Here is a 144,179-nt window from a genome sequence, read left to right as displayed (position 1 = left end):
TTCTGGGGAGTGGCACTGGTCACCAAATTCCCCAAAGGGTCATGGACCAGGGCCTGGTTTATCAAGCTGTGTCACTAAGTGTAGGGATGGAAGTTCACAGGTGTTGATACCAGCTTTCAAATCCTGCAGTGTTTCCATTTGTTGCTGCCCTCGAAGTTACCCTATTCAGCATTTCGGATGGCTGCTTATCTAAGGATATGTAATGTCTCACAAGTAGGATCAGACTCTGCAAGGCCTCTTAATAAATTATTTATTCCGCTTTGCAGCATATACAGATCGCTGCTGCTTGTCTTATCGCATAACCACCAGCAACTGTCAACTGTACATTCTAACCCCACATTCTATCCCATACTAGAATGATATTACATCAGAGAATGACATTACGTCATTGCAAAAATGTCTTCCCACTTCTTTTTATTTTTAAAGAGAAAGAAGGACGAAATAATAAAAAAGGAGGGAGAAATGTAATGCAATGATGTAATGTCATTCTCTTATGTGATCTAATTCTACTATTGAATCATATATGGAATAGAATGTACAGATGACAGTCGCTGGTGGTTATGCGATGAGACCAGCAGCATCGATCTGTATTTGCTGAAGTTGATGAGATTACCTTGGCAAATGGACATCGAGAATATTAATCAATTATTACCAGTAAATAATGTCCAGAATCCAACGGCCCATACATTTTGTCACATTAGACCATACCGCATCTGGTAGTTTGTACATGTGCAATTCTTCCACAATACTTTCTTTGGCAGTGCATTGACTCAAATAACATATTCAAATAATTTCTTCTACTTGACTAGCTAATCTGGGAACCCACTTATTTCTAATAATTTCTTCCTGAACTCCACAGAGTTACATCCTTGCATAATCCTTAATCCTATTACTTCGTCATTGTTAAACTTTTCAAATTCACAAAAAGTCACAGTTTCCTTAGTCTTGTTACATATTCATCAATTAATTAATCTTTTTCTTGGTAAACCATATTAAATGTTATCTTTCAAAATACAGATTTCTTTGTGGATCATATCTGTCATTGAAACATTCCATGAGTCCTTTATACTTGTTTATTTCTTGTTCTAGAACGGTTACTATTAAATCTTCCACATCATCACCCACTAAATTAAGCAATGGGCCGTTGGATTCTGGTTATTATTTTCTGGTAATAATTGATGAACATTCTTGTTTTTCAATTGCTAAAATAATCTCAACAACTTCAGCATATACAGATCGCTGCTGTGCTTGTCTCATCGCATAACCACCAGCAACTGTAAACTGTACATTCTAACCCCACATTCTATCCTATCCTTGTCGCCAATCTGTAACGTCTTGCAAGTAGGATCAGACTCGACAAGCCCTCTTAATAAATTATGTATTCAGCGTTCCAGCATATGTAGATCACTGCTGCTTGTATCATCACACAACCCCCAACAACTGTAAACTGTAAATTCTATCCCCACATTCTATTCCATGCTAAAATGATATTACATCATCATATTACAGAATTTAACTGGACAGTGATTTCAGTGCTCCCTGGTAGCTCTTGTAGGTGGCTGCTGGTAGAAGAGGGACATCAAAAATGTTCCACAGAGATTGTACTCAATACGTAGCCCCCATGAGCCGCTTACAACGTGCTTATGAGGAGAGTGCTGGTTGGTGCTTGTGTATTAGAGGGCTAAACTTCCATCTCAGTCCAAATATCTTATAATTTGGACAGTAGGATACAGATGCCATTTCACCTTTGGTAATTCTATGTGGTCCAATTATAATCTGGGCAGTAGGATACAGATGCCATTTCACCTTTGGTAATTCTACGTGGTCCTTCCAAGTTCAAGATCTGGGAAAAGCCCAAATATCGCCTCTGAGAAGGAAAGTTTTTATTGTTTGCTGGGTCATCACCTTAAGGACTCACCTGCAAGTTTCTGCTCCTGTGCCCAGCTGGCCAGTATCTGTTGCCCATTCATCAGCGTTGTTCCGTGGATTTTGGGAGGCTGGTCATGCTCGTCCTGGGATGGCCGGGTTCTTCCATGGATCTTGGGAGGCTGGTCATGCTCGTCCTGGGATAGCCGGGTTCTTCCATGGATCTTGGGAGGATGGTCATGCTTGCCCTGGGATGGCAGGGGTTTTTCCTTCTGCTTAGTTACTTACAGATCGAAGAAGCAGTCCTGGGTCCATGGCTAAAAGGGATAGTTTGTACCCTACTGGGAAAATGTGATAACTACAATGGGACCACACTCGTCGCCCTTGTTATAAGTTAGTTCCTATCCCTGTGCAAAGAAGAATTTACACGATGATCGGAATTACCAGTTTTTGATAGCAACCACAACCTCTCAAATATTTCCTTGATAGATTTTTGCAGGTCATACCTGTCGAAAAGGCCCATAAATAAAGCAAAACATTACGTGTGGTAAGTCTGCATGTGAATCCCCTGTTAAAACACGGAGTCAGTCCAACATGTAATGAGCGCTTTAGGGTCCTATTGTAATCCAGATTTGGGTTCAAACTGGAGCTTGCAGAGACATCTGGATTACAAGTTGGGTTAAAAAAACAAACACCCGGTAATTTTCCCCATTCACATTTTATCTGTGAAAAACTGGTAAAACATGAACAGAGAAAATCTTTGTGCAAAACTCTGGTGCCACAGCTTTTGCCTCATTCATTGTCTAAACTGGGGTGGCATGGTGAGCAAAAGAATGATGGATTTATCCCAGATCTCTTGACTGGGGGTGAATGTTTTGATTTGTTCTGCATTCCGTCCATCAATTGTGTGTCTTTTGCTTTGCCTCATTCATGGCAGAAAAATATGGAATAGGCAGGTTATCTAACACATGGTAAATACTGCACCCAGCTTTAGTGGGACTTACCTCACAAAAAGGTGCCCGCTGATAAGGAGGCCCTTAATGTTTTATGATGTCCTCTCGGGTCCTCAAAAGAACTTGAGATGCTGGGTTCAAGGGCCTGTGCTTATCCAGGTTTAAGATTAAGATTAGACATGGGACACTTCTAGACACATTGGGAGCTGTAGGCCTAACTCAACTTGTACAGACACCCACTCATGAGGCGGAGAACACGCTTGACGGTATCTTTACCTCTGCCCATGGTTTAACACTAAAAGAAACCCTTGCTTTGACATGGTCAGACCATTCATTAATTAAGTTCAATCTTCCAGTCACTACCGTCGGGCTTGGAGGTACCTCCAAGCCCAGTGCCTCCACCCATATAGAGTGGAGTAAAATGGATAGAACGATCCTCCGTACACATTTGGAGAGCTCAGGACCAGGGCCGGACTGGGAAGCGAAACCGGCCCTGGCAAACTGCTCAGCCGGCCCCCAGGAGGGGGTTAGGGAGGTGCGGCCGAGCTGTTAGTTAGTGCCGGTTTCGGCTGATTTTGTTACAGGGGCCGATATTGCCGGCCACCGGTAACAAAAATGGCCCCCAGGGTCCCAAAACCGCCCCACACCCTGGCAGCCCACCGGGGAAACGCCTGGTGCCCGCTGTGGCCAGTCCGGCCCTGCTCACGACCACAATTAAATGGTCATTCAGAATTAGCTGCCACCAAATACACTGAATGGCTTAATGAAGCAGTTAAGCCTCAGTACCCACAAAGAAATCTTCAGGGAACAGGAGCACCCCCTCTGCCCCCTGGTTTTCTGACGCACTACAGAAAGAAAAGCAAAAATGTCGTTGACTAGAAAGGTGTTGGCGAGCAAATTATCACTCACCTGAGAGAAGAGTACAGAACTGCCCTAACACAATATAAAAATTCACGGATATCAGGAAAGAGGGATTATTTCACCAGACAGATTGAGAATGCAGAAAATTCCTCTAAAGCACTATTTGCAGTAGTAAATACACTTACCATACCCAAAAATACAGGGATCAAGGGCAATCAAACGTTCTGTGACGACATCGCAGCTGCTTTTTAAAACCAAAGTCCTGGGCATTTTTAAGATCTTTGAGGACACATCAGTTCACCCCCCCACCACTCTACCGACAAATCCTGAAAATAATACCCACTCAGCTTCTCCCCCACTTCACCTGAAGCAGTGGAGAAACATGTAAAAGAAGCAAAGTTGGGATCTCCCTCTGACCCATGCCCGCCGGCATTTCTGATAGAAATAGCGGATCTGGTGAGTCCAGGGCTCACAGAAATGTTTAATTCTATGTTTGACTCTGGCAATTTTCCCTCCAGGTGGAATGATACCTCCATCCTTCCGCTGCTAAAAAAACCCAACCTGGATGCGGCTAACCCGAACAACTATCGACCAATAGCCCGGTTGCCGCTGCCAACCAAAATAATTGACAAAATTATGAATATTCAATTAACCCAATTTATTCGTGAAAATGACTTGCTTGATCACTCCCAGTTTGATCTCCGCCAAGAACACAGCACGTAAACGGCACTAATTAAAGCTACCGAGGAAATCAGAGCGGTAATGGATGGAGGAGGCACAGCCGCCTTTGATACTGTTGACCACTCTCTCTTGGAGCAGCGGCTGGAGTCTCTGGGGGTTAGGGGTACGGCATTAGCCCTACTGTCCTCCTTTCTTAAGGACAGGAGATTAACAGTTTCGGTTGATGGGTATCATTCAGAGCCTTATAACCTCCTGTGTGGAGTACCACAGGGCTCCTGCTTGAGCCCTTCGCTTTTTAATGTCTACATCTCCGAACTGGCTTCTCTGATTCGGGACTTTGGGTTTAGTCTGACGTCTTATGCCGACAACACCCAGATAGTGGTGGCTGCATATAAAAATCAGGTTCCTCCTACTCAACAATTTCAGAACTGTATGTGTACCATAAACAGATGGATGAGTACACATTGTCTCAAACTTAACTCTGAAAAAGAGAGGTCCTGATTTTTGGTAATATGCAGCCAAACTGGGGCAATCTGTGGTAGCCGGCAGAGATGGGAGAATCACCAAAACCAGCGGTCAAGGCGAAGAACCTTGGAGTATGGTTTGACGACAAACTATCGCTTTCTCAGCAGACTAATGCAACTGTTTCCGCTTCCCACTTTCTTATCAAGAAAATAAGGAAGATCTTTCCCTATATACCCGCAAACACTAGAAAAACTGTGGTAACATCGCTAATCCAGTCTAAACTGGATTACTGTAACGGGCTTTACTTGAACATACAGAAACAGTGTTTAAAAAAGCTTCAGATGGTTCAAAATTCAGCAGCACGATTACTGGTCAACATCCCTAGGTGCAAATCTGTATCTTAAGAGATTTGCAACCTGCACTGGCTTCCTGTGTCACAACGCATTAAATTCAAGGCTCTGTGTCTGGCTTATAAAGCACTGAACCACACAGGTCCTTCCTTTCTGCAAAATCTTTTTCTCTGGTATGAACCAAACAGACATCTCAATTCTACAGGGGCCAGACTCTTGGCAGTGCCCAGAATTTCGAACATGGCACTGGGATGGCTGTAGCTTTCACTATGGCACCTCTAAACTCTGGAACACTCTTCCGAGTGAGCTCAGAAGTGCGAGCTCCCTCTCCACCTTCAGGAAAGGACTAAAAACCTGGCAGTTCCAGAATTTAATTCTAGAGTGGGCTTAGTGTGTTCTCAGCACCAAGACATCCCTGGGTATTCGTGCGCTTTATAAATACCGTTAACATCAACATTAACATTAGTAATGAAATCACAGCTCCCAACCAGGAAGAAGCATTTTGAAATGTATACGCCTCTGGCTATTCAGGGTGGAGTTTTGCCGGATTTGTCTCAGGCAAGCAGCAGACAGCCGGCCTTGTTGGATTGAATGTATTCCAGGCAGCTCCAAAAAGAGGAAATTGCTCCTGTTTCGACAGTGTTAATCCAGCTGTGACTCACCAGAGATGACTGTGTGAGTAAGAAGAGCTCAGCTGTGGGTCTCAATAAGTGAGGTACGGAACTACAGACACAAAGTCCTATGTAAGGTAGTCCAGTCTATAACATGGGCCCAACACACTGATGGCGACGGAGAAGGTTTCATTTGTAGGGGACTGCGTGGATTTACTTCAGTGGGCATCACTCTGGGGCAGATGCAGCGGGCTGTACCTCAGCAGTCATAGCCTGCATCCATTCTCCTCTCCATATCTTCTATCCCTACTTCAGTTCTTTAACTGATCCACGGATAACATTACTCACTATACAAACAATCAAGGTACAAGACAGAAAGGTAGGGAAACATAAAAGGTAGGAGGCTTTGACTTTCCGTACCCCTCCAGTCTCAAACATCCTAGGCGGCGATGAACAAGGTCAGAGGAATCACTGGGGGAGATTGTTAATGATCTGAGGCAGATTGAATGGGTCGCTGTTTATTCCTCACTTTCAAACAAGCCGATGCCCAATCCCACCCAAGCTGTTTGCTGGCCCTTCCTTACTCCCAAGGCCATTTCGACTCTTCTTCTGCCTCATTTTACTTATTCCAGTGGCCCCTGTGCAGTCACATTCACTTCATGGACCAGCAGTGACGTGGGCCAAGTATCTGGGGCTGGGTATGAACTCTGCTGCCACATCCTATAACCACTTACATAAAACAACAGGGATATCACGAGACCCCCAAGTACAACAAAACACAGAATGCAAGCACCTGTCACAGTGTTATGAAGAGACACAGTGCTATGACAGCAACAATCTGCTAACAATTTTGCCTAGCTGTGTAAAAGTAAACAAAACATGTACAAAATAAATGTTTAACTCTTATTTGTGGTTTATCTTCTTAATGTTTTCAGACCTGACAACCTGCACGTATTTAAATGTAAACAGAACAAAAGAAATGTTAGACATGGCATCGGGTTAAGTAAATGTTTCTCACAATTTAGTTGCTTCTTTACACAACTCTGCCATTTCTAAGTGCTGTAAATAACAGGTGTTGACGATTACTAAAATTTATGATACTCCCAAAATAATGTAAAACTGAAACTGAAACTTGTGAGCTGGAGATACCAGAATGTGTCTGCAATGAGCATTCGACACAGTGCTCTAGCAATTATTATATCTACTGCATGTGTACAGATGTGGGTATAAATGTCCCAGTGTTGGACCTACTGTATGAAATCTGCATGGCATGGACTGAAATCCTGCAGGGGTGTCTCAGCCTTTCATCTCTGCAAGATTGGGAAAATGGCTTTGACTGAGTTGTCTACAACACACTTGTTAATTACTGTGTTAGAAAATGTACAGCAACAAGATGAACATAAAAAGCAACACATTCTATAGATATGTTAAAGGAAAAAAGGCAGCCTGAGTGAAGTATAAGGCTGCAAGGGATGCGTATTACACCTGAACGTATTATTCTTACCTCCCCAATCAAAATCTCTCCTGACCTATTTAGAAGTTGTCAACTACTCATAAATTGTCTCTGGAACTACACAGACCGCGGGCAATGCCTTAAAGGCAGTCTCTCTAAGACAGGGATTCTCTCTAGTATCTGGAGTGACCACCATGTACCATATCTGTTGTCAAACTATCACTTGAGAACATCTATTACAACAACAGTGACCAACAAGGGCATCTACAGGCAATGGAACAACTTCAACCTCTCGGCACCGAATCAAATATGTTTTAATCTCAATACAGTACTAGAAGTGGAACAGTCCCACAACCTGCTTTCCAAAGGCTTTGGCAGACTTTGGGCCAATCTATATGTTGGAGGAAAGGGTACTCTGGCGCAATGGCGACAGAGTACCCTGTAGGCCAACATAATGGTCCTCCCGTCCGATTTAAATGCTGGTGGACCTTAAGTGTAACGACGGTGGGGACTATGCCATCTCTGCCGTTGTTACACCCCTCCGGTGACCTGACAGAGAAAAGGCCGTCAGAGGATGACGTGTGTCCACCCACCTAATTTAGATGGGCGGACACATAGGTCACTTTTCACTGCCCATCTCCACCAGGAAAACCCTGGCAGTAATGGGCAGCGAAAACCGCACCTGCCCAAGTCCTTCTAGAGAATCATCTAGATGGAAGCAATGCCCTGCTCCAAGGTCTCGCTGACACGACCCTGGCTGCTGGAAAGGCATCCCACGGGCTGCATTATCGAAGACCTGAAGAAAACCATCCTCATCACCCCAACACTGATGGGAATTCATCGGCTCCACTTACAAGCCCACATCATCTTCAAGCCCAGCCGCATGGATCAGAAGGCCACCAGAACTGAGACCCACAGTTCTGACATAGCGGACCACCACCTCTGTTGGGCTGTGCTTTATCCGAAGGTAGAAATTCACCAGACTGGAAAAGAACTGCAAGAAATAAAAAAAACGGAAAATACGAATTCTGTGGCTACACTCACAGGATCTGGAACAACATCCCCATCATGAATGATCAGACCCGCCTGAGACTCCCCCACTTCAGTTACACGTCGACGGTTCACCGCATCCAAGAATACTACATCTTGACACATTGAGCACCCCCACCACCTGTTTACAGGAACCAAAGGTACTTCTCTCTGTCCATGGATGTGCTGCGAGTCCTCGGGTTTGTACTCCATAAAACACACATAGAAACCTGTGGGATCAGCAATGCCTGAGGGGGGCAGGCATTCTTTACAGACAGTGAGCCACAGTAGCACAAGCTTCGCCACCAACAGCAGCTGCAGCCCCAGGGATACATACCACCATGCAGACAAAACAGGAACTATACAGGGTACAGCCACAGAAATAAAACAAACCAAAAATACGTACTTGGGCCCTATTAGAAAGCTTGGTGAGTGACCTGTGAACCTATCACGTCAAAGTGTGTAAAAGCTTGGTGAGGGACCAGTGAACCTATCACATTAAAGTGTGTAAAAGCTTGGTGAGGGACCTGTGAACCCATCACATTAAAGTGTGTACCACTGACCACTTTAAATTCATACTAATTTACCTACATTGGAACCGCATAGAAGTGTGAGGCTCACTGGGAGATATCTAGGCTCCCGAGCCCCCTTCCAGTCAGAGAGCCATGCCTGTCTACACAACTGCTGCTATGGCAGCCATCTGGCAGCCCGCATCCCCTCCAGTGAGGCTGGCCGACTGCTTGAGTTTGTGGACCATCACCTCATCTAGAATGGCACACTGCTCAGGGCTGCAGGGACCTTTTGTCCTGGGGCTCTGGAGGAGGAATGAAAGCTTGCAGGGCTGTGGTTTTAGGGGCCAGGGGAGGCACTGAGGCGCCGAGTGAAGGAGGAGAGGATAGACTTACCAGAGAAGGACAATGATAATTAAAGAGCTAGTGGATGATGAACAGGCAGCAAAGATTGAGGGCAAAAATGGGTGAAAGGACTGTGGTGGAGGATGGCGGAAATACTGAAGGAGGAATAGTGAGGGTGAATTGATGAGAAGTGATGAGGGACTGTGGAGGAAGGGATGAGGGGAGAGAAGGTCTGGGTGTTGGAGTGTACCCAACATGCAACTTACTCTGACTCCGCCTTCCTGCCTTCCAGAGCATTCACCTGTCGAGGTTTCTATGACAAGCCAGTCCACTTCTGCTGCAGAAGGCGGGATTTGCTCACTGTATTAGTTTGTTGCAACATGAGTCTGACACTACAACATCTTCCGTAGCTATTTTTGAATTACAAACATGTCCTGCAACTGGCTCATGGCTTAGGTCTGCATGAAACTCAGACACAGTACATCACGCAAAAGTGTCTACCCACCCTGACCCGTTTTAGTTCTTAGAGAAAATAAAGATATTCCTCAAAACAGAGAATCTTCTCTTCAGTTGACTGTGCTCGAGCTCTATCTCCGAAGGGTTGCGCCCTCTTAGAGAGAGCCCCCATTATCTGTGACATGTCAAGTACTAATGAACATGTGGTGTTTCTGCCATGCGTCGTTATTCACTTCTCAGTGATGGGGAGTCCAATGTGGACAGTTGGGTGTGAGCGGTTGGAGCACTCTTGGTAGACGAGGTAACATTAAAGCTCTGCTCCATCACACATATGGGTTAGAGATTTCAAGAGATAATGTCACATTTATTTAGTGCGGTGGTCATGTGTGCAAGAGATTTCTATAATGCACAAGTGTCATTGGTCGATTTGAAACACTGTTCAAACTGTGTGTTTCAATGATAAAAGACAACAAGCATTTGCAATGCAATAGGTCTCGCATTTTTTAGAATTAGAGCTATTGCGTTGTAAATGTCTATCTCCTTTACCTATGTGTTTTGGTTTGCAGTGTAGTTGATGTATGAACAGAGACGTAGATGCAGCACTGTCTAGAGGAGTAGGAATGGAGGAGTTACCAACGCAACCAGAGAATCAGCTGCAGCACTGCCTAGAGAACTTAGAATGGAGGAGTTACCAACGGGACCAGAGAAGCAGCTGCAACACTGTCTAGGAGACTAAGAATGAAGAATTACCACTGAGAACAGAGACACAGCTGCAGCTCTGCCTAGAGGACTTTGAATGGGGGAGTTACCAATGAGACCAGAGAAGCAGCTGCAGCACTGTCCAGAAGACTTAGAATGAGGAAGTGCAGATGACACCACAGTAGCAGCTAGCAGCACTGTCTAGAGGACATAGAATGATGAATTACAGATGGGACCAGAGTAGCAGCTAAGAGCACTGTCTAGAAGACTTAGAATGAGGAATAACAGACAGGACCAGAGTAGCAGCTAGCAGCACTTTTCAGAGGACTCAGAATGAGGAATTACCACTGGGACAAGAGAATCAGCTAGCAACACTGCCTAGAGCACTTAGAATGGACGAGTTACCAACTGGGCCAGAGAAGCACCTGCAGCACTGTCTAGGAGACTAAGAATGAGGATTTACCACTGAGAACAGAGACACAGCTGCAGCTCTGCCTAGAGGACTTTGAATGGGGGAGTTACCAATGGGACCAGAGAAGCAGCTGCAGCACTGTCCAGAGGACTTAGAATGAGGAATTACAGATGAGACCACAGTAGCAGCTAGCAGCACTGTCTAGAGGACATAGAATGATGAATTACAGATGGGACGAAAGTGGGAGCTAGCAGCACTGTCTAGAAGACTTAGAATGAGGAATTACAGATGAGACCACAGTAGCAGCTAGCAGTCCTGTCTAGAGGACTCAGAAGGAGGAATTAAAGATGGGACGAAAGTGGGAGCTAGCAGCACTGTCTAGAGGACTTGGAATGAGGAATTGCAGATGAGACCATAGTGGCAGCTAGCAGCACTGTCTAGAAGACTTAGAATGAGGAACTACAGATGGGACCAGAGTAGCAGCTAGCAGCACTTTCAGAGGACTCAGAATGAGGAATTACCACTGGGACCAGAGAAGCAGCTAGCAACACGACCTAGAGCACTTAGAATAGAGGAGTTACCAACTGGCCCAGAGAAGCAACTGCAGCACTGTCTAGGAGACTAAGAATGAGGAATTACCACTGAGAACAGAGGCACAGCTGCAGCTCTGCCTAGAGGACTTTGAATGCGGGCGTTACCAATGGGACCAGAGAAGCAGCTGCAGCACTGTCCAGAGGACTTTGAATGAGGAATTACAGATGAGACCAGAGTAGCAGCTAGCAGCACTGTCTAGAGTACTTAGAACGAGGAATTACCACTTGGACCAGAGCCACAGCTAGCAGCACTGCCTAGAGCACTTAGAATGAGATATTACCAACCGGGCCAGAGATGCAGCCAGCAGCACTGCCTAGAGGATTTAGAATAAGGAATTACCACGGGAACCAGAGAAGCAGCTAGCAACACTGCCTAGAGCACTTAGAATGAAAAATTACCAACGGGACCAGAGAAGCAGCTAGCAGCACTGCCTAGAGGACTTAGAATGAGGAATTACTGACGGACCAGAGTAGCAGCTAGCTGCCCTGTCTAGAGGACTCAGAATGGGTAATTACCATTGGGACCAGAGAAGTAGCTGGCAGCACTGTCTAGAGGACTTAGAATGAGGAATTAACGGCAGGACCAGAGAAGCAGCTAGTAGCACTGTGTAGGATTTAGAATGAAAAATTACAGACGAGACCAGAGAAGCAGCTAGCAGCACTGCCTAGACTGAGAATGAGGATTTACCACAGAGACCAGAGCCACAGCTGCAGTACTGTTTAGAGGACTTAGAATGAGGAGTTACCACTGGGAGCAGAGAAGCAGCTAGTAGCATTGTCTAGAAGACTAAGAATGAGGAATTACCGCGGGGACCAGAGAAGCAGCTAGCAGCACTGTTCAAAGGACTAAGAATGAGGAATTACCACTGGGAACAGAGACGCAGCCGCAGCACTGCCTAGAGGACTAGGAACAGGGAAATACCACTACGAACAGAGATACACTGCCAGGAGGACTTAGAATGAGGAATTACCGCCGGGACCAGAGAAGCAACTAGCAGCACTGTCTAAAGGACTAAGAATGAGGAATTACCACTGGGAACAGAGATACAATTTCAGCACTGCCTAGAGGACTTAGAATAGAGGAGTTACTGACGGGACCGGAGAGGCTACTAGCAGCACTGTCAAGAGGACTTAGAATGATGAATTACCAAAGGGACCAGAGAAGCAGCTAGCAACACTGTCCAGAGGACTTAGAATGAGGACTTACCAACGGGACCAGAGAAGCAGCTAGCAACACTTTCTATAGGACGTAGTATGAGGAATTACCGAAGGAATCAGAGAAGCAGCTAGCAGCACTGCCTAGAGGACTTAGAATGAGGAATTACCACTGGACCCAGAGAAGCAGCTGCAGCACTGTCCAGGGGACTTAGAATGAGGGATTACAGATGAGACCAGAGTAGCAGCTAGCAGCACTGCCTAGAGGACTTAGAATGAGGAATTACCACTTGGGACAGAGCAGCAGCTAGCAGCACTGCCTAGAGCACTTAGAATGAAAGATTACCAACGGGACCATAGAAGCAGCTAGCAGCACTGCCTAGAGGACTTAGAATGAGGAATTGCCAACGGGACCAGAGATGCAGCCAGCAGCACTGCTGAGAGGACTTAGAATGAGGAATTACTGACAGACCAGAGTAGCAGCTAGCGGCCCTGTCTAGAGGATTCAGAATGGGTAATTACCATTGGGACCAGAGAAGTAGCTAGCAGCACTGTCTAGAGGACTTAGAATGAGGAATTACCGACAGGACCAGAGAAGCAGCTAGTAGCACTGTGTAGGATTTAGAATGAAAAATTACAGACAAGACCAGAGAAGCAGCTAGCAGCACTGCCTAGAGGAGTGAGAATGAGGATTTACCACAGAGACCAGAGCCACAGCTGCAGTACTGTTAAGAGGACTTAGAATGAGGAGTTGCCACTGGGAGCAGAGAAGCAGCTAGTAGCATTGTCTAGAAGACTAAAAATGAGGAATTACCGCTGGGACCAGAGAAGCAGCTAGCAGTACTGTTCAGAGGACTAAGAATGAGTAATTACCACTGGGAACAGAGACGCAGCTGCAGCACTGCCTAGAGGACTAAGAACAGGGAAATACCACTACGAACAGAGATACACTGTCAGGAGGACTTAGAATGAGGAATTACCGACGGGACCGGAGAAGCAACTAGCAGCACTGTCTAAAGGACTAAGAATGAGGAATTACCACTGGGAACAGAGATATAATTTCAGCACTGCCTAGAGGGCTTAGAATGGAGGAGTTACTGACGGGACCGGAGAAGCTACTAGCAGCACTGTCCAGAGGACTTAGAATGAGGAATTACCAAAGGGACCAGAGAAGCAGCTAGCAACACTGTCCAGAGGACTTAGAATGAGGAATTACCAACGGGACCAGAGAAGCAGCTAGCAACACTGTTTATAGGACGTAGTATGAGGAATTACCGAAGGAATCAGAGAAGCAGCTAGCAGCACTGCCTAGAGGACTTAGAATGAGGAATTACCACTGGGACCAGAGAAGCAGCTGCAGCACTGTCCGGAGGACTTAGAATGAGGAATTACAGATGAGACCAGAGTAGCAGCTAGCAGCACTGCCTAGAGGACTTAGAATGAGGAATTACCAACGGGACCAGAAACGCAGCTAGCAACACTGTTTATAGGACGTAGTATGAGGAATTACCGAAGGAATCAGAGAAGCAGCTAGCAGCACTGCCTAGAGGACTTAGAATGAGGAATTACCACTGGGACCAGAGAAGCAGCTAGCAGCACTGCCTAGAGGACTTAGAATGAGGAATTACCACTTGGGACAGAGCAGCAGCTAGCAGCACTGCCTAGAGCACTTAGAATGAAAAATTACCGACGGGACCATAGAAGCAGCCAGCAGCACTGCCTAGAGGACTTAGAATGAGGAATTGCCAACGGGACCAGAGATGCAGTCAGCAGCACTGCTTAGAGGACTTAGAATAAGGAATTACCACAGGGACCAGAGAAGCAGCTAGTAACACTGCCTAGAGCACTTAGAATGAAAAGTTACCGACGGGACCATAGAAGCAGCTAGCAGCACTGCCTAGAGGACTTAGAATGAGGAATTACTGACGGACCAGAGTAGCAGCTAGCGGCCCTGTCTAGAGAACTCAGAATGGGTAATTACCATTGGGACCAGAGAAGTAGCTAGCAGCACTGTCTAGAGGACTTAGAATGAGGAATTACCGACAGGACCAGAGAAGCAGCTAGTAGCACTGTGTAGGATTTAGAATGAAAAAATTACAGACGAGACCAGAGAAGCAGCTAGCAGCACTGCCCAGAGGAGTGAGAATGAGGATTTACCACAGAGACCAGAGCCACAGCTGCAGTACTGTTTAAAGGACTTAGAATGAGGAGTTACCACTGGGAGCAGAGAAGCAGCTAGTAGCATTGTCTAGAGGACTAAGAATGAGGAATTACCGAAGGAATCAGAGAAGCAGCTAGCAGCACTGCCTAGAGGACTTAGAATGAGGAATTACCACTGGGACCAGAGAAGCAGCTAGTAGCACTGTGTAGGATTTAGAACGAAAAAATTACAGACGAGACCAGAGAAGCAGCTAGCAGCACTGCCCAGAGGAGTGAGAATGAGGATTTACCACAGAGACCAGAGCCACAGCTGCAGTACTGTTTAGAGGACTTAGAATGAGGAGTTACCACTGGGACCAGAGAAGCAGCTAGTAGCATTGTCTAGAGGACTAAGAATGAGGAATTACCGAAGGAATCAGAGAAGCAGCTAGCAGCACTGCCTATAGGACTTAGAATGAGGAATTACCACTGGGACCAGAGAAGTAGCTGCAGCACTGTCTAGAGGACTCAGAATCAGAAATTACCACTAAGACCAGAGAAGCAGTTATCAGCATTGTCTAGAGGACTAAGAATGAGAGATTACCACTGGGTAGTCACGTACATGAAGGAATTGACTTCTCCATACACTTGAGTCAATATGCTTATGAACACCGTATCGGGGACAACAAAGAAGAGTGCTTCACCAGGCCCTTCATGCCCCTAACGGTCTTCACTGTGCCCTGAATCAATCAGGTATAATACTTTACAAAGTTTTTAGCCCAAAGTTTAATGAACTACCTTAGATCCTAATGTAACCTAAACAATCACCTCAGTACAAAATTCAGTAATGCTAAAACTGATTAGAAAAAATTATTGAAAGAATAAAGATCCCCACACAAACTCTTCCAGCCATATGTAAATACTAAAAATATAAGTAAACATAGTCACTTATTTTCACATATTTCCCACAAGCAGTGCACTTAGTTCAAACAACAAATTAAGCAAACTATTTGACAATTGTATGTACTCATTTTGTGAGTCGCTGGAACAAAAGAGGGATGAGAGCTGCATGTTCTTGAGCTTTATTTTTCATCAGAATGTTTAAAAGTTCTAAATTATTTCTCTTGCTGCTGCTGTGATGGGGCAATAAAGGGATATTGCATTGCATGCTTGGCATAGCCTAATAAGGAGACAAGCTGGCTCCTTGTACTTCCCGCAGGTGCGGTTAGAATGGTGCTTTTGGTTTCCGGTGGGCATGGAGATGGGCGCAGTACGCGCCCTTCGCGCTCCAAGAATAACCAGGGTGGGGGATTTTTTTCTGTTACGGAGTTATGACGAGTTGGGAATCAATCACTGATGATCCTCGGTCCCTCTCACCCTTTACCCAGTTTCATTATTATAAAGCCCGCCATGCTTTAAGGGACCTGCTGGGTGATGATCCGCTGAAACCTCCTTGTGTGCCACTTATGAGCACTTTCTTTTCCAGTACAGACATTACCCCTGTGGAACTGGTGTCCAGACTTTATGCTTACGCTCAGGATGCCAGGAGACCTGCTATGACAAAGGCACGCCTGGCGTGGCAGACAGAGCTTGGCAGGGCTTTAGATGATAAATGCTGGCAATATTGTTGTGCTATGATTAGGGGGGTCTCTTTAAATGGGAGACACCGCCTTATACACTCTAAATACATCAATCATGTGTATTACACTCCAGAAAGATTGTATAGATATCGGGTGCGTGACTGTGGAATGCCGGTGTCATGTACAAGATGCCAGATTTATGCACACAAAACAAAAAGAGATGCCAGTGCTGCCCATTTTTTAGCACCAATTTACATTCCAAATGTGGTCAATGAAACACCACACTAATGACTTCGGCAGCCTGTGACTTACAATATATAGGGTCATTGAGTAAATGAGGTTTTTTTGTTTCTTTTGTGTTTCAGTTACGCATAGGTCCTGATGAGGATCTCCACATGAAAGGGGATCTGAAACGCGTCGACCTGTAGTTTAAGGCCAATCTTCTAGTTTAATTCAAATAGAGTGTACTGAGTTCTATTGCACTGATGGCCTTTTTCAATGTTTGTGGTATATTGTAATTTGTACATGATATGAGTGGTATGAATGGGTATGACTGATGTATTTAATGTTTTTTTGTACAAATATGTTTGTTGCGTCTTCTTTCTCAAAACAAAAAATGAATTTTGTATATATCAATTAATGTTTATCACTGTAAATTTAGCTTTTTAGTTTGGGGCACAATATATGGTTATGTGTTGTTTTTTATAAATCTAAATGCTTGTGGATTAAATCCGACAGAAAAAGAAGTCATTAGTGTGGTGTTTCATTGACCACATTTGGAATGTAAATTGGTGCTAAAAAATGGGCAGCACTGGCATCTCTTTTTGTTTTGTTTATTAGGCTAAGCCTTGCTGCTAATTAGCCAAGACCCTGATAGTTTTTTAGATTTATGCACACAGCATGGCCTTACCCAGTTATTTTAGAGTTCTGGAAAACCATCTTCCATGCTCTGAGCACCATAGCAGGCCGCTCCTTGGCTCCAGACCCTTTGCTCGCCTAATGGGCTTTGATAAGACGGTGAGTAGGAGCGTCAGGAGTTTGGTCGCTATGGGATTGCTTCTGGCTAAATGCCGGATTGCGGTGCACTGGGTTCGCGGTCCTGCCTCGACCCTGAAAAAATGGCATGCAGACATGGTCTATTGTAACACACAATCCGATACCTATTGCAACCTGCTTCCTCCTCAGAGTCGCCCTAAAGCATTCTGGAGCCCATATCAAATGTATTTGGTGGGCAAAGAGACTGGCAAAATGGAAGGCGAGGATGATAACACAGTGTGAGCTGACTGTTTTATAAGTATTCCTGGCGGCAGGCCGTACGGGATACTAATGTGGTAGATAACTGTATACGTTCTGCCATTTTTCCAGGATTGCTTATATATAAATTATCACTCTCGCACGGTTTCTTTGTTTTGTCCAAAATACTCCTTATGAGACTGAGGAGAAACTCTTCTGTAGGATCGAATTCCCATTGGCACCCTTTGCTCTGGGATGGAGGTGTACCACACACCCCGCTGAACACATCACTCACCTGTACGATGGTGGAATAGCTCCGCCTGATAATTTGCAGTACAATTGGTTCTCTCATTTGATAATTATACATAAATCACTAAATACCCTTTTGAAGAAACCCTCTTTGAATATAGACAAACATTACATGGGCATTTTTCTGTGGGCACAGTATAGAAAAATATATTTAGGAGCACTGCCATCGGAGTCAGAGGTGGTAATTCAGCTCTGGCAACAAACATTCAAGTATACTAAATGGGAAGGAGTGCCTATGAAAGCAATGCTGTTATTGTGAAGCATTGAAGTGACCGCAATGCGACAAATTTAGATCCCGGCCCCGGTTGACGTATGATGACCCTCAAGTGTACTGACTTTTGAATCGGTGCAATCAGAGTAAAATGGCAGCTCACAAGAACTAGCGATAGCGCCAGATTTTGCGTGCCCACAGGAAATATGTGCTTTTTTACATCTGATAGACCGGATTCCACTCCCGTAAAATATAAATTGTTAGATGATCTGAGGAGATGGCAAACTATCTCCCTGACACATAGAATCCTTAATCAACAACACTGCACTCACCTTGAAAAAAATTAAAACTAGGTGGGAGTCGGAGTTTGGTGCTTTGGACAACCGAGTGGGAAGACACCCCGGGCGCCCTAGTGAGGTGGCCATCAAATGCGGGTTTAGACTGATACATCTTACAATTCTGCATCAAGTGTACAGCGCTTGCACCCACCTGCAGTGTGTGTGCGGAGAGGCTCCCCTACTTAGGTGTACAAGGGTTCTGTCTGATATGGGCCTGATGGTAGTCCACAGTGATATTGTATGGGACTAGGGTAATGGGGAGCATGTACCAGGATATTGTGGATTGAATATTGTTTGACAAAAATGTGTCCTAAATATTGTTTACAAAAAACATCTCCCTACTGATGTTATCAATAGAAAATTTACATTTTTGTAAACATGTTTATGTCAGACAATATTTTTGTCATTGCTATTCTGGCACAGAACCAGTGACCAACATTAGCATCATGGTGCTGTGGCGTGGATCGGTGTTCAATGTCAGTACAAACTCTATATAAGAGGTTGTCCAGGCAAATGTACCAAAAGCTCGTGGAAATGGATGACCCATTTTGGGATGACAACATGAGTATTTTGGGGAGGGAATGGTGGTGTTTTTTTCTGATTGGAACTGAGGCTGGGGGATGAAAAGAGCGACAATCTTTCGGTTGCAAAAATCGGCAAGACTGTGCCCCATATATTGTCGGCTAGTGATATATATATCCTGTTTGTTGAAGTGATGGATGGCCAAAGCTTGTGTTGAAATGTTACTTTTTTCTCTTTTTTCTTTTGATATGCAAAAGAATATAAGGAAAAAATACTTTAAAAAATAGTGTTACAAAAAGCCTACATTATGAAGAATTTGACATGTAATAGGACTAATGAAGAGCCTGCGACTCAGGTCCCACTTACCAGAGAAGCATCCTTTTAAGCCACCCTTCACCCCTTCTACATGAAGGTACTCAGCTTCATTAATTGTGTTACAAGTATATGTTATACTAAACCTCTGCTGGGTAAAGTACACCTTCCACAGGTAAGAGGCGCGCAGGCTGCGCCGCCGCAATGTAAGTGGAACCGGCGCGAGGTAGAGATAACCCAGCCATGAAAAAATCATTGGAACCCAATCTTGAGGGCCAGTTTTCAGGAACAAAGAGCACCTCCAGGCAGCCATGAAATGCAGCCGACGCTTTTACGGAATGTGGGTCAGTAATGGGCAGTCCAAGCCGGCAGTGCCATCCTCATCCGAGGAATGCGGCAGAGATGCGTCCTCCCGGGGGCCGCTGTAGGAACCTCCCCAGCAGAAGTCAATATTCGGTTGAATACTTAATAGCATCGCTTAGCACTTGCTCAATAGTGTGCGGTATAATATCCCATGGCATGCAAAACGCGGCCATTGTACAAGAGCTTATTTAAGCCCTCGGCTGAACACTGAACAACGCACATCAAATAGAAGATTTCGGACTTTTAAGATAGCCAAACGCATATTTGATATTATGTTAAATAGAGAGCAACATAGACTTTACATTATTAAAACGATTAAGCAATAAAATAATGAAAGATCACATTTGTATAATAATATATGAATGTGCAATTTTGAACGAAAGGGGTCAGATCGGGCGGAGGGCTTGTTTAAATAACCGGCCCTCTATCATATTAATATAATAGTGTTCCATTAAGCGGAGTAGCTGGACTTTGGCCGAGTTTAACTGAAACTTTCTCGAGGCCAAGCCCCACCATGAAGCTTAGCTGAGTATGTGTACAGCGCCTGTTAATGATGCTCAAAGGGCCCCTTTCCAATTGACTTCTATCTCCAAATTTCTATAAAAGTCCCCCATCGCAGCTAGCTTGAGGTCGCACTTTTAAACAAAAAACAAACACAAAAAAAGAATACAGGAATGAATCAGCTTGGAGTCCAGGAACTCGTCTCACCCGGAAAGGAAATTTGAGGGTCGGCGGCAATGACCTTGGAGGATGCGGTACAGAGGACGCGCTGGTACTAGAGGGCAGTGCCACCAACTCACACTGTTGGCAGCTTGAGAAGCTGGCACCAGTGGACAGTGTGAGAAGCTGGCACTGGTGAGTAGTGCTGGAAGATGGTACGAATAGAGAGCGCGAGGTGGGCAGTACTATAACAGACCAGTGGGGTTAGTCGGTGGCGTAAGGTAAAATTGTGGGGCCTCCCTGCAGATTGAGAACAGGGGCCCATGAGTCTCCCATATCTCACAGATATTCATTGGTCTTGCAACAGAATGGGGGCCCTCTGAATAACTGGCCCCTGAAAGATTGGGTGCCACCCTGCGCTGCTGGGCCTTCAGGAGCGTGCGCTGCGCCCCGGGGGGAAATGTAAGATGGTATCACTTATGAGTAGTGAGGGAAGCTGGCACTGGTGAATATTGTGAGAGGTTGATACTGGTGAGCAGTATAGGGCATTTGGGACGCTGTCGCTGGAGAGCAGTGCGAGCAGCTGGCATCAATGGGCAGTTTGAAGATCTGGCAAGGGCAAGACGTGAGCAACTCGGATACCTTGGATAAAACTACTGCTGGTGGGAAAGTTAGGAAGCTGGCAATATGGGCACAGTGAGAAGCGAGCACTGATGGTAGTGCCAGACGCTGGTACAAGCACGCAGTGGGAGGAAAAGACAGTGGAGGGAGAGTGGGAATCAGCACTGTCAGATGCTGGAAAATATGCCCATTGTGCCAAGATAAGGCCGGTGGGCAGTGTGAGCAGCTGGCTTGTATGGGCAGTGTAAGTATACAGCACAGCAGGTAAGAGCGAGAAGCAATCACTGTTCAACGGTGTGAGAAGCTGCCACTGGTGGGCCTTGTAAGGATCTGGTTATGGCGAGACATGTAAGCAGCTGGTGCGGCGTGGCAGCAGTTTCGTAGCCTGGCTGTGGAGGCAGTGAGACAGGCTGGCACATATGGGCAATGCAAGGACAGGGCACTGATAGCAAGTGTGAGTGGTGAACACTTGTGGACTCTGGGACTGGCAAGCGATGTGAGGGACAGATGCTAACAATAACAAACATGTTTTTTAGATCTGATAGCCTGCAATCTCAGAGCAGTCTGTTATGGGATGCAAGAGGGTCGGAAGGGACGTGGTGAAGTCCATGAGGGTGAAAAATATATCGTCAGCACATAATAGGATGCTTGAGGCACCTGCTATGGCGGGAATTCCTACGATCGGAGGATTTTGCTGAATGGCGGCACCTAAGGGCTCCAGAGCAAGCAGGAACAGGAGAGGGGAGAGAAGGTATTCTTGGCGAGTCCCCCTCTTAATCTCAAAGGAGTCCGAAAGGAATCATCCGCAGTTAACTTGCGCCGTGGGTGCCTTATATAGTTATTTGACCTTGGAGATAAAGTCATTCCAAAGTCCCAGCCTATGAAGTGTCTGGAAGATATAGGGCCTTGATCTCAGCATCCCGAGAGGGCAACTCTATTCCCTTTAGAATCCTTGGAGAACCATAAATGTAGGATAGGGTACAAGGAAGATTGTGGAAATTCATGTCAGGCACAAATCCCACCTGAGAACTGTGTATTAAGGTGGGAATCACCCATTTGAGGAGAGCAGCAATATCTTTGCCAGCAGTTTTACGTCAGTATTGAGTAGAGAAATGGGGCGGTAACTGTAGCATTGTAGTGGGTCTTTCCCAGATTTGGGGAGTACACTTGCTAGACTTCCTCATTCTCCATCTCCCCTGAAAGCATCATAAAGGGAATCTACCACATCCAGTTGCACCCCTCTGTAGAATTTCCCCGAAAATCCATCTTCCCCAAGGGCTTTATTATAAGGGAGGGTGGTAATGGCCTGTGCTATTTCCTTTTTTTTATTTCACCTGCTAAGAGGGCTCTGCTCCGGTCAACGAGTGGTGGGAGTTGGAGTCCTTCCAAGAAACAAACTTTCTTGAAGGTGCCGTCCCTGATCTATGACATCATGCACAGCTCAGTGTAGTAAGCCACAAAAGTAGCGGCTATCTCCTGCAGGTCGGTGAACAACATACCTCCATGCCCGCAAATGGCTAGGATGCCTGTCATGGCTCCTAGCTGTTGCAAATGGGCAGCTAGCAAGCGGCCCACCTTTTTCACCTGCTCATAATGTTGGGTTTGGAGGCAGCATAGCATGTATTCCACCCTGCCAGTGAATAGTTTAGATTCTCCAAGTTTGAATGATAAGAGAACCTGCTCTCCATACCATAATCCCTTCCTCAGAGCATCCGCCTTCAACCTCTGTAAACCTTTGTAATGAAGTGGTCCTTGAGAAACTGCTTGAATTGAAGAAGAAAACAAGCCTATTATCCTTGCCAAACTTCGCAAAGAAATAAACTTCCTCTTTAGTGTCTGTTTCACCTCTCTCTTTATTTTCACAACCTTCCTTTCTGGCAAACGCAAATCCGCTCTCAAAGTATTCACCTGGAACCCAAGAAATTCCAGATCCGGACATGGTTCTAGAATTGACTTCTCCAAATTTATTAAAAATCCCAGAGACTCCAGAAGCTGTTGAGCTAAAGACCGCTGACTCCATAAAACGTCCCGATCCTTAGACATCAACAAGAAATTGTCAGGATAATTTATCACAAGTACTCCTCTCTCCCTGAGATAAGAGGCCACTGGTCTTAACACCTTTGTAAAACACCATGGTGCCGACGCCAGGCCAAATGAGAGGCAAACAAACTGATAAAGCACTCCCATCCATCTGAATCATAGCTATCTACGACACTCCTCACCCACTGAATTGTAAAATATGCGTCTTTTAGATCCAACTTTACCATCCAGCCCTTTCTGTCCAAAATATCTCCAAAATATCTCTTAATAAATGGATACCCTCCATTTTGCAATGTCTGTAAACCAAGTACCAATTCAAACTACTAAAGTTCATTACAGGACGCCATCCATTGTCTTTTGTTCTTACTAAAAATAACGTGCTCACAAATCCCACACATTCAGATTTTACTTCCTCTATCACTCGTTTTCTCAACATAGCCTGCACTTCCATGCTCACTAGTGCCTGTTGCTCCTTCTGAAAAATTAACTCTTCTGGTTCCATCCCTTGAACCGGAATCTCCCTGAATTCTACCAAAAAACCTTGAACTGTCTGTAGAACCCATTGATCCCTTGGAAGATTCCTCCAATTTCCTAGGTAAAATCTCAATCTTCCCCCTACCTTTCCGTGGGAAAAAACAGAATTCATCCTCATACCTGTAAAGGTGCAGGTCCCGGGGACGCAGTTACTCAGGGGAGGAGTAAAGGACACCACACGTTCGTAGTTTACTGGGCTACACCAAGAGACCACGTGCGGCCTCGCCCACCTTTATTTATCCCCTCGGGGCGAGCCCGCCCCCAGGGGTGCGTGGATGCGTGAGCTAGCGCAACATTGTAGTGGAGAGCCCGAGTGGCTCTCTACATCCCTCCTTTGTTTTAGCAGTACAGCCCACGCACGATGCGCACTCAGAGCAAAGCCTATACATAGTCTCTCAGTCTCTGACTGGGTGCCGGGTTAGGGCGCAGCCCGTACCGTGGACACCTGGCATATGATTCACGTGCACAGTCCCGCACCAGTGTCCCAGAGCTATCTGCCCCACTCTCTTGACCCCCAGATCCCTGGCCGGCCTCCTCACCTGACGCCGACACTTGGCCACCGGCCACAGGGGAAGCCGTCCGGATGGGAGACGGTGGGGCCCCGGCCACGGCCCCGCTATGGGCCAGATCAGGATCTTCAGCTTCCGGGTCCGCTCCTGGCACCGCCTTGAAACTGGACACATTCCTCGTGATGACCTGCTGACCCCGGCGGGCCGTGACCATGGTCCCCTGCACCCCGGTCACTGTCCATCTCTCCGGTTCGTAGGGGGTCCTAAACTTCCAGCCGGGGTGTCGGTCTTTGACGACCACACTGTCTCCGACCTTGAGCTCAGAGTCCTGGGCACGGCGTGTTTCACTTGCCTTCCGGTTTGTCACCTCTCTCCTGGCCTGAATGGCTGCTCCATCTCGCTCCGCAGGGGTCCAAACAGGGTCTGTCGGGATACTATCCCTTGGTGCTCGTTTGAACATGAGGTGCGCGGGCGCGCATTTCGTGGTGCTGTGGGGGGTCTGGCGATCTACTCCCAAGAACTGACTTAGGGCTGCCTCTGGATCCTCCCCGGCCTCCACAGCGATCCGCAGAGCGCGGTTCAGTGTCCTCATCATCCGTTCCACCTCGCCATTTGCTTGCGGCCACAGAGGTGTGATTTTGCGGTGCCGGATGGCCTGACCCGTCAGGTATTCCTGGAATTCCCGCCCCTGGAACGGGGGCCCGTTGTCTGACTTAACCTCTTCGGGTAGTCCCATTGTTGCAAATACTCTATCCAGGGCCTTCTTGACGTGAGGGAAGGCGGTGGACGCAATGACTTCCACTATCGGGAACTTTGAAAAAGAGTCGATCAGGACCATCATTTGCCTTCCATCCGGAAAACGGCCAAAGTCTATGCTGAGATGTGTCCATGGCACCGTACTCGCTTCCTCGGTGATCACCCGGGCGGGTGCTGGATCTCCCCCGGTGATGGTACAGGCACGGCACAGCCTGACCAGCTCGTCGACCTTGATATCCATCGCGGGGAACCACACTTTGTCCCGGAGTCGTGCTTTGGTCTTGGCTGAACCCTGGTGACCTACGTGCGCAAGTGCCAGAACCTTTGGTTGGAGGCTCTCTGGGATCACGATCAGCCGTCCCCTCAGGATGACGTCGCTGTCGCCCACGCTGAGCTCGCTCCGGACATGCCACAGTTGCTGACGAGCATGACTGACCTCCGGCCGGAGGGCTCTCGCCCCACCCAGGAAGTGGGCCCATCCTTCGCGGTCCAGCGCCTTCCGGACTCGGGTAAGCGTGGGGTCTTCCCTGGTCGCTACGCCGATTTCCTCCAGAGTCATCGCTTTCGGACAAGCCCCTTGGGACACCATTCTCACAAACTCCTCTGTACTGCATGTGTCTTCCGGCACTTCTGCCTCGAGGGTGGGCGTCGGATGTCTGGATAGGTAGTCTGCCGGGTTGTGGGCTCCGGGCCGGTACACCACTTTGAACTGGTACCCTTGCAGTTGGATGGCCCACCGTTCAATTCTGGGCGGGGCGAGCCTTGCCGAACCCGCAAACAGGGAGAGTAGCGGTTTGTGGTCGGTGACCACGGTGAAGTCTTGTCCGCAGAGGTACAGATGGAAATGCTGGCACGCCCATCTGATCGCCAGCGCCTCCCTCTCGATTTGAGCGTACCTTGTTTCCGTGTCCGTTAGTGCCTTGCTGGCATATGCCACCGGTTTCAACACTTCGGAGCTGTGCTCTTGCAGGAGGACGGCCCCCAGGCCCACCGGGCTGGCGTCCACTACCAGCTCTGTCTTCCGTCGCGGGTGAAAGTAAGCCATGATGGTCTTATCGAGGAGCCCTTCCTTGATGTCCTGGAATGCTTTGTGAGCCTCCGGGGTCCATTCCCATGGGCGATCCTGGTGTGTGAGGGCGCGCAGTGGTTCCGACATCGCGGCCAGTCGTGGAATGAACCTCCCGCAGTATGTCGCCATTCCGAGGAAACTACGGACTTCCGTCTGGCTCCGTGGGATGGGTGCTGCTCTGATGGCTTCAGCTTTCTTTGGATCCACCAGCAGTCCGTCGCGTGTGAAGGTGTACCCGAAGAAGTCCACCCGGTCTTGGTAGAACGAACATTTTGCCTTGTGCAGGGTCAGTCCGCACTCCTCAAGACGGCGGAGCGTGGCCCTCAGGTGAGCATGGTGTTCCTCCAAGGTGGTGGAGTAGACGAGGATGTCATCACTGAGGTTGATCACCCCTTGCAGGCCCGACAGTGACTCTCGAATCGCGTTCTGGAAGACTTCCGCCGCGGAGGAGACACCAAAACTCAACCTCTTGTACCTGCGAAGACCAACGTGCGTTGAGAAGGTCGTTATGTAGCGGCTGCCGGGGTCGAGCTCTAGCTGGTGGTAGCCTGCATTAAGATCCAGCTTCGAGAACCACTTGGCTCCGTTGAGGTCGGCCACTATGTCGTCCATCGTGGGGGTGATGTGTCTTTCTCTCTTCACCGCGATGTTGGGCAACCGCATGTCGACGCACAGTCGAATGGCTCCGGGCTGCTTGGGTTTGGGCGCCACGACCAGCGGGGATACCCAGGGTGTGGGGCCGGACACCTTCTCGATCACGTCCAACTCCTCGAGTTTCCTCAGTTCAGCTTCCACCTGCGGGCGCAGGTTGAACGGCACCCTCCGGTGTCTCAATGCCACTGGTCTTACAGTGGGGTCGATATGCAGTTTGAACCGTTTGCCCTTCAGTTTGCCCAGGCCGGTGAAGAGGGCTGGGAACTCCTGCAGTATGTCCTCCGCGTGGGAGTCGTGAACTTGATTCGCAAAGAAGACCAGGCCCAGGTCCTCGGCGGTGTGGCAGCTGAGCAACGTTCCCTTCTTGCCCTCCGTGACATAAAACTGCGTCCGAGTGGAACATCCTCCGCTGGTGACGGTGGTGGTGATGACACCACGGAGTGGGAGAGGATCCGTCCCTCCATATGTGTAGATGCGCGCCGTTGACGACGCCAACGGGGGCTTCGGGGATAGGCGGTCATACTGGTCCGAGTCCATGACATTGACGGACGCCCCGGTGTCAATGAGGGCCTGGATCTCTGCACACCCCACAGAAACAGAGCACATGGGCGGCGTCCTCCGCCGGGAGCCGGTCCTGCTGACGAACGAAACTACGAAGACTTTGTCGTCTTCGTCCTCATACACCGGGCCAGGTGGCTGGTGGTGATGACTGTCACTCGGCTGAGGATCCTCATGGTCAATCAGACGCACCCGATGTTGTCCGAACTTCGACCTCGCGGGCGGTTGCCTGAAGCGTCCGCCGCGGCACACCTTGGCATAGTGGTTCATCCTCCCACACCGAGAGCATGTCTTGCCCTTTGCTCCGCAGACGGCCGTCACTGGGTGGTCCTCCCCACAGTAGCCACACGGGCCCGCCGTCGCGGGTTTGGGTGTCGCGCGAGGCGCGGGTGGCGCCTTTGTATGGCCTCGACCCTCTCCTCCTTGACGGTCACGCTCTTGGGCCCTGGTCCCGCCACAACTGGAGTGTGGAGGGCGGCTTCCATTTCTTCCGCCCGGACATCAGATAGTTCGTGAGAGCGCGCTAGGATGAGGATGTCGTCGAGCGCGATCCCTGGCTGTCGAAGGATCAGCTTCCGGAGGAGCTTGGAGCGACATCCCAGGTATCTCAGCCCTCTGGTCGGTGAACGGGCACGGGCTGGCCAGCCGGCGCAGCCGCGCGTAGAACATGTCCACAGATTCAGCGTCCATCTGACACGCCCTCCTGAACTTGAATTTTTCGAAGTCCGGGTTCAATTGGGGGTCGAAATGCTTGTTAAGCGCCGCAACCGCGGCGTCGTAGTCGTCCTCGTTCCCAGTGTTAGGGAGTGTTTCGAACAGGTCGTAGATTTCTGCCCCTCCATAGTAAATTAGCAGCGACCTCTTTACTGCCCCGTCCGTCTCTCGGGTCCCTCGGAAGTAGTGGTTCAGGCGACCCACCCACGCCTTCCAGCGCGGGGCCGCCGTGGCCGGGTCCGATGCTTCACTGAAGGGAGGTAGGGGCGCCACCGCAGTGTGAGAAACCACTGCAGGCTGCGGCGGAGCATTTCCAACGGCCGCGGCAGGGCCACCCCCTTGCGATGTGCTTGCGCCGGCAGCTGGCGGATTGGACATGCTGGGGCGTGGGGCAGTCTGTTGCGCACCCTAGGAGAAGTGTGTGTGGCCCCCTTCCGTCGTGACGTCACAGCCCTTGGGGCAGAGTGATGATAAGAGTCCCCCCTCTGCGTCTCAGACAGGAGCTAGTTCCAGGGGTCCCTGCAGCAAGCAATGGCAGTGAGGAAGGAGGCAGGCGCCTTGTCAAGGAGCTACAAGCTGTGCAGCGTGCCGTCTGGAGCTGCAGGTGCCACAGGTCGATGGGAGGCCAGATGGTTGGAGGAGCCAAGGCTTGTTAGCAAACCTCCTTGCTGATGAGCGCACAGGCTCGAGTGTTTCCTTCGTGTTTCGTTTTCTTTTTGTTTTTTTTCAGTGCTTTATTCAGGGAGGCTCAGCGTCGCAGACAGCTGCCTCCGGCAGCGCTCGCGGGCAAAATCCAGGCAGGCAGTACGCCGGGCAGCCGGCCAAGGACCCCTCGCCGGATCCGGGACCTGTTGAGCGCGTGAGGCGCGCGTCGTCCGCCACTCACCTGGCCAGCCACAGAAGGACACCAGCAGCACCGAGGAGCGCTCCAGCGCGCGGGTGGGCACCGCCGACAGCAGGCCGGAGAAGATGCCCACAACCCAGGCGTCGATCGGAGGCAGGCCGCCTCACGCACCACGCGGGTAAGCACCGCAGACGTAGGCTGAAGAGGCTGCGAAAGCGGAGAGCGCGATCAGCACAGGGGGGTGGCCCCGGCCCAGCAGCAGCGTCGCACACACGGGTACGATCGGCCTCGTCGCCAATGTAAAGGTGCAGGCCCCAGGGACGCAGTTACTCAGGGGAGGAGTAAAGGACACCACACGTTCGTAGTTTACTGGGCTACACCAAGAGACCACGTGCGGCCTCGCCCACCTTTATTTATCCCCTCGGGGCGAGCCCGCCCCCAGGGGTGCGTGGATGCGTGAGCTAGCGCAACATTGTAGTGGAGAGCCCGAGTGGCTCTCTACAATACCTACCTTGACTTCCTTGACCGAAAATGCCCTTCCTCTGTGCTGACGTCCTCTAATTCCTTTTCCTCTTTGAGGATAAAACCCAGTCGCTGACTGGAGTCACCTAAACAATTGTCTTCCAAATGACTGATATTGGGACCTTGTATTTAATCGGCTGGAGAAACATCCTCCTTGATCCAGCCCTGTCAAAAACACGCCCCCAAAAACTTGACTTAGGGAACTCTGAGCTTTGTCGAGGCTAGTAAAGGTTGACACATACTTTCCGACACCTTTCACTAGACCTTACCCAAACAAATATCCTTTCGGATCTTTACTAGGTCCCTTCTTTGCATAGTCCCCTAGCCTTGGGCTGATCCGCATGAGAACTGCCTTCCTTCTTTCTGTCATAAACGCTGCATTAGCATTCCCAAGGAAACACACTGCTCTTTGTGACCAGCCTCTTAGCACCTCTGTATCAACCGATACCGAATTAGTCTTGGCTTCCTCAGCCATGTCCTGTATTCTAGATAGTGGACCAATAACGTCCAATAAATGATCCTGGCACTGTTTAAGGGGCCCTCTCTAACCCTTTTCTTGGGTCACGGCCCATTTTGAATAAAAAGCTGATCAGATCCGGATCTAGATCTGAGGTTGTGCATGCTTTATTATCCAAAACTGGGCGTAAACAGCCCACATCACAGATCTAGCTTCCTTTTCTAATTGTTTCTTAATCCACATTCCTATAAACTCTGCCACATGAGCCAGCGGCCACCAGTCAGCACTTCTTGGGTGCCTAATTAGATATGGGCTGAACATATCAGCACCCTTAGGGACCTTCACCAAGCCATTCTCTATTCTTATTGTATCCTCTTTGTCATTATCCAAATCCCAAACCTCAGTATTCAAATTGTCAATCACAAACTCATCAAAATACTCTACATCACGTCCATAAGATTCATCATCATCAGGTCCATCCTGAATCTCTTGTGTGCCGCTGAGGACACCCTTCTTTGTGCTGCGTTGAGCACCTTCTCTTTGTGTGGTGGCAAGACCACTCTTCTTAAAACTATCTTCCTCTTTCTCTATATTCTTTCTCTGCATTTTCCTCTTTCCCAAAATGCTAGAAATATGATCAGTCTCCTCTTCTTCCAATGACCAAAATTCCTCATCAGATCTTTCTGTACTCTTCCTTTTCCATTTAAACACTGAACTCAAAATCTCCTTTAACTGAACTCTTTATCATTTTCTTAAACTGAATCATTTTTCGTTTCTATCTCCATAGGCATCCTAACTTCACTAATTTATTACTTTTCTATATTTAAATTCTACCTAATAAGTTTCTTCAACTACTCCTTTTCTTATTCCTAATCCTTTTATTTTTTATTTTTTACTGTCACTCAGCCTCGTAAAAAATACCTTTTTCCTAATTGCAGGAGCTAGAAATAAACGATTCTAACTGACAAAGTTGCCGAGATCACGCCTCTATGGCAACCTTGCACATAACACGTCGTTTTTAGGTCTCGCCTGACCCAGCACTTGCGCTGGTCTGGCGAGACTTTAAGTAAGGGCTTCAAAGAATGCTACCGCCGGCCACAGCTTGCAGTGCATGTGCGCGGGCGCGCGCTTGAGCAGAGGCGCCATATGGCGCGATTACTGCTGCGCGCGCACCACTCGTGCACATGCACTGCAAGCTGTGGCCGGCGGTAGCATTTTTCCCCCGCGATCACTTTCACTTTCCATACTCACTTTTGAGACGTATTCTGACTCCATGTTTTCGGTTGTCCCACTGGACATGCTGCCCCACGATTTGTGATGGGGGAGGGGTGCTAGTGGATCTCATTTGTATTGAGTGTCGTCCCTGAGAACAAGGCCCGCATTGTGCAGCAATTACTAGCCGTCACAGCCTAGGAGGCTTGCGGCGTCTGAATTGTAACTTTCTCCAAGTTTCCTGGCTGAAGACCGTTTTATGTTGCAGGGCATGTGTCTGTCTTTTTAGGGCTGAAGGTATTTTAATAAGCTCACAGTGTATCCCATTTGGTGTATTGTGCTTCGACAAGTTCAGCCTCGGCATACAACCAGCCCCACCCGATACCTCAACAATCCGCCCGGTTGGTTGGTAGACGCCTACCGGCACTGGAGGCGATTGTACTACAGTTGTGCTTGCCATAGATTACTCGAGTGGCATGGACTGCGAAGAGCAGCCATGAGCCTGGCTCATGCGTCCTCATCCCTTTGGGGCAGCGGTGCTCCCCGTGCGCTCCTTCACGGCTGTCAGGCGCAGCCCCCTTTCGTTTGTAGTCCTTTAATGACGACACTTCATGAAAGCTGTGCGGCCTCTTGCAGCCTCCCGAGGTGTTGTCACAGTTATCCTGTGTGTTTAGCAGTAAGACAGTGGTAGTTCGGCACTTGCAGAAACAATATGGTTTGCGCCATCTGTTGATATTTGCAAAAATATTACAGTCCTCGTTTTTGATTGGCGTCCGCGTTCATAGTGTGAAAAAGTGTTGCCCGGTAAATAAATAGTGTGGGCTGCACGCTGCTCTCTGTTTGAACTAACAGAACGCAGCACTCCCTGCATCCTAAATGCGGATTACCGAGGTCCTGAAAAAGAAACACTTCCAATCGTTCTCTCTTGGGCTCGTTACACCTCTTTCTCCAAATAAAGATTGCTTGCAGTTTATTTCTCATGTGACCTTTCCAAATAACTACACTCCTGCGGCCAGAGTAATGGCCGTAGTTAAGTTTAATTCAAGCATTTCTTTTTGTCATAGTTGTTTTTGTGGTTTTCTTAAGTTCAGCAGGAGGCCCTTCCTGTAAATTACTGGTTTGGACTGACTTTGAGATGTTCTTATTATGGAACTTAGGGGCATATTATCAAGACAGGCGATAAAATTATCGCCGCTTTAGCGGCAGCAAACTGCCGCTAAAACGGCGAAAATGGGCTTGATAATATGCTCTATGGAATTCCAATTGAAGCCATTGTTAAATGAGAAGGACGTCTAACATGGGCTTCAATTGGAATTCCATAGAGCATATTATCAAGCCCATTATCGCCGTTTTAGCTGCAGTTTTCTGCCGCCAAAGCGGCGATAATTTTATCGCCTGGCTTGATAATATTATCGCCTGGCTTGATAATATGCCCCTTAACTCTTCTGTAAAAAGGAGATTTAGCCTTTTAACACTGATTTTCCAGATCTAACTTTGGCTCTGGTTCTGTGTGACCCTGGGCATGACATGTATTTTCTTATAACATTTAGGCCTTTTTATTTGCTGAATGCCCTTGTATGATAACGTGAACTCTTCCCTCTCCCTCCTCATCCATAACTTTCTCTGCTCTGGTACACCCTCAATTGATAATCATGTATGTTTATATTTCTGTATTTGCATGCTTCCTGCACGGTTTACTCTATTACAGTGGGCTCTAGAACTCTGTGTTGCATTAAGTTAAGTAGCTCAATTGGTTTCCTGTGAGAAATGGGGTTTGAAAGTCTTTAAGATGGCCTGATGAGGAGAGATTATTGCAAAACAGCAGTACTTGGATCAGTGGAAAGGCGAGATTCTCTGGCTCCGTAGCAGTTTGCCGTCTGCCTTTTTATTTTAACATTTGATTTACTGAGGTTTTTTACCCTGCACAGCAGACTCATGTCCTGCCAGTTGCTCTAAATGTCTTACCAGTTGAGCACTAGACCAGGAAAACTCAGTTTACCATGTGTAACAAATATTTCCATGCCATGATACAACTAAAGGTTGGTGGCAGCTGATTGTTAGTTTTTACCTACACTCTAGCTTGTGAAGGCTGCCAAAGGATTCACACAGATGGTTAATCTGTGTAGTCTGTCATAATTGGCACCCACAAACTCCTTTATAGTGTTGGGGGCAAATGTGTGTCTGTAGATCTGGCGTCCCCTACGTTTATGCGAATCCCCCAAACAGGTAGGTTGCCATTATAGGCTTTCAGGTAGCTGTTTCCCACGCCCCCTTCAGCATACCTGTGCACTGCTAATTCTTATCTCCCCATGCTCCAGTGGACATCGTTATCCAGGTTTTTGTGTATCTGGCTTTGATCAACAACATCTTCATTTTAATAGACTCGTTGTACTCACCTCACTGGATCATACTAGTTTGCACAGGATAACCAGTGGTCTGCAAAGAAGCAGTGCCTTGACATATTCAGTGTCCAAGGATGTGGCCACTGCTATGAAAAGAAACAAGCATTGGCATAGCCAATAGGTCTCGCTTTTGGGACCTAATAAGTCTTTAGCCATGCAACAGTTGATGTTGTTGCACAAAGGATATTGTGCTGCATAACTAAATACATATAAGGTCCCAAAAGTGAGACCTATTGGCTATGCCAATGCTTGTTCTTTCTTTTTTTTTATTCTTACTGACTCGAATGCACAAACGCTATATTTTAATTCTGTAATGTCGGTGCGTACCCAACACGCCCACGTCACTGTACTACGGAGGGTACAAGGGCCTAGAAATGCTCCCGAGCCTGCAGCATGGTCACTGAGACTAACGCGTTAGCAACGTGCCACGTCACAGTGCTATGCTGCTAGAGCTCGGTCTGATCATGACGCGCCCTCGAGCCTCTCTGGAGAGGTCATCTCGCGCTGCAGCGTCTTTTAAAACATTTATGTATGACACAAAGGAAGGTAAATAAACTATTCTCTTGGCATTTCCTTCTTCTGGTTACGAACAAATACACTACTCATAACGTTATCTCTACATAAGAAAACAGCCTATAAAACCGTAAAACTATGATTTAATTTCCCCCATAAATTGGGAATAAATCGAAACTCACTCTCTATACAAAAAACAATCTATTGCTAAAATAAATAATCGAGCTTATTATATTACCTATATATAAGAAAAAACACGGAATATATAAGAATCAATTGAATATAATAATACTTTAAAAAAAAATAAGTGCTTGCAGATACTTAAATGACTGGAGCAGCAGATAAAAGAGGAAGATGGCTGCTGAGTTCTGGTTTATAGGGACTGCGGTGGTGTTCTAATTCTGGATTGTTCGGTGTGCTTTAGGAAATGCTTTAAAGTGCTGCAGTTTAGAGTGGCAATACAAGGTACGCATAATGTTAGCCTCCGGTCTTGACATGAAATTAGATCAATTCCATTTTTGACTAATCCAGACACCGTCTGGAGCTTGCCTTAAGGTGTGCATGGTGGGTTCTCATCAAAATGCCCCTCTCCAATGCCGCTTGATGCTCTAATCTGTTTTTTTTTACCATAGCAGAGTTCCTCATGATTTGGCTTCTGAAGGTTGCTTTTGTAGTGGCCCACAGTATTTGGAGGGAAGCGACGAGTTTTTATTTTCCATCAAGTAAGTCAATAAGTGCGATTTCAAATTTACCCGCGGAGACAGCATCTTGCCTCATGAAATGTGTTGTAACTTGCCCTTTAAGTTACAGTTCTGACTTAGAATGTGATGACATGCGTTGGGATTGTACAAGGGACTGAAGGGACAGTTGGAGCTGAAGTCTGCTGTCATCGCTTGTTATTTGGTGGGTGTTATGATTAAACACGTAAAAGAGACTACAGACTACGTGTGTTTCATCTTTATAATACTGGCGACGAGAGTGGGATGGATAGAGGGTGTGTTGTGAGAAATTGGAGACTCAATAGATATCAAGAGAATTACAAGCGTAGGTTTGATATGAGAAATGGGGTATGTCAACCTATTTGGAATTCTTTCAATGGTGGGTCTAAACCTCAGGCCTAAGACCAGGCACTTTGGGAGGGGGGAATGCCCTTAGGTAGTTGGCACTAAATACAGTATGTATGTGTAGAGGGGGGAGTGAAGAGTAGGAGGAAGAGGTAACCGCCACTGATCTACCAACCATTGTTATCCATTTTGTGGCAGTTTCCAGGAGTTCATATTTGATATCCCATTTATGAAGCCGTGGCCTGAGTTGTAAGAAGGCTTTCCATTTGGTATTGGATTCCAAGTAGAAATCTGCACCTATCTGCACTTTATGGCTGTCACCGTAATAGGGGCCATGGGCTCTGGTTTCTGACAGAATCTGGGGGACCTGCTCGTGGTGAAGGAGGCATGCGATAATTGGTCGGGCCTCATCAGGTTGTCCGAGGGTGGGGTATGGGAACGGATTCCGTAGGCCCTCTGTATTTCCAAAGGATGAGTGAAAGTCAGGCCAAGCAAATGATGTAACAGTTCCACCAGAAGAGCCTCGACATGATTTTTCATCTCCATCTTTTCAGGGAGGCCGTAGAATTGGACATTATTCTGCCGTGCCCTGTCCTTCAGATCAGTCACCATCTGTTTAAAGTGCCAGGCGTCGGGCCCAGGAGTCCCTGTTGTCTAGTCGCTCCTCGATGAGGGTCATCCGCTTATCCAGGTTGTCTACCTTAGATTGAAAAGAGCCCATGTCTGCCCATAGGCTCTTCATTTTGACAGTGAGATCTGAGATCTTTGCATCCATGTATCCCAACTGTGTACCAACCACCAATATTTCTGTCAGGATGAGTTCAATAGAGGCCACTGGGTGGTGGCGCTGCACGCCTCCCAAAGACTATTTTGAGCCCCAGCACCAACTCATTGATTAACAGTGGCCTTACAATTGGCTATGTTGTCCATTCAATTGTGCAAATGCACCATGGTTCCTGGCGATTTTTATATGGAGGAGCTAGTAGATGAGGTGAGCTGAAGTGCAGTCCGAGAGATGCAGGCCAAGTCAGAGAGGCAAGGGGCAAGGCGGGAGCATCAGGGTCCTGCAGGATGTCAATGAAAAAGGGGTCTCAGCCACAATGGACAAAGGTGTACTCTGGAGTATGATGAGGCAGTGGTATGCAGTGAGGAGCAGGGCACATTGTACTTCCCCAAGATCTGTGGATCCAGTATCAGGGCAGCACATGCCCCCGGGCCCCAGTCGTGATCTTCAGGCGCCCAGAAAAGAGGAAGGGGAGAGCAGTACAACGATCTCCCCCTGCAAGAGCAAGATGGTGATAAGCAAATGGTGGAAGTTGTGAGGGCCCTTTAGGCTGCCTGCACCCAACTCAGGCCCTGGGAGGTGGGGAGTAGTGTCTCAAGGGGGCCCCACTAGCAAGGGTGCAGCTCCAGCCCCAGCCCCAGCAGCTTTGAAGGATGCATCAACAGGGCGGGGTCCCTGGAAAGGGACGAGTCTAAGCAGGTATGGGCCTGTCAGCAGGGACGAGAGAGTCTGGCTGATGTGCCCCAGATTAGCCCCCCTTGCCATAAGTGGGGTTGTGCTACACAAAGACGGCTCCCAGGCGGGCTGCCTGGGAGCCACCAAGGCTCAGAAACAGGGTGAAAGATAGGCCGCATAACTCCCTGGGCACTGATGTGCACTGGAGCGGCCGATTGACAGGTCTCAGTGGAGTACAGTATGCATCTGACTCTCAGGGCCTCACTGCTCTGTGGCTGCATGTAGTGTCCTCACCTCTCCGCAGGCAACAGTCTTTGGTTGGGGCATCGTGGGAGACAGAAAAAGGTAGTTTGGTGGAAGAACTTCCTGTAGTCTAGAGGAGCTTTATGTTGAGGCGGTCATGTCAGTTGGTGGCCAGAATCCACCCCACCTACCTGATTCTCAACCCACTCAATCACAGAATTCCTGTTTTTGTCAAGAACAACAAACAAGAAACAGTACAAACCTGGCTTAGTGACCTGAAGCCTAATGGCTTCAAACCCTACGTTTCACTGAATGTCAAGTCACTTGGATTCATCCTGAATACTAACCTCACCCTGAAGGAACACAATGCCATAAAAATAATTACGGCCTGGTGCCAGGTCTCTCTTTAAAAGAGAGTCAAACCATTTCTCACAGAAAAACACTTCAGAACTGCTGTTCAAGCCCTCAAACGCTCCCATCTGTATGGTGACAGTGCCCTACTCCATGGCCTCCCAGACTCCACACTGGCACTATTTAGGGGCATCCTACACGGAGCGGCATGCCTCATCAAGGGTTCTGAATAAATATGATCAAATCACCACAACCTTATGGAACTCCATTAGCTCCCCATGTCGGCCTGCATCATCTTCAAAACCAGTTGCATCATCTACAAAGCCATCATGACCACCAACCCTGCTTAGCTTGCAGACATGCTCACCATCTCTGGTGGTTCATGGCACACTGGCAGCAGAGACACAATCAGAAACAGACAAAGAAGTGTAAAAAAAGATAAAACAAAGCAGGAGGTCGTTTTCATCTAAGAACCCAGGATATGGAACAACATCTCTGAATCGATGAGGACTGCCCATATCGAAGGAGATGCACCTCTTTAAAGAGCATTACATCGCCATGGATTGATATTCCGCAAACCAATGAGCTTTCTTTTCACTCGTTGACTTTATGCTTGTCTTTAACTGAGTACAGAGTTCTGTTGCATTTTGTCTATGTTCACACTATGGAAAGTACCACATGCACAATCACACACACATACATGCCCACACACCCACACACTATTTACAGCAACCGTATTATTATCATTATTATTACAATTATTGTAACTGATGCATTCTTTTTCTTTTTATTGTGGTATTATCCTTAGCAAGGTTTTGGTGGGTTTAATATCATAATAATAATAATAATGCAAATAATCTGTATTTAATATAATAATAATGCAAATAATCTGTATTATTATTAGTAGTAATATCAGTAGTAATAGTAGTACTTGCAAGCAGTAATAATATTGCAAAAATGCAGGAGTGAAAGTAACACATCGCTTTAAAAATAGAAATCTCAGTCCAAGGGCAAAAGACGCAAGGAAACTGTGGGGCCAGGAAGTGAGGTAGGGAAGGCAGAGTGAGATTTATAAAGAAGGCGAGCCACAGGAAAATAAACATAAGAGTGCCGCTGCCGCTGTGGTCGGGCTTGTTCTCGCTCCAACAAACAAAAGCATTTCAGTGACAGTGGCTCGGAAAGCCAGGGCAGTAGGGAATATAAAAGATGGCAACTCAAGCATGAGGACTAGACACCTCCCTCTCACCTCCACCCCATCCCCTGTAAAGACATCTTGATGCACAAGGGAGTGTCTCCATGCGTCTATATTATAGCAAAATTACAATAAGGTGATATGATGATAATTATGTGAATCTGGTGGATTCACATAATTTATGGAGTTTTGCATTATGCTTGTTAAAATTCCCAAAATTATGCAGTAGGCCACTTTGCGTAATCATGTGTCATTAGCACCCAGGAACAGCAGCAATCGAGTGGGTGTTGTAAGTGGTGCTTTTGTTTTGTTGATTTTTATAGCACAAAATGCGTTCTTGCGTCAAGAATTGACACAAGGACACATTTCATGCTAAAATATAGCACGAATTGACAGATTTGCATTCCATTTAATAACGCTTCATTTTTGCATACCTTTGCCAAACTTTACACAGAAGCCAACTACACAATTTTTGCGCACGCTTGATGTGAACAAGTAATAGATTGCACTGTACAAACATAGTAATTCTTTGCACTTGTGTATTATTAATCAAATCAGTGGTGCTCATTTTATTCACCAACTCTAAAGGATGAATGCCCACTCTCTTGAGGTCACAAAGTCACAACATAAGAACTAAAGACTGGCATTCTGGGTGGGATAGAGTCAGTCGCAGTGCTGCCCGGAAGCAGCAGTAGGGTGGGTGGCGGGAAATGGGCAGGGGATGTCACTATAAAAAATAAAATCACCTTATCTCCCGGGTAGCTGGCTGGCTGCCGCTACCTCTCCTGCTTCTTCTTCCCGGCTTCTTGTTAGAAATAGGAAGCACCAGGGCTCTCACGCTCCCCACAGCCAATCACAATGCTGCAATGCGATTGGTCTGAGCACCATGACACAGTAGGCTGTAGGGCTGGGCATGTTCTGCACGCAGGCTCTAATGCAGCCTGCATGGAGAAGGGGGAAAGTGCACATGACTGGTTTGGGCAGCCCGAAAGGGCCGACCAAACTGTCATTGTGCACTTAGGAGGGCTTTACCACTCCTCCCCTGCTCTACAGCCCCGCCCCCTCACACAAGCTGCCGCAGCAGGAAGACAAAATAATAATAACATTAGCTATTATCAGTTTATTTTTTCCTTTCGTTTGCTGCTCCAAGGTAGTGGGGCGATGCTCCTCCGCCTTAGTGGAGGAGCCGCCACTGGCTGGAGTGGGGCTAAACAAAATGTAGCCTATACTAAAAATCATTTTCTATGTCGAGAAGGTACTCTCTCTTGTCCTTAGCCCAGCTCAGATCTCTAAATAATTTCTTGCAATTTTGGAGCCTGACACCCTGTATATTCCCATATGAAGAACATGTTCCCAAAATGCTAAGCTAGTTGTGACAAATGTGGTACTTTGACTGTCTGAATCAATTCTTTTTGGGATCCTTGCACAATGTGCGGCACGGCCACCACAGAGGTGTGCCTTATGCAGAGTTCGAAGTGGGCGGGATTTGAGAAGCATGAAATGCACATACTTTTTAAACTTGACAAAAACAGTTTCCGTACTTTATGTTAAAAGGCAACCGTCCCAGACAGTTAATCCTATATTTGCGATGCCTCAGCTGAAGTGGAAGGGGAGAGAGTGTCTCCTGTGAAGTCGGGGGAGGAGCAGACAACTGAACAAGACACAACCTTCTCGCCAGGTTGTCTGCTGCCTGAAAGAACTGTAAGTATGCGCATTTGGTTAATCTGCAAATGTAAAGGCTGCTGTGACGCTGGTATTGGCTTTAATTGATGGAGTCAGTTGAAGAGCATTCTTTTTGAGAGGTATTGTAAGGTGACCTGAGAAGCTGTTGAGCGTGTGCTTTTAAGGGACAATAAGAAATATAGCAATGAGATGGGGGGCCCTACATCCCCGACGTCAGCGGAGTGGGAAGCTGATATGGCTTGTGCCAGAGGGTAGAGGAAGTGATCTATAAGGCTAGAGGGTGCCCCAAAAAATGGGAGAAAATACGGTCCCCATGGAGGAGTTACAGAGGAACAACATTGGGGTCATGAAGTACCCGGGGAAATCATACTAGACACTATACTAAAGCAGAAACACAAGGCTACTCCCAGCATGCACAACTTGGGGGGCTACGATGGAAGACTAAGACTCCCTTGCTGACCATGTAAGACCACTCCCAGGGGGAAAACAACGCATTGTAATGTGAGACGATGTTTGGACTAAACATTCAGCATGTATACTGCATGATGAGCATGTTTGATAAAAAGATGTTATAAAATAAAAATAAATAAAATAAAAAACTACATTTGCACTAGGTACAACCTGTATATTACTCAGATCTATTTTTGGGCACAATTTTTATAATCTGTGCAGCCTGCCTGTGTGCGATGCCAACATATTCACAGTGCTTTCTGTAACAAGGTTAGGACCTCGGAACACTAAAAGCTCAGCGGTCACTATTCCCCGCTGGACTCACCAGAATTCAGTTCTGTGGCTTTCTGGCTGCGCACGCAGATATCTGCAGTGATCACATTAACCAACAGGGGATTCACAACAAAAGTGCATCCCTCATTTATTTTTCATTTAATATGTATGTTATTTTATGTGTAGTTAGTTTAAGGTAAAAAACCAGCAAAATAGTTACAGAATATTTTGACCTTTTCAGCCAAGACTTTGATCTTGCCCCCACGCTCCTTAGCCCCGCTCCCACTGAACTCAGGATCAAATTGTGTGGGGCGCTGATGAATTATCACAGGAAACAGTGACATGAACATAATGCCCAGCATTTTAATATCCCGGCAGGAACAAATAGCAAAATCTCTAACAGCTGGCATTTTTCGCCTTGTCAGTACATAATTTAAACAGTAAATATACCAAGGAGCATTTTAAGATGTGTTCCAGAGCTCCCTTAATGAACACTGACTGATAATTAAGATATACATAGACAGAAACACCATGTTGAAAATGATTATAGGATATTTTACAGAAAGTTATATTTGATATAATGTCTGGGTCTTTGAAGTATCTCAAAATCTGAACGTATGGCTGGAAATTTCCCCTGGTTGCAGCCCTGCCTGAAATGCATGGAAATATTGAATGCTTGTTGAATGAATCGTGTTTGCCCATTTTGCAGGCTGTGGCAACAACAATAACTTTACATTGTTGAGTTAGGTGTCAGGTGTCAATCATCCATTTGATCCTAGCTTTGCATTCTTATAGTTTTGTTTTCCCCAACATAAATACAGGATTGAAAGTAACAGACAGAAATGGAAACCACGTGTAGATTTTCCAGAGGGCAAAGCATCCCAACACATGCAAGAATCCAGCCCTCGGCCTTACTTTTTTCGAATCAATTGTTTTGCACGTGACTGCAATTGAATTGTACCAGAGAGTTGCGTCATACAAAACGATTGCCCCTCCTCCATCTTACAGATATTCATTTGCCTCGAATTTAGTGGGGTCTCACTGAAGGGACTCCCGCAACACCCTCCCAAAGCGGCCCTGGGGTTACAGGCAAAGCCAGACTGGCCATGCAGGGAATTATGCATTTCCCAGGGAGGCTGGAAGGGCGAAGGACCGATTTTGTTACTGGGGGTCAGTTTTGCAGCAGTGCAGCAGTTTTAAAACAGGCATTGGAAAAGCCAATAGGTCTCGCCTACGCAGGGCCAGCTTTAGAGCTGGTGGCGCCCAGTGTGACAATGTTTGTTGGCGCCCCCCAAAGACCACCTCTGACACAGATTCTCTCACAAACACCCCTTAAAAGTGCCCCTCAGATCTCCATAACTGCTCTTTCTCTCAGATGCATTTAATTAGTTTTATAGTGCCACCACCACTTATACCAGTGTAGGGTGTCAGAGCACTTTACATCACACACACAACACAGAGACCATCAATCATAGGTGTGTATATCAGTGTATAGGACATTTTACATGAGACAGAGGACTACAAGGTGTAGGAACCACATGTTATGTATACTGGTAGGCTGGATAGTTTAAGACTGCTTGGTCTGGAGAAGCACAAACTAAGAATTTAAAATGTAACATCATGGTTTGGGGTTCTCTTTCATAATCAGAATTGATTTCTATTCAAATGAACCCTTTTCCCAACATTAGGATAACGAAAGACTGGGGGAAAATCATAACACTCTAATCTATACCTTGTTTGTTTGCATGCAGCTCTTTGATGACAGTTAATGGTTCACTGTTCTATGTTAGGATTATAACTTATAAACGGCAAGTAACAGAGGATCTTTCAGACAAAAGCAGTAAGCCGCTGACCTATTTACATATGGGCACTTTGTGATCTGCATTTTACACGTTCTTTGTGGCAGGCATATTAACCTTGTATGCTACCTTACCATGGGCTAAGGTCCACTAGACAAATCTCCTATCTCTATCTAAGTAGAAGATTAATCACTGGCATTGTTGTGACATTTTTACTGTTGCCTGAAGATTGCTGGAATCAAGGAATGCGGCAGCAGCTGCTTTTAAAACTATAATATATTTTGAACACGACGCCCCCACCTGAAGTCAGCACCCTGTGCGCTCTCACCGGTCGCACCGCCCTGGAGCCGGCGCGGCCCCTATGCAAGACTTATGGGCTTTGCAAGTATGTTTTAGCCATGTTATACACCAGTGTGGCTGCTATGCAGCATTGCTAAAATTTAGTGGGGTAAAGGAGAGTGGCATGCAGTGCAGTGCCATAAAGTGGCGTAGTTTGGAATGTTATGGAGTGGCATAGAGTGGTGAAGAGTATAGTTTAGTGGCATGGAGTTTCGTGGAGTTTCGTGGAGTTGTGTGGAGTGTTGTGGACTGTCGGAGAGTGGGAGGGCATAGAGTGAAATAGAGTTGAGTAGCACAGACTGGAGTAGAGTGTCATGGAGTGGCATAGAGTGTCATGGAGTGGTGTAGATTGGAGTGGCACAGTGGGTGTTGCAGAGAGTGGAGTAGAGTGTTGTAGAGTAGAAAGGAGTAGATTGTCGTAGAGTGGAGTGGCTTAGAGTGGAGTAGTGAAGGCGAGTGGAATGGCATGGAGTTGAGTGTTGTAGAGTTGAGTAGCATAGAGTAGAGTGGAGTGGCATAGATTGTCATACTTTGTAATGGCCTACAGCTAAGTAGAGTGGAGTGGAGTAGTGTGTCGTAGAATAGAGTGTAGGTGAGTGACATAGATTGGCATAAAGGGAGTTGCGTAGAGCATCGTAGAGCAGAGTAGTGTTGCAGAGTGGCATAGAGTGGATTAGAGTGTTGTAGAGTGGAGTGGCATAGAGTGTCAGAGAGTGGAGTGGGGTAGAGCTTCATATCGAAGAGTGTAGTGTTGTAAAGTGGAGTAGAGTGGCCTAGAGTGAAATGGCATAAGTACAGCGCTTCAGATTGGCATAGAGTGCATTTGTTTTGAGTAAAGGTATGTAGAGAGCTTTGGTATAAAGTGCAGTGACGTAGAATAGAGTAGAATGGCTTAGAGTAGAGTGCAGTGTTGTGGAAAAGATTGTTTCAGAGTACTGTGAAGTGGCGCAGAGTGGAGTTGTTCAGGATAGAGTATAATGGTACAGGGTAGAATGCAGAGGTGTAGGGTAGAGTGCAGTGACATAGAGTGCAGGTGCATGGAGTGCAGTGGTGTGTATAGATTAGAGTGCTGTGGAGGGATGCAGAGTGTAGCGGCAAAGAGTGCATTGGCATAGAGTGCTAGAGTGGCACTGAGTTGAGTGGGCAGTGGATTAAAGTGCAGTGGCATAGAGTAGAGTTGTGCAGAGTAGAGTGGTGCAGGGAGCAGTGGCAGAGTACAATGGAGTGGCGTAGAGTGGAGTGATGTCGAGCACAATGGTTTTGAGTGGCATAGAGTGCAGTGGTGCAGAGTAGACTGGCGTTGAGTTAAATGGCGGAGAGTGCATTCTTGCAGAGTTGAGTGACATAGGGGGCAGTGACGTAGAGTAGAGTTGCGCAGAGTAGAGTGGTGCAAAGTAGAGTGGTGCAGAGAGCAGTGGCATAGAGTACAGCGGTGCAGAGTAGAATAGAGTGGCATAAAGCGCAGGGACATAGAGCAGAATGGTGTAGAGTGGCGTAGCAGGCAATGGCCTAGCATGCAGTGGCTTAGAGTGCAGCGGTGCAGAGTAGAGTGGCATTTTGTTCAGTGGCAGAGAGTGCAGTTCTGCAGATTTGAGTGGTGCAAAGAGGAGTGGCACATAGTAGAGGGGAGCAGAGAGCAGAGGAGTAGAGTACAGAGGTGTTGAGCAGAATTGAGTGGCTTAGTGTGCAGTGGCACAGCATGCAGTGGCATAGAGTGCAGTGGCACAGAGTGTTGCAAAGTAGAGTATAGTGGCATAGAGTGCAGTGATGAAGAATAGCTGGCGTGGAGTGCAGTGGTGTAGAGTGCATTGGCTTTAAGTAAAGTGGTGTTCAGTGTATTGGCGTAGAGTACAGTGATTTAGAGTAGAGTAGAGTGGTGTAGAGAGAAGTGGCATAGAGTAGAGAGGTGCAGAGTAGAGTGGTGTAGAGTGACACAGCGTAGATTGCAGTAGTGTAGAGTTCAGTGACAGAGAGTACAGTATTGCAGAGTAGACTGTCAGAGTGCAGTGGCACAGATTGCATTGGTGTGGAGTGCATTGGCATAGAGTGGTGCAGAATAAAGTGGTGTAAAGATAAGTGGAGTAGAATGGAGTGGCAAAGTGTGCAGTGATATAGAGTACAACGGCATAGAGAGCAGTGGTGTAAATTGTTGCAGAGTCTAGTATAATGGTGTAGAGTAGAGTGGTGCAGAGTAGATTTACATGGAGTGCAATGGTGTAGTGTGCACTGATTTTGAGTAAAATGGTGTAGAGTGCAGTGGTGCAGAGTAGAGTGCAGTGGTGCAGAGGTAAGTGAAGTGGCAAAGAGCAGATTGGCACTGAGTGCAATGGTACCGAGTGCAATGGCTCTGAGTGCAGCAGTGTAGAGTAGATGGTTTCAGAGTAGAGTGGAGTGGTGCACAGCAGAGTACAGTGATGTAGAGTGAAGAGTAGATTAGAGTGGCATAGATTGGATTGGCATTGAGTGCACTGGCAGAGAGTTGAGTGGTACAGAGTAGAGTGCATTGGCGTAGAGTGCAGTGGCATCGAGTGCAGTGTTGCAAAGTGGAGTGGCATACAGTGGAGAGGCACAGAGGGGATTTGTAGAGTAGAGCGGTGTAGAGGAGAGGTGTAGAGTAAAGTGACGTAGAGTGGAGTGGTGCAGAGTAGAGTGCAGTGAAGCAGTATGGAGTGGCGTGGAGTTGAGTGGTGCAGAGTACAGTGGAGTGGTATAGAATAGCGCATGCATGATGTGGTAGCGCACTGCCATTACAGACAACACATCTTCAATTTAAATGACCATTACATTTGCGCAGACACACAGGCTTACCGCTAAAAGTATACAGCACACAAACAATAACATGTGGAAATGTCCATCACCTAGTGTATTGATTTGTTTTGATCGTATTAAAATATTTGTTTCCACCACACTTCAGAATTACCCAAAAATGTGCTTCTTTTGTGCTTTTCTAATTATGATATATCCTGAAATATCTGCATAGTTCATTTACAAACATTTAAATTTTGTTGTGTGCTTTAAAAAAAATACCATTGTACAACCTTCCTCAAGTACTCCCCCATGAGCCAGCATCATTGTCACATAAATTCTCTCACTTTGAAGTCAGAAAAAGAAAAGTAAACACCAAGCTTCCTGGAAGATAGAGCCTGACATTTGTCCTCTGTCTTTGAATGCACAGCAAATGTGACAAGATAAGAACAAGATTTGAAGGCCTTTTTACAGAAATCCAGTACTGATGAAGAGTACAGTAAATACGATTTGGGTAAGGGAAGGAACAAACTCAAGTTGGGCAGCCTAAAACAAATAACCGATGTAACTCTGGTTATTTGTTGTTCCTGCTGGAGAGAGATTGAGTGTTCTCTATTGGTAGTTTTGACTCATCTAAGATAGCGCAAAGCGTTAGTATGCTTACTTCAAATATGTGTATCACGCAGAACACAGAACAGTATTATGTGTGATTAGCTCTGTGGGTTACTGCTTTTGTCTCAGAGATCCTTTTATCACTGTGCAGTTCATAAGCTACGATTGTAAGATAACACAGTGTGCTATAACCTGCCATCAAAGAGCTGCATGCAAATTGCATGAAATGTATGTTTTACCAGTCCTTCATTATCCTAATGTTGCTAAAAAGAGTTTGTTTGGGTAGAAATAAATTATTATTGGTAAAGTCAATCCTAACCACTGTTTTAGGTTTTGAATCCTGAGTTTGTGCTTAGCCAGGCCAAGCACTCTTAAAAGTACCTACCAGTATGAATGACATGTGAATCCTACACCTTGTCTTATGCTACATTTCCTATTGACTTAATTACACAGTGTGATTCGTTGTATCTGTATGTGTGTGTGATGAAAAGTACTCCAACACCCTACACTGGAATGAAAGGTGCTATAAAACAAATAAAGTACATGTTAGAGAGGGGCTGTAGAAAGATGAGAGGCACTTTTGGAGGGTGATAGGGGATTTTTGAAGAGCTCCAACAAAGATTGCTGTATCCTGGTGCAGTGTAAGGTCATCATTTACCATGCTTTAAAAGCTAATACAATTGAATATATAATGAAAACGTTGTAGAATGTATACTTTTTGTCTTTTTTCCCAACTTTTCTTGGTGGGGCAACCCTCCCAAAGCCTCCTTGTAGTGATCAGCCTCACTTGTTGCACTCGCTCGCTTTGCACCATACTGGGGCTGATCTGAAGCATTTGCCTGGGCTGCTTTCGGTCCCCAGTCCGGCCCTGGTTCCAGGAGCCTGCATTATGGCCTTGGCACCAAAATGACTACCCTCACTGTTCATTTAGGTTAAGACCACTGCATCCTTGGTGAAATTAAGTCATTGAGTAGCCACCATCATAAATGGCCACGGCTAATGTGAGGCCTCTGTGGCAGAGAAGCGTCGCCACACTGGCATAATCAGCAGCTAAAAATAAAACTTTATTTGATTATCGTTTTATTTTAAATCAGCTGGCTCAGCCAGCGTGTGCAGGGAGGGTGGAGGCCGGGGGATGGGAGGGAGTAGGAGGAGTGCTATGTGTACTCTCTAAGTGTGCATATGGGTTTGGCCAGCCATCACAGGCCGCCCAAAAAACACATGCACACTTAGGTTTTTCCAGCAGCTGGGCTTGAGAAACCCCACAGACTCCCTGACTTGAGCAGAGCAACTTTTCAGCCCGCTAAGGCCAACCCCCACACTGCAGAGCAGCGCAGGGATTTGTCAGGGAGTCTGATGCAGCCCTAGTGCCTGCTGGGACACGGAAGAGGAAGCACCCTGCATGACGCGGGATGTTGCCATCAACATAAGGTACATTTTTTTGTTTTTTTTTATTCTCCCCCTCTCCTGCGAGCTCACTCTCCCCCACCTCACTATCTTTTGTGTGTTGCGGCCACCACTGGTAGCTGCTCTAGGCCCAAACCACACACCCAAGGTATGGTACAGAACTCCATGGAGTGGTCACGAGTGACCACTCCACCCATTATTTATTCCCTCAGGCCACACCCGGGCCGCTGGGTGTGGAAGCAATACAAAGTATTGTAGAGGCCAGGTGGCACGCTACATCTTTTCAACTTTTATTACAAATGAAAATTCAATTCCTTTTGCTTATTTGCAGACTGCATGCATAGTCTCTGGGTCTCTGACTTGGCACAGAATGGGGCTGAAGTCCGTACTTCTGTCTTCTGCCTCCAGCTCCTTCCTCCCCAGTCCTGGGGGTGGCCATCTTGGTTTCCCTGGCACAGGTGTCCATGCGTAGAGCCTTGCACTCTCGGGTCCCTCCAACCTGGCTCTATAATTCTCAGTGCACTGGGAGGCCATTACACCTAATGGACTTGGTGTTGCCATCTCTTCCTACAGCGTGTCGTCCAACCCCTCTGGGTTGTCACCTAGCTCCCCAGCTGGGGTAGTTGCTTACTTGAACCAAGAGATGTTCCTGGCTACCGCAAGGTGACCACCCTGGATGGTGATCATAGTTGCTTGAACGTTTACCGATTTTTACACCTCCTTTTTGAATAGATTGCGCTACTTCTATCCAGTATGTCAATCTCACATGATTACTTTAACTCCCACTGACAGATAACGGGTTACCAGTCTTTGGGCTTAGCTCTCCTGGTTGCTAGTATTCTTCCACTTTTGCTGTGCTGCTTGCGTGTCCAGGATAGAGGGCTCCCAATTTGGTCCCACCGGGAGAACCTCTTTTGTGGGCCTTCACAGCAGTAGATCCTTTGAGGCACAATTTGTGGCGCTATGCATCTTTTGTCTGTCTGCTCGCAGGAACCTTTGGAGGCAGCACAAGGCATCCTCCCCATGCTCAATGAAAAGAGCCCTGTTCAGCGAGTGCATAAAGCCCTCCACCTCTCCATTGGTTTGTTGCCACTGTTGAGTCACATTCCAAAGTCTGATTTTGAGAGACTTCGGCCAGTCTTGGAACTCCTGCCCCTGGAATGGGGGCCAATTTTCAGTTTTTACCCCTCTGCGGGTGGCCCTGCAATACAAACACCTACCCCAGTACGGGTTTCACTTTAGAGAATGAGGTGGATGGCACCTGCTCCACTATGGGATACATTGTGTGGCTGTCAACAATCACTCATAACACAAAACTCATGAGGAGAGGGTCCAAGGGAGATCATTTAAAGACCTGCGGGAAGAGATTTCCCATACACTGTAATTATAACACAAAAACTTCTCAGGCATGGGAGGGAGTAGGGGTAGTGCTATGTGCACTCTCTAAGTGCACATAGACCGGTTGCAGCTCATATACCACGACCGGGTACCGACGGAGAGAGCGGGCCCCCTTCCCTGAGTTGTTACCAGGTTGAGGTGGGGCTACTTATCCTACAATTTGGATAAGCTCCAGTAATACCAAATTTAACATAGGATTACTGGTTTTGTATTATTCTATTTAATTTTCTTTCACACGAACAGCAGCAGCTTTGTTTATTGGTTCTGGTCCTGATGAAAGCCCAGATACTAGTATAGATCACCCCGGCTGAAACATGTCGACCGTTTTATATATCTTAGCAGTTTGAATCTATACTGCTTTGCACTGCTTTTTAATCCTGCCAGTTCGGGCAAGTTAATAAAGAGTTTTTTGTCCCCACTAGGTAGTTTTAAACTCACTTTTTCAATTTCACTCACATTTTGCGCTGCACCCTCACGACACCTGTCACTCACATATGGGATTTTAGAATCCTTAAAAGCTTAAGACAATCTAAAAACATCCCAGAGCTCCTACCTCACAGTGAGGAAGTTGTAGCCCTCAGTGGGACTAGGTTTACCCATTGGGAGGAGAAGCCCATATGATGAAGCATGCCACCTATGGTGGGTGAGGGCATTCGTCCTAAAAGGGATTGCTCCCCTTTGGGGCTTTATTGAGAGACACTGATACATTCTTTCTTTCTTTCTAAACTGGTGTCATGCTAGCGTAGACCAGTGAAGTTTTTGGGTAAAAAATGTCAACAATCACTGCCATGAGCTGGCAATCTGGGAAACTCCCAAAATCCATGCTGATCCTATACCACGGTGTCAAACACAGCTCCTCCATGATTATTTGGGTGGATGTGGGTTCCCCGCTGGTGATCATGCAGGAATGACAGCCTCGAAACGTATCATCTACCTAAGTGTCCATACCTGGGAACCATTATTTGTCCCTCAGCCTTGCTTTGGTCTTCACTATGCCTTGGTGGCCCTGGTGGGCCAGGTCTATAACCCGAGCCCAGAGACTTTGGTGTATCACTATCTGCTGTCCCCTGAGCAGCAGGCCCTCACTTCTGGTGCTCAGCTCATCTCAAACCCTCCAGAGGTGGCACACTGTCGACTTTTCAGTGAACGGTAATGACTTGGCTCTGTCCAGGATGGTGCGCCTTTTTTTCCTGAGAAGTACTTCCTTGGCTTTTGATAGACTTGTATCAGACAAAGTCGCGACCTTGATCTCCTCTATTGACAGTGTCTGGGGGCATACATCATGCACAACCATCTTCGTGAATTCTTCGTCAATTTCATCTTATTTGGCTTCACCAAAGTCAGGCTGTACCTGTGGATGTTACGACAGATAATCAGCCAGGTTGTTCACCCCAGGGTGGTATACCACGTCATAAGAGTATAGCTGGAGCTGCATGGCCCCCCTCTTGATGCAGGGAAGAGCATGTCAAGATGTCCTGCAAATAACGGGACCAGAGGCCCGTGGTCTGTTATCACTCGGAATTTCTGCCCACAGTGGTAAAGATGAAAATGGTGACAGGGCCATCTGATTGCCAGCACTTCACGCTCAATTTGGGCATACCTTGTTTCAATATCTGACAATGCTCTTCTCATGTAGGTAGGGGGGACCAACAACCCTTTGCCCTTCTCCTGCAGTAGGACCGCCCCAGACCCCACAGGACTTATGTTAACCTCCATCTTTGTCCGATGTATTGGATTGAAGTAGGCCATGGTGGCGTCCGCCAGCAGCGCCTCTTTCACTAGGAACGCCAGGTCAGTGCAGGGGTCGAACTCCCACGGAATGCAATTCTTTGTTAGGGTTCTTAGCAGCACTGACAGGGTGGGGAGGTTCGGGATGAACCAGCCGCAGTATGTTGCCATTCCAAGGAAACTCCTTACCTCTGTGGCGCTTCGTAAGATTGACTCTCTTTATCGCTTCCACTTTCATCGGCACTACCTGTAATCCTTCTCTTGAGAATACATGTCTAGAACGAGCATTTCTGTCAGTGTGTTGTCAACCCACAAACCGCCAGTCATTTTAGTATCACCCTGAGCCACACATGGTGCTCCTCAAGGGTGCTGAGAAGATCAAAATATCATTACTAATGTTCAGTACACACACCACCAACCAAGAGAGGGTTTTGTGGATGGCGTTCTGAAACACCATTGCTGCTGATGATATTCCAAAATTCAGTCTCCAGTATCTCCAGAGCCCTATGTGGATCGAAAAACTAGTAATGTAGCGGCTGGCTGGTTCAAGCTCCAGCTGGTGGTAGTCTGCATTAAGGGCCAATTTCGAGAAACATTGAGCACCATTTAGGTCTGCCACTATGTCATCTACTGTGGGGGTAATGTGTTGCTCCCTTCAGATGGCTTTGTTTGGGAGCCATACACAGCCTGATGGCCCCTGGTTGTTCGGGCTTAGGCGCAATCACTAGAGTTAAACCTAGGGAATGGAGCCAATGACGTTCTTGACTACCCCTTTTTGCTTCAGGTTCCACAGCTCTTTCTCTACCTATGGCCGTAGGGTAAAAAGGAATCCTTTGTGTTGCCATGGGCCTCACTGTTTCATAGATGTGCAGCTGCACCTTGGTGCCTTTTTAACGTTTCAAGCCCTTTGACCAGCTGGGGAAACTCCTGCATGATAGTGGCTGTATGTGACTCATGGACCTACCTTGCGCAAAAAATGAGCCCGAAGTCTACTGCTGTATGGCAGCCTAGAAGGATGCCAGTGTCCCCCTTTGTAATGAGGAATAGAGCTTGCGTCAATCTGCCCTCGCTCACCTCCTAAACCTCCACGATCCCCAGCAAAGGTAGCTCAGTGCCACCTTTGGTGTATATCCTCGCTTTTGTAGGAACTCTCTTGAGGTGTGGTGTGATCTTGCTGAATTGAGTAGACTCCATAACATTGATGGAGGCACCAGTGTCAATTAGTGCATTCAAAAACATGCCCTCTACTTCCACTGTGCACATTGGCTTCCAACTGCCCTCTTTGCTTGTGAAAGAGATGGTAAATGCTTCATTGTTGTCGCCTTCGGAGTAGGTTCTCATATCGCCCCTTGCCGATGGGCCATCGTTCTCTTCCTCCTCGATCAACAGCTTTCACTTTTCCTCTCTCCCCTGCACCACCGCCCTGTCCTTCACTTAGGCATGCTTTGGCAAAGTGATTCATTCACCCACATCAGGAGCATGACTGCTCTAATGTAGGCAGACATTTGGTGTACGATGTGCCAGGCTACATTTGTCACATTTTCCTTCTGGTGGCTTTGGCACGTTGGAGGTATGGGGACAAGCAGGCCGTCTCCGGATGGCGTCCACCTGTTCTTCTTTCACAACGTGGGCTTCCCCCATCGGGGACGCTCTTCTCACCAACGCCACCCCCATTTTATCGGCCAGGCTGTTCACCAGTTTCTGTGACTTCACCTTGAATAATATTGCATCCAACGAGATCCCTGGCTGGCACAGTATAACTCTCCTCAGGACTGCTGACCCGCAACCCTGTCTCAGCTGGGCTCTGCTCTCATCGGACTGGTTGATGTCAACAAATGTGCTCCCCTGATTCCTGAGTCACACAAAAAATACATCCACCAACTCATCTTCAGGTTGTCATGCCTGCTGCAGTTTGAACTGCTCAAAGTCTGGGTTGAGCTGGGGGTTGAAATGCCGGTTCAGGACTGCCACCGCAGCATCAAAGTCAGTACTCCACCCTTTGTTGGGAAGGTTCTCAAACAGGTGGTACAGCTCCGCCCCTGCAAAATAAAGCAACAGTGCCCTCATTACCTCCCCATCCATTTCACAAATTGTGCAAAAGTAGTGTTGCAAGTGTCCAACTGAAGAGCGCAAATGTTGGGCTGCAGTGGCTGGGTCCACCAACTCACTGAATGGCGGTTGCACCGTAACTGAGGAAGGGGAGCCGGGGGCTTGAGCTGCCGGAGCGGGGTACTGCTGCTACTCAGACCTCTCATGTGTCTTTTGATCTGTGAGTCACTCACCCCTCAAGGTGTATGGGCCAGTGTACAGGGACATGGTGTAGGGCGCAATAGTTCATATTCCCTGACAGTCTCTCACCTCTGATCAGAACACCTCCAGGTGTAGCTTCCACAGGTGGTATATTGATTGAAGCCACAAATTACTAGTGTGGTCCCTGGCTGCCAGATGGCCAGAGAACTCAAAAAACCACTTGCTGACTGTCTGGATGGGGTCTCTGTTAAGCCATCCGTTGCTCACATGCCCCCCTTCACTGTCTTTATTGTGTGTTTTTTTTTCACAGTTCTCTTTATTATTGTTTCTTTTTCAAAGTTGCAAATTTGGGAATTATCCCCCCACCACCTGCTACACCAGCCACCTTTGGACACTCGATGGAGGTGCGGTGCGCTCACTCGCCTGTAGGTGGTACTGTTGCGCTCCTGCTAGGGCTGGACTGGCCTTAGCAGGCACCAGGCGTTTCCCCAGTGGGCCAGAAGGGTAGGGTACGGTTTTGGACCAGTGGGGCCGTTTTTGTTATTAGGGGCCAGTTTTGGGGCAGTGCTACAAAATCTGCCCCTTGTAACAAAAGCGCAGCAGCAGTGTTCCCGCTAGACCCTCCTCCTCACTCCTCCAGGGGCGGGGGCCAGTCGTATGTAATTGCCAGGGCTTGTTAGAAATCCTACTCCGACCCTGGCTCCTGCACCATGTCAGGCCTCACTGCAGCCGGCTGCATATGTCTCCGGGGATGAGCCACTGCTTTCCTCCTCTCACCGGGCCTAGTGTAGGCGGCAGGCTGAGGTGAGAGGGACTATTGCTGCTCCTGGGATGTGGCATGGCCTGGCCGAAAACGTGCAGGCCAGTGATTGCAGGGGAAGGAGCGGCTCACCCTATCGTCGCACAGCAGGTGCGTCTCGTTGCGCCAAAAAGGAGCGCTCCTCAACCAGCCGACTGCCATGCTGAGGGAGCCGCACCACTAACAGCTGCATGGAACGTACTGGCGGTGCCTCGATAGTGGCGCGAACAGGTAACCACCATCCTCGTCGCCAGTGTGAGGTCTACCTTGTTCAGACCTGGTATAGGCTATAGCCACTCTGGACAAAAACCACATGCACACCAAGATATGGTACAGAACTCCACAGGAGTGGCCATGAGCAAGCACTCCACCCTTTATTTAGCCCTCTGGTATGGAAAAAAAACTAAGCATTTTAGAAGCCGGATGACATTCCACAGCCTCCAATCGAGCCTAGCCTTTACCTTGAAGTGAGCGCCCCAGTCACACCGCATTTACAGATGCTTTGAGCGCGGCTCTTATAAAACTCAGCGCTATTTCCACCATGGCCCGTCTCTGTATACAACAGGCTTTTGGCCTCAGGGCCGGCTTTAGGGCAGTGCGACTGGTGTGGTCGCACTGGGCCCTGCTCTGGAAAGGGCGGCTGGTCTTGGGGGGTGCAGGGGGGAGTGCTGTGTTTTGCAATAACTTGCAATTTATAAGCACCTTCTGCAGACTTTATTGTGCATCCAGTTTTCAGGCAGCATTAAAAATGTCAAGATTATTCTTGTGATTAATGTTCCTGCTAGAGAGAGAGGTCACAGTTTGTCTAGTGGCAGTTTTGACTCGACATAAATTAGCACAGAGCACAGAGGGTTAATATGCCTGCTGCAAAGAACGTGTAATGTGCAGATCACAGATCTGTATTTATGTGGGTTGCCGAGTGGATTACTGCTTTTGTCAAAGAGGTCCTTTTGTTACCACAGTTCATAAGGTACAACTCCAATATAGAACAGTGACTGTCACAGACAGTCATCAAGAGCTGCATACAAACTGCATAAAATAGGTTAGGAAGTTCTGTGTTTTTTCTCAGTCTTTCATTAACAATTCTTTACTGAAAAGTGTTTGGGTAGATAAATATCCTTATTAGTATAGCCAGCCTTTACCAGTGCTTTAAAACAAATTAAATGTATGTGAGAGGAGCTATTGAGAGATGAGGGTCACTTTTGGCTGGTGGTAGTGAAGTCATGCGAGGAGGTGGTCATGGGGTGGGGGTCAAATGATTGTCGCACCGGGCGCCAACAGATCTAAAGCCGGCCCTGTTTGGCCTAGTCGTGCCGCACGTTGTTTAGCGGTTGGCGCGCGCCTTGCAAAGACGTGCCCTCCTCCTGATGGCTGCACGTGGTACCTCCCGGCAGGGGAGCACTGGGGCGCGTATTTAGAGCTCACCGGCGTCTGGGAACAGATGGAGGCTGCGCCGCGGGGTGCCTCCAAGAAGCCTAACCGGATTACACGGATGGAGCGTCAGACCCACTGCCAACGAGATTAGCTGTTGGAATAGAGAGTGCCGGCAGGTGGGGGGAGGTGACCTGGTGCCACACCGGGGGAATCAGAGAACCAGGTAACTTTATACAAGTGCAAAAGGAAGGGATACGCGCCGAGAGAACTCGGCGCATGGTGGGGGCAGGTCGGTTGTGGGGCTCCGGTTACCGGCCCTATTTCTTTCTTTCCACCTGCCGCTAGATAGCTGGTTGCGTGGAGGGCTGCGGTGGTAAGAGGAGCCTGGGAGGCAGCGTCCACAGAGAGAGAGCCGTCGCTCTGTGGTGGCAAAGGGAACAAAGGTACCTGTGGAAGGGGCACTTAAAAGCATCGGCGGCGTTTATGTTGAGGAGCTGGGCACGTGAATAGGGCACTCACAAAGGGCCCTTTGTGCCACATTGTGCGCAACATTTCCTTTGTGTCTTAAGCAGACATCCACAGCGATTGGCTGCCCACAGCCGCCAGCTCAATAGGATCTTGGAGAGAATTCTGGTAATCCTAGAGGCACTTAATTAACCGGACCACAGACCCAACCAGCCGCGGCCGGGCCCCCGTCGGAGTAAAACCATGGGGCGCATTAGTCCCTCGCCTGAACATTAGGTCTGTTGGGGGCAGGAGGTCGCATGACCGGTCTGCGCACTCGTCAACAACCTGCAGCTTAAATGCAGGAGGTACCGAGTTCCGAGCGGCGGGGTGCCAGCCAGCGGATCAAGGCCACGTCATCAGCTGCGGGGCTGAGGAGTACCAGAGTTCAGTCCCACTAATCCAGATATTCCCTGGCCGCGCTGCAAGACAGGTGCCTCGCATTCCTGTGCGGGCATTCCGGGGGGTTGCAGTGGAAAACAGGACACATTGAGCGATTGGTCGCAATACACAAGACGGCTTCTTTGGGTGAAAGATGCCATCCAACGGAATACACCAGGTCTTGAAGATTCAGTTTGGCTTGCTCAACTCTGAGAGCCGGTACCTGACCGCTGAAGCCTTTGGCTTCAAGGTCTACGCTTCGGCATCAAGCCTCAAGAGGAAGCAGATCTGGTCTCTGGAGCAAGACGAGGTCGACAATGGTACAGTCTACTTGAAGAGCCATCTGGGCAGGTACCTGACTGCCGACAAAGATGGTAGGGTATCTTGTGAGGCCGAGAAGCCTGAAGCAAACTGCCGGTTCACAATTACGGCCCAGTCCGATGGACGGTGGGCCTTACAGTCGGAGCCCCACAAGCGGTTCTTTGGAGGCTCCCAAGACAAGCTCTCCTGCTTCGCCCAGACCATTACGGAGAGCGAGCTGTGGGCAGTGCACCTGGCGATCCACCCCCAAGCCAATCTGTTGAGCGTCAGCCGGAGAAGGTATGCACACCTCAGCTCCCAGGAGGACGAGATCTCTACTGACAGCAACATCCCCTGGGGGGTGGATTCCCTGATCACTCTCATCTTCCTGGATAAACGCTACTGCCTGAAGACCTGTGACAATAGGTACCTGCGGAACGATGGGCGGCTGGTCAAAGAGCCTGAAGAGGCGACCCGCTACACCCTGGAGTTCAAGACTGGAAAACTAGCCTTCAAGGACTGTGTCGGCAAGTATCTGACTCCCATGGGCCCAACAGGGACTCTGCGATCAGGGAGGAGCTCCAAGCCCGGCAAGGACGAACTTTTCGACCTGGAGGAGAGCCACCCGCAGGTGGTGTTTGTGGCTTCCAATGGAAGATTTGTTTCCATACGGCAAGGTAAAGGGTCAGTGCTTTCACAAAGTTCTTAAATAGGCATGAGCCATGGCCCCTCTAATGTCATTAAAATAAAAAATGTAACATAGCATGGATGATTGTGATGGCAGACAAAGACTACCCAACCAAATTGATCTCCAAATTCTCCACTGTAGAGTCAGTTGTTACTTCACAGTTCTGAGCTTAGTCTGCTCTGTCGTGTTATTGTTAATAACTTTTTAAACTCTCTTATAGATTTTGTCAATACCACTCCTGGTGGAAGGCAGTTTCATTCGTTTGCCACACAATTTAGGAGTCCCTTTTTCTATAATTTACACCACTATCTGGATTACCTCATCATTACTTTTATTTGTAGTGGTTACTATGTAACAACAACTGCTCTGTGCTTATGGGGGATGTGGTGAGCACGTGCTAACAACCTGCCAGAACCACCATAGGCTCTGGCAGGATCCTCCTATCACATTTTCTCAAGCCATTACAGGCATGAACCAGCGGCGTATTGCAAAATTATACCCCTCGTTCCCCCTAAAGAATATGAAGGTGGACCCCTGAGTATACCATAACTCACAGATGTTCATTGGCCTTGGGTTTAATAGGGACCCTCTGAGTGGCTGAGGGACCCCTGAATTGTTGGGCACCCCTCTAGTGCAGGGGCCTGCAGGACGCCCCATCACTGGTGATTCCTTGGATGGCTGTATCCCTTGATATTAAATTAACCCTAACATTTGAGATACTAATAACGTATTACCAGCATGTAACGAGTATGCCCGGCGCTGCTAGCATGAGTGGCAGTGCTGAGTCCGTCACTCATTCTGGCAGTGCTGTAACTCATCTTTTAATGATGCTTCATTAAATGCTGAAAGCCGTTTCTCAAATATTTAGCTTATTCCCTCTTGTCTCCCCTCACCTACCGCTACCCACTGGTGGTTCTTTCCTGCCTTTCTTGCCACTTGAAAGGTTCTTCCTTTCTTTAAAAAGCAGGGCGTTAAAAGATGAAAATATTCCAAAGCTATAGAACCACATTGTTCCTGAGTAAGGTTTCAGGTTTTTCACTGACCAGTTAATATCACCATTTTGTTTATTCCTAAATGCTCCCATTGTGAACAGATAAGGGCAATGATTTAAATGGGCCGGTACTGTCCGGTACATTTTTATTTTGAGAGGGAGTGTACCGGCTCTTCTCAAGAGAAATGCAATACTTTTAATTGGAGAGTACTGGCACTTCTCAGAAACAAGCAGGCACTCTGGTGCATAGTACCTTCACTTATATTTTTCCATTTCAAGCACTGGATAAGGGCACCTTGACACTTGAAAATAAAGTAATATTTTATTTATTTATTTATTTATTTATTTAAGAAGCTTATAAAGCGTGCAGCTACCCAAAAGGGTCTCCCGGGGCTATCGGCGGACAATAGCAAGGCACAGCAAAAAGAATACCCAAGAAGGCAGGGTTCAGCCAGGGCTGCTGAAGAGCATCGTTTTTAGGCTCTTACGGAACTGAAACAGCGAGTAAGATGCCCATCGTCACACGTTTTGTCCTCATGAGGAAGCTGGGATTTGAACTATGGTTTCTTGTTTCATCGGTGTGAAACAACAACTAGACAGCATCTCATTTTCCCACCGGGTTGTAAGATCACCTGAAGTGCCCTGGAGATATTGGCTGCAGACAGAGATGTGCGAATTCTAGATAGAGCCTGGCGACCAGATGGGGCTAAGGCCTCAATTCTCAAGGACAAGATCTCGCTGTTAAATAGTCAACAAAGAAAATTAGCATTATTGCTCTGAGCGCTTGGGCGTTCCCTACCCCCAGTAAACTCGTGCCAGAGGCAAAGGTGCAGGGTTGTTCATTTATTGGACTAAAGTGAACTGCACACAGCTGTGTTACCTTGATGGCAAATCCAGTCGTAAGACATGCAGCGGGGTGTGGTTCACAGCTTTCTTACCTCCGTTCATCTACCAGGCCTTGTCTCAAGGTACAGCATCAGGTCACACGGTGCGTCTGAGATGCTTCAGGGAAAGGGCCCTTCTGCACCCCAGAGCTCTCTGCAAAATCGGTGTTGTGAAGTTCAAGCAGAGACGTTTTAAGGCATGGGCGAAGTGGGCTCTGGCCCAGGGCACCAGCCTTTCTCTGTCGTGCAGAGTCTTGCCCTAATTGCTTCAATTTATTTGTAATGTGGATGAATTGTGCAAGTCTATTACAGACATTTAGCAGGAAAATGCTGTTTATGTTTCATGCAATATCCATAAAAAATGTTTCTTTTAATGAAAACAGGAGCTCACATTTCAGAATTGAGAGGGTGTCGGAGATTATTTGCAGTAATATTAGTGAGCTGCTGCTGTGTTTCATACTGAAAACACAGGTCACTATCCCTAAATATTAGATGTAAACGGTGAACAACCTTTACAACGCAACTGTTACAACGCACAACACTTACAACAAAATTTTTACAACGCAACATCCACTACAACGCATTCCATTACATAGCATGACACTACAACGCATGTTTAAAAACTACCTTTACAACGCATTCCATTACATCGCATACTACCTTTACAACGCATACCATTACAACGCAATCCAACACTTACCCTACTGTTGCACCCCCTGGAGTTAGAATAGTAATTTTTACCCCTATACTATGCGTTGTAATGGTATGCGTTGTAAAGGTAGTATGCGATGTAATGGAATGCGTTGTAAAGGTAGTTTTTAAACATGCGTTGTAGTGTCATGCTATGTAATGGAATGCGTTGTAGTGGATGTTGCGTTGTAAAAAATGCGTTGTAAGTGCATGCGTTGTAAAAGTGTGCGTTGTAACGACATACATCCGATGTAAACACATCTAGAATTTGGAAGAGTCTGTCTGAGTACTGTCAGTGATCTGGCCAAAGAAGGAATGAAAGAGCTGAAACCCGATCATAAATTAAGAGCTGTTCTGAACAGGAGCCCCAAAAATACATTTGGCCCAGGGCCCCCAAAATCCTTAAGATGTCCCAGGTTCAGGGAATAGCGAACCCTTTCAAGTAACAACAGAAGGTCATGTGAAAAGAGAAGCCGAGTGTCCTTGGAAAAAGGTGAGGACCTCGGGGTACTCATTTTTAAATAGAGCTGGGGGATTATGATCTAATTCCTCCCGACATGGCCATGCAAAAGAGGGCAGTTGTCCCTGAGCGAGACCTTCCCACCCAGGGGACTGTAAGGAGACCGCAAGTAGCGTGCAAAACGCAGCAGCTAAGTGTAAGAGGATCAGAACACAAAAGTAAGCTACTGCCAAGATGTGTCTTGAGGTCATCTGTGCTGGGCACCTGGGACGGAGAACTGGAATGTGTCCAGTAAGAGGTTCGGCATCAGACGAGCCTGGAGCTGGCCAGCCATGCGCGCTCCATTATGCAGGAGTGTGTATAATGGCCAACACAAAAGGGTTTTATTTATTTCCATATTTACTCCTGTCTGCTTTTTCAGGCTGGGCCTTTAATACCAGTCAACAAGGACGTCTCGCTGCTGTAGACACATTTCAAAACTAATTTTCAGAACATTTATGATTGTCTGTGTGGGGGATTTTTTTCGAATGTTGCTTCAGTTCAAAGAAACTGGTGTGGGGCATCGGTTGACAGGTGGGAGGGTTGTTTGATTCAATGCACTACAAAGGAAACTATGCAGTCACCTTTAACACAAATGGCGAGAAAGTCCCCTGAATGAAGAATGCATTGTCATGTACACACCTGTAATGCACAGCTGTTCGGACAGCCTGTGAGAAAGCAAGTTGCTTGTCTGAAGTCACTGCCGTTACCCAGAGTACACGCCTATCAGGACAGGCGTATAGTGCAGCTCTCATTTTATAATGCATCTGCGATCAGTACACCCCTTCCCTTTCGAAAACCTTTCCACGACAGCATAGACTGCCGCTCGGCAGTCAGTCATTGCTTAACAAGAGAGTCACTGTCCGTTCACAAATACATACAATTCTTAAACGATCACACTGGCTAATTCAGTGCCCTAAAAATACCCACTTGGTAGTATAAGACAAGCAGATAGGGGCCACAGGGCCCTTTATGCCACCTAACTCGTTAAATAACCAGACATTTTGGTGCACCAGACCCACTGTACTGCCAGGACCTTGGGACCACCATACACACTGTAGCACCAGGTGCACTGGCCCACCAAGAACGCTGTACCATCAGACCCATCAGACCACCCAGCACTCTGTGCCACCAGGTCCACAGGACCACCAAGAACGCTGTACCATCCGACCACCAAGCACTCTGTGCCACCAGGTCCATAGGACCACCAAGAACGCTGTACCATCCGACCACCAAGCACTCTGTGCCACCAGGTCCATAGGACCACCAAGAACGCTGTACCATCCAACCACCAAGCACTCTGTGCCACCAGGTCCATAGGACCACCAAGAACGCTGTACCATCTGACCACCAAGCACTCTGTGCCACCAGGTCCATAGGACCACCAAAAACGCTGTACCATCCAACCACCAAGTACTCTGTGCCACCAGGTCCATAGAACCAACACGCACACTACCCACCAGGCCCTATTGGGCCATCAAGAAGTGTGTACCGTCAAGCCCACTACAGCATCAGGCCTACATGCCCTCCAGGCCCAGGAAACCATCAGGCTCATAAATTTGGAATCACAGGTACACAAAAATCCACATGTAATGAGGCAGCATCCACAGATTTTCCTTAAATAAAAAAAAACATAATGAAATCATGTTATTGAGAATTTAGGAATCAATACGAGTCCCAAAACACCATATTCAATAACACATATAACATCTTCGTATGTCATTAGCAGCAACGAAAACACCCTTTTTTGCAGAAAAATCCTAAAAAGCAAGACACAGGCTTGTGCGGAAAAAATAAGCCACGCATAACTCGTTGAAAGTTAGGCCCTTATGAAACTAATCTTTTCGAAATTTTAATCTGCGACACATAACCTCATACTTAGAAATAGTATTACTATGATCAAATCCTCCGCTATTGCGACTATGCAGGTTATGTGCAGTTCTTAGATTCCCTGTTTGGCTGTCATGATTGCCACATCGTCTGAGATTAAATAAGGCCATGAGTTTCCCTTACAAAATAGTATCTGTCCAAGGTAGGTCCAGAAGGGCTGGATACTTGCAGGTTGTCAGAGTAACCACTGTAAATTAGTTAAAATTAATTTGCTGTAAGTAAATTTAGCTTTTGTGGATGTCCTGAATATCCAGCGCAGATCAGGCCCTCGTGGACCCACGTCGAACACTTGCTTGGCTTACAGTATGGCGAATGACCAAAAGTAGAGAAGAGGCCAGCCTGTGGGCAAAAATACTTTAAAATAATTTAAAAAACATCACAAATGTAGCCATCCTCCAACAGTCCCAAAACATACTTCAGTGGTCGTGGTCCCAGTTCACAGGCCAAACAAATGTTCAGAATAAGACAGTGGCAAGTGTTGTAATTTAGTACAATGGTATATTCCTTCCTCTGCTTTCTTTCCCCTTCTCCCCCCCCCCATCTTTCCCTTTTTTATTGTATTCCCCATTCCATGGAACCTTCAGGTGAAGCTCAAGTTAGAATGTTGGTGTGAGCCCCCCGAACGGTCGGGTTGTGGAGGATCTCGCAGTGAAGAAACGTCTTACCTTTCGTACTTCTTGGAGTCATTATTCAACACCAAGTCTCCCACCGACGTGTATCCAGTATTGTCTATATAGCACTTTTGCTGTATCAGATGCAAATTAAAATGACATTTTCCCTTTGCACCCCCATTGCAAATTCTATCCCCGCTCCCGACATACCATTTTTGTTTTCCAGTAACAGTTTCTGTTTTGACATCCTTGTTTTTTTAAAGTTTTTTTTTTACCTCTGACCCTGGAAGGAATCAGAGATGAGAACTGTCTCAACAGTGTCATATACACGCCACGGGTATCTCCAGTGGCGTAGCAAGGTCCGGTGGTACCCGGTGCAGAAAATGTCGTGTCACCCCCGGCTTGACAAAATGGCACAAATGTGTGATTAAAACACATATTTTGGCCATTTTGTCACCCCCTCAGTGATAACACCCAGGGCGGCCCGCACCCACCGCACCCCCTTCCTACGCCACTGGGTATCTCACCGCCTATACCGAAATGCCGCTTACCATCAACCTTGAGTCAGTCATTCCTCAGGTCAAGCACTCATCCCTTTTAACCTCTGGCTACAGTTGTCTGCTAGAGCTCATGCCATTAATACCAAAAACAAACACAGAGCCCAGGGGCTTTGTGTAAGCCCTCTTCAGCCATGGGGCCATTTAGGTCAGCCTTCAGGAGCTCTGCTTCTTGAAAAAGTCATACACATTTTTGATCAGGCCAGAGGAATATTTCAGTCTCACCTTTAGGTATTGGCTATTAGGTGTGTTGGTCCACCTGATTAAAGAGTGCTTTCCATCACAAAGCCTGGAGGGTGAAGGGTGGTGTCAATGCGCTACAATAAAAGCACTTTATAAGGTTTAGTGGGAATTTTACAGTGCTATAAATCTGCAGAGACATTTTATTTATGTGCTTGTGAGGCCTTCCGTGGCCGACTAACTCATAGGACTAACAGGACAAGGAGGTGGCCTGCAGATTCTGCAATTATAAGAAAGAGTCATGGTTACACCTTCTGTGCTGTTGTCCTGCAGTGCCAAATTACCTAAAGAAGAAAATTCACTCTTCCTTGGAGTGTTGGTCACTGTGCTTCTCCCATACTGATACAATAACCCTATCGAGGTGTGGTAAATATGTAGAGAAGCTTGAGGGCCTACTCCACCCCATCCTGCAGATCCGCACTCGGTTACCTTCTCTCAAAGACGGATGACGGACTACTTCACGGCGAGATCCAGAATTAGGCAATGGCGCGGCAAAGGACTCACTGTTAACTACAACACGCTAAGAGGGAAAGTGGTCCCCTTTGACGACCCCCACTACTTTCAACCCCCATATGAATACCGCATAGGCCCAGCCTGACTTATTTTTAACCCCCTAACGCCCTTCGGGGGCATCAATATTTGCACTTTAATCATTTTAATCACTGCCTCAAAAATCGATCAGCTTGCTGGGTTTTAGACACGTATATACAGACTGCAACTATGACAATTTTTTATTATTGTACAATCTCTACTTTGCACATGGACAATAACGGTGCTCTTTCTTAATAATTGTTTTATTGTAAAATTGTTATGGTTTTTACTAACTAAACAATACATTGTTTGACAAAGACAGTTCAATATTGCCATTAGTGAGGCCCTGCAGCACTTTTGGGTTTGGGTACCTGCACGCCCAATTCTCGAGGATGCTGTCATAAAATGGAGTCTGTTTTATGTTTTCCAGTAGTGTGGACATGGTTAATATATTGGGCTTGCATGTTTTGTGTAGCCCAATATGGTGTTTGCAGCAGGAGGTATTTTCCAATTCAGATATGTGCCATCTGAGGGACTGGGACGTGCATTACCTACCCTGAGCATTGTAAATGAGGTACCGGAGACTATAGTTATGATTGTTTACTATTGAGAACTACAAGATAAGTTATTGAGACAGAATAAAATCACGTACTTTATGCAGAACCTGTCTCTTTGCCTAAAAAAATTGGTTAACGGAACTGCATAATAAAATTGATTGGATATAAAACAGTAAAATTATCAAAATATGAATCGTTATGCAGTTACAATACTCTTCCAGCACATACAAATTGTTAGTATTGTTAGTTCCTTGACATAAGTCCATGTATTTCGCATGTTTTCCCAATAATTAAAATGTCTTGTTTGATCCTGGGCATTCGTCTGCTGTTTCTCGAACTGTTCAATTGTTTTAGAATGTAGACTTTACTATGAGAACTACGTTTCTTGTAAGGTGGGTAGTACGTGTTTGTGCGGTAATTATAACAATTTAGAATTATCTGCCACATGTACTGGGTGTTTGGGTGGCAAAATACACCTGGGCTTACTTTGGCTTGGTTGTTGTAATCGCCTGCACTTCTTTGCCTTCTTTCTCTTTTTTATGAATTGCAAGTGTTTCTGGCTATTTGGTAGATGTTTGTTTGATGTTGAATCGGCTTAGGGTGTATGAACGGTACCTGTAAGCTTGTTTCTAGTTGCTCACTGATGGTTATCAGATTATGTTATCTGTTGCAGAAGTGTGGATTATTGATTGTATCAATGGGCTGGGATTAGGCTGAGAGATCATTTTCTAGTTCGAAGTCGCTCAACTTTTGTTTTGAGATAGAGGCAGGTTTTGAGCAGTTTCTGGAAGGAGGAATGTTTGCAGGTGGCAGAACATGTCTTGGGGTTGTATTCCATAGTGTAGTAGGTTTTGCTGCAAAGCTAAGTCCTCTGACGTATGTTTTGTTGAAATGGGGACAGCAAGCTGCAGCTCTCAAGAGGGTTTTAAAGGTTCGCTTGGTTGGCATCTCTAGAGTTTTGTTTGTAGGAACTTTGGGCCCAGTTGAGCATTTCTGCTTTGTTTCTAATACAGCTTGATTTGAAGATATTGAGTTGCTTGAATGGTAACCGATATAGCACATGTATCATCTAGATGGAATAGGAGTCTAGGTGCCGCATTCTGCATGCACTCATTGGAGTCCTCTGATTAGATTGGAATAGCTCAGTTGTGACATTGTTATAGCTAGAATTGCCATAGATCTTTGTTTAAAAATAAGGAGGAGATCCTTTGGAAAATTCACAGTAGGTAGGCACTAGTTTATTTCCAGGATTAAGGAGAAATTGGACCATGGTGATGCCAGTTCTGCACTGTTTGTGTTGAGTAAGGAGTGGATCCTAGCGAAGGAGACAGAGAATGGAAGAGAGTAGAGGAGTTTTGTGCCAACCAGCATTTTTTTGTTTGCTGTGCAAGTGTTTATGTTTTTTGAGATTGAAGTGGGCATATTTTTCCAATTTTAAATGTGATCTGTGTTTTGTCAGCATACTGTAGCGTGAGTGATTGAACAGATAGTGTAGTTCTACAAAGCTCAGATAAATGTGGTATTTTTTTGAGGCAGTGATGCCAGATCCTTCTGACACTCCAAATGATAGAGCTTGAGAGGAGATTTGACCCAGAGAAACATTCAGTTTTATTTAATAAAAAGAACTGGAACCCTTTTAGTGCTAGGTTGGTGATTACCATATCTTGGAGTCTTTTGATTAGAATGTTGCGCTCGACGGTATGTAAGGCCACGGAAAGGTGTGGTAGCATAAAGCTGACGGCACCATCTTTATCTGCCTGCACTTTCAGGTCATCCCATAAAGAAACTAGGCCGAATGTTTTACAGGGTTTCAACCCATTTGTGTATCAGTGAGTCACCTGTATTATTCCAAGAAGATGTAGAGTTAATGATATACCAAGCATGCTGGTACTTTTCCTGGAAATGGTAAGTTTGAGATTGTCCTAGTTTTGTTTGTGTCACTGTGGTCTAAAGAACTTTGTTTTCGGTAATGGTTTGATGTGTGTGATTTTAAATTGTGGAAGCATCACTGCATCCTCCAGGGAGATGTTGAAGATGTCCTGGTAAGCATCAGAGATTCAAGGGAAGGCCATGATTTCTTTGAAAATGTAAGGGAGGCATAGGTTTGTGAAGTGGCAGGGCTCTTGCTTTGTGTTATCAGAAGTTGTAGGAAGCTGGAGAGCAGTCTCTCCAGAGTTTGGATGAGCGCTCAGTGGGAGATCCATGAGAGGGTAGCTGGTGATGAGTATTTAGGCTTATTTTAGATTTGATGTGCCACACATTTATGAGTTTATAGAAGAGAAGATTGTTTAAAAATTCTTGAAAAGATTGGATTGTTGATGATCAGGCATCTTGGTTTTCATCTCAAGGATAAGTTTGAAGTCTTATTTGCTTAGCCATTTGGCATTCAATATCCTGTTACAGTAGAATTTGTTTGGGCTTTTCATAATATAGTATGGTACAATCTAAAGTGTAACCTTTATCCTAGTTTGTCGTATTATTTATTTTCCTCATTTTCTGTACTGTGGTCCTCTTCGTTTTTTAAACTTTTCTCAAGTCAATGCTGAACCAGTTATTCGGTTATCTCCTTTGGTTCTTGTGGAAGGTGGTGGAGGGCACAAGAGTATTGATGGCTTTTAATTAGTGTTTTGAGCTTTTGTGATATTTTAAAGGGGTTTGATGTTCAGGGGCGAAGGGTTTGTGTTCAAATAGTTTTTCTTGGTTAAGTTCATGGACTTGACCTTGCAAGACTTTAGGGCATTTTGTTGGATTGATTTTGTGTATATTGAGAAGGGAAAACTGAAAGGCAAAGTGTTCTCTCAAGGTTAGTTGGTAGCGGGGGTTGGGTTTGATAATGCCTTGGGAGCTGAAGATTTTATCAAGGCTGTGTGCCACTATGTAAAAGCTGCCTTTTATTCATAGGATTCTATGTTCTCAGATATCAATTGGAAACAATATTTGTTATAATTGGTCAAGCAACATGGTAAAGTCTCCTAGAAGGATCTGGTTTTGGTGGTCAGATATTATGGAAGTTACCACATCGCTAAAGGTATCTCCAAACTTGTGGTAATGGGCTGGAGTCTGCATAGCAGATGTTTGTGGCTTAGGTTTGGGGTATAGGTCAATTTGTGGAGAATTTCGCAATTTTTGAGTTAGAGTGTAAGGTAGTTACTATTTCTTTTTTGTAAACAATGGCTAAACGGTCTACTTCGTTGTCGATTTTTTGTGGCAACTTTCTAGCCTTCAGGAATTGTGTTTTGTGTAAATGGTGCACAATTGTCGAAGAATCAGGTGTCTCTGGTGCATAAGAATTCTATTTGTTTTCCTAACAGTAGGTCATGAATTTCGGGGGACTTTAGAAACTGATTTAGCATTGATTAGCTGACAGTGGAGTTTGTGTTTATGTTTCTCAGCTTTGACTGTTTCTATGGGGCTTTCTGGTGTCTTGGGTAGGATGGGGCCCGTGGTACAAAACAGGGCAGGTAATCAGACCAACAAAGGTGGTTGTTCCTATATTTTGGTATTGTGCGCTATGGAGACTTGGATGAGGTTTTGCGAAGAGGTGCATAAAAATTTGGGCCAACCTTGTTCTGCTTTGATAGGGATGTTTATTATTTGTGATGTGTAAAACATGAAAGATATTCTTTGTTGTTTTTTTACCTGAATGTCAGCTTAGCTGAACGAGAGGCATGTGGTGAGGATGTGGAGGGGAAGGACTTCTGTTTGTGTGAGATTCAGGTTCGAAGGGCTTGGAGGTAAACGTGCCATCAACATTTACTAGGAGTTTTAGTGAGTATTTATTTGAGCTTTGTGGTGTGTCCGAATGTGCTCTGTGGGGAAGAACCAGTGAGCTTTCCTGATGTGTAGGCTAAATGTTTCTACTGAGGAGGGATATTTGGGCTTGAACTGTGTTTGCTGTTTTGAACGTTGACTGTGTTGATGGTGGGTCTGCTCGGTTTTCTTGCTTGTATGTTTGTGTGGCAATTAGGGAGGCCTGCTGGTGTACCAGAGCATTTGAATGCCTTTGCTTTTATTTCCTATCATGTTTTACGCGTTTTTCCACTGCATGATCTGTGTAGCATAATCTCAAGGGGTTAGTTGACTTATTATAGCAGGGTTCTTATCGTCTCCGATTTGTTGATGACTATCTATGTGGAGGAAGATTAGCTTCCACTGTTGATTGCAAAGTCTTTTAGGTTTGTGCTGATTTGATAGTGTGTTAGAGAATCCTCCTTAAGGCCACTGTTTACCTCAGTTTGGTTGTCTTGAGTCTGTCTGTCCGTCATTTTTGGTAGACGTATTCACTAATTTTGTTAGTGTTGTTGTTCTGTGATCAGAATATAATGGTTTAAGTTAAAACATGTTTTCGTTCTGATGGTATTTATGTGAGTTCCTTATGAGTTGGGTTCAGGGGTCTAGAATTCAGCCGATAGAATATTGTGGGAGGATTTAAATTTTTACAAAGCTCCAGTAAGTCTGAGAGTGGTGGTGGTTATATTTTTGATTGATGGTTTACGGTAGTCGATGTATTTTGCCGTCGATGAAGGTGGGTTTCTGTTCAGATCAAGGAGCTTGCTGGTTGGAAGAAACCACTTGCCTGCTGCTATGAGAACAGCATGGCACTCATGTATCTATTTTGAAGAAGCACCAATGGTTTGTGCAATGCTGGTTGGTTATTTGATTAATCCACTATTTGAAAACTTTACGTTTGGTTGTCTCCTACTCTTGTATATTAGTCATACAGATTAGTTCATTATTTGGGATTAGGTAACCAAAGTAGAATGTAAATGTCTACTTATGTTATAGTTGTATTTAGGGGATATGGTTGGTTCTGTTAATGTAGGCGTATTTAGCAGACAGAGGCTCCATGTGTTATAATAGATTCTGGTACAGTACTGTGGAAAGAGTTTATTTCTAAATGGGTTCTGAAGTTATGGATTAGATAGAATGTAATATGAAAAGGAGGATGTTGGTCTTGGGCTTTGACATCTTTGAACGAAAGTTTTCATCTGTTAGAAAACTGGTACTATCTTGATGCTAAGAGCATGTAAACTAAGTACAGTTAGTTAGTATTATTATGTGTATCTAGTTTAAGGGGCTTTGGGCCATATGTAGGTAAGATGTGTTTTGCGATTCTCTAATTGCAGTTTTTAGGGAATCGCAATTAGAGAATTGCAAAACGGAATGTAGGTGGGATTGGCAAAATATTTTGCGATTCCCACCTATTCCTTATTTGCGAATCCCAAATTGAGAGTCGCAAATAAGGAATACCTTGCCATTCATTCCTATGGGCTAGAAGGCCCATAGGAATGAATAGGAAGACATTCTCAATTAGTGATTCTCAATTAGAGAATCGCAAATTGAGAATGCAATTTCAAGGTTGCAAGGGTGTCAATAGGACACCCTTTTGCACCCCTGAAATAAACATGTGTGTACATGTGGCGCACAGACATGCGCTACGGGCATGTATGTGCGCCACAGGGCACTTTGAAAAATGCAAAAAAGTGCATTTTTCTAAGAAATCGCAAATTACCACCAACCTGAAGTTGGTGGTAATTTGCGATTCCTTAACAAAATCGCACAACTTGGGTGCTTCCTACATTGCATTTAAGGAATCGCTATTTGGGATTCCTTAAATGCATTAGCAAAATAAGGAATCGCAAAATTTGCGATTCCTTATTTTGCATGTGGGTTTTTGTGTGCTACATAGCACACTGCCCAAATTGCGATCGCAAACGCCGAAATTCGGCGAATTTCAGCATTTGCGATCGCAAATTGGCTTCCTACATATGGCCCTTTATGCCTAAATATGTATTTTCTTTTAGTATGTGATTTTTGCTCCTCGATGTGTGTCCACACTCTTGTTGATGCTGCACCAAGAGTGATTTTTCACCCACATGTGATTTATCACCTAAATGTGTTATTCTTCCTAAATATAATTTGTGCCTTTTAACCCCTTGCATGCTCATGACGGAACCACTCCGTCATGAGCCACGGGCGCGCTGTGCTCATGATGGAGTGGTTCCGTCATGATGCGGCCGTTGGCGGCCGCTCCGCCCACGCGGCGCTGTTTCCCCGCCTGTGCGGGCGATCAGCGCAAGTGGGTGGAGTCATGACGGAACCACGCCGTCATGAGCACAGCTCGCCCGTGACTCATGACGGCGTGGTTCCGTCATGAGCATAGCGGCGCCACGCTCACCCCAAACCCCCCCAGCGCTGCGGCGGAATTCGCACCGCAGCGAAGGGGTTAAAGCATTTTCATACTCTACCGGTGTTGCAGCAAGGGTGATTTTGTGGTTAAATATGATTTTACAACAAAATTTGGATTTATTGCTAGGCTGCAGATTATTTTGCACCAAGCACAATTTCGCACTTAAAAGGGATTTAGCACATAAACGTGATTTGTGTTTGTAAAAGGTTTTCACGCTCATAGCGATGTTGCATCAGTGGTGATTTCTTACCTCAGTGTAATGTTAACCAAATGAGATATCATACTGATACAGCTTGTATGTGTAGTACTAATATGTGATATCGTATTACCACATTTTCACTCTGTGCTGAGTAAATTTGCACTAAGGGTGATTTTGTGTTTCACTGTGTTTGTGCACTTAAATGATTTTTTTGCTTCTAAATGTGTTCTTTCTCTCAAAAGTGTCCCCACAGTCCTGTTAACGTTGCAGCAAGGGCGATTTTTACCTAAGTGTGAGTTTGCAACTTAATGTGCCTCAACCATACATGAGATACTACTGCTGCACACATTTGACTCCTAAAGTAACATCTTATTACTCTTAAAGCAAAATAGTTTTTTTCTACAGAATAATGCCCCACCACTGCATATTGCAGCTCTCTGATACTATGGCCTGATTAACAAATGTGCCGGTTATCCAGTCCGCCGTAATACAAGTGCATTATATGCCATGGCACTTGTAATAAAGTGAACAGGATATCCGTCATGTTGTGAAGGAGTAACCTGTTCACCAAACTCTAAATAAAGGACCTTAATCTGGTTCTCAGGATCGATAGTTTACACTTTTTTTTGCATAATTTTATTATGAACTTCAAAATAAAGAGCGATATATATCAGACCAAAGGCCAGAATGTATAACATCATCTGAGAGATCCTATGCCTTTCTGATCTATCCAAACATTAGTGCCAAACACCGTTGTCTCAGACTTGTCTTCATTAAAACTGACCTACTGATAAGGACATGAGGTCCATAAATGATACACTATGCTTTTTCTTCTTAGTCTCAAAAATTTCTTACAGGACAAAATGTATTAACTTTGGTTACCACAACCAGAAATGTTAGATATATATCACTCTGTATGAAAATGATATGGTCATGATCCAGCCTTTTTTATATCAACCATGGCAATATCTCCATCACATTGACTGATACCCTCCAGTCTCTAGCAGTTTCCATGGCTAGGAATGTTAATGCTGTTACTATGCTACCCTCCTCCACTTCTCTACTTCTCCCTACAATCACCGATATTCCCCTTGTGAACTGGTGCTAGACAGAATAATGTGAGCATAAATCGATTGACTATAACCTGGATCAAAGCTTCTGCTACACTCACACAGACCGAAACACAGTCAAGGACCAATCTTGGGGCCATCTGTCCTCCAAGTATCTACAACTGCCCCTCAATGCAATCTCCTTCTGTCAACCAATCTACACCAAACAACAAACACAAAGTAACTCTCCACAAAATGACTCTCTCCATGATTCACATGAGAGGTGTGATTAATCACATTATACTTCATCACACCTACTGACTATTGTGTAATATAAAGTCTGCAAACCACACTTTCCATTCCTCAATCCCACAAGCATTCTCCTCCCAGGGGCTGCTGTTCTAACCCTTCCTCTATTATAACCCTCCCCTTGTTACACCTCACGTGACACGCCATCTTTGGAGGAAACACCATGCAAACCAACGCCAATACTTTGGAACAATTGTCCATGCACATTACCACAAACACGTTCCTGAATAACCTGTAATAATAGATTCCACTAAACATTCTATAATCTTAGTCTCTGACCATGACATTCTAAAAGCAATCAAATATCAATCCACCCAAATAACCTCAGAAAACTCACCTCTTTTCAGTCAACATAGCTATTTGCTACTGTTAGAAGGTGGTTCTGACACTATGGGCCGCCCGGATTTTTCGCTTTTTGAGCACCTCATTGTTGAGCTTTTACGGTGGGAGAGCCTCATAAATTGCGACTCACCCACAGTGAACTCAGGGTGGAAGAGACATGCCAGGGAAAGTCAGTGTGTTTTACTGTGTTTTCACTTCCTTATTCCCCGATGGGAATGTGGAGCCAGGGGCTAGATTAATTTCAATTAGGCCTACAGATTCCAGACACGCACTCAAGTCCACTGTAGCAAATGTGAAAAGAAGTATTCTGCAGAGTCCAAAGTCATATTTGTACTGCTTTTGGGTCATCCAGAACTGTCATATTTCTCTGAGCCAGCCATGACCAGACCCAGGCTGAGGGCTGACCTTAGCTGGATGGATTGATAACCTTTCTTCCACAAGCTAGGGCCTCCTCTCCACGAAGAGAAGATGGGTGGGGCTGCAGGCCAATCCATCAACTGCTGTCGCTGGGTGCCAGGCACCAGGCTGCACCAAGGAGGGAAGGAGTTGGGTTTCAGAGGCCATGTGGCAGAGACACTGGACGCCGCCATTTTGAACAAACCCAGAGACTGGACAAGAAGGAGGGAGCAGGGGCAGGAAAGTGATGTGTCGCTGTTTGATAGGACCAACAGGGACTTCCTGCCAGCCCCCTACTCAACTTTTTAAAAGTGCTTGCACAGGAAGAGAAGGGCTCTCTGGGGTGTGGTCGGCGGAGGCTGAAGGTGCTGGAGCCTGGCGCAATGGGCAGTTGGAAGGAGAGACCCCCTGACTGCCCCCAGGACCCAAACAGCACCAGAAGAAGAGTCCAGGACCGGTGCGCAGGAGCAGTGGCCTCTGCGCAGGGAGAAGGGAGGCCCCGAAAGAGAGCCAGGCGAAAGGCTGGCGCAGACCGTTCGAAGACCGTTCCCTGCAGAAGGCACCCTCTTGGAGACCCGGAGGGCGAAGGAGAGTGCTCTCAGTGGCTGGGGAGCGCCACTTGGAGCAAAAGGACGTGAAAATGGAGGAGATCGGACCCCAGGGGGCTGAGATATGCCCCCCAGAAGGTACACGACCATTGACCTTTGATGGGACCGATGACGAAGCACGTGGGGCTCCGCCGCCGGTCTGGAAACTGCCCCCGGGGTGGGTCTGGTCCCGGGGGCTGCCCCCCAAGGAAGGAAAGTCGGGGTGCGCCGTCGCGCACCCCGTGAAGGTACCCCCGCGGGATGCCAGGAGCCCACCCTGGCCCTGCCGAAAAAGGAGGAGGGGGAGCGCTGTCGCGCTCCCCGGGAAGGTGGCCCTTGGCAGGGGGTCAGGAGCCCACCCTGGCCCACACCGAAACGAAGTGAGGGGGAGCACCGTTGCGCGCCCCCGAAGATGTTCGGGGGCCTGGGACCCCATCCCCGGGCCCCGAGTGCGGAGAAGGTGGGGGGAAGTGCCGTCGTACTCCCCCCGAAGAACCGCTCCAAGGAGGATGCGGCGTGTCTGCCCGCTGGAGCGGGCAGATGAGAAGAGTCGGGCCGACTCCTGCGGCAGCATGCGAGGGTGCTGGCCGGGCGGGGAGCCTGCGGGGGCAGCCGGGGGTGGGCTCCCCTCCATCACAGAGGCATGCGGGGGTCCCGGGTGGGACCGGGACCCCGAACACAAAGTGAGGAGGCGCGAGGAGCCCGGGTGGGACCGGGCCCCAGAAACCAGAAGAAGCGGGTGGGGGGGGGGCTCCCCGTGTCGCCTGGGGGTCCGGGTTGGACCGGGCCTCCTGCCGGAGGGAGAAGAAGCGGCGAAGCCGCCGGCACCACCAGCAGCGGCACCGCGGGAGAGCCACTCAGCTATTATGCGAAGGAAGGAGCTCCAAGCGCCCCATAATGCCTTGCAAGGCATGGGGAGAACCTCGTTTTTGGCGCCTGGTGGCCCCCAGAGGAGGGGTGTCACCCTCATGGGTGAAAGGAAGTGCATGGGGGCTGCAGGAGCACCGCAGGCTCCCCCAGCAGAAAAGAGAACAGTCCCCCCATAAGTTTCCTGGGGCATCTGAAATAATAACCCCTCAAGGGCTCAGCCAGCATTTATCACCTTCTGGGCTGGAACTTATGTTCTACAGCTGAGGGTGTACGACGATGTGCATCATGGAGTGAAGGGCTGAGTTGGTGATGTCTGGAGAAGGGCATCCCCTATAGGTGAAGTGGTGTAACTGCACCGAAATGCATTTACTAATGGTTATTTCTTTCAGAGGGACTGAAGTTCATTTGCTTAATGTGATGTGCTGGTGTAAGGTGATGTCATAAGCCAAGGGGGGTTATGTTGTCAGACAGTCTTGCTAGGGTGTCTGGCTGTATATGCGTAATCCTGTGATTTCATCTGTGATACCTTTAGGGGCTGTAATTGCAAGGCATTCAAATGATCAACTAAGGTAATGAGTACTGTCATTCTAAAGTGTGCGAAAACATGGATTCTTGCTGCTGCGCTTAGGTGAAGACCCCTGACTGCTAGCCCTTAAGATATAGAGGTGCATACTTTATGGTCAGTAGGAGATGCTCAGTCAGGGTCATGTGTCACCAAGGCAGGGTTACCCCTTTTTAATGCTTGTTGAGGTAATGGGGTGGGTCGCCACTGGGATGGTGCCAGTGCGCAGGGCCCTCGCTCCAGGTTATGTTCAACTAACTGCATTGGGGGCAAGTTGATGTGCATACATGGGAGTGGTGGTACTAGACCCCACACCCCCTGTGGGAGGGGTGGAGATGTGATGAAATGTCACAAAGTAATTCCAACAGCTTATGAATATTTGTAAATTGGTGCATGGCATTGAGTAGTGTGTGTGTTTAATAAATGTACTCTTACTTTTATAAAGCAAAGTACAGACTGGACAATCAATTATTGAGTGTTATTTTTGTGCACCTGCAAATGGCGATTACTAGCCCACACCACCTCCCTTGAGTAAGCCTCAGACTGCTCTGCAACGCTACCCTCTGGGAGTCAGGCGCTACAATTGGGTGTTTGGTTCCCAGTGAAGGACAAATGTAGTCATGTTATTTGTGCAGGCCTCACAGATGCTGCCTCATTTTCCAACAGCTACACATCACACCAAACTGGCCCTTTGCAACTTCAAGTATGTGGTCTTAAATGCGACATCTATATCTGCACTCATCCAAGACCATTACCTTGACACCAATGCACTCATGGAAAGCAGGCTCAACTAGGATGCAACAACCTCCACCCTGTTTGAGCAGAAATTCCCGGTGGCGGTTGCATTTATACAGAACGTATTCCTTAAATGCAACTAATTAACTCAATAATATCCTTTGTGTTCAGTACCTCAAAGGAGATTACTAATCTACCACCTAAACCACTGAGGCCAATTAAGTTATGGCACCCACCTAGCACAAAAAATAGTTTTATTGATGTTTTTATTGAAAATACCACTGATCAACTCACCTTTTGTGACTAGATTTTCCTGGGTGGTTTCCACCTCCTCAGGGGAAAAGTCAAAGAGATGCTTGCATCCTTCCTCAAATTCTACCTATCACAACAACCTACTTTATCGTTGTACCTATTCTATCTACAGTAAAGGCTCTACACTGGACCTGAAACTTGTTATGATGCTCCAACTTTATCTTACTAGATTGCTCAGACCAGTTCTTAATGCCTTTCAACATATTCTCACCATAATGGATGGAGACTCAGCTCACAAGGTGAAAAGCAAACTGAGAACTGCGATAATGTCTCACTCTGAATTGTAATGAGAGATAGTCTTGTACTCAGGAAACAGTTCCATATTCACTTAGACAGCAGAAAGACTTCCAATGAGTGAGTCCAATTTTCTTTCTACAACCTTCTAGTCTATTAAAGTACACCAGCATAACTGGAACATTCTCCCCCCAAAAACATAAACAAAAATCCCTAGCACGCTCTTTCTTTGTCAATGCTCCCAAAATCTGGAACTCCTTCCCAGTATATATCAGGATGAATCCCTCCATCATGAGATTTAAAAGACAATTTAAAGTTTTTTCTTAAATCAGCACCTTAACCCTTCTGGCTCCAATACTTAGCACACGTCTCACATCTCATCCGGAATCTGTGCCCTGAGCCATATATTATGTTCATTCCCCTACAGGAAATGCTACCAATGTTATCTAACACTGCCTTTATCAACGCTTATAACCCAACCTGTCCCGTCCGCGCCCCCGGATTGCGCCGAATGCCAGAACCCCTGTCAGTTCTGCCTCACATCATGCAGTCAGAAGATGCTATTCTGGTAAGGAACTTCGAGCATTTAATCTCTTAGGCCACACCTCGGGCTGTGCATGTTTTAATCTCGTTGCACTTCCTCTCCTGACCAATTTAATTTGTCACAAATGTGGCTTTCAAATAAAGGAGCATGAGTCCTCTATCAACGCAACGAAGTTGGCAAACCTGCTCTTTGACATTTCACCCTTCACCAAGGGTCCCACTATGAAAATGCTGTGTTCGCTTATAAAATCTCTCTCATCTTAGTCAAACGCACGTTTGAATTCACTGGTTTTATAGGCAGTCATCAACCCGATATTGTTTTTATAGCAGAAACCTGGGCGGACGCGTCTTCGAGTCCCAACCTGGAAATTGCAGTCCCTTTAGGATATTGTATCCATAGATCAGATAGATCTCTTCAAAGGGGTGGCGACATGGCCATCATTTATCGAGAATGCTTTACTGCCAGGTTTGACAGAGCTTAATTCCCAGATTGTGAAGCACTTTCTTTTAGTGTTGAACTCACTAAAATAACAATCATTTAACGGTACGCTCAAATATCACCCACCTGGCCCTAGGAACAATGTCTTAATCACAGCTGGAAGCCGATTTATGCTCAAAAGATTTCACCTTGATGCCTCCACTGACAAAGACACCGGGACTTTCATGGTAATTATGACTACTTTAGGCATCTCACAACTAATTCACATTCCTACCCATCAGGCAGGCCACACATTGGACGGAATATTGTCAAATAATCCTCAAATCTTTGTTAAGGATGTCTTACCGTTGAACAGGTCAGATCATGCAGTCATGTTAAAAATGTATATTCTACAGATATCTCAACCTAACAACGCGCATGTGGGTCAACCAGCTTTCAAGAGTGAAATATAGTTAATAGAGACCAACTCACCCTGCAGCTATCACAGTCTCAGCCAGTACTTTTGCAAGAGTCTAAACAAACCATATCAGACTATCTTAATCTGAGCCTTTTCAACCCTAATCCCAATTAAGACTACTAATACTCATAGAAAAAAAAACCTTTGCGCCTTGGTTTACTGAAGCGCTTAGAAAGAAAAAACACAACTGTAGAAGACAGGAAAGAAAAAGGTGAACGCACAAACTCTTATTGACAAAAGAAAAAGTACCTATCACAAGCAGCAAATTCAGTCTTCAAGTCCAAAGAATTATTCTAGTTAGTTACAAAATTAACTACACTACCAGGTAACAAAGTAGTAAGCAGTAGTCAGTAGTCAGTCCTTTTGTGACTCACTTGCCCATTGTTTCCAGGACAAAATGATCAAGTCTATTTGAAATTTGATGCAAATAAGATTAAACTCCAATTTGAATAAAGAAACTTCAGGAAGATCTAGAACAGTGGGCTGACCATCAGAGACCCCTGTCCTCATTCGGTGGTGAAGCTTGTTCCAGAGCTGATAGCTTCCAAGCTTACTAACATCTTTAATTCAATATTGGACATTTTCCTTCACAGTGGAAAAAGACCTCTATTCTTCCCCGTATAAAAAAACCTAGCCTGCACCCTGCAGACCCAAACAATTATCATCCTATCTCTCACCTACCTCTTCTTACAAAAATTGCTGAGAAAGTGATGAACCAACAGCTTGCTCATTTCATTCAAGAGAACCATCTTCTGGACCCAACGCAGTTTGGGTTCAGACCTGGACACAGCTCTGAGTTTGCCTTAATGAAGGCCATGGAGGAGATAAGGGCAGCATTGAATAAGGGAGGAACTGCAGGCCTTATTCTCCTCGATTTGATGGTGGCCATTGATACGGTCGACCATAAGGTTCTGATCGACTGCCTAGGAGAGATCGGGATCAAAGAGTAGACACTCACACTGCTGATTTCGTTTCTAGAAGGTAGAGAGCAAACTTTGGCCCTGGATCGGTTTGTTTCCAAACCGCTTTCCCTGCTATGTGGGGTCCCACCAGGATCCTTGCTGAGTTCTACGTTGTTCAACGTATACATAACAGCGCTGGCAATATCGATTAAATCCTTCAGTTTCATCCTTACCTCCTATGCCAATGACACACAAATTGTGGTGTCAACATTTAATAATGGGAATATCATTGGTATTAGGTTTCACTATTACATGCGAGCAATCAGTGAATGGATGAGCAAACACTCTATAAAGCTAAATTCAGGAAAAACTGAGGTTATCTCATTTGGAAATCATTCCTCGGTTTGGTCCCCATCCTGGTGGCCAGAGGGTCTGGAACCACTTCCAACTCCTGTGAGAAAGGCTTAGAACGTAGGAGTTGTCATTGATGATAAACTGAACTTTGGAAATCAGATCAATACAGTCGTTTCATCCTCTTTCTACACCCTGAGGATGATTATATACATTCTTCCGTACATACCATCAGATGCCAAAAAAAACTGTCATTACAGCTCTAGTCCTATCAAAACTTGACTATTGCAATAGTTTGTATTTAAATATGCAAGAAAAAAAATATTTTAATAATCTACAGACCTTGCAAAATGCGGCTGTCAGATTGCTCTTGGAAATTCCCAAATTTCAGTCAATCTCCTTGACAAACTACAAGTTACACCGACTGCCTTGAGGAGGAAGAAGCTTCATTACAGGCACAACCAAGATTTGGAATCTCCCCTCCCCCACATCAGGGCCTTGCCCTCCCTCCTATCCTTCAGACAGGGTCTGAAAACATGGCTTTTTAATGATTAAGGGTCGTACCCTTGTTGTGCTCGAGCAAAGTTAGCGCCTAGACATCTCCGGGTATTCGAGCGCTCTATGAATTGCTTTAACATAACATAACATATCTCATCTGAAACCTCTCCCTTGAGCTGTACATTATGTTTATTCCTCTACAGGTTATACTTTGACTGATATTTCAACAAGATATATTTTGTAATCAATGTTATCCAACACTGCCTTGGATAATATATGTAAAGCGCTCCGATACCCTTGGGTCTTGCCAGCGCTATATAAAACTCCTTAAATAAATAAATTCAACTGTATTTTTTGTTCTTTGCCATGCTCTGTACATTCCTTCAAATCGTTTTAGGGAATCCTGGACCAGAAAGTTTTAAGGATTCTAAGGAACCTCATTTTCCTCTCCTATGTTGCCTGTTTAACACAGAGTTAACTTTTTCCGATGAAATGGCTGAACTGACTTCACTCTGTCCAGAGGTGTCCACCTTGCCAGAGTGTCTCAAAGAACTGACTGTGTGAGACCTCAACTGGGATCACACAGGGTTAGTGCTAGGCGCCCCCTGGAAAGACCTCTGTGGTTTAAAGGTGCCCTCCTAACAGCAAGCCCTAGGCTGAATGCCTGGCAGCTGTGCCAAAACTTTGTTGGATTACAGCCAGGAAGATTTCTCCCAGAAACGGGGGCCTCTTTGGCAGCTTGAATCAGAGGGATACAAAAGGTGCCTCTTCCTGGTAGCTTTCTGCAGTTGTGCACAGTTCCTGGAACCAGGAGAGTTTTGCTTGTATTGGTGCTAGTTTAATTACCTTAATTATCAACCAATCACAATGACATATAAAAGCCACAAGGATATATACATCAATTAACCCAGAAATCAGTGCAATGTGACCCCAGGTCACATTGGAATAATTAAGGTAATTCGTCAGCTTTTTTATTTTATGGTGGTTTTCTGTTTACCTATTGTCACTAAAGCCTTGAGTGCATGAAGGCATCTAACCTCAAAATATATATGTTGGCTTGAATGATACCTGTAAAAACCCTTGTTGCATACTTTTGTATCAAGCCAGGCTCTCATGGGCTTAAGGGTTGCTCTTGTAGCTTTTTAAGCAAAGCTTGTTTTTATAGCGTCTGGCTACAGATAGTTTAAGCTATCTGTTGCAAGTATTCATGCGATCAGACCAGGGCTACTGCATTATGTCGATGGTTAAATTGTGCCTTTGACTTTACATTATGGTGTTGTTGATATGGCATGGTAGCTCCTCACCTCACACACAGTCAGTGCAGATCTGTCAGCAGTCCTGGCCAGAGCATCGGAGGCTAGCTGACTCGCCCAGCCCCTTCCTGCAGAAGGCAGGTGTCACTGGGTACCAAACAGCAACTCTCTTCGCAAGGTGCAAGTCAGACGCACTGGTTTTGCAAATACTCGAAAACCCAGAGTCCACTGGTTTCGCCACCAAAACATTTGCTGCTCGACGTGACGTGCAAATCATCCAGACTGGAAGAACTAACCCATTTCGTCCGCTTTGCCAATAGGAGCCAATAACTTTCTGACACATGTAAGGACATGTCATACACATGACGACAGATACACAAACAGTATGCCATCAAATCCGAATAGCTTTTTCCACAGCATGTGAGTTTATTAATGGGCATCTCTACTTTTTACATCATCTCACCTACAACCCAGTGAGACCAGTCAGTAGTATAATAATGAAGCAATCACAGTTGCATCCACAAATATGGTATCCTACATAGTTCAGTGGTTCTCTCTCCCTTTAGCTGAACAACGCCTGATGGGGTATTTTCACAGCAGGCTCAAGGTGAAGTGGAAAATCTCTTCCAAGGAGTGAGCATAAAGGTTTTGTTTTCTTAATTCCTAAGGTGGCAGGCATGGCTGCCAGTCTCCTGGTTGGTGAGACACCTGCATTCTATGACTATCTGCCCAATTCAGTGTTTGGCCGACAGGGTATTCCATCTTAAAAGCGGCAGAGTACCCTGCCTGCCAGACTGATGCTCTGCCTGCCATGTTTAGAGTTGGGCGGACCATTATCTTTCTGATGTCGTTGCCCCTGCACGCTCTACCATAGGAGTGACGCCATGAGACTGCCCATCCAATTCAGAGCGGGAAGTCTGGTGTTTTGTGTTTAAAAAAAATGTTTATTCTGTCTGTCACCACTAGGTAAAACCCGGCAGAGCCAGACAGAAAAAAATGAAAAATAATCCTTACACCCAGGGTGCAAACTTCCAGGGTGTGAAGGTTCATTAGTTTTACTTTGTTTTTCAATAACAGCTCCTGTTTCTTTTTGAGAAACAAAAATGTTTCGTGCCCGACTCCCTGAAAGACAAAAGCCGTGCATCAAACTTGCAGGGCTTTCAGAGGAACCTGATGGTACAGAGATCACTGCTGGGCCAGTGATGGTCTCTAAATAGACATAATGTCCTCCGCCACCCTACTGGACGGCGAGACTCCGCCAAAGTCAGGTTCAGGCTCTAAGTGTAAAGCAACCTAATGTTATGTAAATGCTTAGAGCAACTTAATAGTATATAAATGACCCTTCATTAGGCATTAGGTGTGCAGAACAGTACAGAACATGAGATTTTCCTATTTCAAAGGATTTTGAACGAAATATTTATGTATTTATAAGTGCATTATAGCTTTGGGCCTTATTTCGAGTTTGGCAAATATTGGACATCCGCCAAATGCTGTGCACCGCCCTACCGCCCTGTTTAGATTGTTTCGTCCTCTATAGCCTCTCAATAGGGTGGAGGGGACATTCACCGCTTGGTCGTGTATAAACTGCATCAGCTGAACATTAAATAATGCCCTTAAAATACTTATACTTGATGAAAGAGGTGGCAGGGAAGATGTCTGTGGTGGGCAAGAGGTATGGTATTTCAGAGTTTGCCAGTTGGACTGGTTTCTAGGGGAATCATTGACGTGTTTGGGTCCTCGGGAAGGCCAGTAGGGCCAGGGGAGATTATGTTGCATGGCAGATCTCCTGGCTTCTCTGAAAATCACCGTGTCTAACTCCTTAAATGCCTATCAGCCTCTTACAGAGTGTGCCTGTGGACAGACTGTTCGACACAGTAATCTGGTAAATTGGCTCAGTGGGTTACGTGCATGTTGCAGAGATTGGTGTATAACCAATGGGTCACAGATTTAAATTAAGGATTTGCTGACTCAGCATTTCATGCTTTTGAGGCGAATAGTATACTTGCGGTTCCAATGTGGCTTCTGGATAATGTTACCCGTGATACTGAGAATTGACTCCACTTTCCTAAACCACCGAAGGCTGGAGTTTTAACCACACTCATCTGATACCTTTTGCTCCACCTCTCAGAGCTGAATTTCATGTTCAGTTTTCTCTTATTTTTATTCTCTGCATTTTCTACTTAAATTCTTCATGCTAATCGTTCATATTTTATTTGTTGCTGTGTAACTGAATCAAATCCACATAATGTATGGTGTTTGAATGGTTAAAAAATAACATGTACAGTGGACACCACTGAGTTGGGTTAAAGTACAATCTAATTTGAGCTCCATGAGACGATTCATTTTCCAGTGTGCAGTTTTCTTTCTGCAGTCCACATTCTCGTTATCCTCGCTGTATGAGAAGGTGATCTGAAAGCCTGCATCTCCTCGGTGGGTGGTCTGCACTCAATCCCATTATGTTCCAAATCCACCTAAACAATTGTGCCTAATTGAGCTGCTTAATCTGATTGCTGTTGTTTCCATTCAGCCAGCAATTCCAGCACAGACAGATCTATTTATACAGCAGTCATTCGCGTCAGCCCTTCCTAAGAGGCTTGAGGTGGGTGCCTAGGAATTACCAGTTTGCATCAGGGGTGAATGACAGCATGCAAAAGGAAATTAAATGTGCAACAGGATGCGGGAGCTCACACATTCTGGGGAGAAAATCGCTGTTTCTGGAGTAAACTTGATTGCCATCTGTGGGGATAAAAGTACTTGCATGGTATGAAAAGGTCTGCTTTGCTCAGTTTTATATGGCCATCTGTAAAGGTGGAATTCTTCAGTCATCTGTGCCTCTTTGACATCCCTTCCATTTTCTATTTGTCCAGAGGTTCTCTTTGCTTTTGTTCTGTTTAGCAAAGGCCCGTTATCGAAGGAACACCTCAAACTGCACATTTTCTGCTACTTTAAAACACCTTTGTTGTTGCTTGAGATTGAGGAGATTCTCCTTTAGTTTCACCACCTTGTTATGCTAAGGGACACCCATCCTCAACCCTCTGTGAACAGTCCCTAGCTGGTGGCAACGTTATAGTGCTTTGAAGTGAAAGGGCCGTACGCAAGGGTGAATCTGAAAGAGCAATGGTCCTTAAAACTCAATCTCTTAGTCAAGTCATTAAAGATTTTTCCCCATTGGTCGTATGGAGCTATGTTGGTTGCCATGAAACATTGAAAGGGAGAAGACATCAACAATACATTTTTAACTTGTAAGCCAATGTGACTCTACAATAAGGACCAGGAATCACCAAATATGGTTAAAGGATTTTATTTTGGATTCAAATCATTCCAGTATATAAGCAAACCAATAATAAGTTCAAAACCTATTGCAACACAGCAGATAAACTGAAATATCTCAGTAACTTGAGACACAATAAAATGAGACACAGAATAGTGATAGCCACGACAATAAAGAAAAAGATTAACACAAACAGGTGTTCCATGAAGAAACTTCCCTTCTCTCTTCTAAACATAGCTAAAATATAGAACCATCTACCAAGGGTCTCATATTTGGGAGCATAGAAGGTGCAGCATGATCAGATTCAAGTGTAAGTCTTGGAAAAAGGAAATAAGTGTTTAGCATAAAGCTTCTATCTTGCAAGAATAGGGCAAGCCGAGAGTTTTGTACCTCTTGAAGTCTAAAGGGAATCTCATGTCTTCCAGCTGTGAGAAAACCAATTGAAAAGCAAAAGGAGATTCAGACACATCGTTATCTCCTTTCACACCACCAGGAACCCACCAAAGCATTACTCGAGTGCATCAGCAACATCCCTTCAGTTTCATGTCACATCAAACTTTGTCTGCAGTTCTCAACCTTGAACATCTCTCCATCCTGGTACATGATAAACAGTAGGCCTATTTTGACCATTAATTCTCCTCTTTCACCGCCAAGTTCTTCCCCTAAGCATCACTATCAGCTGTCCAATACAATCAATAAGCCTTTCTTCTAACTAACAAAAATCATGATAATACACCTGCAAAGAAAGAGAGAACATGATGGCAAAGCAAAATGCATTTCAATTGAGGCCTGTAGTCAGGATAAGTTTAATTGAGAATTTACAATGCACTTGGTTTACAATGGTTATACATGTGCATGTGTTACGTGAAGAATACATGTAAAATGTGAGTAAAAGAGTACATGTTTATACGTTTCAAAAGAACATTAATGTATACGTGCATAAGTCTCTAATCTCTACAGTAATTACATTTCATTATTGCACATAGTGACTTTAATGCCAGTTACGAGTATGCATAATTGTGATGTGTAAGGGTGGAGCCTAAATTGCGCTGCGTCAATTCCCCCTCTGATGGCGATGTAGCCATCACAATCAATATATGAATTTCATCAGATGAGACTAGCTCAAAACCCTGATTTTTTTCAACATTTTTCATCCAGAGTTTTCCAGGCGGTAATTTCTCCTTAAGTTCTGCACTGACTCTCCTCTAGTTCCACATCATTTCTCTTTCTTCTCATTACTCTTCTTTCCTGCTCCTTTCCTTTAGCTTTTTTACACTTACACCCCTTAAAGATTGCAAACAAGCAGATTGCAAAAAGGGCAACTGTGACAAAGATTTCAAAATAGAACCCAATATCCCACTCTCAAGGTTTCTGAACCATTTGTCTATTGCAGAACATCTATTTCCAAATGCTTCCCATGCACCTGTAGCTTCCAACTCCTTTAAATCGCCCTTTAAATCTGTAATATTCTTAATGAATCTCTTCACCTCCTCACTCTTGTCCGGAATATAGGTACAGCATTGCTGAACCTGCAACATCTTGCAGACTTTGCCTTCCTAAGTGAGAAGGATGTCTAACGCAAAGCGATTCTGCATTACCACAAACCTTATAGCTATCATTTCAGTGTTCACAATTAACATTGAATTTGTATTACTAGTAGCTAAATTATCAACTAGAGTGGACACGTTTCTAATTTTTAGATCATTTAAAACTACTCCTGAAGAAGGACTCAATGAACCAAATATGTCTCCAACTATTTCAGAACCATTGCAGTTTCTTTTGGTTCTAACTTGTGATTCCATTTCCCATACAGGATCATCCAAATGTTCTACACGATGCATCTTCGGGAAGAATATTGGCAAATAACATGTACCATACCACCCATGTGGGCATTGTAAAATATGCATGATCCCTACAAACATAATAAACTAAGATCCTGGCCTTCCATGAATAATGGCCAGTTTCCCCCATGTTAAAAAATGTGATCACAATCACTCTTTCCCATAAATTTAGTGTGAACTACAAATTTACCTCTAAGCACACATCATTTTCCCTTGTGTTTCCAATCTGAAGTTAGTGCAGGCATAACTCCTGATTCTTGATGTTCATCTTCCTCTTTAGCCTACTTATTTCTTCCCTGTCTTCAATCTAGCATCCATTGCCCTTCTCCTGTCTTCTACCGAATCTAGAACTTTCTTTTCAACATCAGTTAGGTAACAAGTCAAATTGTGAATATGAACACAAGCAGTGTCTAGCATTACAATGGGTTTAAAGAGGCAATCAGCTGTATCCGTATCTTTGTCTTTGGGGTGACGATTCAAAGATTTAAACATAAGGACTTCAGGGAACACTAAATCATAATTCGAAACATAACACTGGAAATTATCCTCTCCATACAAAAGACTCATTAAAAGACTAAATGTAGTACAATATATAAGAGGAATATGATGATAGGTAATCTCTTCTGCAGCTGAAGCAGGTGACTGCATACATACATAACAGTCCTTAGCGTCCATGGTGTCAATATATTTATAAAGCAACTTAAAATAAGCGTTTGAGAAGTCTCCCCTTAATGAATCTACATGCAGTGTCTTAAAATCAAATATATTTAAATTACTGTAAGTAGGAATCTGGGTTCTAGGGTTAGTCTTAGATCAGAGGTCTTCACACTCTGGGGTGCCCCCCACACCCCCGGGGGCCCGTGGATGTGTTTCCAGGAAAGCGCAAATGGGTCTGAGAATCCATTTAAATGAAGATAGCCTGGAAGCACAAAAGGCGCATTTCTAGGCTGTCTTCATTTACATGCAGCAGTTAAAGGCCATACGAAAAGTGTGAGGACAGTACTACTGAGTGGCATGAGGCAGGGTTAGTGAGTGTGAATTCGGGGTCAAACACATGGCTAAAAAGAAAAACCATTCGGCATTTTCTTGTTTTTTTAACCTTTGGGTAATTGTATATAAAAACACACAGGCACCTCAAATGAAGACAAAAATGCAAGGTAAACTAATCAAAGGGAAATATACTCTTTTATCTTATGAAACATCAGTAGAATAAAGTGATAACTGAATTTAATCCCGATTGGTGCAGTGAGGAATAGTGAATTGTTTATAGTGCCACGAGGTCCCAGTCTGTGACAGAAAGCACTGTGAATCTCATTATTTTAAAATTGCATTACACTATAAAACAGGCTAATGCACACTACTGTTTAAGAAAAAACAAATGCCCTAAAAATATACATTTTACTGATAAGCATTCATGTGCCCATTAAATGGATGCACTTCTCCTAATGAACACATATATTACTTCTCAAAAAGAATAAATATTTGTTACCACGAAGCTGAGTGACTCCATTAATTAAAACCTACAGTGACCCAAACCAGCCTTTATGTTTGGTGATTAACCATTGCATACATTTACATTTCTTTCAGGTAGCGGGCACTTTGGTGAGAAGGCATGTTTCTACTTTAGGACTCTACTATCTGTTTCACAGCCCAGGAGCCCCTCCTACCGTCTGTGAGCGGGCACTAGACCCCAGTTATGGCAGGCTTACAATGGAAAAGAATGTGTGCTGCCTTTCCCTTCCTAGCATTAGGGCCCAAGTCACCATTGTTGCACACGGAATGGGGCTCAAGAAACAGGGGAGGAGAGTGGGTTAGATTGGCTTTTTTGTTCTTATTTTTTACACTAAGCAGCAGAAAGCCTGCTTTGGGCACCTGGCCAAGAAGTAGTGGCCCTGCTGAGTGGGCAGAGTAGACAGCCTGCTTTACAGAGCTGCAGGTATCATTGGTGCTGAGGCAGTATTAGAGTTCAAGGGGCTACTTCATGTGCCAGTGTTTCTTTGAGCCTTAGAGTAATGGCTCAGGAGAAGGGGAAAATAAAGCAGAGGAGACACCCTGATTTGGGGGAATCAGAGAGATGAGAGGGATGATGAGAGATGGGAGGAAGTGGGATGGTGTTAGATGGGAACCCATGTGGTTAAGAAAGGTCAGAGGCGACCGCAAGGCACTAGCTATCATTAGGGAAACAGGTGCAGTGACACTTTTGCCCAGGGGCCTACTGTATCACAATTATGAATGTTTTACAATAAAGAGTGGGCATGGGAGCTCATTTTTCTTGCTAGCATTAGGGCAGATCGAGCCCTTGGCAAAACAAGGGGAGCAGCATGCAGTAGCTCATTTTCTTTAAGAAAGAGACCAGACTTGTTTAGAGATTGAAGTTATGATCAGACATGGTGGGGAAGGAGTGAACAAAGAGGAGATAGCCTGCTTCTCAAGGCTACAGCCATCATTAGTGCAGCAGGTAGAGTACACTGGGGCCCCCAACACCCCAATTATTGGGAGTAGTTTGGTTCTTGTTTAATGTACAGAAAAGCAGCCCTTGGATGATCTCATGATCACTGTCCCTTGCGATCATCCCTACCATCCCACTCCCCAAATCCTTTTCATATAGTTTTGGAGGGGGACCCAACTTTAATATATTTTGCTAAGGGGGACTCAGAGAATTTTTTATTATAGACCTCTGACTTAGATCTATGTTCACCTGAATTAATATATAAATATACCAGATAATATAAGGCTATGTTTATTAGGGTTACTAGTTTTCATGACTTCCCTAAAATCAGCCAGTTCAGTAAAACAAGCATTTGCAATGCAATAGGTCTCGCAATGATAGAGTTTGAGCTATTGGCATTGTAAATAGGCATTGTCTTTTACAATGTCAGTAGCATAAACTTGCATAAAAGCAGTGTATGGAGTGTAGCAGTGTGTGATGTGCAACATTGTGTGGTGTGTAGTAGTGTGTGGCGTGCAGCAGTGTGTGGCGTGCAGCAGTGTGTAGCGTGCAGCATGCAGCAATGAGTATTTCAGCAGTGTGCAGCAGTGTGTGACGTGCATCAGGGTGCGGTGTGCAGTAGTGTGTGTTGTGCAGTAGCGTTTTGTGTAGCATTGTGCGATGTGCAGCAGTGTGCGTTGTGCAGCAGTGTGAGGCGTGTAGCAGTGTAATGTGTGTAGCAGTGTGAGGTGTGCAGCAGTGTGTGGCGTGCAGCAGTGTGTGGCGTGCAGCAGTTAAGGGTGCAGCATTGTGAGGCGTGCAGCAGTGTGTAATGCAGCAGAGTGTGCATTATTGTGTGGTGTGCTGTAGTGTGAGGTGTGCAGCAGTGTGTGGCATGCAGTAGTGTGTTTTGTGCAGTGGCATGCAGCAGTGTGGCGTGCAGCAGTATGTGGTGTGCAGTAGTGTGAGGCGTGCAGCAGTGTGAGGCGTGCAGTAGTGTGAGGCGTGCAGCAGTGTGAGGCGTGCATCAGTGTGAGCTGCGCAGCTAATTTTTTGTTTTAATAATGCATATCTTAAGAATATAGGTTTTTAAATTTATTTGGTAAACATGCATTTTCTGTTATAACATTAATAATTATTTGGTTATATTAATACACATTGTAATTTAAGCCCTTTTAAAAAAAATATTATGCAAAGTATGTGTAAAAACAGTAAGCATTTTTAATTATTTTTTTTGCATTTTAATCAGTTTTTGTTGAATAGTAGGTGTTACGAAAACATTTTAATAATAAGGTAAATATTACACATATTTATTTTTTTAATGCACAGTGTAATGTTGATAGCTATGTACGTTTTTGAAAATGAATTTAAAAAAAAAACATAAGCAAAAATAATGTTATGAGCAAGGTAATAGCTGTAAGTTTACCAATGCCGAGATTTTTGCATTGTAAAAGCTTGTTTAATGCTTTTGTGTTATGGTTTTTCACTTTTAAGTAAAGACTTTAAACACGTATACACGTGTTTACAATATGTGTTCAAATGTGCATATAATTAGTGCGTTGCTGAAAGAGCAACATCGTAAAAGCAATATATAAAATATATCTTTATTTATAGAGTATTTTTAATAACAACTAACATTTATCTTAAAACTGTTAGTCATGCTGAACGTATGCTAGTTGGGAAAAAAAAATATCACGTGATACGACCTTGCTAGCGTGCTCGTGCACATTGCTGCTGGGAGCATTTTGCTTTCGTTTATACACAGGCACAATGGAAACGTTAGCTGGATGGGCACACGGAAACTCGTAGCAAGGCTATTTTAAATGCTGCTAACTGTAAGTACCTTAAAAGATTATTACATTAAGAGGAGCGTAGAATCCTAGCATGATGAAATAGTTGTAAGAATGCTAAAGTAAAAGGATTGAATGTTGTAAGAAGAGAAAAGGTATGGCGTAGTAACCGCGTTGGTAGTGTAGTGTTTATGTATTGCAGATAGAGTAAGTGCTAGGTTGCAGGGGAGTATAGACTATATTTAAATATTAGTGTTAGTAGGAGAGCGCAAATGGGTAAATACGAGTAAAAATGTGTTAAGTGCTAGGTTGCAGGGGAGTATAGACTATATTTAAATATTAGTGTTAGTAGGAGAGCGCAAATGGGTAAATACGAGTAAAAATGTGTTTGGAGCTATGCTAATTATGTAGCAACGCAAGAGGCAAATTAACGTGGCGAAAACAGTCAACTAAGCAAACGCTGATGTGAGTCACTGAATGCTGGGGCCTATGTATGAGTGTTCACAGACACTAATGAGGAAGAAAGTGAAACTGGATACTGACTTGCTGAGGGAAGAGAGACAGGAGATGTGCACGCCGCGTGGCTGAAAGCGCGTACACCAACTCAAATCCGCCGAGACCATGCGCGTGCCCATCTCCTGTCCCACTTCCGAGGCAAGTCAGTAACAATAGATCTCGCTGGCGACAGCGCTTCGCGCTGCGTTCGCCAGGCGAGACCTAAAAAGCAGCAAATGGATTACTTCTGTACGTTTCTACTGGTGCAAATGATAAAACATAAGTCATAAATCGTATGATGAAATTATTTACAAAGTCTTTGTGAGTCTTCCCTAACTCTTACCCCAAATGACACCCTTACGCTCCTTCTGCAGCCTTGAGTCTAGGAAATCTTCTTAATTCTTTTAAAACAAGGTTCATTCAATTAAGCACAGATCAAAGTTCAATTTAGAGATCATGCCAGTGACAAATCGTGCCAGTCTTTTCAAAGCAAATTAAAAGCGCAGTTCAGCCACAAGTTAAATTCACAGAGGTTCAATTGGAATTTCACTGTTATCCTCAAAATACCAAGACCCTCTCTCGCTTTCATTTGCCACAAAGTATGCCCATTCAGGGGATGTGCACCTCCAACAGGGTACCCTAACTCTTTTTGATCTCCTGGGTACAGATCATTCATCTTCACTGTCACTCAGATCGGAATCATCAGTATCTTTTGGGATAGTGCGGGACACACGCTCTGCAGGGAGACTTAGTCTCTCTCTCCCCTGTCTTTCTCGGCCAGCCGTTCCAGCTCCCACTCAGCTTGCCACAGCACAAAACCCTTTGTCTGGGTCTTAATCTGGCTCAGTCATCGCCACAGGCTAAGACTATCCTGTCACCACCTCAGATGTCAACTGATCAAGACCCCCCCTCAGGCCGAAGATGTGCTGTGTCAGGTTCTCTGTGAAATATCTGTATCTTGTTCAACCTCTTCCCACTGCCTTACATTTGTGGTCTGCATTTCTAGGATAGCTACAGAGACATCATCAAGGGGCTACCCCCCTCTGCAAGTATACACAGTATGGATCAATTTGGGGAGACTGCCAAACTTGACAGCAACAAGGATTACTTGAAAAGGTCCTTTCGAACAAGGTTCCAGACACATCTTCCGAACGTGTTTCTTCACCAAGATCAAGTCGCCAGGACTGAGGTCATAACATTGCTCCTGATGCGGAGGGGGGGCAACAGCTCCAACCTGGTGAGACACAGAATGCACCACAACAGCCAGTGCCATGCTGTTATCAAGAATCATGTCCTCTGTAATGTTAACAGGCGCATTTGCAGGCACTGCTGGCAGTCTCATTGCGCGACCTATGATGATTTCATGTGATAAAAGTCCTGTCCTCCGATGAGGAATGCTTCAAAGATTCATTAACACAAGGGGCAAAGCATTAAGCCACTTAAGAGATGTTGACGCACAGACTTTGGCCACATTGGATTTCAATGTTTCATTCACCTGCTTGACTATGCCTGAAAATTGCAATGTAGACTTTGCTCCAATTTTAATGCTACTGACAACATTTTCAGGACCTCATTATTAAACTGAGTTTCTTGGTCTGACTTCAGCGAAGTTGAGAAACCAAACCTAGGGATCAGTTCCCTCAACAACAACTTAGCTACTGTGAGGCTTTTGTAATGAGATCGGACTTTGTCAATGGCTCATCTTGTATATCTGGTCTTGACTTGGTGCATAATTCGGTGACAACGAGACAGTCATGCTCTACTTCCCCATCATCATTTTAATTTTCAGGTACAGGTAAGCGTGTAGCAGGATTCATAGAAGCACATCTTTTATGGGTAATGTTATCTGCTGCAAGTATAATCTGTTCTTCTTTGGTCAAGTGACTGTTGTTCAAATGTTGAGGGCCGGTACACGTCAACAAGATCTCCACAGATTGGGGAATTAACACAGTAATAAAATGTCCCATGACAATACTTTCACACCGTTCTATGCTGACACCTACTGCTGCAGGCAGTCTTGTTGCTATGGGATCATGAGTAGCAGAAAAATAAGCCACAGGTCTCCTTACATTTCCATGCGTCTGTGTAAGTACTGAGAGAGTGCAGCCCTCTCTCTTACTGAAGAAAAACATAGAAGCTTTGCTATCTTGAGGTATTCCCAGTGCTGGGTATGACAGAGACTTTCTCTCAGCTCTAGGAAGGCAACCAAGCAATCGTTATCCTATGGTACCGGATCCAACACATACTTGTGTGTCAGCCTCTATACAGGCTTGGCCACTAGGGAAAAGTTGAGTATCCACTGTCGACAGTAGCCTACCATTCCTGACTTCTCTCTGGATGGTTGGTGGATTCCTTTTCAGAACCACCAAGATTCTCTCTTGTGACACCTTCCTCGTTCCCTTCTCAATGTGATGTCTGAGATACATAACATCTGTTTGACAATACTGTATCTTATCTGGGAACACTTTATGTCCATTCTCAGCCAAGTGGTTTAACAGTGCAATGGTGTCTTGTTTACGTGCTTCGTGGGTAGCGGATGATACTAGCAGATCGTCGATATTCTGTACTAGGACAGAGTTGCAGGGCATCATTAGTGACTCAATGTTCTTTTTAAGAACCTGGTTAAAGATTGAGGACTTTCTGAATACACCCCTGGGACTTGGCACCATGCCAAAAAATGGCTAAGGAACTGGGAAGCAAAGAGGTATTGGCTGTCTTCATGCAAGGGTATAGAGAGAAAGGCCTGGCACAAATCAATCTCAGTAAACCACTCAGCCTCAAATGGAATCTGAAATAAAATCACAGCAGGATTCAGCACCACAGGACAACAGAGAACAATGATGTTATTAAACTTTCTCCTGTCCTGCAGGATGTGGTACCTACCACTAGGCTTCTGCATGTCCATGATGGGTGAATTACATGGACTCCCCATCATCTCTTTCAAAATGCCATGTTGTATCTTTGACTCAATCGCCAGGGTAATCCCAGGAAGCGTTTCTGGAGTCAAAGTGTAATGAGGAGTTCATAGAAATTCAGCATTAGGTTTAACATTTATACAGACAGGTTCAACTCCTTTTATGAAACCTATGTCCTTTCCTGACTAGTCTCAGACTTCAGACTTGACCATCTCTCTGAGATCTGGTGGCAAATCATCATTTGTCACCAAAGGGTACAATCCATGCTTGGCCCTTGACTCGCCAATTTGAAATCAACATCTTTGTCATGAGTCTGAAACTCCACACCTTTCGACGTGCAATAAATTGTGCAATTTAGCTTACAGACCAAGTTGCATCACAAAAGATTTACAGGACTAGAATCACACACCACAAACTGATGTCTCTCTTCAAAGGACCCTATTTTAACAGGCACTTGTTGTTTTTACTGGGTTTGTCATATTTTTATTTGCAACCCCTACAACTTGGATTGTTTTCCTCAAGAAGGGTAGAGTGGAATGGGTAGCACCAGTGCCAATCAAAAATGACACTGGGTGGCCATTCACTTCACCTTCCATGAATGGACCTTCTGGTCTCCTACTGAGACTGCACCAAGCACACAATCTTCCTTTTGCCTCAGGCACCGTTATTGGGACAAATCAGAGTCTTAGCCCTCTAGTGTATCAAACACAGGAAATTACTGAAACAGATTTTGGTTTTGTAAGGAATTCTGATAAAAAATTGGGACCTGTTAGAATTAAATAAAGGGCCATTTATATCTTGCTGTTGAGTCGGGGCTAGAGGAACTTGTATCACTGGAACTTGTTGCACATTAGTACTTTGGGTCCTTTGTCTGCACATTTTGTGGCTGTACGGGATGTTAACCTGTGTCTGTACAAACCCTGAATCTGATTCCCATTCATTACTCCGTTGTGATTAAGACCACATTCCCACTTCCAATGTCCTAACTTCTTACAATAATGACATGGATTTGATTTCTTCAATGTTGCCACATCAATCCCAGTACTTGGGTCAAATGGGATAACACGTCCTCTACCCAGTTGCAGGTAACCATCTTCATCCTGCATCATAGGAGCTCCCTGCGGATACACACCTTGCATAGCACCAACATTCCCTACATACTGTTGACTCTGATTTCCTATCTATGTTGCTTTCATTTGGGCCAAAATGAGCTTTTCTTTCAACCGCTTCTGTTTCATTTCCAATTCATCACTGCAATATTTTGCATATCTGAATATCTCACCAATTGACTTTATTCTGCCAACAAATTAAATGTTTCTGAATCATCATGCTAACCTTAGGTCTCAATCCTGTCGTCACAAACCGAGACACAAATCTTCCCACATCTTTGGTTTTGGGGTTTTCCATCCAGCTGTACTGTCTAAACACTTATAACAATCTCTCATAAAAAGAATTCACAGTCTCTATAGGCTCTTGAGTCATTCTGTCAATCTGAACCCAATGTCCGGTGATCACCCGTTGATACTTTTTCATTACCAAAGGCGACGGGGCATGAGAAATTAGATTTCTTTGTGGCTGCTTCTCTAGCCCCTGTATAGACACTTTACATTCTACCCACAAATCACTCTACACCACAGTGTCTAAAAGGGTACTCAAATCTATCCACAATACCTATGAAATCTTCACAAATCAATCAGCTTGGGTGTACCACTCCACTGGCTTATCTCTCAATTTGGGGAAATCATTTGTAAATGATGCAAGATCACTCCTCCACAGTAAATGAACCTCTACCAGGCACTTTTTCCAATGTGAAATTTGAAGCACCTTCTCCATCTATCAAAGACAGAGGCGGCTCTCCCTTCACTTTCTTCTGATCTTTCTTCTTGGCCCATCTGCCTTCCCACTTGTCCAATTTACTCAATTTCTGGATGCTACCAATTATCACCTTAATTTTCATTTTCATTCCTGATGTAATCATACTGGTTAAGCCATTTTCATCAAAACATATGTGGTAACGTTTCTGCAAGGAAATCTACATCATACACTCAAGCTAATTTAGACAGCTTATCATGAGCTTGCCCTGTTTGTTTTAGTAACATCTTTACACATGTATATGGGTTCATTTAATTGATAGGTATCTAACCTGGAAAGATCAACATTTCCTAATATCCTCTCATCCAATTGTAATTTTAATTTAACCACATCCACTGCTTTCTCCCTTCCTGAACACTGGAGCTCTCTGCTCAATCCTGTAAACATCACCTTCTCATGGGTATCCATTGAAAAACCTAACCAAATCATATAACTGCTGTAAATTAACACCATTTTGGACTCCAGAAGTATTGGACGTTATTCCTTCTTGATGGCTACAGCTTGAAATACACTGAATTGAGTTACAAATGGACAATGGAGAATTTTGTGACCTCTGAGCTGGTTCCTCTACAGGAGGTGAGTCCTGTCAGATTCATTGTCGATGGTGCAGGAGCTAAATAAGGTGGAGTCACCCTTTTCAGGACCAAAGGAGTTCTTCCAATCCCTCTCCATCCGGAGGCAACATGCACGATAGTTGACGTATTTACTCCAGTAGGAACCGTCAAATCATGTGTCGTGGCTCCTGACGACTCAGGTTTATAGAAAGTATCTGCGGAACCAATAGTGACTAGTACAGTAATTGCTGCTGGGGCATTAGAAACAGAAACAGGTTCTGACTCGTATTCACTGGGGCGGTGGCTCTCTCAGAGTCTCACCTCTAACAACACCACTCATCCCTACAGATTGGGTCACATTATAAGGCAGTTGATGGCTTGATAATAACACATACAGAAAGTCATCACTAGAATCACTATCTTCGCCTGAGCCCTCTGCACTCTCTCCCTTAACCTCTTTTTTCTTTTTCTTTTTTTCTTTCTGAGGTTCCTCACTCGTCAATGCAGGATATAACCTAGTTCCCTCAATTATGTCAGCTCTCCATTTTTATTGTTCTGCAACCCACCTAGCTTCAGCACAGCTACGTACTGCCTTTCTGACTCTACCCTGATATTTCTCTCTCTCTTTGACATGAGCTGCACTCTTTCCAGCAAGAAAACATGACCTCCCAAAATGCAACTCTGAAAATGGAGTAGCTCATGCAAGACCCAAGGTAACAGGTGTGCATTAACTCTCCAGCTCCACTTCACTGCCGGAACCCTTGCTGCAGTGTTTTGCCTTCAAGTCATATGCACATTGACATCAACCACTGAGCGGCTGATTAGAGTTGTGCAAATTTGCAAAGTCTTCTGACTCATAACTTCTTGATTTTTTAAAAATGTGTATAAGCTTTGAAGTTTATAAAAAGGGACAGTTTGAGTGACCCGTTCCGATAACAGAAAAAATTCCCACTGCCTCAAAATGCCATTCTGGGGAGAAGTATGATGAGGGGGTCAAGCCCTGCTTGGCAGCTACCCCCATCTTAACTGAACCCCCCTCCTCAAAGAATATAGTACCTCTGCCACCATTGTCCCACCTCGGTGCCCAAGGTAAACCTGGTGATTCTGCCATCCTTCCGCAGTCTCTAACACCAAAGGCAAGGTTCTGCTGCCACCATTCTCTCCACCTGCAAAGTTCAGTTGCTCATGTACCCTTTCCCACACCCCCATGCAAATTCCAACTGCTGTCCCTGCACCCTACCAACTTTCACAGATATCTCCCGCTTACCTTTCAGCCTGAGTGAGCTGCAGGCAAGAAGTCGTCTTTATGACAATTTCCTACTTCCTGGTGCTACACTCAAGAGCAATCCTGGAGCAGGAAGTCATTATGTGTGTGGTTCAGTTCTTTCATTCCTCCCTGATGGCCTTTTGCAGGTTTGAAAGGTTGCTAATGCTTTATATGGTGCCCTGTTTTGTTGTCCTATCTGTAAAAAATGCTTTCCTATACAGAAATAATGTTGTTGTCGTAAACATCTCCTTGTATTTGTGTTTTAGATTGAGCTGAGGCAGTGTGCATGCGATACCTTCGAGGCATGTTGTATCTCCTCTGTTGGCTTTTGGCATGCCCATTGATTTCCATTTGTTATTTTGTGTGCTGTTCTGAAATGCTGGCTTTTCATTGGTGCATTGCTTGTATTTGTCCCTCCTTTGAGTGCTTGGTTCCCACCAATGGCAACATGTACTCTTCTCTTCTGTTGATTTATGCTAGTTGCGTTGCACTATTTTTGTTTTTCCTCTCAGCTCGTGTTTTAGGAATGTGGTGTTTCTGTGCTTGGTGAGTGAAACACACTCAGCTGGCGGCAATAGAACATAGGTGAACGGGGACGACGGTTATGAGGACCAGAGCTTGTATGTTTGAGTGTGTTAATAAAGTTTCTACAATTAAATGCTTTTGGAGCCAAAACAGCTTTTGTTGGATCAGCACACACAGTTTCTGTTTGAGCAGCACAATGGCCCCCACGGGTTGGGAGGAGCAGAGCTTGTATGTATGCATGTGTAAACAAACGTTCTACAATTAAATGCTTTTGTAGCCCAAACGGCTTTTGTTGGATCGGCACACACGGACTCTGTTTGAGCAGCACAATAGCCCCCACGCGGTTGGGGTGAGCATTGCTTGTATGTATGCATGTGTAAACAGACGTTTAACAATTAAATGATTTTGTAGCCCACGTGGCTTTTGTAGGATCAGTGCACGCGGCTTCTGTTTGAGCAGCACAATGGCCCACAAGCGGTTGGGAGATATGGAGCTTGTATGTATGCTTGTGTAAACAAAGTTTCTAGAATTCAATGCTTTTGGAGCCCCCGTGCCTTTTGTTGGATCTGCAGGTGCGGCTTCTGTTTGAGCGGCACAATGGCTCCTTCAGATGGAATTTGCCCTTTTGTTCCTTGAGTGTGATTTAATTAAATATTCAGAGCAACATCTTGCACATCAAAGTGTCTCTCAAGCACCACTCAAAGCCCCGTGTCATTCCGCTGGGCTATGTATTAATTGTTTTTATGGTGTTCCTCTGCGTTGGCTTGTTTGACATTTCCTCGTTGTTTATGTCACTGTTCAGGAGCACGCTGCACACACCTTCTCACATTGTAAGTAATGCTTTAAGCTGTGATGTTGACATTGCACATTTACTTCACCACATAGTTCAACTAATACTTTACATATTTTGGTGTTAAAACACTGCTGCTTCTATAATAACACGTGTATACTTTATTAAACGTACCATTTTCTTGTGAATGTTACTGCTAACCACAAATGTATTTCTTTTATGTCTATCCTTAAATGACCCAACTCTTCTGGGGTCATATCTCTTGGGGTTGCGTGAGTTGCTATGATGCAAGTCACCCTGGGGCATATTTACAAAGAGATAGCGCCGCCACAGAGTCATTCTTTTTTTATGCAGCAGTGGCGCAATCAGTGCTCCATACTGCTCCATATTTACAAGCTAGCACATTGGGTCCAATGCATCAGTTTGTAGAGTCCTGCTTCATATTATACCTGCCCCAGGTAAAATGTATACAGGGTAGGCGTTCCCACATTAAAAGCAACGTAGAACTGATGCAATGAAATGTACAACTTTTCACTGCGTCACTCTACAACTTGACAGTGTCAAAATCCCTACGCCTTCTCAAACCAGGTGTAAGAATTGAAGCAGGGCTTTTAATATGGGGCTTGCCTCTGTGTTCTGATGCATTTCTGGAGTTTTGTCAGTCTTACGACCAACTCCAGCAATGCGTCACTTTTGCACCGAAAGATACATCAGAATTTCTGACAGATCCGTGAATCCTTGCGCCATGGATGACTGTCTTGTAAATACAGCACGTCCATGGCATCGTTAGGGCATTTGCAGTGGGCACAAGAAATTTGATGCATCGATGCGGATGTGTCAGTTCTTGTAAATATGACCCCCAGTCAGATTGTTGGGCATTGAGTTGGGTCACCCAGTGTCGAACTTACTGCTTGCAATCAGTAATCCTTTGGAAATTGTCTCTTTGTTGTTTACAGCTTAAAGGGACGGGTTACATCAGGCGTCTGCTGGCTCTGTCGCTGTCTGAATCCCTCGGGGGATAGACGGTAAGGAGCGCTTACCTGCGTTCGCTATCTTTTTGAATGTTCCCTTCAGGGACTGGTGGTAAGGAAAGAAGCTCCGGTTTGCATGATTAACCCCTCGTGCTATAATCGAGGGCCTCTGGGCCAGCGCACCATGAGCAGTTCACGTTATCCCGGAGTTCTTTGGGTCTTTATGTAAACCCCCTTGTTTAGGAACAGAAATACAACCTTAAAGGGTGCAGAGGGCACCCTCTAACATATCCTGGGAAGAACATGAGAGGAATTTCGATTTACAGGGCATTCAGAAATAAATGTACATTGTAACTATTAACAGCAATAGTATGCATTTATTCCTTTTCATTCACTAAGTAAAGCAAAATGCATATTCTCGTCATGGTGAGGTGTTTTTGTAGTGGCGGCTTCTACTGAATAGTATGGGTGGGTGGGGGGTTGAGGGGGGGGGTAGGGAAAAAATAACATTTCACTTACCTGATGGCCACGCCTCTCCTCAGTCCTTCTGTCCAAGATGCACGGAAGCAGGAAGCACACAGGCTCCCAGACTCCCCTAGCCAATCACAAAGCTGCTGTCACTGGCATGACAGCAGCGTTGTGATTGGTCTGAGCGGTTTGCCTCTCAGACATGGGTGGGAGCCTGAAACAGTTCTTCACTCGGCTCTGCAACACAGCCGGGTGGAGAAATGCTAAAGTTCGCTTGACCATTTGGCCGCCCAAGACAGCCGGCCAAACCGTCATGCGCACTTATGGTGCATCAACGACTCCTCCTCGTGACACAGCCCGGCCCCACCCCACCCCGCCCAGTGCTAAAAACCAAACTGGTGCACTATAGAAAAATAAAACGATAACATTGCGTTTCTATCATTGAACGCTCCTCTGCCTTAACGGAGGAGCCGCTGCTGTGCTTTTGCTGCTGACTGAGGGGAGAAGGGTTACGTCAATCTTGAGTATCCTCTGTTAGTAATCAGTCATTATTCGTTTTGAGCTATAAACTTATTTTCAGCATATCAGCCGTCACTAATAAAAGCAACATTATTAAATAAATCTACTGTTTGATAAATACTTCAATGATGTTTGTGTTGCCTTCTCAGCCATCCCCCTATATCGCTTACCTCCATTCGGCAGGCCTCTGTTTTGTCCATGCTTTGCTCTGATTTCGGGTTAGGAAGCGCTTTGTATGGAAAAGTAGGTTAATCGCTAAATCTGCGCCCCTTAGTCGCTACTACTTTGTTTCTGCAAGCTATACAGGCACTTGTAATTCTGTTTTCAGAGGATTGGCCTGTATCAAAATGATGCACTCAAACACCTATCTCGCTGATTGCAGGCCAGATATGAAACTGGGCGCGTGCTTCCTTCAGAGTAAATAAATCTAGTGTGCCAGCCTCAACGTGCTAGAGGGTTGTTAGTTCACATAACAGGCAATCGCGCAGCAGGCATTGGCTTTTAGAAGGCGAGTTTATGCCTTTTGGAATAGATTGCAGAATAAAAATGTGACCTTATCCTGGTTTTAATTATTTATCACAATCGGATCCCTTAAGGTAGTCTTTGTGTCATGTCTTCCATTAATACATGTTGATTGTATTTTACGCAGAATTCTGATGTATTTATGTGCTTCGTGGTTGGATCTTTTTCAAGTTTCTAGTTCTGGAAGCCGTCATGACGGCTGCTTGTGATTTACCTTTGTTCTTAATTTAAGTGACTGTTGTAATAAGTTAGATTTGCGGCACTTACTGCTTTCACTGTATTTTTTCATTTGTGTGACCATTAACACCATACCGTGCTCATTGGTAGCCCGACAGTATAAAGCTTTTCTTTTGAAGTGGGGTCTGCTACTAATTTCTGCACCAATCCCATTTAAAAACAAGCATTGGCATAGCCAATAGGTCTTGCCTTAGGGATCTAATACGTTTTTAGCCATGCAGCACATTATCCTGGGTGCTACAACGTGTACTGTTCTTTAACATGGACACTTTGACACTAATAGGCATATTATAGGACTACATTGTGAAGTACTTAAAGGTTTTCTTTTACAAATAATATTAGCTTTGCCTGTGCTGTCAAGGTAGGGTAACTCAGTTGGGTAATGCCATAGTTGGAGAGATTTGTTTAACTTGTAATGTGGAGGTCAGATTTTACCAGACTAACTCGGCTTTACATAGTTTTTTTTTTTGTAATTCTTTTTATTAAACCAATTCGACAGTCATTCCACAAATGTTGAGTTACAGGCGAGAGCAAGGTACAAATGGCCACATAATACACATAGCAAGACATTTTATCAGCAAATTTCCCTAGCCGTCAGGGGGATGCACGAGCCTCATCTACCATCTGTCTGCTCGGTGGGGGACAAATATCGCCTCTATAGTGGTTCCAAGCACCCCATACCTTGACCCACTTTCCGGGGCAGCCCCTGGCAACAAACACCGACTTCTCCCTCCACATGCACCAATCGAGATCCTCTCTCCAGTTCCCAAGCCCGGGTGACTGCGCCGCGCCCCACAACTGCGCGATGTTCCTCTTCGCTACCATAAACGCCCGGCTTTACATAGTTTTAAGGTTGATAACATGAGTAGAACTATATAAGGTGAAACAACATTGCAATGCATCAAGGACAAAGCGGTAGGATAGTAAGTAGGATGTAAACGACTAGCCCTTCTAAAAAAAATCCACATCTAATTAAATGCCATTCAATGTTATTACGAAAATAAAACAACAGCTTGAGTAAGCATACCAAACTGCTGACAGATGCTAAGGGCGGCACACTATGCTAAGCACAGATTTTTAGTTTACGTGTTTTTAAGCCATGCCCTTAATTACATTGGCCATGCCCCTTTGAGATACCCCCCAGTTTTTTCATCCCACTTAAGTCCTGCATTTACCCAAAGTCAACTTTAACTTGTGTATTTCAAGTTGAAGACAATAAAGTTCTTAAAATGTGATGCATAGGCGTCGCCGCTGCTCATACCGTTGTCTAATGAGAGAGGGAGTGAGCTGAGAGTGGGCGTATCCAGCCTAGGTTTGAACTGCGGGCAGGCTACAGCATTATTGGATGAAAGGTGACGTCGGAAAATTTCTCGAGTCATCGGCGAACGTTAGGCAGTAGCGCAGCAAGAAAGAACAACTCGCGGAGCAGCAGAAGCTCCAGCTGCTGAAGGAAGAGTGCGATAGTGCTCTTTCCCAGTCCACGACATGTGGTCGCTACAGGCTCCGCGACCATCTGGTACTTCAGTGCAACCAGTGCTACACGGTTCTGGGGGACTCTGTGCAAATGTGCGGCCAGGACAAGAAACTTGACTGCGCCATCTGTTTGCGTGAGTTAGACTGGGGGGGATCAGGGGGAGACACTTTGTAGAGTGGGGCGTGTCATAGGGCTGCTTTGATGCCTAGGCAGAGCAGAGTCGGGTTCGGTAGTAGTGGAGGTGGGGAGCTAACACATTAGCAAAGGAAGCAGACAGAGCCGAGTTAAGGGGCTGGCTCAGATCTTTGAGCCTGTTCACGACTGGAGCCCTGAAAATATGAGTTATGTAATCATACAACAAACTTCGTAAAATATGATAAAGTGTCTTCAGAGTAAAAAAACTGTAACATGTGGAAGCTTTGACATCAGTAGGGCACATTATAGCTCTGCACTTGAGAAGTACTTATTGAAAGTGATAGATTTGTTTACAACTGGTAGTATGAACTCGCATATTTACAAGTGCGGTCATATCCGATAATGGGAAAAAAAAGTTTAATTTTGTAGCGTAGAAATATTGTGTTAATATATGCAAGTAGTGGCCAATGTTGCTATTATGTAGAAACTGCTGTGGGAGCACAATAAATAGCATTGGTATTTTGGAGTCAGACTCTGGGACCAAGATGGATGCCTGTAGACGCTGAGGGCTGATTGGAAACAGTGCAGAACATGCACAAGTTTCAACAAAAGCCCAGAGGGATTCCAAGAGGTCACTCCAAAGCAGCGTTTCCGCGCTGCGTAGGCAAGACCTAATGAATCCTTTGTTCTGTTTTCACCAAATGGTGAACTTAAGATGCTGCATTGGTCTTCTTCTCCATTTAATTTGTGTACCTTTAAGAATACTGAGTAGTCGGCTGGATTCTATACTACACATAGCTCATTCTCTTTCCTGTCTTCTTCCTCTGCCCTCTTAATCCTTCATCTCTCTCTTTTTGCCTCTCTTCAACGCTCTCGTTTATTCCCCCCCACTCTTTCTTGCCCTCGGTCTTATCACTCTATAGGTTTCTCTCATTTTGCTAATATCTATGTGTCGTCCCTCCTAACGTTCCTTCTTTCATATCTTCCATCTTTCTTTTCTTGTCTTTCTACTTTTTATTTCTAACAGTTCCTAACCTTTTAGTTCTCAAACGTTCTCTTTTTTTCTTTGAAAAACATCAGTTCGCATTTTGTTTCTCAGTCAGTTTTCACTTTCTCCCCTTCACTCCTTTGCTTTTGCACCCTGGTTTCCATTTACTTTCCTCACATTTCACCTTTTCTATATATTCATTTCTCTCCCTTTCACATTTTCTTAGTCACTCTGTCTCTTCTTCCTTTTTCTCTCCTCTTTTTATCTCTTTCCACTCTTCCTCCCACCATTTCACCTCTCCTCTTTTTCTTGTCCTCTATGCTGCTCTTTTTTCCCTTCTTCTTTAGTTTTCTGCTTTCTCTATTTCTAAGTCTGACATTCACCCAGGCACACATCGTCTATTTCTTTTAATCTCTCCTGTGGTCACTCTCATTCTGAAACACACTATCTGTTCCCCCCTCTCAGTTTAACTCATTCTCTCTCTAACTCCCTCTATCTCTCTCTCAAGCACACACACACACACAGAACTTCTTGCTGTTTCTCTCTCTTCTTTCAATGTTACCCTTTGTCCTTCGTTTGGGTATCATTCTTTCTATTCTATCGCTCTCCTCTCATACTAACTCAGTCTGTCTTTCTTGCACACTCTCTCTGCTCCTCTGTCTGGAGTTAATTAAGCACCTTGTGCATAAACTTCCTATCCCTCTCCGTCTTCCTGTCTATGCTGTGGAGCTCTCACCCATATCTGTCCACCATGCCACATATTTCCACTACACAGATCCACTCAACACCACACAATTCCACAACTAACAATTCCAACCCACATAATTCTACTCCAAAACAAAACGCATGGGTAAAAGACAATGCCATTTACAACGTCAATAACTCTAATTCTTGCAAATGTGAGACCCATTGGCATTGCCCATGCTTGTTTATTTTTATTGAGGTATGTGTGGGTTTTTTTAGCATTCCACTCTATTATGCCATAGTTTTTTTGAGCATTCCAACCTTTTGCTCCATTTTGTCATCTGTTCTACTGCTTTGAAGTGGTTATTCCTCCTTATTTCAGAGTACCTCTATTACCATAAGAAGGTATAAGCAGCTCCTTCGGACAATATTTGAACTGTGGCTCCTTCTACATCATTCAGCCTAAAGTTGTCCAACAGGTTATGTCTGCCCTGGCTGTGGCTACGTTCTGCTTGTTTTGAAAGAAAAACATTTCATATTTCAAGTTCTTCGGTGCTATTGGATATCTCACCATTGTTAGTATTATGGAAACAGGAGCAACAATAGGTATCTCCAAAGCAAGGATATTTGCTTCAAAAAGACCCTATGTGTGAGCTTTTGGGGTAAGAACGCTGTAAATCCAGGAAAGGTTAAATGTCTGGGGGACAATGTCTGGGGGTCTTGTTCTTTACATTGCAGTGGCCTCCAAGCATTGACTAAGCTCTGCATCCAAAGAATGAGGTGAAATTCCCAAGTTACTGGGGTGTTGAGAATCTTTATTGTACCCACCTATCCAAGACCAGATCGAGAACCTTGTCCTAACAAGTTTATGACCATACAAGGAGGACACCATTTAGTAGTGCTTTTTAGGCCATAGGCTGGCATGAAAATAAAACACCTCATTCTATTCTACCAGCTTCCACCCAGTGGCCATCTTGGTCTATCACCACATGGCTCACAAACCTGGTGATGAATCAAGGTGGTCACTCACCATGTTTTTTCTGACCAGACGTTTACATAAGACTGTACCCTTCTGCTTCTTTCTTAGCTTTCTTTTCTCGTCCTCGTCAAGTGAGTTTCCTCTCACCTAAGAAGGGGCATGTTGCTTTTTGTTTGCTCAAGCTATTCTGAAACTTTGAACCGTTTCTCTGGGCTACTTGCCCTGTTTACAAGAGAAACATTTGGGGTTTTTTAAGGATCATAATCCCAATCTCTGTTGCATAGTGCCACTATTACATACACTTGTTGTCAAGGCACAACTGGTTTGCCTGCTGCTCCTTACAGGCTTGGCCGAGTACCTCCAGGGTTTCTACAGGCAAGCTAGTCAGTGTTGTGTGAGTGAATATTGTAAGCTACATTTATAAGGAATCGTGAAAAGATTGTAGAAATATCACCTTTGTTAAAAAAGACATTGGGAACTGAGAAAAAAACAAAGTAGGCAAGACTAAATGGAGCTAAGACTAGTAATAATAATCAACTTTAAAACGTAAAAGGACAATGAAGCTGATTATGAGAAACTGTTTGGAGGGTGGATAGAATTGTCACTCCCACTGATGCATGTTTAAATAGACATAGGGTAAAGCTCCTTAGGGCTTCCTCCCTTACAGAACAGAGCCCGCTGGCCAAAACAGTTCAGATACAGAGGAAGGATGGGACTGGTCAGGCAGGCCGAAGTTTGGAATCCCCTGTGTTTTGATTTCAGGTTACCAGCAATGAGGAAAGGTGCGTCCCGAAAACAAGACGCAACTAGTAGCAAGTTGCCAGGGAGAGGTGAGAACAGAGAAGCAGCTGAGAGGCACAATAAGTAGGCTCAAAAAACGAGAAGAGGGCTTACCTTACAACAGGGTAATATAGAGCCCTGCAGGAAGAAGATGATGTCACAATGAGGAAGGAGCCCCACATCAGTAAATAATTGAAAACATTGTTGATAGCTGTGAATACAGCAGAAAATATGACAGAACAATCTTTCTAACTTTTCCGTAAAGATCTTATCTCTAAAGCTCCTCCATCTTATCTACTTGGATTTTGTTTCCACAACCAGACCTCCTGCTGGCCTGGGTACGGCAGTCTTTTCACATGACACCATTTACGCACAGTGGCTATGTATGTGTCATCGAGGTCTGTGTCCGGTATATCTTGTGTGAAGACAATCCTCCGATTTTGAGTCTTCCTGGACCTCAGGGTGCGGTCTCTGATGCCCTCAGTCTGTTTGGTGGATATGTCTGGAATCTGACTCAGGTTAAGAGTCTGCTGCACTCTGTCTCACTCTAGGCTAAGCTGCCTGAATCGGAAAGAGGTGCCATGTTGTGAAACCTAGTTTTCCCCTAGAAGTGCGAGGCCGCATTGGCAAAGGCCCAAGGGTGCCATTTCTCTCTCCCCGTCTCTCTCTGCACCAGGACAGTCCTGTAAGGTGCAGTTTCAAGGCAGCCCACCCCAGTCGAGCTGAGTGTCTTCTTGAATTGTGCTGCACTTCAGCCAGGTGGAGGAGGCTTGTAGAGACACTAGATGCATTTTCTTCCTGGCTCTCACAGGGTGGGTGGCTCTCCACTTAGCTCACTCTCTCTTCGGATCCATTATCTCCTGCTGTTGTTGGCCGCGTGTCATGGGCCAGTAGGTAGGTTCCCGTCTTTGTTATGTTATGTTAAGCTCATTTATTGCACACGGCTGCCCCAGCAAAGGGGCGTCCCAGCGCTGAAACCAGATTAGCGCAGCTGGTAACAATTGAACAGCTTATAGCGGAGGGAAAAGAAACGTTTTAATAGCTTTACGGAAGGGCAGATAAAGCTTTATGCTGCGGATGGAAATAGCTTTCTACTTGCTGCTTCTGGTGACATCTGCTAATTGCTGGTGCACCCTTGGTTTTCTGTCCCCTTGGGCTCAGGCTTCTGCGCCTGCACCCTGCAGTATCCCCAGCTCCACCACAGTGAGGCAGGCGGACCTTTGCTCCAAGATGGGCTAGATTCCCCGTGCATGCCTTGTGCCATTTAGCCTTGCAGAGCTTGCTACTCCTCCATGGAGTTATTTACCCCTCAAGGTGCAAGCGGCCCCATAAACCGCCAGTGTAGAGTCTCTCACTTGAAGGCAGTGAGCTGGAGCTGCGGCCATCTTGGATCTGGCTCAGCAGCACCACTGCTTCTGCATGGCTGGTGGAAGCGCCTGCTGTAATTGCGGATTGCCTGGCCCCCAGTCATTTTGCAGCTGCAAACTCTGCAGTAACCCGCTTTCTTTCTGGTATTGTTGTGCCATAACCCTTGACCTATGAATACAAAATGACATGCATGCAAAGGGAAGTAATTGTTCCTCAATTATTCCACATTCACTTCAAATAGAGAATGCAAACACTGCACAGTCACGCTGGAGTTTTGTTTCCCTGGCACGGGGCCATTATTATTGTACGATTAAACCTAATCCTGAAACCATTTATCACTAAATCTTTAAATAAATTGACTGTCTTGTGGTGGCGGGTTTTCGTGGCCGTGTACTAAAATCACAGAAGAAATGAACGTGGAAATTAATAATAATATTTAGAGAATTGGAATATTCTTTTCGGAGAGTAAGTTTGCTTACATTGATAATAGTAACTCATACTCAGAATAGTGTATTGGTCGTAGGATTTAAAATGCCATCCAAGCATATTTTGACTGGAAAAGTGCCAGGACTTCTCAAACATCGCTTTCTCCTCCAAATGCGCACTTATTCCTCATTGAACTGGGCTGATAACCTCGATACCGAGAGGAGTTGAAGGAAAAGCGTTGTGAATGATTAACAAACGGTTCCTTTAAGGTGGGCACGCTCCCCTGGGGGGAGGGGGGCGGAGAGGGACACCCCCTGTATCAGAAACGTTGCTTCACTCACAGGAAACTGAATGCACGCTGAGGGTACTGCTGAGGAAAGCTAGCAGACACCTTGGCTCTGGGGTGACGCAGACAGGCACGCAGGCCGGATTGCGTAATGCCTCAAGGCCTGAAGCAAGTCGAGTGGAGGCCGGGTGTGGCCTTGCAATGAAATCTGTCACACTTTTTTTTATGATTGCAGAGATCAGCCTCTGCCTGTCAAGATTATCGGGGTTATTGGTGGGAATTTGTGTGAATCAGAGCATGGGTGCCTTTCTATTGAGGTGCGTGAAGCTAGGCAAGCAAGTTAAAAAGAGGACATGTGAGCACAGGTACATGATGGGTGCATGTTCCTTCTACTGCCACCTGGAGTAGAATTTGCAGATCACGAGTGATGATTTTGAATTGCGAGTCCCGTACAAGTTAGGCCACATGCACCCCATTAAGGGGCTCGTTCTGAGTCCTTCAGTTCTTTGGTGAGGGAACACCACACCTGGTAAGTACTGAGGCCAGATTTATGAACAGCTTGTGTTGATCTTGCGTCACGCAAGTCAATGCAAGCCCTTAAATCAGATTTACTATTCCACTCTGCATGGCATAGTACATCTGGAGTGACGCAAGACAATGCACGTCGCTGACTTGTGTTAATCTGCGCCGAGAAGGTGTTCCCAGATGTACTAACTCTAGTGAACTTGAAAAAGTGTAAAAAATGGTACGTCTTCCCAGGTGAGGCCATGGACATCATTTGGGAGTGGTCAGGGGTCGCAGCTGTGACCTCATGCGTGCTCCCTGCTACTCCTGGCACTTCCTTTGCGACCCCTGGCCTAAGAGGGGGCAAAACCTTTGCCTCCTCTGAGGCCAGGGGTTGCAAAGGAAGAGCCAGGAGAAGCAGGAAGGAAGCTAGAGGTCACAGCTGCGACCCCTGACTACTCCCAAATGCAGGGGCGTAGTTCAGGGGCGGGGGGAGATTTGGGGTGTTAGACCCCCTAAAAAATGTATTCTTTAGTAAATAGTTGGGTACAAGTGCTTTCAGTCAAGTATTGTGAAGATTCTGTCAGGTTTCACCTGGGACTTTTACATGCTCACACTAACAAAACAGACACACTTTCTCTTTTATATGTTTGAGTATGTTGTGTACCCCTAACAATCCACACTCCTCTCTCTTTCCTCTGCCCCTTAAGCCGCCCTCGTGTCTTGCTTCTCACATAATGTGCTTTAACAAGATGTCCTAGCATGATTGTTTGAAAATTCGAAGCTCACACGTCCCCAATCATACTGACCAAGCTACGCCTCTGCCCAAATGACGTCCATGGGTGAGGCGTAACAAAGAGAAATATGTTTATTTCCCCTAGTTATGTCATCTTTTTAAGTGTGTAGCACATGCAAGAAAGAGCAAAAAGCGTCAGAGGATTGTTTTTGTGCAGCAAGGTGTCCCTTCCTGTACAAAAATAATCTTGGCTGTAACGCAGACAACCTTGCATTATGGTGCATGGTGCAAGGGGGGATGTGCTGGCGCTAGGCTGCTCTCAGGGCACCAGAACAGGGAAAGAGCAGGAATGTGTCACATCTTAGCAGATATGGAGCATTCCTGCTCTCTCCCTGTGGCGCAGGGCAGCAAGTTGTCTTGCTGCGTTGCATTGCATGACTTTATAGTACATCTGCCCCCTAATCTGCTAGGTGTGGAATTTACCACCTGGGATGTTACAGCATCATTCAGTTCTGCATTCGAAATGGGGAGTTCCCTGTTTCAAGACAGGAAAATTCAGAATGATGAGGCTCCCCACCCCCCAAAAAATTCCACCAAGTTTAACCCGTAAAACAAAGTGTGAAAAAATTGCAGGTGCAGTAAATGTCAAGAAATTGGGAATACCTATTTAAGTGCAAACTGCCTTTTGTGGTAAATCAGGATGCCTGCACAATTCATGAGTGCCTAAGGGGATGCATCTATTTGAAAACAAAACAGTGGCAGTTCTTTTCCAAAATCAATGGGGATCAATAGATACGCAATGCGACCTTTCATTACTTTGGAAAGTGAGCTTCTCCCTTTGCTGCAGCCCTCATACCTCTAAGAGCAGGAGTAGCAAGCGCAGTGCTGGTGAAACCAATGAGAAGATTGCCCCATATCCAGAGAAAACTGCCAGCCTTTAGGACGTGTTCTAAAATTATATGGATTGGCCGGGAGGGGGTATTTGAATAAGATGTTATGTAAAATCCTCTGAATTTTTTCTGAATATGGTAACCTTCCACTTCTTACTTTATTGACCATCTGGTAATAGCTTAGACAGCTTTAAAATACATTTGCAGTGATTTCTCTTTGGATTGCTTGTTTCAAGATTATATTTCAATGAGGAAGAAGTGCCTGTTTTTGCTGCTTTTCCCACTTTCCCACTAGCCATGTAGGTAAAATAGCAGTCAGATGGCAATGCCAACACGGTGCAAGTCAGGGATAGCAGTTGTTACTCCTGATTACCCCAAATGATGATCATAGAGAACCCCTGACTGTGCACTGAGTACATAGCGAGGTGGCCGTGGACCTCCTTCACTCCACTGCACACATTATCGCTTCTGGTTTTTGTAGAGCCTGACGTTCTAGTCAAAGAAACTGTGTAGAACAGTGTAGAAATGATGTAGAGACTGTTTCTCGGGTGCCTGTCTTGGACTTGGCAGGACATTATTATTGCGGGGAGTGGAAGGTAGGCGGGTTTGCATCTTTCAGGCTTACACTATTTGTTTTGTGAAAAGTTTAGACCACAAGCCTTTCACCCATTGCTTTTGTATGTGTATGATTGGTTGACTTTTGGTCGTTACTTCCCATCAAGTCCCCCCCTTCATTGAAATCTTCCATTGCAGACCTTCTCCCCTGAACCTTGACCCACAAAATAGAAGTTAATGCTTCCTCTAGAATAACCACCTCCCTCCAGGTCTTTATCAACACAATTTCCACTCCTGAACTTTACACCTACAAATTACTGATTACAGGGATGTTAATCTAATTAGTTCAATGGAAGCGAAACAAAACAACAACCAGAATGCATAAGGCCATCACACCAACGTCCAGGACTGGAAACAGTGTACGTAGTGACCTGGATGGAACTGGTCACCCTCATCTCAACAGGTTTCTCATGTACCTTGCCTTCATGGGAAATCTTCTGCATTCTTTGGGACCATGGGGACTTATTTTGTATTAAACATCATGCCAGAGTGCTACCTGTGAGGTTCTCTGGAGCACTTCGGGACACTTGACATCCAAAGATGCAAACAGACAAAGTAGGGCAGGGGTGGCTCCTCCACGTGGGTGGAGGAGCGTCGTCCCACTGCTTTCTCGCAGTGCAAGAAGCAGAAACATAAAATGGTATTATCAATACCATTTTATGTTTCTGCTTCTCACACTGTGAGAAAGCAGAAAGATTATGTTGGTGGCCAGCGGGTGGGCGGTCATGCTCCAGGGGAGGAGTGGCTTGTCCACTGTTGTGGGCGCTGACTGTTTCGTCGGCACCAGGGCCGACCAAAGCAGTCATAAGCACTCTGCCCTTTTCTGCATGTAGGCTGCATGCAGCCTACATGGAGGAAATGCCCTCCCCATAGACGCCAGTGCGGTTGACATCCCAGCCAATCAAAACACTGCCATTGCCGCGTTGTGATTGGCTTAGGGGAGGGGAGGGAGGCTGTCTGTTTCCTGTGTGGAGCAGAGACAAGCAGGACGATGCGGGACCAGACTAGACCGGGCCGCAAAGGTAAGTTAATTTTTTTTTAATGTTTTTAAAATTAACCCCACTCCCCGCGTGACTCTCTCCCCGCACGACTTCCGGCCCCCCACCTGTGAGTCATGCCGGCCGTGACTAAAGTAAGGGACACCTGTAATATGGGCAGGATTAGCCTGAGTCGTTGGGCTACAACAGTTGTCTACTTTGCTGCCAAACATGTATCTACTTACAGTGTTTCACTACTCTGAATGTATTTGTTCATGGTAAGTGCTAGAGGTGACTTCGCCATGAGTGCTTGGGAAGGAGTCTACATTTACTAAGAAGTAAAGTGACAAGTGGCCCAGGAATACAGTTCGAGTTGAGGTTTACTGATGTTTTCCCCTTTGGTCCCTCCGCAGATGCACAGCTCGCTCTCGCAAGCGTTATTGTAGGACCTGGTGAACTTCTATTGGACATTTTCTTATTTGTTCTACATCATTAAATTCTGTTGTGTTCAGTTTGGATGCCTTGATATTCTTTATTTTCTGCTTCCCTGTGTTCACCTGCACTCACCTAAGTTACTATTCTATTGTAAATCCACCTTTCAGTTCAGAGTGGAACCAGGGCCGGACTGGCTGTAGCGGGCACTGGGCGTTTCCCTGGTGAGCCGCCAGGGTGGAATGCCGGCTTTGGGCCCCTGGGCAGCCGCTTTTGTTACCGGGGGCCATCAATATCGCGCCCCTGTAACAAAATCGGCTGAAACCAGGTCTAACAAACAACTTGGCCACACTCCCCCCGAGCAGTTTGCCGGGGCTGGTTTCGGTTCCCAGTCCGGCCCTGAGTGGAGCTTTCAATCAACCTGCTAGTATCACATAGAGAGCAAAGATATCTGCCTCTTTGCACCCGAAAAGCAAAACATGTTGATGAAATCACAGCAGCGATCGCACCAATTCAGGTGTAATGAAGAACCTCCCACAGTATTATTAGTCTGATTTAGAGTTTGGTGGGCAATGTACTTCTCCACAAATGTGGTGGTGTAGTCTCTCCATCAAACCCTCGGTCTAATGCTTTTTTGTGAGTTGGGTAGACTGTTATCTTTCAGATGGTGGCATCCTGCTGGTTCAGCCATCACAATTCTTACTCCGCCAGCTCAACAGAGTAAGGGCTGTAGGAGTAAGTACCTCAGAAGACCCACCCTATTTATAGCAGATGGCCTGATGTATTTCTTTCTGTCCTTTGCCACCAGAAAAAAACCCGGTAGCCCTGAACAGAGAAAAATAAAAAATTACCCCCACACCCTGGCAGAAAACCTCCAAGGTGTAGGGTTCATTCATTTTTCAGTTTTTGAAAAACAAAAAAAGTTGATTGTGTGGCTGCCTGAACAACAGCAGCCATGCATCAAAATTGCAGTACATTCAGAGGAACTGCTGTGATGGTGGTTCCTCTGAAGGTACAGGTATCACTGCTGGGCGGGTGGTAATCTTTAAATCAGGCCCTGTGTCAGCTATTGCAGTAAGAAAGAGAATTGGCTCACAAAGACCCCCCAACTGCACTGTGCTCTCCCAGCACTTGCATTATCAAAGCAGACAAAAGCTGAAGACACAAAATAAGCTGTAAAGAGACACAAGAACTAGGCTAACCCATTGCTTGGGTTAGAATAGTCCACAACCACATCTAGCCTCAGGAATTTAGTGAGATCCTGATTAGCTGGAAAAATAGCCCAGAAATTAAGTGTTTGTGTTAGCATATTCCACCTACATAGGCAGGTGGTTTGGTTTATAACACAGGGGAAGGGACCAAAGCTAAGATTGACTTGCCTTCCAGACATCCCTCTGGACAGGTACTGCCCCCACACAATGGACATCCTCTGACTCCCAGCAATGGCTGTGCAATCAAGTGACCCAACTGGGATCACCACAGCCCATGTCTACTCCAAGTGTATGCCATTACTACCTAACGTGACCTTCCTATGAAGCACAGACAGATAGATCTGCTGCTCCAATACTAAGCACACAGTCCCACACCTTGCAATCCAAGCTCTAAATCAGAGCTCCTGACTCCATACTTAAAATCAACTGCTCAACCCCCAGTAGCAGAAACGCTGGCTACCCAAACGTCCTCGACAGGGTGAAAACTCTTCCAAAAAAGAACACTTAAGGGGGAAACATAACAGAGGAAGTTACCCAAGGACTGCTTAATGGTAATCAGTCACTCCCTACTATTGTTGCCTAATGACAGGATTCCATGTGGCAGCTCAAGCAATCAGGGTGATTGTAGGATCTGTAACACACGTGTATGCACACACACATTCTTAATTCCCCTTTTATCCCATTCTTTTTATTTTTATTTTTACTTCTTAGTTCTTTTGCATTTCTCAATGTTCAACGAGCACTGCTAATGCACTATTACTGCTGCGCTCCATCTGATCAGTGAGGAAGAGAAGCTTTTTCATTTGATATCCAAGCTTTATCTGTCCTGTGAGAGAGAGAGGCTTTGCTTGTGAGTGAAACTTACTCTGCTGATACCATTCTTCATTTCTTCTGCAATAGAATGCAGCCTGCATTGCTGAGGAGTATGTTGTACCTGTTTTGTGAGGCAGAGAAACTTGCACTAATGCTCAATGCTCTACCCATCTTTTCCCTGTCAAGAAAGAAAAGTTGTAAAGTGCAAATGTTTATGGATCATGCAAACAAGCGTAAATGTTTACTTACTACATTTATACATGCATAAATGCCTACACAACTAACTACTTCTTGAAAGCTGTGACTGTCTCAGCTTCAGAGGAGTATGCCTGGAGTTTTTTTATGGAGTCCAAAAAATTTAAATTTACTTTAAACTTAAGAGTAAAACTATGGGTGTAATTTTTAAATTGATAATTATTTAGGTCAAGCTGACTGGGCAGCACAACTGTCTGTTTGGAAAAGACCTAGTGTGGGTTTTCCTAGAACGTACAGTGGGCTTAACACCCATACATTGCATACCATTGGCTGGCTTTGTTGTCACTTTCATTTCCTTGCTTCTTATTTGATGGTTTGCCTCGTACATTTTGTTAAGTCTTCTGTTTGTCCCTCTCCTGGAGCCTAGCCTCTTTATCATCACCAATCACCTCTGCAACCACCTGCTCCTCGATACCACGCAGTCTGGATTCAGATCCAACCACAGTACAGAAATAGCACTCATTGCTTCCACAGATTACATCTGCATGATCCTTGAGAGAAGAGACGTGGCATCCCTCATTCTCCAGGACATCTCTGTGGCATTTGACATGGTCTAACTCCCCATGCTCATCAGGCGCCAGCACAAGATTGACATCCAAGGACAAGCTCTTTGCTGTATCCCCTCCTTCTTAACAGATAGAACACAAGTTGACAGCCTGTCATCCTACTCCTTGGAAGCCCGCAAACTCATCTGCAGAGTCCCTCATGGTTAAACGCTCTGTTCCACCCTCTTCAACACATACCTGATCCCTCTGGCCAATGTCATCTGCCCACGACATAAAAATCCTCTCCTACGCAGATGATAGGCAACTCAAACTCCTCTCAGACAAGACGCCCAACACAAGAAACTAATTTATTTCCTGCATGACTAAAGTCGCTAGCTGAATGAAAGCCAACTATCTCAAGCTCAACACAGACAAGACAGAAGTAGTGATCTTTGGCACAAACAACTCACTATGGGATTCAAACTGGTGGTCGACTGAAATCGAAACGACACCCAGTACCCACAGCAGGAGCCTCGGAATCATCATCGGCAGGAAATTGGACATGACTGCACAAGTCAACGGCATCACAGCATCCTGCTTCCACACCCTGGAGGTGCTGAGGAAGAACTTTAAAGGGCTCCCAAGCAACACAAAAAAGGTCACTCACACCTTGGTCACCAGCAGGTGGGACTATGTCAACACCTCCTACACTGAGATCACCAAGCAATTCACTAGAAGACTAATGACCATACAAATGTCGGATGGTAGACTCATCCTCAACCTCCCACACAGAACTCATATTACACCACACCACAGGGAACTACACTGGCTTCCAATACACAAATGCGCTCAATTCAAACTCTTGTCACACACATTCAAGGCACTCGACAACCTAGGCCCCACCTACCTGAACAGTCGCATCTCCTCCCACCAATCATCCAGACACCTCCGCTCCGCAGGACTCCTACTCACCAACTTCCCACATATACACAGAACCAGATCAGGACAAGTGTTCTCAGACATCGCTCCAAAAGCACGGACTACCTCCCTCCAAGGCCTGCTCCTCTCTTCTTGAATTACGCAATTAGCTGAAGACCTTGCTTTTCACTTAACCAACCTACCATAGGGAGGGCTACGCACATACATCTGCTCGGCACTAGGATACCCTTGTGGGTGATGGTGTGCTTTACTAATATAACATAACATAACCATCCACTTGATTCGACTGACTTGTGCCCTTCCACTGCTCACTTTTAGGGAACTACTTTTTTATTTTGATCAAGCACTCAATGAGGGTCTGTGTGATTTCAAGCTCTCTCCCTCATGTGCCCGCCCAAATGCCTCCTATTCTTCTCCCCGCTTAACGCTTCTCCCTCCGCTCCCTGTGTTGTTGTCACCCTTGTGTGCTGCTCACTCTGTTGAGTGCTTCTTTCACACACCTGTGCTTAGTGTTCTTCTCCCCTGCCACCACTCCATTGTGTGCTTCTCCTCAATGTTGCTTTTGCCCTCCAAGTTGCTCTAACTTGCTGATTTTTATTTACTGAGTGGCAATTGGCTAGTAAAAAAGACAATGGTGCTTGTGTCATTCGGCTGGTGCGCATGCGTTGTGATGCATGTGCACGCCAGCGTGGAATGAAGTGTTGTTGCGTCTGTTTTCTATTGCATTTTTACCAGTGTTGTACAGCATCACAAAAAAGCATTTTGCTTTTCTCCCCATGCTGTACAGCATCACAAAAAACCATTGGCAAAGCCAATATATCCCAAGAAGAGACCAATTGGCTTTAAAAATGGACCGAAGGGTCATGAGACTTCAAAGAATTTAGGATGTAACTGATAGATTCCCCAGGTGGTGAGTCCGCCCCTATGTTCGTTTGGAGGTCATCGCTAAAGACCTGGAGATAGAGGAATGTAAAGATGCTGCCCAGGGAAAGTGTTGGGTTATCCTATATGGAGTAGCACTGTTTGTGTCTTGAACATAACAAACACAATAACAGATCTGTCATCCACTTTCTTTCACCTACAGGGATCAATGTGTCTGCCAATCAAGATGAGGAGACAGATTTTGAAACGTTCCAGATGCAAATTGACAAAGAGTCACGGAAGTGCATATTCTACACGAGTGCCGGCAACTACTGGTGTCTGGTCACCCACGGTGGCATCCAGTCCACGGCCACAGAAATGTAGGTGGAGGCGCTCCTTACTCACGGATCCTATATATGTTGAAGAGTCCTACCACTGAGTCCTCAGAGGGTGCTGGACCTCAAGGGAGTGGGGAGGATCCAGACAGGCTTGAAGTTGTGATTCTAAAAGCGAGACACAAAACTCCGGCAGGAAAGGCTGTTGAGGGCACTACTGTGTTTGGAAATATCTCATTTTCCTTTTAAACCCTTTCCCTGTGCAGTCCTGTGTCAATCGTTGATTATAGCGCTGAGGTGGGTGGGTGGTTCACGAGGAAGTTGGGCTCATCTGTAAGTTAGCTCAAAGATTAACTTCCGGTCTCCATTTTTCTCCAGCGCTGCCAACACAATGTTTGACATCGAGTGGCGCGGCCGGAGAGTGGCCCTCAGGGCCAGTAATGGAAAGTACGTGTGCACCAAGAAGAACGGGCAGCTGGCCGCCGTCTCTGACGCTGTGGGTAAGGCCTCCGCCAAACAGGCTCCTTAGGTGCTCAGGATAAGTCAACATGCTCATAAGTTAATGTATGTGTCTGTTTCCTTTGATGTGCCTTAAAACGTAGGACATACCCCAGACTCATGCAAGAGTTCTGTAGAAGAAGGTTCATAAAAGTACACTGTTACACAATAGGATCTGGATTTCAACACCAGCATTGATTCCAGGAAGGGGAAGCAAAAGAGGTGCCCTTTGCCAGCTCCCCCCCACAACCACCCCACAGAAACCACCCTCTCATTTGTAAGCCTGCCCAGCCATGCGGTCCTAGAGTCAGAAGATGAAGTAACAGCACACACATACATGTGCGGAATCAATCAGGTGCGCACAAATATGTTGGCTTTAGTGAGATCCCAGTCTGAGGTTTTGTGTGCTATAAGGCTCCATGCAGTGAGGAGGGCGCCTTGCCATGTACCTTAGGCACAGGAATGTCACTCTCTTGCTTCATATTACATGTTGAGTAGCCTGCCTGTCTTGCCAACGGTACCTATAAAATTGGATAAACATTCTGTAACTCTAAAAGGTTATTTTAAGTAAAGAAAGCCTGGCGTGCGGTGGAGTGACTTCCTGTAATGCAATCTGAGTGGAAGATGTGAGCGTCGATAGACAGCGTTATCAGAAATGCAACTAGTAAAGCCCGGGGTTGCTAAGCGACCGCTTCATTGCCGCGTGGGTGAGCATCATATCAAGATCTGCCAGGCTTTCACGTCCGTCTTGTAATGCCCGGGGGGCTGGGGCTGGGAACGACCCTGGAGTAATGGACACCAGCGCCATGCTGCTAAAAAGCGGGGAGGCGACCCCAGTAAAGAGCAGGGGCATCTGGTCAATGAAGGTGGGAGGGTATGAAACCCGAATACCCTTGTCGGGATATCATCTAACATAAATATCGCGTCCTAACTATAGTTACTAAAATAGCGTGTACTCATTATAGCTTACCCAGATTTCACCATATTGGGAATAATATGAGAAAATCTACACTGAAGGAAACAATATTTTAGTAAACGATAATTCGGGCACGCTATGATGTCAGATAACATTTCTGACAGTGATATTCCATCATACACCTATTGAGAGAGGCCACGGGGCACGCAGGACAGGCGTGAGTTTCATACTCACAGTGGAGTGAGTACAGGCTCTAGAGTATATGCCATCACTCCATAAGACTGCGCCCCCCAGGCCACAGCCTACAAGGTGACAGCCCCTCGGAGTCAGGACAAAGCCGTCACTACTCACTCCCTAGGGAACAGGCAGCGCATTAACACCGCAAAGGGCACTTATTTATTTAGGAGTGTTTGAGAAGCACTTCCTGAAGAAGGACTATACATGGCAACAGGAAGCGCGCATAACGTCACTGTCCTAGAGACGGTCTGCAGCAAGGAGAAGGTAGGGATGCAGTGATGACAGGTGTGGAGAACGTAAGCAGAGAGGAGGCTGCCACGCCTAGAGCATATGTGCACACTGCAGAATCTGCATTATCTACACATGCAGCTTGGGGTTACGGCATGGGGTTACAGCTTGGGGTTGCAGCTTGGGGTTACAGCTTGGGGTTGCACCTTGGGGTTGCAGTTTGGGGTTACAGCTTGGGGTTCGCAGTGGATGCAAGCGGTAGAGCAGGGAAGCTAGGGAGTTTGGTTGTAAGAATTCTCTATAACGAAGAGGTGGACCTTTGGAAAGAACTTCAGTTCCTCCTGTGGTTGTATGAAGTTGTCCATGAAGGGCATTTAGGGGGAAGGTCAAGACACTGAATCCTGAGGTGACACACACGTGGTGGCACATAAGACGTTGAGCAGGTATGCCTGAGCATAATGAATGCCTTGGTGATTATACAACAATAAGCTGTGAGAGCGCGGGACCATAAATATCCGTAGACAATCAGATGAGCAGCAAATATGTGTTCCTGTGTTTTGGCTGTCAGTCCACCTGATTCCAGGCATGTTTCCACGTCAGAGATGGCTGTATAGGATCCTACTGCACAAAGAATGACTTTACTGATGGAGAAGGAGGACTGGTTAGTGGTTATCCCACCAGTCGGTTATTGCAATAGTCGATCTAGCTCACAACTGGGATTGATAAATGCGTTGGTGGCGTGGAAGAGGAGCAGTGGGCGCATTTAATGTATGTTTAAGCAACTGGTGCCTGACAGCGGTGGGTGTGCTAGTGCTAAACGACCATCACCTTGTGCTGATATTGAATTGTAGGCCCAGGTTCCTGGCAGACAGAAGGTTGTTTGGATACCAGGCAGGAAGGGGATGGGGCAGGTAAAGAGTTAGGAGTGGGCACGTGGGAAAGAATGATGAACAGTGGCTCCATGCCCACTGAGTGCAAGGAGCAGACCTGTGCTCATGTGTTTTGAGCATGGGGTCCATTCACACAGGTCCATGACCATATCAACCAGGTGTTTCCTATCCATGGGCATTAGGGAGTAAGTAACAAGCACAGACCTCATATGCACACTAACTAAAATGTGAGCAAGTAACTTTGAGGAGCAAGCAGGCTGTCATACTATGAAGTGCTCAAATATGTATGTCCAAGACTGCTCATCTCCATAGCGAAGCAGGAGTGGAAACCTGACCCTGAGTAACCAGCATGCGTTCCTCGCCAGCAGTAAAGCCGGAATGCGCACTTTACATTGGGTAGCAAGTGCAGGGGAGCTCATCCCTATTGACTGAAGAGTGGCCACAGGCATCCACCCTAGTGAAACCATCGACAGGCTGGTGGAGGCACTGGTGCCTCAATATTCAGCAATGATAGTTTTGCAGCAGATGCCATTAGTGCAATTACACCTGCCCGTTCCAGCCCGACAAGTAAAGCTAATGGGAGAAACAGAGATTTACACCTTGATCTTTTTCCAAGCCCACGTCTACCCCTGTGTTCCTTCTTTCTTTCATAGGCTTCATTTCCCTCAACATCTGTCAATTCTTTAATTCGTCCTTCGTTGTTTCTTTTGATGGAAGGTACATTACCCAAGATTTCACACTGAGCTACTCAGATCTGGGTAGGTGAAGGTCACAAGGGCCACTGAAATGACGTGATTCTGTGGCCATGGATTTTTCCGCACAATAGTGCATTTATCGCTTTTGCCACATAATCATTCTGCTGCATAATTTGCAGATTCTAACAAAAAATGGTTACTAGCTCAAAGAGAGCAAATATTACTAAAAAAACGAAGCAACACATGTTGCCCTTCGGTGGAAGGCCCATCTCAAACTTTGACTGGTCACCTTTCAGTTGTCTTTTGGTGTATTTAGGTGTTATTCTAATCCTAATGCGGTGAAACCTTTGTCCATAGAGTGCTACACTTTAAAAATGCCCCCATAATGAAGTAATACTATCAAGAAATATGCTGCAATACGCCTCATAATTTGCATTTTCTTGCTGCATACTTTAGTATTCCCTGCTAAATAATTTGGTCCTCCCCTGCCTCCTAATTCCAGTGGCCCTGAGTAGTAATAATGCTCGTACATGGTCCTTGGAAATACATCTTAATCGCTGTCAGTGGAGTCCTAAGCTTCTAAAGTTTATGTCAGTGTAGAATTGGGGTACATATTCCTTCCTTCTGGACCAACACATTTACCAAACAGATGGAAGGGAGCCGTCTGCTGACATCTACCTTTGGGCATAGTGAAAAAGTCACATGAGTGAGGGTTTAAGTGTTTTATGGAGAGGGCACCATGAGTTTTTTGTCTTGACAACAGTGAACCTCAGGCTTCCAGCACTGGATCAAGGGTGGCCACCTTCATGACAGGGGAATGGGACTAAAGTGACTTTCTCTGACTAAAGTGCCTCCTCCTGGAGATAGTGTCCCCCAGCCCTCCTGCCTCCACACACATGCACAAGGGGAACTTGCTCAATCAGCCCTTCCATTTTAGTGTTTCTCTGCAATATTGATAAATTTGCTTATTTCGCTCCCCTAAACCAAGTGACCTCCATATTTCTCCATTTAAAAGCGGCTTGTCCTTTTTGCAGTAAGTGGCATGAAATGCATGATTACATTTATTGCATTTGAATAATTAAAACCATTACAATACAGAAAAGAAACAAAGTAGATTAAGAACAGTTTGTCTATAATAAAACTACTATTCTAAGTATATGTAAATATAAATGCTATAAAAGACTAGCACTTAAATTAGAAACAGACAAAAGTTTTTTCTAATCCCAGCTGAAAAAAACTTAGCATCCCAACATAGTTCTGAAATATTCCCTGCAGTAAAGCAGTATTTTAGTGCATCTGTACATCTACTTATTCTGTTAGCCTTAACAAAATCTGTCTAATGCATATTGACTGTTCTTTTTTAGCCCCAGGGCAGCAGCAAAGTAAGTGGAGTATTGATTCATTTTGATAATCACACATTCTACATCTTAAATCAGTAAAAGTTGGTTGGACCAAGACGATTTTTTTGGAGAACAACATAAAAAAAAGTATTCTCACTATGTTCAGTCGCGCTGCTCTTTGCATTGAAATTTAAGTTCTCTCTCTTGCTCTCGACCAACAACTTAGAAAAAGTGGGGGCGTATTTACAAGCCCCTAACGCCACCGGAGCGTCACTTTTTCTGACGCTCCAGTGGCGTTGCTCTCTAGCCCATATTTACAAGGTGGCGTTGTCATTTAATGTGGCTTAACACCACCTTGTAAGTATGCCCCTTACCACAGCAGTCCGCTGCGGCAAAGGGACGCGCAATGGGTGTTGCTGTGTGAGTTCCACCGCAACACCTATTGTTTTTTGACGCTATCCCATCTTTACAAGGATGGGGCAGCACCAAAAACGAAGACCAGGTAAAGCCTAGTCCAAGGATGCTGATACGAGGAGGAATTATACATTTCTCCTCGTATTTTGATTTTTTTATGTGTGCTGCATTATGCAACACACATAGAAACAGCAAATAGCCTTTAAAGATTATTTATGCACAGGAAAATGGCCCTTCCTGCACACAAACCATTGCCGCTACAGCGCAGGCACCCTTGCAACATGGCGCAAGGGTGCCTGCGCTGGCGCTAGGCAGCTATTTTAGTGCCAGGGGAAACACAGGGGTGCAGCATATTTTTGTAAATACGGCGCATCTCTGCGTTTAAAAAATGTCAGAGCGCAGCATTACCAATTTTGGAGTAACACCGCGCTCCAACATTTTATTGTAAAAATCCCTCCAGGTCTCTTCGAAAGCATGTAGCCATGCAAGAAACTGAAAATACAGACACCAACTCAGCTACACATGCATTCCATAAAATCCCTATTTATTCTAAGCACCCAGCGCATGGAGAAGAGATCCTCAAATGTGCAGAATAGTTACCAAAGCTGTGAAGCTATTTTCAAAGCATCTCATTGTATATGATTTTTGTGCGGCTGAGGTCCCCCAGCATAACACAACATTTTATACAACTGTAGTGGGGTGGATTTGAAAAGAGAGGAAGGTTCTCTTCTGGGAATACAGGCTAATTGATAAACTCAGGGAACGAGATCCTCCGGCTACTTCACATTGGACATCTGCCCTTTCTAATAGGGAGTCTGAGAGACTAGTCTTTGCACACACCAGATACATGCCTTCTGACATCATCTTTGTTCTCCAGGATAATGCAAAAGTACAGCACAGTGCAATTGTACAAGTGACTATACCATTCTAATTGCAACTATACTAACTACTTAACCATACCAGCTGTTTAATTATACCGCGTATACTTACTAATTGTGTAACATTACTATCTAAGTAACTGTACTAACTGCTTTAGTGTAAATTGCTCAGGATGAGTCCGCTGCCCGGATATAGATGACCCTGGAAACAGGCAGCCTTCGGTTTAGAAAAACAGAGGTCTTCAACCAGCCTGTGTGCTTCCTCCCCATAGGTGAGGATGAGGAGTTTATCATGAAACTAATCAATCGGCCAATCCTGGTCCTGCGTGGTGACCTCGGATTCGTCTGCTACCATAAGAGTTCCAGCACATTGGACGCCAACCGCTCCACCTACGATGTCTTCCAGATTGTATTCCATGATGGGGCCTACCAGATTAAGGGTAAGCAGGATCAGGGCACAGCTGGGAACCTCTGGCTGGCTGAATCTGTGGGAAACAGGGCCCTATGGACATCCGAGTGGCTTCTGTAGCTGGCCATTGCTACTGGTGTTGGGAAACAGGGCCCTATGGACCTCCAGGTGGCTCTTGGGCACTGATTGATAAGGTGCTCAGTTACTAGCTTTTCAGAGAGGTGAGGCACAGACATAGTGAGAGACATTGTAGATGTTTTGGCTGAGGCTTAGAAACAGACTTTCACCCCCAGTTTAGAGCTTTGGAGGATGGCGCAGCTGGCTTGACCCCTGGCAAACAAAGTGTTTACACTTTCTCTAAAGCGAGTTGACCACAGCAGAGCAAGTTGTCTTGCACCTTCAAAGTGCTCCACACCTACCTTGTAGAACACAATGGATGTCACTTTTCTCATTCCTGGTTCATCACCAACCACAATACTGTGTATTGTGATAAGGCTGCATATAGCCGTCTTGACTTGAAATAAGAACCTTTGCAAGCATTAGCCATGTGAAAAAGCTCAGTGGGGCAATGCACCTGCAGTTGCAAACCCCACATTACCTCCAGCACACAAGTATAATTTTTAACAGGGCCCTTTCAACCATCTTTCTGATGTTGATTAAGTGAGCACCATTGATTTCAGTAACATTTCTTTGACCTTACTACCGGTGAGGGCTTTAAATATCTCATTGAGTTTGAACCACCACTCTTAGAGTTGAGATGACAACTATATGAGACCTCACACTGCCCACATGGGTACGTTGCACTTCACTTATTCACTTTCTGCCTGTCCATCACTATGGACTGCCAAAGTCAACTTGTCGCCCACCCGCACCACGCCCCGCAAGAGGAAGTGGCATCATATAATCTGTCATAAGAGGTACATCCAGTCTCTCCAACCACAATGTCAATTACTGGCCCGAACACTCTTGGAGAACAGCAATTACTAGAAGGAATTGTGTGTGGCATGAAGCTACTTCAATAATTTCCTATGTTGTTCCACATGGCACCTCCTGGACAGATCTGCTCTTCTAAGGGGAACGGGATCCTAGTCTATCCACCATTATAACGCTGTGGCACCCATTCTAGGGTCCAGTGATACTTCTAATTTCATCAGGAATGTTTGGGTCTTTTTCCACTCGAGGCTCTCAGTGTTTACCTGAGAGTCTAGCACATAGCCTTGTTTCTGAGTTCCAACTACCAAAGCGGTCAAGGATGTGTGTCACAGCATTGATTGGTTAATTAATAGATTGTGGCCCTTCATTGGCCGGATCCTTTAAGCTATTGGCTATTTCCTTTGGTCAAGTGGTGCAGGCCTGATACGTCACTATCCCCCCACAGCCAAGCACCGGGCAGTGGACATGCTGCTCTTAGGCATGTCCAAAAGGGGGTGGTGATGGACGGAGCATCGGAACCAATCAAATACTCACACCCAGTCAACAGATCTGTGTTTGATCCATCACCGTTCTTTAGCCCACTCTGCCACCCTAGTTCAGACATGGCCATATGCAAATCAGTCTGACCCTGTGCCTCATGGGAACAGTCCAGCCCGAACTGCCAAGCCATGCCTTCCCTGGACCGGAAACAAGCTTCCTAGGACCGGTTTCTGTCATTTCAGCCGTCTTCAGCCAGGCTTGCTTGAATCCAGTGGCAAAGTGAGCAAGGGACTCACGTCTGAGCATACCCTGCCAACTTATGGCGAAAAAAGCGGTACAAAAGGGGGTGGTGATGGACGGAGCATCGGAACCAATCAAATACTCACACCCAGTCAACAGATCTGGGTTTGATCCATCACCGTTCTTTAGCCCACTCTGCCACCCCAGTTCAGACATGGCCATATGCAAATCAGTCTGACCCTGTGCCTCATGGGAACAGTCCAGCCCGAACTGCCAAGCCATGCCTTCCCTGGACCGGAAACAAGCTTCCTAGGACCGGTTTCTGGCATTTCAGCCGTCTTCAGCCAGGCTTGCTTGAATCCAGTGGCAAAGTGAGCAAGGGACTCACGTCTGAGCATACCCTGCCAACTTATGGCGAAAAAAGCGGTACAAAAGGGGGTGGTGATGGACGGAGCATCGGAACCAATCAAATACTCACACCCAGTCAACAGATCTGGGTTTGATCCATCACCGTTCTTTAGCCCACTCTGGCTGAAGACGGCTGAAATGCCAGAAACCGGTCCTAGGAAGCTTGTTTCTGGTCCAGGGAAGACATGGCTTGGCAGTTCGGGCTGGACTGTTCCCATGAGGCACAGGGTCAGACTGATTTGCATATGGCCATGTCTGAACTGGGGTGGCAGAGTGGGCTAAAGAACGGTGGTGGATTAAACCCAGATCAGTTGACTGGGGGTGAGTGCTTGCAATGTTCAACACTCCGTCCATCATTTCCTTTGGTATTGCTTTTGTTCGCCATAAGTTGGCAGGGTATGCTCAGACGTGAGTCCCTTGCTCACTTTGCCACTGGATTCAAGCAAGCCTGGCTGAAGACGGCTGAAATGCCAGAAACCGGTCCTAGGAAGCTTGTTTCTGGTCCAGGGAAGACATGGCTTGGCAGTTCGGGCTGGACTGTTCCCATGAGGCACAGGGTCAGACTGATTTGCATATGGCCATGTCTGAACTGGGGTGGCAGAGTGGGCTAAAGAACGGTGGTGGATTAAACCCAGATCAGTTGACTGGGGGTGAGTGCTTGCAATGTTCAACACTCCGTCCATCATTTCCTTTGGTATTGCTTTTGTTCGCCATAAGTTGGCAGGGTATGCTCAGACGTGAGTCCCTTGCTCACTTTGCCACTGGATTCAAGCAAGCCTGGCTGAAGACGGCTGAAATGCCAGAAACCGGTCCTAGGAAGCTTGTTTCTGGTCCAGGGAAGACATGGCTTGGCAGGTCGGGCTGGACTGTTCCCATGAGGCACAGGGTCAGACTGATTTGCATATGGCCATGTCTGAACTGGGGTGGCAGAGTGGGCTAAAGAACGGTGGTGGATTAAACCCAGATCAGTTGACTGGGGGTGAGTGCTTGCAATGTTCAACACTCCGTCCATCATTTCCTTTGGTATTGCTCTTAGGCATAGCATAATTCCAGAGGATTGTGCAATTGGGTGAATCTTATTAGACCAGATTTCATACATAGGAAATTCTTCTTTAGGGATCAGATTATACCCTAGCAGAAATCCCTGGCAGGAGAAGCTCACAAAAAATGTAATGCTGTCAACAGTGAATGTACGCTAGACAAATGTAAAACTGGAACACAATTGTCATTATGAAGAGAAATACTTGGCTAACTGGAACTCAGTGATTCCCCTGATCCCCAAGATTCTGTTGCCTCTGGAAGACAGGCTGAGGCCTTGCAAAGAGCAAATCTCATATCTGTCTGACATGTAGCTCTTCTCAGCACTTCTAGCCGTCTAGGGGCACAGGTCTGTTGACCAATCTCCTGGTTTCCAAGTAGACCAATCCATCTCTTTTTCCAAACAGCAAAACAGCAAAAAAAAGACACACCACCAAAGACTGGGCTTTCCCAGACTCCTTAGAGGGCTTCCAATGGAGACAGTGGGTTTTACCAATTACAGTACTAACCTCCTTCTTTGATTTCTCTTACTTTCAGGGCTGGATGGCAAATTCTGGTACATCGCAGGCAATGGCACCATCTTCTGTGACGGGGACATGTCAGAGGACTTTTTTTTCGAGTTCCGAGAGCACGGCCGCATTGCCATCAAGGGGAAGAATGGCAAGTACCTACGCGGTGACCAGGCAGGTACTCTGAAGGCTGATGCAGATTTGGTAGACTATGCCACCTTGTGGGAGTACTGAAGATGCTGGACCATTGTAGCCAAGGGTTTGGGGGACATAGACCTAGTGCTCAGTAGACAACGCCCTCTGGGGTATGAAATTTAGAACACAAAGGACAGGAGCTTCAGAGAACCGCAAAGGCGAGGCCTGCATAGCTGCTGCTGGGCTGCCACATTCGGCTATAACTGGAGCCCAACTAAGGAGGACAGGCACCCTGTGCTGCAATCACAACCATTTTTGAAACGCTGGCCCTGGGGCTTTGGGCTGCTATGGTTGCAACTGAGAAAAAGCAAATAAGACTGTGGAGAGAGTTTAGGTGTAGTGGGGCAGAAGTCCTCTTCAAGTGCGCCGAATGGCATTAGAGATGCTTGTATGTACCGTGATCCCTGCTGTGCGAATGCCCTCAGTGCTTGGGAGATGTGTGTGTGCAGCTGACCTGGGCAGAGATCAGAATGTCTCTTTTCATTGAACGACTGTACTTTTGTAATAAACTCTCTATGAACAGTTGTATTCGTCTCTTATTGATTCAGTGGCTCTTTGTAATACATGGTAAATCTTAGAAAGAACAGCAGAGTGGATGCCACATGCACTATACTTGAAGGGAGGAATTTGCACCATCCTGGATGAAGAGGAGCACAAGAGGATCTAATCATGTCTGTCCCTGGAGCAACCAGAGAATGGGCTGTTAAGACCCCCTGGTTCACGGCTAGACTGGTACCCAACTAGGTCTGGTCATTGGAGAAGTAGGTGAGCCCCGAGCTCAGGATACCCAGAAGCAGGTGTGGCCTCAAGGTGAAGGGGCGGGTTTGAGGTACGGGCGCACACACATTAGGTGCTAGTCCAAGGACCTGCCCAGGCGCTGAGAGAAATTCCCTTTCATTGGAATTCCTTTGCCATTGCTTTAAGTGCAGAAGTTACCCATTATCACATTTTATTCATCACGGAATCTGACACTTTGTGATGCATAAAGGCAAATCTGTCGTTAAGGAAAATCGTTACGTTTCTTATTGGATGTTGTCCCAAAAGAGCTGCCGGTAGGGCTGAAAAAAGTCCTGTAACTGATCCCTCTACCCCATACACGCCCCTGTCCAACCGTTCTTTCAGAGACACTAGCTAAATTCAACTTTTCTCTCCTAAAGCAGGATGAGTTGCAGGGCTTGCACAAGCACCATTCTGATGAGCATGTTTGGTGTGTGTGGGGGCTGAGTACCACGTGCCAGCCACTAGAGTACAAAGTGGATGGCAAAAACTAAAAAAAAAAAGTTTATTTGAAGCACAAAGCGTCACATCATCGTCCACAATGGCTGGTTAAGACACCTCCTGTGCCAACATTGCAATGCTTGTCTTTTTTTTTTACTTTTAACATTCTATACTCAGTGGGTGGAATGTTCTTCTTGAATTGTAGCCCTTACGCCGCGGGGGCTATTATGGTTGTTAAAGGCCCTCACCCATACAAGAGGCCAATACTATTCGGGGGCCTTTAAACAATCACTGTTGCCATCGTAGCAGGCTATATAGATGAAAATGTTAAGAGAAAAGCAGAACAACTACGAGAGATATAAAAAATATCTTATGCAAATCTCAATGAGCATCAGACAACAATGCAATCCCAAATGTAATATCAACAGTATTTAACGTACCACCATACCCCGAGATATATTCAGATTATCTATCTGTGTGAGCAGGATTCCAATGCCTAATAAAAAAAAGGCTATATCTAGTAAACATAGCTTCTTGTTCATTTGATCTGTGAATCAAGTTCTAAAAAGCTAGCTGCATTGCCATTTTTGTCAACCAGGTACCATGCAATGGGCTGGAAGTCTTTTTCCCATGTAGGTAAGATACCTGTTTTAGAGCCCATGCGGGTGGTTGCTCTGAGCCACCTACGAGGGTGGAAGAGTGAGGTACGGTACTTACCTCACCCAGAAAATATCACTATGCCAGGCATAGTTATGTAAATGCCTTTACGTTGGGTCTGTGTATGTATGTATGTATGTATGTATGTTGTATAGTGCAGACCTAGCTGAAAAGCCACCCTACAGGGTCAAAGGCAAGCATACATTTAATGAGTGATAGGAGAGGCAGCTGGTTATTGGATTGTTACTGCATTGTGTTGTCTTTATAATAAGACATGCCTTGCAAATTTAGAATGTCTCTTAGCTAAATCTGCTTGTTATGCCTTTTCACTGGGTCTTTCCTCCAAAAACGTTTACTAGGATTTAACTCGCAAAATATGTCAGGAGAAAACCGCACAACTCAGAATTCGTATCCCTGAACAAACTGTTACACAGGGACCACAATTTATCCACAATCATATTAAAGGCCAAACACGTTTGTGATTGTTTCCAGCATCTGATAATTCATGCAATATAGCCACTCCTAATTGTTAGGCAGGACCTCTCAGGTGAAAGTTATAACTGTCCCTCCTATTGAGACCAATGCATTTCCCGAGTTGGGCACTTCTATACTTCTGTGTTATGTATACAAGGTACTAACTGTGATCATGTGCAGGTGCCGTATGTTTTAAGACTCACTTTGTTCAACTTATCTGGGGACCACTACGGATTTTGGAGAGTCTTACAGTGAACATATTGTGGGTACCAGACTCCCTCGCACCCTCAGTGGGAACATTAATAATGTTACTCCATTGATCATCTAACAAATTACACCCCAGGTATAATTCCACCAACCTACACAGCCTGTTTCTTTATATCACTCTTGAATGTTTTTTTATCCTCCCCTTTTCTCGTTGTTACTGTTTTTCTTTTTTTTTCTTCCTCCTTCTTTCTCTTTTTAGGTCAAGCCTAGACAGCTCTTCCGCTGTCAGGATGATCTTTTGTACGTACTGTGTGGGCTTTGACTCCTCCCATTGCTTTGGATTTGTCAAGTCGGTTGGCTTGTAAAAATCCTTTCATGCTAGTGGGTAATTTGGCTTCCCGGTCCCTCCTTTTTCCAAGTTGTTGGCTCCCATAGAGTAGTGCCCCAGGACTTGGAGGCTTCAGTTTTTTTAAAACTTTCTGTTCAGGGACTTTTTAAGGTGAATGAGTATTTCCCTGGCTAGCGCAGCGTCGCTTCATGGGCGCTGCATGTTATCTTTTACAACCTTCCCCTGTGAGCGTTTCCCTGGCTCACAGCAGTGCCATCTTCATGGACACCATTCTTTATCTTTTTCAGACACTCGCTCACCACCCCCTGCTCATGTTACTTCATCCTTGGATCGCCCACATGTGATCGTGGCCGTTTGATATATCCATAATCCAAGAGGGCAGCCAGCAGGAGGCTGATATCCCATTCTTGGGAGCATGTTGTAGCGGGGAAGGGGTTTGAAAGTGGCGCTGAGGCGGGTGGGGAAATTTGATAGGGTCCTTTACTCTCCACTAAGCCACGAAAAGCAGTGGCTTGGCATGCCTAGCGTCCCGGGGGTCCTGCCATTCGCTAGATCTCAAAAGGTCACATCCTTCGATTCCCACGTGCCGTTGTCAGCAGGCCTTTCATGCCACGGGCTCTTGGGAGCGGTCTTCTCGGTTTCCTCAGGGTGAAGGTGGCCAAAGGTCCACGTGGAAAAGCTGCGTCCTCGCCGATCAATTGGCCGTTAAATACAGTGCAGTGAGAGGGAAGTGAGCGTTTCATCAAAGATGGTGCGCTCTGCTCCCTTGTTTTACTTTTACTTTCTCCCCACCTCCACCAATTTCTCCCCCCAGCTCCCTCGTTCCAGTTTTTTCGCACCCGCCAACCTCATCCTGTTTTATTCTAAATTGCTCTAAATCGAACGGAGGACACTAGCGTTTTACACACACACCAGATTACTTTTCATATTTAATTGCCTTTTTTATCGATGTTAAAGGAGCCCTACTAGCTTTTATCTGAAACATTGTAAGCACATAAATTGGTTGTTATCAAGAGCCAAATTAGGGACGGGGGTCACAGTTGGCCCGAGTTTCAGATCATTGTGACATGGGCACTGGGAGAGGAAGGGATTTGCACAAAATCACTTGATGTTGATCTGATGCTGAGACTCGGTTAAGTGGACACTAATGCTGGGATGGTTGGAGACTTCCTTCCCTGTGTGGAGGTCTGACCGGACCCGGGCAGCCGATGGTGGGGAGAGGGGAAATCCCTGGGGATGCGGTCGGGGCTTCAACCAACTTCTAGTGACGGTGGGGCAGGATGAGGCCTAATAGTAACGGCAGAACTACAATAAGGGCAGACCACACCAGTGCTCAGTTCACGCCGTCATCCAAGTGCGCTGACGTCGTCCTTTATTAGCCCGGCCCAGGGAGTTGAATGCGCTACAATGTAAGACAGTGGCCGGGTGGCTCACTACATCCCATCTAACCCACGAAATTAGTGCAGTTCACTATAATCAACAATAACCTCACATAACAATAGGACAGCTTCTTCTCAGTGGCCCAAAGAGGAAACGTAACTGTCACTTCCACAGTCTCTTAGTACAGGAAGTCTCTAAGCCTTGAACTCGGCTCGGGACTGCTGGTTTCTGCGTCGGTTCCCTGTGGCCTCTTCCCGCACATTGGTGCGGTGCCCGCTGCTTGCTGCGGGGTCTGCCCCTGCCTCTTCAAGCTCCTCGTCTCGGGTGACTTGCTCAGGGTTGTTCCCCTCCGTCGGTACCTCTGCATCTTCACTCCATTCCCCGGGTTCCGACTCCATCACACCATCGCCGGAGACTTGAGCCCTTTTGAACCACGACACATTGCGGGCTATCCGTTGGCTACCTTTTTCAGCTATGATCATGGTTCCTTTTATTTGCACCACTTTCCATACCTCTCGTTCAAACGGGGTTCGGAACTTGGACCCGGGGTGTCGGTCTTTTCCTACTACATAGCCCCCCACCCGAATGTCTGCCGTGCTTGCCCCTCTTCTCTTGCTGGCCTTGTCGTTGTTGCTTTGACGTCGTGCCTGGGACTGCGTCACATCCAGGACCGCCGGGGTCCACAGTTCACTGGTTGGTATGCCATCACGTACAGCCCGTTTCAACAGCAGGTCATGTGGTGCACACCATGTGGTGCAGTGTGGGGTGTGTCGGTAGGCTCTCAAGAATTGGTGCAAACACGTGTCCAGGTTAGTCCCCTGGTCCACTCCTATCCGCAGTGCTTTATTCAGGGTCCGCTTGAAGCGCTCCACGTTCCCGTTAGCCTGCGGCCATTGAGGAGTTATTTTACGGTGTCTGATTCCATGCTGGCTCAAATAATCTCAAAAGTCCTGACCCTGGAACGACGGCCCGTTGTCAGTTCTTATTTCCTCAGGCATTCAAAGGAGTGCAAATACTTTTCCTAACACCGGCTGGATGCACTCGAATGTAGTGGACGTGACTACTTCTACCACTGGAAACTTAGACTGACTGTCTACGAGCACCACCATATGTCTTCCGTCGGGAAAATTGCAAAAGTCCAAACTCACTTGCACCCACGGTGACAAGCTCGGCCCTTCCATGATGACGGACACCCATGGCGGGTCGGCCCCGGTTATCAGGCAGGCATGACACCCATGCACTTTGTCTTCCACAAGACGATCCACACCTGGGAACCACACCTCGGACCGCAGGCGTGCTTTGGTCATTTCAATCCCTTGGTGCCCCTGGTGCGCCAGGTCCACTGTTCTCCTGCGAAGGGCTGCTGATATCACGATCCGTGTGCCTCTCAGAATTATGCCTTCTCCGGATGCACTCAGTTCCTCGCGGCAACGCCACATATTCTCCCAGTACTTCATCTCATCCGCCGTCGTCCGGGCATATCTCTGTAGGAACCACTTCCACTGATGGTCTCTCAGCATGCGCTTTACTGCCTGCAGACACTCGTCCTGTAGAGACGCCTCCTGGATGTCTTCCACCAACAGGGCCTGCGGACACGCGTCTTCTATGACCTGCCGCACGAAAGACTCCGTCCCTTCGTCCACATCCCCGTTGTTCCCCGCATGTAGTACCAGGGGGTGTCTCGACAGGTAGTCCGCCGGGTTACCAGCTCCGGGTCTGGACACCACTTCAAACCGGTAGTGCTGAATCTGGACAGCCCATCTTTCGATTCGAGGAGGTCCATTCCGCGCCGTAACAGCGAAAAGAGGTACTAGCAGTTTATGATCAGTTACCACAGTAAAGGTGTGCCCACACAAATAAATGTTGAAGTGTTGGCAGGCCCAGCGAATGGCCAGCGCCTCCCGCTCAATCTGAGCATACCTTGTCTCCACCGCCGTGAGGGCCCAGCTGGCATAGACAATCGGCACCCACTCTTCTCGTTTGGTCTTCTGAGGTAGCACAGCTCCCAGACCCACCAGACTGGCATCCACGATGAGCTCCGTGACCGCTCCCGGTTGGAAATACGCCACCGTAGCTCCCTTCAGCAGCGCACCCTTGATGTCAGCAAAGGCTTGCGCTTCCCTGTCGGTCCACTGCCACGGCATGTCCTTCTTGGTTAGCTTCCAGAGGGGTTCCAATATGGTGGCCAGGTGGGGAATGAAACGGCCGCAGTAATTGACCATGCCAAGGAAGCTTCGCACCTCTGACTGCGTTTGAGGAATGGCCGCTGCCCTGATGGCTTCCACTTTTGCCGGATCGATTTACAACCCTCGGGCCGAGAACCGATAGCCAAAGAACTCCACCTCATTTGCATAGAAGTCACACTTAGCCCGATGCAGCGTTAGCTCTTGCTCGACCAACCGTTGGAGAGTCGCCCTTAGCCGCACATGGTGTTCTTCCAGCGACTTCGGAAAGATGAGGATATTGTCGCTGACGTTGATGACTCCTACAAGCCCTGATAGTGCTTCTCGTACTGCCTCCTGGAACACCTCCGCTGCCGGCGAGACCCCAAAACTCAATCCTTTGAATCGGCGTAGCCCCACGTGTGGAAAATGTGGTGATATAGCGGGTTTCTTCGGCTAACACCAACTGATGGTACCCAGAGTTCAATTCCACCTTTGAAAACCACTGCGCCCCATTGATGTCTGTCACAATTTCGTCGATTGTAGGGGTGATATGCCTCTCTCGGCGAATGGCCTTGTTCGGCAGTCTCATGTCGACACATAGTCTGATAGCGCCCGACTGTTTGGGTTTAGGCGCTATCACTAACGGGGACACCCACGGTGTTGGTCCCGACACCTTCTCGATTACTCCTTCCTTCTCAAGAAGCTCCAGCTCTGCCTCTACCAAGGGTCGTAGGTGGAACGGCACTCTCCGGTGGCGGAGTGCAAACGGTTGGACGGATTCGTCGATGTGTAACTGGAATTCCACCCCTTTCAGGCAGCCTAATCCACAGAATAGTTCTGGGAATTCAGCTAGTATCTGGTCCGCCTGCGATTGGTGTATATGCCTCGCAAACATCACTAAACCCAGATCCTCCGCTGTGTGGCAGCTTAGCAAGGACCCTGCCATGTCACAAGTGACATAGAACCTGGCGCTGTGACTCTGTCCTTGTACTTAACCTCCACTTCGACTACTCCTTGGTGAGGAATTGGCATGTGCCCTCCATAAGTAAGTATCTTGGTGGCCGTCTTCATCAGTCGTGCCTTTGGTCTGAGCTCGCTGTACTGTTCTGCGTCCAGGATATTCACGGACACCCCGGTGTCAATGAGCATCCAGATACAGGAATTTCCGATCCAGACCTGGCATACGGGTGGCGGTCTCTTAGTTGTGTTGACCCCCCGAACGATAGACACCACAAAGACGTTATCGTCATCATCGTCATCAGCGACAGCCAGGTTCTGCCATTTACTGTCCAGGTCTTCTTCCTCCTGAACTGCCTTGACGCTCATCAGAAACCTCGGCCCTTTTGGCTTCCCTATGCTGGACCTTGCCCCGCCCTGGCACACCTTCGCGAAACGCCCATACTTGTTGAACTTGAGGCATTGTCTTCCTTGTGCCAGGCACCTTCTTTGGGAATGCATCCTCAGCCCGCAGTTTCGGCATCCCTGCTTCGGGTGCCGCTCTTCCTGGCCACTGCTGGTCGCTGCCCCTCTGCTGTACGTCTTCCTGATCACATCCACCCTCTCCTCTTTGACGGGTGTCGGGTACAGTGGCTGCATATTTGCGGTCTTCTTAGCCAACACCACCTCCATCTCACCGGCTCTGACATCGGCCAGTTCATGCGACCGCCCCAAGACCAGGATGCCGTCCAACGGTATTCCCGGCTGCCGGAGGATCAGTTTGCGTAGCTCCAGGGACTTGCATCCCACGATTAACTGGGCCTTTGTCTTGAATGCTCGATCCACCCCCACACCAGCCTCTCAATCTTGCAAAGAACATGCCAATCGACTCGTCTTCCCGTTGCTTCGCTTGCCTCAGCTTGAAGTGTTCGAAGTCCGGGTTGACCTGAGGATCGAAGTGGCGGTTCAGAGCCCTGACCTCCTTCTCATAGTCGTTGCCATCACCCGTGTTGGGCAGATCCTGGATGAGATCATAGAGCTCATTGCCTCCCATTAACAGCATGGTAGAGCGCTTCACGCTAATTGGCCCAACCATTTCCTCCATCTTGGCGCCGCCGAGTCCACCAGCTGACTAAGCTCCGGCAAAGCCTTCACAGCCATGCGACGTGGCTTCACGCCTGCAGCTCCAGCCCCCGGGGCAGCCGTCGTCCCCTGGGTATTGGGCATTACCGATGGGCCTCCTTCCGCCGTGCCTCGCCTGTCACCTCACCGTCTCAGCGCACCACCAATCCTGTGCCGGCACGCCGACCACTCTACGGTCCCTCTTTTGCCCTTCCGCACTTGCAGGATCCTGAGTAGGGACACTCCGAGTCGCCACAGCTAGGCACCCTGCGCACTCTGCTCCGGGCCTCCAAATCCACCAGAGGCCTGTACACTCCTCCTCGCAGTATTGGGCCCACCGCTACACGAGCGCTAATGACTGACGCCTCGTGTATACACTCACGGGTAGCAACCCTGCTCCGGCCTCGCACTAGGCCGCACCCCGCAGTCCGGGCTACAGCTCTCCCGTTCCCAGTGGAGCCACATTCTGTGCAGGCCCCAGTACATGCGCGCTAATATTCGGGCCGACGCCTGCACTCGCGCTCACTGTCCCCACCAGTGCGAACACGCACGGTAGATGGGGCCATCGCCACCCACACCTTCCCCCAAATTCCGGCACCTTACCGCAGCCGTTGCGGGCCCGCAAGCACCAGGCACCCTCCGCTGCAGAGACACTCACAACAGCCGCCACACGCAGCTGCTCCGCTCTGCAGGCACCACCAGCGTCGCCGTCAGTATGGCGCGGCCGAAGCAGAGGGCAAAGCACACTCGTGGGGTTCGCTCACTCCCTCGTCGCCAATGTGGAGGTCCGACCGGACCCAGGCAGCCGATGGTGGGGAGAGGGGAAATCCCTGGAGATGCGGTCGGGGCTTCAATCGACTTCTAGTGACGGTGGGGCAGAGGGAGGCCTAACTCTAACAGCCGAGCTACAATAAGGGCAGACCACACCAGTGCTCCGTTCACGCCGTCAGCCACGGACACTGACGTCATCCTTTATTATATACCCCCGGAGTTGAATGCGCTACAATGTAAGACAGTGACCGGGTGGCTCACTACACCCTGCATGCAAGCGAGCTTCTACTTGGTGACTAGATGACAGGGTTTAAGTGCCATATGTGAGTAACAAGGAGTGAATTTACAGCGAGACAACAAAGAGTTGAAAGCCCATAGAAGCACTACACACTTCTCACACAGCTCACACGAAAAAAAGTGTGACTCCAAAATGAAGGCCTGATTCACCTTCAGTAGAATGCAAGGCCGAATCAGCGCAGCAGATATTCAAAGCTCCCTCGAGCAGGTCGGATGTGCAACTTATCCACTGAACCTTCTCACTTCCCAAAAATTCCCGAATTCAATGTAAATTCATGTGCGCAGTCACTTTTTCTGATTTGAGTGCATGTGCATGCTGCCAAGAACAGTGGGGCCCAATGACGGTAGAGCACAAGAGCAGCAGCACAGCTGTAGGCAGCACACACTGACAGTAGCACAACAGGATCCCAAGGCAGGTGCAGAGGGGATTCAAGTGAAACCCACACATACCGACAGCAGCACAGAAGAATGCAATGTAGGCAGCACACACTGACAGTAGCACAACGGGATCAAAAGGCAGGTGCAGAGGGGATTCAACTGAAACCCACACATACCGACAACAGCACAGAAGAATGCACTGTAGACAGCACACACTCACAGTAGCACAACGGGATCAAAAGGCAGGTGCAGAGGGGATTCAACTGAAACCCACACATACCGACAGCAGCACAGAAGAATGCACTGTAGACAGCACACACTCAAAGTAGCACAACGGGATCACAAGGCAGGTGCCAGAGGGGATTCAACTGAAACCCACACATACCGACAGCAGCACAGAAGAATGCAATGTAGGCAGCACACACTGACAGTAGCACAACGGGATCAAAAGGCAGGTGCAGAGGGGATTCAACTGAAACCCACACATACCGACAACAGCACAGAAGAATGCACTGTAGACAGCACACACTCACAGTAGCACAACGGGATCAAAAGGCAGGTGCAGAGGGGATTCAACTGAAACCCACACATACCGACAGCAGCACAGAAGAATGCACTGTAGACAGCACACACTCACAGTAGCACAACGGGATCACAAGGCAGGTGCAGAGGGGATTCACCTGAAACCCACACATACTGACAGCAGCACAGAAGAATGCACTGTAGACAGCACACACTCACAGTAGCACAACGGGAGCACAAGGCAGGTGCAGAGGGGATTCAACTGAAACCCACACATACCGACAGCAGCACAGAAGAATGCACTGTAGGCGGCACACACTGACTGTAGCACAACGGGATCACAAGGCAGGTGTAGAGGGGATTCAACTGAAACCCACACATACCGACAGCAGCACAGAAGAATGCACTGTAGGCGGCACACACTGACAGTAGCACAACGGGATCACAAGGCAGGTGTAGAGGGGATCCAACTGAAACCCACACATACCGACAGCAGCACAGAAGAATGCACTGTAGCAGCACACACTGACAGTAGCACAACGGGATCACAAGGCAGGTGCAGAGGGGATTCAACTGAAACCCACACATACCGACAGCAGCAAAGAAGAATGCACTGTAGCAGCACACACTCACAGTAGCACAACGGGATCAAAAGGCAGGTGCAGAGGGGATTCAACTGAAACCCACACATACCGACAGCAGCACAGAAGAATGCACTGTAGACAGCACACACTCACAGTAGCAGAACGGGATCAAAAGGCAGGTGCAGAGGGGATTCAACTGAAACCCACACATACCGACAGCAGCACAGAAGAATGCACTGTAGACAGCACACACTCACAGTAGCACAACGGTATCACAAGGCAGGTGCAGAGGGGATTCAAGGGAAACCCACACATACCGACAGCAGCACAGAAGAATGCAATGCAGGCAGCACACACTGACAGTAGCACAACGGGATCACAAGGCAGGTGCAGAGGGGATTAAACTGAAACCCACACATACCGACAGCAGCACAGAAGATGGCACTGTAGGCAGCACACACTGACAGTAGCACAACGGAATCACAAGGCAGGTGCAGAGGGGATTCAAGTGAAACCCACACATACCGACAGCAGCACAGAAGAATGCACTGTAGACAGCACACACTAGCAGTAGCACAACAGGATCACAAGGCAGGTGCAGAGGGGATTCAACTGAAACCACACATACCGACAGCAGCACAGAAGAATGCACTGTAGACAGCACACACTCACAGTAGCACAACGGGATCACAAGGCAGCTGCAGAGGGGATTCAACTGAAACCCACACATACCGACAGCAGCAAAGAAGAATGCACTGTAGCAGCACACACTGACAGTATCACAACGGGATCAAAAGGCAGGTGCAGAGGGGATTCAATTGAAACCCACACACACCAACAGCAGCACAGAAGAATGCACTGTAGGCGGCACACACTGACAGTAGCACAACGGGATCAGAAGGCAGGTGCAGAGGGGATTCAACTGAAACCCACACATACCGACAGCAGCACAGAAGAATGCACTGTAGACGGCACACACTCACAGTAGCACAACGGGATCACAAGGCAGGTGCAGAGGGGATTCAACTGAAACCCACACATACGGACAGCAGCACAGAAGAATGCACTGTAGACGGCACACACTCACAGTAGCACAATGGGATCACAAGGCAGGTGCAGAGGGGATTCAACTGAAACCCACACATACCGACAGCAGCACAGAAGAATGCACTGTAGACAGCACACACTCACAGTAGCACAACGGGATCAGAAGGCAGGTGCAGAGGGGATTCAACTGAAACCCACACATACCGACAGCAGCACAGAAGAATGCACTGTAGACAGCACACACTCACAGTAGCACAACGGTATCACAAGGCAGGTGCAGAGGGGATTCAAGTGAAACCCACACATACCGACAGCAGCACAGAAGAATGCAATGCAGGCAGCACACACTGACAGTAGCACAACGGGATCACAAGGCAGGTGCAGAGGGGATTCAACTGAAACCCACACATACCGACAGCAGCACAGAAGATGGCACTGTAGGCAGCACACACTGACAGTAGCACAACGGAATCACAAGGCAGGTGCAGAGGGGATTCAACTGAAACCCACACATACCGACAGCAGCACAGAAGAATGCACTGTAGGCAGCACACACTGACAGTAGCACAACGGGATCAAAAGGCAGGTGCAGAGGGGATTCAACTGAAACCCACACATATCGACAGCAGCACAGAAGAATGCACTGTAGACGGCACACACTCACAGTAGCACAATGGGATCACAAGGCAGGTGCAGAGGGGATTCAACTGAAACCCACACATACCGACAGCAGCACAGAAGAATGCACTGTAGACAGCACACACTCACAGTAGCACAACGGGATCAGAAGGCAGGTGCAGAGGGGATTCAACTGAAACCCACACATACCGACAGCAGCACAGAAGAATGCACTGTAGACAGCACACACTCACAGTAGCACAACGGTATCACAAGGCAGGTGCAGAGGGGATTCAAGTGAAACCCACACATACCGACAGCAGCACAGAAGAATGCAATGCAGGCAGCACACACTGACAGTAGCACAACGGGATCACAAGGCAGGTGCAGAGGGGATTCAAGTGAAACCCACACATACCGACAGCAGCACAGAAGAATGCACTGTAGACAGCACACACTAGCAGTAGCACAACGGGATCACAAGGCAGGTGCAGAGGGGATTCAACTGAAACCACACATACCGACAGCAGCACAGAAGAATGCACTGTAGACAGCACACACTCACAGTAGCACAACGGGATCACAAGGCAGGTGCAGAGGGGATTCAACTGAAACCCACACATACCGACAGCAGCACAGAAGAATGCACTGTAGGCAGCACACACTCACAGTAGCACAACGGGATCACAAGGCAGGTGGAGAGGGGATTCAACTGAAACCCACACATACTGACAGCAGCACAGAAGAATGCACTGTAGCAGCACACACTGACAGTAGCACAACGGGATCAAAAGGCAGGTGCAGAGGGGATTCAACTGAAACCCACACATACCGACAGCAGCACAGAAGAATGCACTGTAGCAGCACACACTGACAGTAGCACAACGGGATCAAAAGGCAGGTGCAGAGGGGATTCACCTGAAACCCACACATACTGACAGCAGCACAGAAGAATGCACTGTAGGCAGCACACACTGACAGTTGCACAACGGGATCAGAAGGCAGGTGCAGAGGGGATTCAACTGAAACCCACACATACCGACAGCAGCACAGAAGAATGCACTGTAGGCAGCACACACTGACAGTATCACAACGGGATCAAAAGGCAGGTGCAGAGGGGATTCACCTGAAACCCACACATACCGACAGCAGCACAGAAGAATGCACTGTAGGCAGCACACACTCACAGTAGCACAACGGGAGCACAAGGCAGGTGCAGAGGGGATTCACCTGAAACCCACACATACTGACAGCAGCACAGAAGAATGCACTGTAGACGGCACACACTGACAGTTGCACAACGGGATCAGAAGGCAGGTGCAGAGGGGATTCAACTGAAACCCACACATACCGACAGCAGCACAGAAGAATGCACTGTAGGCAGCACACACTGACAGTTGCACAACGGGATCAGAAGGCAGGTGCAGAGGGGATTCACCTGAAACCCACACATACTGACAGCAGCACAGAAGAATGCACTGTAGACGGCACACACTCACAGAAGCACAACGGGATCACAAGGCAGGTGCAGAGGGGATTCAACTGAAATCCACACACATACCGACAGCAGCACAGAAGAATATGCTTAAAGTGCACACCCATTGTGCTCCTGTCAGTGCTTGCCGCCTGCCTACTACAGTACGTTCTTCTGTGTAGCCCTGTCTGGGTGTGCATGCACGATTGTCATTTGCAGCTGCATTTTTGTAGCAGTTTTCAAAGCATTCCCCTTGTGCCTTACAGTCCTTCTGAGCATGTGTGCTGGTGTTGCTGAAAGGGGCCTTACTGCCAGTGCTTTAAATGGGCCGGTATTGTCGGGTACTGAGTACCTGCACTTCATTATTTTGAGAGGGACAGTACCTGCACTTCTCAGCAGAGGTGCAATATTTATAACTGGAGAGTACCGGCACTTCTCAGAAACATGCAGGTACTCTGGTATCGGGTACCTGCACTTCTATTTTTCCATTTCAAGCCCCGCTCACTGCCCTAATTAGAGCTGAGCAGTTTTTATATCCCCGCTGCACATATCATCAGGACTACAATGGAACGCCGTCGGGCGCCTCAGTTGGGCTGTGTTTTTTGAACTGATAATAATTATTTCCTTCCTGAGTCAGCAGATATCCAGGTAATGCCCGTGTAGACATCGCCTCTTTCCAGCTCTGCTTGGTTTCCCAGGGTGCTGCTGTCAGTGCGTGAGCCCGGGTGACAGGTCTGCTCCCGGGCGATGCGAGGAGCTCCTGAGGATCACACAGGGCTCTCGGCGCCCTTGGCCAGCTTCGCCTGCAGTCAGCGTGCTTCAAGAGAGAGCCTAGCTGTCGAATCCGTGGCAGATGGGCACTGTCTGCAGATCAGTGATCAAACATGTGTATGCCTCAACCCCTTCAATGAAATAATTGAGCCCGGTGCCCTCTGAATGACGTAATATGTATGCACATATCATAAATAAAATTCATATATCACAGGCAAGCTGAAACATTGCTGCAGGTTTCGGCACAGTACAGTCCTCCATAAATGTAGGCAATGTAAATCTTATTTAAGAACTATGATCACATTAAATGTAAAGTAAAGTGAGAGTCATATTTCAAGGAGGGCTTTTCGGGTGCTTTGCCAATGTCTGTTTGCCATGTTATTATACAGCAGTGTGGCTTTGCAGCATGATTAAGGGCAAAGTTATAAAAATACAGCGCTATGATGAGGCCAGCACTTGTATTCTAATTTTACTCTTAACCATGATGCACAGCCGCGTGGCTGTAGAACCTGGGCAAAAGACATTAGCAAAGACAATACTTTTCCCATTGCCGAGACCTATTGGCTTTGCTAAAGCTTGTTTCTTCCTTGCTCTGCGTCAAAAGATGAAAGATTCTTCCCTCCTGCTGGTGGCCATCACCTGCAAACTCTTGTGCAAACAAATCACTTCTTATGTGCCTTTAGTGAATAATACTCATTAGTGCGGGCTTTGATTTGGAGGGCCCTGGATCATATAAAGTCACTTTTGTTTACTGGTGAGGGTATTTTCAAAGTGTGCCCATGATTGGGAACAGCCTGATCTCAAAATCCAAAAATGTTGACACATTTGCCTTGCCACAAAATATGTCTCGCTGTTTGGAAGTCTTAAGCTTCCTGATTCAATGAGCAAATAACTTTGGTTTACCCTAGCACAGGCGTCTGTTGTCCCACATAAACACTGAGATGTCATTTGATATTTGTATCCAAAATGAATCTGCTGCAGGAGAGGATTCAGGCTAACCACACAGCACGAGGTTAAGTGTTTTCTGTTTTGTAAACTCTGGCTCCATATGCTCCCATAATTGGTATACATCAGCTGTCACCAAATATTCTTTATTCAAATTAACTTGCATTTGTTTGAGATTGTGGCCTACCCATGAACATTTACAATACTGTATATTTTTTAGAGGTAACTCACAATGAAGAATAACCCCCATTCATACCGAGGTTATCTAATTATGTATCTAAATATGTACAATAAGGAACATCTGTTATCACTTTTTAGAAATACTTAAGGGATTCTAGGTGGCGGGTTATGGTGGCCATTATATCATGTCAGCAGAGCTTTAGTGATTCTTTTCCTACTGCCAGCTTGATACCCATATTTTCTGTCTTAGCTATCAGAGAAAGTTAAGTCATCCTAATAGGTCCAATAAACAGTAATAAGGACACGAATGTTAAAGATGCAAATACATGGTATAACTAACCACAAACGTTTTGAATTATAATTATATATAGTTTACCAAATGAGAACATTGATGCAATCTGTTTTTCAAAACAATGCTTAATAAAAAACCTTAAACATAACACCCACACTTGAGTTTATGTTTTGGAAATATGCATACAGTGGCGGCCGGTAAGTACAACTTGAAGTGAGGCTGACACACACACACACACACACACACTTACACCCATGCATTCACATGCAGATATGTGCACATACACACCCATTCAGAGAGACTGCTGACCCCACCCACTCAGTGAGGAGGTGTCGGTGATAGACACTCGTCCCTGGGCACTTGAGGGCATAGGTGGAAGGCTGTCACTGACGCTCTCCCTCAAGAAGGAGCAATACAACTGGCATATAAATAATACGTCTGCTGGGATCCCTGAAAGGTTTCGATATGAGCGAGATTAATGACCACCGAAATTCTGTTCTTATCAATCCTTTATCATCAACTAACTGAAAACTTTATTTCAGTAAAGGAACAATGTTGACTCACAAATCTTGTTGAGTTGTTAAGTATTCTCTGCAGCGCAGTTCCCATTTCCTCCTCT

The 144,179-nt window shown here is 46.2% G+C and overlaps 1 protein-coding gene across 1 annotated transcript; it reads left to right on the top strand.

Annotated features, from left to right (window-relative positions):
• Window positions 1-55,585: 55,585 nt before the first annotated feature.
• On the top strand, window positions 55,586-127,698 carry FSCN2 (fascin actin-bundling protein 2, retinal). The gene is made up of 5 exons (XM_085617379.1): window positions 55,586-56,538; window positions 116,754-116,910; window positions 117,244-117,365; window positions 123,234-123,401; window positions 127,007-127,698. The coding sequence occupies exons 1-5, from the start codon at window positions 55,716-55,718 to the stop codon at window positions 127,210-127,212; spliced, it is 1,476 nt and encodes a 491-aa protein (XP_085473505.1). The 5' UTR covers window positions 55,586-55,715; the 3' UTR covers window positions 127,213-127,698.
• The last annotated feature ends 16,481 nt before the right edge of the window (window positions 127,699-144,179 follow it).

This window comes from Triturus cristatus, chromosome 7 (genome assembly GCF_964204655.1).
Source record: "Triturus cristatus chromosome 7, aTriCri1.1, whole genome shotgun sequence".
Taxonomy (NCBI): Eukaryota; Metazoa; Chordata; class Amphibia; order Caudata; family Salamandridae; genus Triturus; species Triturus cristatus.
The sequence above is the reverse complement of the archived record's forward strand: the minus strand, read 5'-3'. Positions and strand labels throughout refer to the sequence as shown.

What these genes read in the sequence shown, in the direction of transcription:
- FSCN2 (XM_085617379.1), top strand. Translation starts at nt 55,716, where the DNA reads ATGCCATCCAACGGAATACACCAGGTCTTGAAGATTCAGTTTGGCTTG. An exon ending in ATTTGTTTCCATACGGCAAG is followed by an intron (nt 56,539 to 116,753) that starts GTAAAGGGTCAG and finishes TTTCACCTACAG; the next exon opens with GGATCAATGTGTCTGCCAAT. An exon ending in TGGGGCCTACCAGATTAAGG is followed by an intron (nt 123,402 to 127,006) that starts GTAAGCAGGATC and finishes TCTTACTTTCAG; the next exon opens with GGCTGGATGGCAAATTCTGG.